General features: G+C 42.8%; 13 protein-coding genes across 26 annotated transcripts in view; 5 read left to right on the plus strand and 8 right to left on the minus strand.

Annotated features, from left to right (window-relative positions):
- Nucleotides 1-11,396: 11,396 nt before the first annotated feature.
- Nucleotides 11,397-15,224, minus strand: LOC146257651 (zona pellucida-like domain-containing protein 1). The gene is made up of 10 exons (XM_084674547.1): nt 15,119-15,224; nt 14,633-14,853; nt 14,168-14,352; nt 13,912-13,984; nt 13,600-13,697; nt 13,361-13,441; nt 12,864-13,032; nt 12,563-12,665; nt 12,377-12,397; nt 11,397-12,246 (listed from the first exon to the last, which is right to left on the minus strand). Exons 1-10 carry the CDS (start codon nt 15,213-15,215, stop codon nt 12,110-12,112), a joined length of 1,185 nt encoding a protein of 394 aa, XP_084530673.1. The 5' UTR covers nt 15,216-15,224; the 3' UTR covers nt 11,397-12,109.
- Nucleotides 15,225-17,396: 2,172 nt separating this feature from the next.
- zpld1b (zona pellucida-like domain containing 1b) lies at nt 17,397-25,766 on the minus strand. Its single transcript, XM_084673855.1, has 13 exons — nt 25,686-25,766; nt 22,567-22,663; nt 21,888-22,073; nt 21,031-21,144; nt 20,613-20,833; nt 20,289-20,470; nt 20,099-20,171; nt 19,862-19,959; nt 19,490-19,570; nt 19,080-19,251; nt 18,748-18,850; nt 18,610-18,639; nt 17,397-18,510 (listed from the first exon to the last, which is right to left on the minus strand). The coding sequence occupies exons 4-13, from the start codon at nt 21,134-21,136 to the stop codon at nt 18,335-18,337; spliced, it is 1,242 nt and encodes a 413-aa protein (XP_084529981.1). The 5' UTR covers nt 21,137-21,144; nt 21,888-22,073; nt 22,567-22,663; nt 25,686-25,766; the 3' UTR covers nt 17,397-18,334.
- Nucleotides 25,767-25,984: 218 nt separating this feature from the next.
- picalmb (phosphatidylinositol binding clathrin assembly protein b) lies at nt 25,985-38,805 on the plus strand. 11 transcript variants are annotated; one of them, XM_084673843.1, is made up of 23 exons: nt 25,985-26,279; nt 29,332-29,474; nt 29,666-29,741; nt 29,893-29,995; nt 30,276-30,369; nt 30,601-30,712; nt 30,868-30,974; nt 31,122-31,163; nt 32,492-32,577; nt 32,719-32,842; nt 32,992-33,125; nt 33,261-33,361; nt 33,565-33,717; nt 34,247-34,330; nt 34,686-34,778; nt 34,964-35,074; nt 35,188-35,328; nt 35,547-35,577; nt 35,703-35,802; nt 35,976-36,035; nt 36,190-36,294; nt 36,692-36,797; nt 37,327-38,805. In XM_084673843.1, the coding sequence occupies exons 1-22, from the start codon at nt 26,150-26,152 to the stop codon at nt 36,782-36,784; spliced, it is 2,223 nt and encodes a 740-aa protein (XP_084529969.1). In that variant the 5' UTR covers nt 25,985-26,149; the 3' UTR covers nt 36,785-36,797; nt 37,327-38,805. The 11 variants fall into 11 exon arrangements, with proteins under 11 accessions (XP_084529969.1, XP_084529971.1, XP_084529970.1 ...); XM_084673845.1 differs by having other exon boundaries at nt 35,188-35,310; XM_084673844.1 differs by having other exon boundaries at nt 32,998-33,125.
- Nucleotides 38,806-39,434: 629 nt separating this feature from the next.
- sytl2b (synaptotagmin-like 2b) lies at nt 39,435-51,717 on the plus strand. 2 transcript variants are annotated; one of them, XM_084674572.1, is made up of 19 exons: nt 39,435-39,488; nt 40,773-40,957; nt 42,428-42,582; nt 42,738-42,846; nt 43,624-43,690; nt 43,822-43,930; nt 44,151-44,957; nt 45,103-47,841; nt 48,469-48,582; nt 48,702-48,752; nt 48,928-49,022; nt 49,107-49,223; nt 49,432-49,601; nt 49,776-49,878; nt 49,989-50,150; nt 50,354-50,432; nt 50,558-50,663; nt 50,777-50,982; nt 51,286-51,717. In XM_084674572.1, exons 2-19 carry the CDS (start codon nt 40,857-40,859, stop codon nt 51,432-51,434), a joined length of 5,439 nt encoding a protein of 1,812 aa, XP_084530698.1. In that variant the 5' UTR covers nt 39,435-39,488; nt 40,773-40,856; the 3' UTR covers nt 51,435-51,717. The 2 variants fall into 2 exon arrangements, with proteins under 2 accessions (XP_084530698.1, XP_084530699.1); XM_084674573.1 differs by lacking the exon at nt 49,107-49,223.
- Nucleotides 51,718-52,024: 307 nt separating this feature from the next.
- Nucleotides 52,025-55,815, minus strand: LOC146257655 (zona pellucida-like domain-containing protein 1). Its single transcript, XM_084674574.1, has 11 exons — nt 55,799-55,815; nt 55,302-55,405; nt 54,930-55,156; nt 54,644-54,828; nt 54,465-54,537; nt 54,250-54,347; nt 54,029-54,109; nt 53,722-53,893; nt 52,859-52,970; nt 52,724-52,750; nt 52,025-52,552 (listed from the first exon to the last, which is right to left on the minus strand). The coding sequence occupies exons 1-11, from the start codon at nt 55,810-55,812 to the stop codon at nt 52,419-52,421; spliced, it is 1,227 nt and encodes a 408-aa protein (XP_084530700.1). The 5' UTR covers nt 55,813-55,815; the 3' UTR covers nt 52,025-52,418.
- A 1,849-nt stretch (nt 55,816-57,664) lies between these two features.
- On the plus strand, nt 57,665-61,972 carry hspa8b (heat shock protein family A (Hsp70) member 8b). Its single transcript, XM_084675008.1, has 9 exons — nt 57,665-57,727; nt 58,830-59,051; nt 59,140-59,344; nt 59,480-59,632; nt 59,746-60,301; nt 60,429-60,631; nt 60,779-60,977; nt 61,115-61,347; nt 61,452-61,972. Exons 3-9 carry the CDS (start codon nt 59,297-59,299, stop codon nt 61,659-61,661), a joined length of 1,602 nt encoding a protein of 533 aa, XP_084531134.1. The 5' UTR covers nt 57,665-57,727; nt 58,830-59,051; nt 59,140-59,296; the 3' UTR covers nt 61,662-61,972.
- A 210-nt stretch (nt 61,973-62,182) lies between these two features.
- Nucleotides 62,183-63,300, minus strand: lim2.3 (lens intrinsic membrane protein 2.3). Its single transcript, XM_084675010.1, has 4 exons — nt 63,056-63,300; nt 62,593-62,742; nt 62,392-62,526; nt 62,183-62,244 (listed from the first exon to the last, which is right to left on the minus strand). The coding sequence occupies exons 1-4, from the start codon at nt 63,228-63,230 to the stop codon at nt 62,183-62,185; spliced, it is 522 nt and encodes a 173-aa protein (XP_084531136.1). The 5' UTR covers nt 63,231-63,300.
- A 2,168-nt stretch (nt 63,301-65,468) lies between these two features.
- Nucleotides 65,469-93,831, minus strand: LOC146257658 (roundabout homolog 2). The gene is made up of 26 exons (XM_084675007.1): nt 93,379-93,831; nt 88,181-88,507; nt 81,168-81,325; nt 80,733-80,853; nt 80,471-80,609; nt 80,017-80,144; nt 78,028-78,152; nt 76,768-76,939; nt 76,447-76,652; nt 74,856-74,937; nt 74,501-74,669; nt 73,478-73,644; nt 73,253-73,374; nt 72,737-72,953; nt 72,446-72,564; nt 71,752-71,929; nt 71,325-71,543; nt 70,762-70,804; nt 70,518-70,657; nt 70,022-70,312; nt 69,702-69,834; nt 68,214-68,578; nt 67,830-67,937; nt 67,551-67,733; nt 66,719-66,858; nt 65,469-66,138 (listed from the first exon to the last, which is right to left on the minus strand). The coding sequence occupies exons 1-26, from the start codon at nt 93,434-93,436 to the stop codon at nt 66,127-66,129; spliced, it is 4,122 nt and encodes a 1,373-aa protein (XP_084531133.1). The 5' UTR covers nt 93,437-93,831; the 3' UTR covers nt 65,469-66,126.
- A 7,236-nt stretch (nt 93,832-101,067) lies between these two features.
- On the plus strand, nt 101,068-128,028 carry esamb (endothelial cell adhesion molecule b). The gene is made up of 8 exons (XM_084674565.1): nt 101,068-101,475; nt 120,408-120,553; nt 121,458-121,659; nt 122,084-122,239; nt 123,104-123,148; nt 125,230-125,352; nt 125,440-125,569; nt 126,004-128,028. The coding sequence occupies exons 1-8, from the start codon at nt 101,421-101,423 to the stop codon at nt 126,476-126,478; spliced, it is 1,332 nt and encodes a 443-aa protein (XP_084530691.1). The 5' UTR covers nt 101,068-101,420; the 3' UTR covers nt 126,479-128,028.
- Nucleotides 128,029-128,172: 144 nt separating this feature from the next.
- On the minus strand, nt 128,173-131,801 carry acad8 (acyl-CoA dehydrogenase family, member 8). Its single transcript, XM_084674242.1, has 11 exons — nt 131,540-131,801; nt 130,993-131,093; nt 130,680-130,849; nt 130,386-130,495; nt 130,185-130,261; nt 129,933-130,070; nt 129,664-129,799; nt 129,433-129,530; nt 129,197-129,349; nt 128,930-129,032; nt 128,173-128,788 (listed from the first exon to the last, which is right to left on the minus strand). The coding sequence occupies exons 1-11, from the start codon at nt 131,652-131,654 to the stop codon at nt 128,733-128,735; spliced, it is 1,257 nt and encodes a 418-aa protein (XP_084530368.1). The 5' UTR covers nt 131,655-131,801; the 3' UTR covers nt 128,173-128,732.
- thyn1 (thymocyte nuclear protein 1) lies at nt 131,702-133,583 on the plus strand. Of its 3 annotated transcripts, none has more exons than XM_084674246.1 (8): nt 131,702-131,790; nt 132,101-132,157; nt 132,266-132,477; nt 132,559-132,627; nt 132,778-132,870; nt 132,954-133,049; nt 133,143-133,293; nt 133,376-133,583. In XM_084674246.1, exons 2-8 carry the CDS (start codon nt 132,103-132,105, stop codon nt 133,423-133,425), a joined length of 726 nt encoding a protein of 241 aa, XP_084530372.1. In that variant the 5' UTR covers nt 131,702-131,790; nt 132,101-132,102; the 3' UTR covers nt 133,426-133,583. The 3 variants fall into 3 exon arrangements, with proteins under 3 accessions (XP_084530372.1, XP_084530371.1, XP_084530373.1); XM_084674245.1 differs by lacking the exon at nt 131,702-131,790 and adding an exon at nt 131,823-131,940; XM_084674247.1 differs by lacking the exon at nt 131,702-131,790 and having other exon boundaries at nt 131,960-132,157; nt 133,379-133,583.
- A 47-nt stretch (nt 133,584-133,630) lies between these two features.
- On the minus strand, nt 133,631-137,054 carry vps26b (VPS26, retromer complex component B). Its single transcript, XM_084674244.1, has 6 exons — nt 136,301-137,054; nt 135,974-136,130; nt 135,535-135,699; nt 135,237-135,412; nt 134,998-135,140; nt 133,631-134,815 (listed from the first exon to the last, which is right to left on the minus strand). Exons 1-6 carry the CDS (start codon nt 136,521-136,523, stop codon nt 134,678-134,680), a joined length of 1,002 nt encoding a protein of 333 aa, XP_084530370.1. The 5' UTR covers nt 136,524-137,054; the 3' UTR covers nt 133,631-134,677.
- Nucleotides 137,055-137,453: 399 nt separating this feature from the next.
- jam3a (junctional adhesion molecule 3a) overlaps nt 137,454-139,938 on the minus strand; it is a 5,537-nt gene continuing 3,052 nt past the window's right edge. Inside the window, exons 3-9 of the mRNA XM_084674250.1 lie at nt 139,876-139,938; nt 139,640-139,792; nt 139,316-139,518; nt 139,058-139,157; nt 138,651-138,780; nt 138,421-138,472; nt 137,454-138,306 (exon numbers count right to left, since the gene is read on the minus strand). The exon at nt 139,876-139,938 is cut by the window's right edge and continues 51 nt beyond it. Of these exons, the coding sequence (XP_084530376.1) occupies nt 138,271-138,306; nt 138,421-138,472; nt 138,651-138,780; nt 139,058-139,157; nt 139,316-139,518; nt 139,640-139,792; nt 139,876-139,938 (737 nt within the window). The 3' untranslated portion in view covers nt 137,454-138,270. The remainder of the gene's footprint in view (nt 138,307-138,420; nt 138,473-138,650; nt 138,781-139,057; nt 139,158-139,315; nt 139,519-139,639; nt 139,793-139,875) is intronic.

Raw genomic sequence — 139,938 nt, forward strand, 5'->3', positions numbered from 1 at the left:
TTGCATTGTGTCAAGTCTCTCCAATAATGTGACATGGCAATATGGGCACAGGGCACTTAAGTATAAATAACATTTGTCATACTGTAGGAACACTCCCATGAGTTATTTGGTGCTTTTTGTATTCACTGGAGAACATTTACATTGATTTGGTACATCATGTCACATCCGAGGCGCTGTAGAAAAATGTACAGTCTTTCATTTGATGAGAAAAAATCGTTTTCTTCTCTTGACATCCAGTGAGACATCTAGCTGAACTGCCACTTCTATCAGGATGAATGTGAAAAAACCTTGACATTCTATAGATGTGTAGAATAAGACAGTTTAAGCACCAAGGCATACATGTATAAATCCATGGATTCCGTCTCACATGCTGGGTAGAATAATTTGTTTACAGATCCGGTATGTTTTCACCTACAAGATTTTTAATAGTAACTTAGTAATACTGTACACCTTCACCATCTCTCTACTAATCCAGAATTTGCCACCCTTGTGGAGAAGCAGCATGTGTGGGCTACAGGGAATGCCCCTTGCAATGCCTCAGGGCAAGTGTGTGTTGGGTCACAGGTCCCTCTCCCAGACGGCCTCCTTTAGAGCTGCAGATGTATGACTAGGCGGACAGAGAGGGGGGGTTGGGGAGGGGGGGGTTGGCCCAGACATACACATGGTGTAACGACAAAGACAGTGACCCTAACATTTCTTGTGTAGCCCAGGGAGGTGGAGATCCAAGTAATGGCAAGCCTTGTGTCAGCCAGCAGCTCCTCTCTCAATCGATGATCGCTTCATTAGTTAATCTGATTGAGTGTGCGAGTGGGCATTGGTCGATGGAAGGGTTAGCCCTATAGCTCTGTGAAGAGTCTGTGTTGTATTGATTTCATTGTTCTCTGCCGAGACCAACTTTATTCAACGCATTCTCATACTTACAGAAACACAGGAGCTGTGTCTCTGTATCTCAACTCATCAAATCCTCCATGCCTCAATTTTCTTTCAGTAATCAATAGCAATGGCTTGTTGAAATAATCTGTCAAACGAATGAGAAAGATAAATCACAAATGAGAAAGTCAAATCATTTATCATGCAGTTAGAAGCATCATATAATCCCTCTTGGCTCAAGTTACTTACAATATCATGCCCAGCTTCTGTGCACGATGGAGGGGTTTCAAAATGGCTGATGCTTTCTTTATGCAGTTTGACTGAAAGTAACTGGCTGGGAGAGAAGTGGTGAAATTATTCATGAAGACATAGGCCTGTCTACTAAGACTCACTCAGCTGTCAACTGTCAGTAATGTTTATACTTCAACTAAGCCTGCAATTATTTGATGGTCTGTCAGCTAATGATGGCACAAAGCCTCTGGAATCAGCAGTATTTATGTTTGTAGGCTGTACTCCCAACACAAACCCTGAATATGCACAAAATAACAGTTATCAGACTTTGTGTGTTGAATTAGAGATCACGTATGTAGTGGCACTCCGTTAAGTCTTCTGTTTCGTTTTGAGGGCAGTCTAACGACAGTAAATGAAATGCGAGTGAGTCGAGCACATTTTCAGGCTGTGGTTTATTTATCATTTATTTATCATTTAGTCAGAAACCCCCCCCCCCCCCCAAAAAAAAGTTAATAATAATAATAATAATACAAATAATAATAACCTGAATACAAACCCTCATAGGAAACAGAATCATGTTAACAAAACAGAATTATATAAATAGAAAAAAATAAGAAAAGTAATCTGTCCCAACCAAAGGTCTAGTCTGGAAAGATGGAAAGTGCCCAAAAGGGTGTTGAAAAGCTTTGAGGATCACCTCATAAGGAAAGTATATATAATTTTAAGGCTGTCAAACCAGATTACAGTAACCAGAAGTGCAAATTACCAAGCCACAAGTCTTTATCCTAACAACACTGTTTTAATAAGAAATAAGTGAATGAGTTAATTTCACTATTGTTCACATTCACAGTCTTTCCTTGGAATAAAGAGTTGTCGTTTGGGTAAAAAAATGACATTGACAATCTTTGATCTGTTCTGTCTTTAAAGCTGAGACAGGAGATACCAGCCATGGCAAGATGAAACCATTTGATCTAATTGAGTGAAAAGGGAATGTCAAGATTATCAAAGCAATGACACAGGAATAAGAAATTAAAGGTAGGCTACTATTTTTTAACCACAGACCATGCTGCTGAATCATTGTGGGACACTTATAGTCTGGCTTTGAAAGAACTGTCTTTGTATCATAAAAAAGTTTTAAATATTCATTAAATAGTTTCAAAGCTATAATTTTAAACTACTTTCTATGCCTGTTCCCTTACTTCACACATATCAGAATCATCCCTGTCATATTCTTGAGACATTTTAGATGTTGAAAAAGTTCATAAATTGCGCAACGTTAACTGATTAAGATTCTGGCAGTTATATTATAAACAGGATAACCCCGGTCATAACCCCCTCTTCTTTACTGGAATGCACAAAATAGATGTGACTTTAACTGGAAATGGGAAATGTGTTGTATTTTGACATTTTGAAGACCTAATAAACCAGTTATTTCAAGAAGATGTGAAAGTTGAACATGTTGTCAGGTAAAATGCGTCAACTTTCAAAGCAAGGAGACATTAGCCAGTGATTATGGGAAGGGAAGAAAAGTGTGTCCTCATGTGCGCCATGATGTCTGACACTACAGGGCCTGAGTGGTCTGGACAAGGAACCAAGTCACACTGCATCCAGCTCAGCCTTCTGTCAACAGCTCAATCAGATAGATGCAACATAAATTGTCCAAGCACAGGGAGTTGGCCTTTAGGGCGGAGAGCTGAGGAAGGGTAGATAAGTCTTCTGACACTTGAATCTTTGGGGATTTCGTTGGCTGAAGACCCCAGGGAAGTTACTAGTGGAAATACCTGTTTTCTGTTTCTACAACGGCAACTAAGCAGACTGTTGGGTGGAAATAGCCCCTGCCATGTTGATAATATCTTTCCGTTGCCTCTGGGCCAATTGTGAACAAGCCAATTTGAATATTCAATCAACTGAACGCCCACTTACGACCTACAAGAACACAATTAGGGTGTGTTCCCCATCCGCCTTGCCTCCAAACAAACTAAAATCAGTAGCATACGAATCAATAATAAAACAAATGCTCCCTTAGCTCATGCAGTGCCCATAATAATGCAGCACAGCATGGTTTACAGACCCTGGCTTAGAGTGAAGGATGAGCGATACAAGCATGCGCCGACACTGAGAATGAGGGAATGTGAAATGCGCAGAAAGTCACTTCTTGAATCCCACATGTCCCTTATGTTTAGCATGTCTTCTGTGTTGTGAACATAAGGTTAGCATACATGCTGTGTTATGAATGTCCTGTGTGCAAACCGGGTGATGTAGGATATTTATAGTCTGTACACTCAAGCCTCTGGTGACACTAAGGAAGGTGTTTATCTTGTATTTGCCTTGGGATATACTTTGAAATTCTTTGTGTTATTTTAAACTTTGTTTACATTATTCAGAGCGTGTTTGAAAATATGTTTAAAGATCCAAAGACTATAATCCTCATAATGGAGAGTTATCATGTCAGCAGTATGACAACGATATTCACTTCAATGATTCCTCTTGACTTTAGTTACAGATCTGTCACTGACAAACACTTCCATATTTTGATGGTTTTAGTCGGATTTTGACGTGATTTCATCATGTGTTTGAATTATTTATTTGAACCTTGAGATGGAAGTAGTCTTCTTTAAAACCTTTTTTTAAGAACCTTGTGCATGAATTCAAGAGGTCTGCTAAGTGTCCCAATGCTCAAGCCTTCATGTGCTCTCCACTACCCCTCTGAATTGCCACTTTTGAGCAATTTAGCTCTAAGTAGTTTTCTCCTTTTGTTACATCCATTTCACATGGAAAAGATCTAGCTGTGCCATTCATCCAAAATCTGTTTTAGTGAAACAGTCATCAGCACCTATACACTGAAGCTGATTTGTACTGGTTACATGTGGAGACAGACCTGCAGCAGGTTCACTAACTGCCCCTGTTATCCAATATTATGCAGTATTATGCTAACCCTAACCCTCTCCGTGAGAGAGGTTATGAATCTAAAATAGTAGACAGACATGAGAAATCCAAAGCATTTTCTCCATCTCAAGATGACATCTATGTTGTACTGTTGTTCTGAATGAAAACAGATGGCTAGCCTTGAGAGTTTGTTGTCAAACCGTCAGAAATTGGTCAAATGGGCTCAATGGATCAATAATAGAAATAGAAGGACTGAAATTTTGTTTCAAAAACGCAGAAAGAACATTTGAAAATGTACAGGAAGAAAATGCTCAGTTGTATTATCGGACACAGCACAGAGGTAAGAATGTAAAGTACATAAATATATATAGATATAGAGTATATATATTGTGTCTGTTACACCGAGGGGAAGTTTCATAACTGTCAGGTTAAAGTCTCAGCCTCTGCTATGTCTGCCTGTGTTTCCTGATAGTTTGACAGCAGGGACAGGCTGGGGTGAAGGTTCATTACTCATTAATGACAACCCTATTCTAAACAAGAGAATCTGTCTGGACTTGTAATGAGAGGAGCAGCCCTATTCGGAAGACAGAACCTCTTCCAATTAGGGTCTCTCCTGTCTCTCCCTGCCCCTCCTCTCAGCATCCCAGCTTCCCGCCACAAACATAACAAACCAAAGGTAAGAACCCATTCATCCTACGGCAACCGTGGCAACTGTCACAAGGACAACAAACCATTAATCTGGTCCATACGTGAACAGCATAGAAGCCTCTTCACATTCAATCAACCACCTTGCAATGCCACACTTGGTGATTTTTTATGTTTGACATTTTCAGAAATACCAGAGTTGATGTTCCCAGTGCGCAGTATCTGTCTCTTTGCCCTTGTTATCAGATGCAACATTAAGATGTAAAATATGCATGTTCAAGATACATTAAATATTTATCTCAGGTTTAAAGGTCTCTGGGAGCATAACGTTGAGCCATTTTACCAAGTCTTGCTGAAGGCCTCCATGTTATGTCAGTACTCCAGATACTACAATACTAAAAGAGTAGTATCCTAAGACTATGTACAGTACAACTTCTGTCACTGAACGGTACAACTGTTCACATGAAATCCGTTGGCTCTGCTCTCACTGTCTTACTATAGACTGCCCGTGACAGCAACATTCCACCACAGAGGTCAAAGGTCTGTCCCTTGGCCTTCCCAGAAGCCTCAGGCCTATGTCCTTTCCTATTGAAAGACTTCCATTTTGAGAGGTCTGCGAGCAACAATGGAACACTTGTGAGTCTGTAATGTTTTTCAGTGTGACTTTGTTCAACATTCAAACACAAATGTCAATGTACGTGCACACACGCATATCCAAAAAGACCTGATCAACAGAGGCGACTACATGCACTCTCTGTTTACCTAGATTGCTTTGTAACAACCTGAGTGAATGAGAAAATACATGATCATCTGTCTGAGGTCAATTAGATCCATTCACATTAATCTTACACAATTTAATTTCTTAATCCACCCAACTTTGTGAGATTTGATAGGCTCTTTTGTTCTCTCCCTCTTCAAAGAACATTGATGGACTTATTAAAATACAGATTATTTCTCTCTGACTTGTCTCTCATTGTTCTTCATCAAAATATTAGCTGAAGCCATTTAACGTTTAATGGAGAATTTGGGGGAATACATCTTCACCCTGCTATTTATTCATTTCCTCTTCCACCTACCAAGTAGAGAAGGGAAAGACTTAACCTGAGCTTGAAATTGACATTCTTAGTCAGAGCAGCCAATCCGACGTCCCTGCTATTGCTCTGGACTTGAGGGAGCCTACTTCCTGACGCATCTAGCAGCAAAGAGTTCACTTCTGTTATTTGTGGCTTTTGTAAAATTCGTCATCAATCATAGATCCATGTGTCGAACTGAACAGCTTCATGAGAGCAGTGGCTGTATGCTATTCTGTTCACATCTACAGACAAACAACAGCAACACAAATGAGATGTGGGGCTAGCTCCCCCACCCTACATTACAGACTCCCTGAAGATAGAGGCACATGAGGCGCACCCCAAATGAGAGAAAAAATGTCTGAAAGGGCATGAATCTTTAATCAAACGTTGCTGATGTACCTTGCCTTCAGCACTTGGAGCCAAGCTGAGAACTGAAACGCAAGGAGCTCAGATGTTTTTGCTCCCTTGAAAAGACAATGAAGAATCTCTTTTCCAACACAAATGTGTCATGGGAAAAGCCTGCATGTATTAGGTTTCTGTGTTTCAAGATCTCTCCTGTCGAGTCCCACAGGAAGAACGTCTTCCCCCATTATTCTAAACAGGGTGCTCCAAAGTGGGTGGAGAAACGCATTTTTAATGATTTTGCCCCCCAACCACCTAAGCAAAGCTCACATCACCAAATCCTCTCATGTATGTTATAACAGTTTGAATCTTTATTCAGCACGTTGTTGGTTTCTTTGTGGTTCCATCACAGGAGTTTCAGTGTCTAATTTGGTCCTCCCTTGAGCTAGACTGAAAATGCTAAATGAAAACATCACGTCTCACGCAGGAAGAGAATGGCAAGGAACAGTTTGAGAAAGCCTCACTCACACAGTATTATTTATCCATAATTATGTTTGAGAAAGCCTCACTCACACAGTATTCTTTATCCATAATTATGTGCGGTTTAGAATTCCTCTGTTGAAAGTTTATGTTCAAATTACGAAATCATATTTCATTATGAGAGATGGAGAATAAATATGAGAAAAAAGTCCAAAGCAGAAGATAATGTATTCCTCGCACAGACATATCACCATTGCAGACAAAATATTGAAGAAAAACAAATCAAGGAACGAGAAATAGCGCCTTTGTTTTGTTCCACCTCAAAAATCAAAGTAGAGCTCATTAAGAACCTCCATTCTTTCACAGTCTGGAAGACGGATGAATGGAGGGATCGAAGAATTCAGACACTTCAAAAGCAACTGAAGGTAAGTTCTAAATAACTAGTAAATAAACAAGCAACATTGCAATTCATCATTCTCTGTTCATAGCTGAAAAAGAGAACATTTGAAAAACATCAAAATAATTATGTCTTTCACTGATTTGATAATTGCTCAGCCCACATAGAACTTCTGATATTTTGTTAAAACCCATTGTGCGCTGGATACCAGCTTGATTTGAGCAATGGCTCTGTAGAGTACAATTCTTTCAGTTTCACAGAAGGACCTTGAGTAGCCTACAACAATCAACCACTCCAGATCCTGAGGGATAATAACTGAATGGTTTAACAGACTCTGTGCTGCCATTTACGTTGAGATTTTCCACCTACACTTGAATGTGCAACTCAATGCTTGGCAGGATTTGCCTCAGAAGATACCACTTGAAAGCACTGAGGGGGATTCACACAGGCCATTTAGTGCCATGCTATGTTCCTCTGATGTGAACCCAATCAGTTCACCTGCCCCTGCCCCCACCTCTCATCCTAATCAGTCAGACCACAGTGTACCAGCCAGGAGGGTCCTCACTCAGGGTGGGGGGATTGGGCTTCAGCATTCAATTACACAAAACCTACTATCCATTGAATGTCACTTGCCACAGAGATAAGTGAAGAGTGAGGCTGGCGTTAGCAGCCACTCCATATCTGGCAGCTTGCTCTCTGTGTGACAGAGGTGGGGTCTTTAGTTAGGGTCAGAGAGAGCTATGTTCCATATCCATAATGAAACAGGTTGGTTTAGCCTAGCTGGGTCCCCGCCCCAGGCTGTCTGCCCCTAGTTTTGGGATGTCTGGTTGCTCTCATGAATTATGAAAGGAGATACCGCACGGTGATTGGTGCACAGCAACACGTCTCAACTGAGTGTCAGAGGATGTTTGCTTTGTATGAGTGCACCGGGCTGTCTCTTATAGTACCATGTGATTTGGCTCCCGCACCCCCGCCCCACCCGAGCCCCTGTAGACTGCATTAGTGTTAGGTCAGCAGGGCTAAGTGGACATGCATTCCTCTGGCAAAGAGGGTGTGTGGAGTCTGTTTGCCCACCCACTCCCCATTAATGGCTTGTATCTGCTGATTAGCCAACCAACACAACATTTCCTCTTACATCCACCTCCCTCCCTACTCCTTCGTGGAGTGCTGTAGACAAGATAAGTCTGAGACATCCCATATGTGAACTAAACAGAAACACTCAGCATTTGATCTGTTTCATAGCAATACATCACTTTTTTCTCATTAGGATTCCTCTTTTAGTTGTATTGAAACAAAACATAGATTTTATTTTTAAATAATGTCCCTAATTGTCAGTCAGTTAATCACTGGGCTGTAATCTACCTCAAGCTGTCGTTCAGTGTTCTTCTCACAAGTCCTTGATCCTGCAAATCCCAATCAAACGTAGCCTCTAAACCTAAATGGAGACAGTCCTTCTCTCAGTCCCTCCAGTCCTGCCAGTGCATTATTAATGCAGTTTAAATTGAATGTGCCTTTGTCCCACCAGGGATGTACACAAGCGTGGGAGGACCCCACAAAGATGGGTTCTGCCCCTCTCTCACAGCAGGGAATGGAGGTTTCATCTATCACATTAAGAGGTGCCGAATCAATCATTTGCAAGTACCCCAGTGTTGAAGTGTGAATGGACAGCTTGACAAATATGCCAAGATAAAGTAGGACAAGGTGATGATGGTATTGTACATTTCAAGAGGTTTATTTCAAACCCCAAACAATAGACAGTTAAAAGCTAGAGATTCAGCCTTAATATCAATATAGAAGGCTGTGATGCAGATATGAAGACGGCTGTGTATTGCGGATGTCCAGCCTTAAACCACACTTACTAGAATTCGTTTAGCTCCCTTCTCAGGGCTATGTTGTGGTAAGAGGCTGATGTATTGTATAGCTTATACTTCTTTCCCTTAGCTTGGGTGGCCCACACTCCATCTCCAAATTCCAGAGGAGACTTCCTGCTGTAGGGGTCTACATTTTAATAGTTAGTAGTCCACAAATGTGTTTGAGGAGTTGAAATGCTGGTCCAGAGGACAAACACTGCAGCTCAACCAGAGCAGGATTACTTCTTCTTTTGGAGGGATTTGCCATTCTCTCTGTCTCCCTCTCCCTCTCCCTCTCTCTCTGTCTCTTTCTCTCTCTCTCTCTCTCTCTCTCTCTCTCTCTCTCTCTCTCTCTCTCTCTCTCTCTCTCTCTCTCTCTCTCTTTCTCTCCCTGTCTTTCTCTCTCTTTGTCTTCACCACTGTTTGCATAAAGACAAAGCTTCAGCCCAAATCCTCTTTATCTGCTGTCCACATACCTTGCTACTGAAAACAGATCAACTTTTAGAGACTAAGAGTTTTGAGGATCTAAACTAGGTGCTGAAGGCAGACTACAATCTGTGGTACGACCATAATCTGCTAACTAAACATATCTTCCTTCCCAGATTTCTCTTGGTTTTACCATGTCGTACAAACTTAAGTTTAAAATGATTCTTTAGGGCTTTTGTGTTCATCTCTGTGTCTTAAATGATTTCCATGATAGGCTCCAAAGTTATCAGTCTGGTTTCCTTTAAGATCTTAATGTTGCATTAATGCACATAATGACTCCCAGCTCATTTGTTCCAGTTGATTGTGTCGGCTTTAAAACCCCATCTTTCTGAAATCCATAAAAATAATTACATATGCATCTTTGTATAGCCTCTTTTTACATAGACAATGGAAGGACTAGGTGACATGTCTTTAAGGTTTCATATGCTTCATATGGCTGACCCACATTGCAGACCAGGTCTATCAATTTTTTATAATAGTCCTGTCTGGAAATGTAAATGTACAGCTGACAGGACGGCTCTGCAGTCTTTCAAAAAACCATGCAGTGGATTTTATCTATCTAAGAACAACATGACACCAAAAATATGTCACTTTTTTGTTGTTGTTGCAAATGTCATTTTTTTTTTTTTTTTTTACTTTTCATGACATTTATCTGCAGTGTTCTAAATAGATTTATTGTTCAAACTTCTCCTCTTTGGCAGAATATCATTTTACCAGGATGTTTTCTCAGTGTACACGAAACAATGTGTGTCATATGTCTTATAGCTTTTCTATCAATGCGACTAGCTCTTATTCAAACATATCAAATTATGGACTTTATTGTGTTACTGTGATGGCCATCCATTTTTCCTTCCAGCCTTCCCATTTGGACTATAAGGTTAGTTGGAATTAATGGATCCACCAACATAGCAGCCAACAAACAGAGAGACCTCTAGACTATGTCTCCCCAGAACCCATCCCCCTTCAGCATTAACATTTTAGGAGGCTCACCATCTGTAGGGAAAGGTTAATGCTCACACCATTAGAGAGAGCGAGAAAGAGAGAGTGACCGTCCTTGTTTTAATTCGCTCATATACAAAGTTTGATTTATGTCTAACCCACAGTTACTCTGATCATTGTTCCTGAGTACATGATCAACAAGCTGATTTATCCACTGCTGTTTTAACTGGGTCATCTTGCCAAACACTTTAAAGTGGCCTACTTAGATGTCTGCACCGTCATAATTAGATCATTTTCAACCAAGCTATTAACAATCTATTTATGTTTTAAGGTGCCATCCCAGTTAGCTTTGAGTATACAACATTTCCTCTTTGTGTTTGCATTGCTCAGTGGTTAGAGCATATGACCAGAGCATAAGGTCATAGGTTCAAAGCCCCATGTACTGTACATTGTATTGGATATTAGGGAGTCCAATGGCTGAGCGGTTAGGGAATCAGGCTTTTAATTTGAAGGTTGCTGTTTCGATTCCCAGCTGTGCCATATGACGTTGTGTCCTTGGGCAAGGCACTTCACCCTACTTGCCTCAAGGGAATGTCCCTGTACTTACTGTAAGTCGCTCTGGATGGGAGCGTCTGCTAAATGACTAAATGTAAATGTAATAATATTGTCTGTTACATGTATTGTTAAATTAACATTTTTTTTTATGAAATGCATATAATGGCTTTCCAATTAAAAATATTTTGTTTTAAATCTTGATTGTAAAACGTTTTTAAAGACAAGTTAAATGTGAAGGAAACATGAAGTACCTACGTGACACTTCTTAAGCAGTTGCTTGAGTATGCTTACCTTTACAACCAGACATGCCATTCTTTGAAAGTAGCCTCACGCATTGTCGCCAAAGAAATTCCTGGATTTTAAAAATGGTGATTAGATACCCTCTAGTGGAGAGTTACCTCAGCACTCCCAGAGTTGTTTATATCTATTTTATGAAACCGCCACAGCTAAGGGCCTACAATCACTTGTAATGTAAGTATTCAGTAACATCATCATTAAATAAATTAATTGACTGCACCACTCAGAAATGGCTAAATCTGGATGTTGCTAATGTGATTTGAATGTCATGGCAAGTTGCACGATGTGGAGACATGGTTACGGGGTCACAATGAAAGGCATCAACATTATAATCCACAACCTACAAGTTTTAATGATGATGCCACATAAAGACATGAAGCAATATAATACAAATACACAACTCCATTTACAAACTTTTCACAAGACAGGGGTCACAGTGAACTGTAGCTGTGAAATGTTTGTGATAATATAACATGGAAGAAATTAAAGAAGAAAAATACAAAATTGACCTGTACCCGCTCTGAACACGAACAAACAAAGTTCAGTTTTCTTTTCTGAAACATAAAGTTTGCCACATGGCCTCAATTGGCATCACGGCGTCTGGGCCCACTGGAATTGCCCACTCATATCAACCACTGTTTAATTCTACATGCTCACCTTTTCATACATGACATGCAAAAAAAACTCAAAGAGGAGGACAACATCTGAGAGTGAAGGACTTTAAATGCTGCTCTGGAGTGCACAAACCCTCCTGCCCCTCCTAACCAACTAAAGAGAAGGATTCTCACAGGGTCAGGAATGATGGATCTGCCTCACCCCAGCTCATGGTTTATGTACACATACAGAGATGACGGGTGCACACAATACAGTATGTAGCTACATGTTTTGTAAAACAACTTCCTCAATGTAGTTATTGACACTAGCTTAACACGTGGAGCAAAGACACATGCAAGGTCCAAAAATGAAAAGCAGTCAAGAGAATATTGCTTCCAGTGTGGACATACTGTTTCATTGTCAAAAGTGTTGCTTTGTCACTGTTCCTTGTGTCCTTCAAACTCTTAGCCTCGCCTGCTTAGTTTACGGTAGAAAGTGGCAGCCATCAGAATAGCAGCCACCGCAACCACAATGAGAACTACCACAGCAATTACCAGACCAACTGATGTCCCCATCTCAGATGTTTGATCACCGGACAGCGCTAGCAAAGGAAGAGGGTGGGACAGGGTCAGTCAAAAAAACACAGCGGATGCTGCTAATGAAGTATTTGAGAACTTCAATCAAGTCCCCAGTAAAGTATGTCTTTAACGGAACTCATTACAAAAGCTTACCTGCGTTTGGGGAGGTTAGGGCTAGAAGAAAGACATATGAATGTCAAAAAGCTGTTCTCAAACATATTTGATTTATCTGAGCATGATATTACTACTAGGAATTGTAAATGCTTCCAATGTAAGTACAACTTGCAAGTGCTGCACAGGGATATTTTGAGAAGCGGAAAAGAGACAGAGAGGACTTACGGCTCTCAGCCCTGGTCTTGATTGGCACGGTAAGGACAGTTTGCTCAGTGACACCGTCGTTGATAATGGCCTCCACACTTCTCCTCCTCCTCCTGTTGCATTGCTGCAGGCACAGACACAGAGAAAAAGTTGACAAAGCACATGGTTCATACTACTCCTTCGAGAGGAGCAGTCTAAAACTGAGACTAGTCTAGATTGGCGTTATATTGCAAGAATGCAGTTCACCCATCAAGGGTTGCCATTTTAGAGGGAAAGAGATTGAGGGGGCTGTGCTGTTGATTGTGTCAGTGTCATCTCATGCCTTGAAGGTGCTGCAGGTGCTAGGTTCACAAAGTCTGGTAATGCAATGGAGGTAGTAGGTGGAGACGGTCTCATTCTGCTGCTCGATGAAGCGGAATGCTGGGAAGTTGAAGCGGGCCTTCTGGCTCACCCCGTTTTCTATTATGGTGGTCTGCTGATTTACGGAGCACCTATTATTTTTAAAAAAGGCGAAACTCAAAAGTGCCCATTTGCACATGACACCAGTAGATACAGAGATAATATTCATTATTGAATGGATGAGGATGCATTTTGAGAGCAAGGCCCCTTTGGCACTTGGCAAGATGAATTTGCTAATTCTCTATTTTAATGAAGAACACTTGACAGGTTAGGACCTGGACAGATGTACTATGTAGCTCACAGGTAGACTGTGTCTGAATGCAGCTTAGACAGGAAGTTGAGTTTGTATGTTAGCTGCTCAGACACTCACGCATACTGATTTAAGTATATTTTTTCTTTGTCTTTCTTTTATTTACTTACGAGACAAACAGATTGAAGATGGTTGAGTTTGAGGGTCTGGGTGAGATTGAGGCATAGCACCGGTCCAGAAGAACATTATACCTGAGGAGAAAGTCACCAGAGCCAATCAGAACCTTCTCATCACCTTTAGCCCCATGTAGTTTCCCCCATGTAGTTTCAGACAGAACATTAAGGATAAGAAGAATCCAGTTAAGGTGTTTGGGGTTTCAGAGTAAAGTAATGATGTAAAATGATCTTACTGGGATGTCAGGTTGACAGCAAGAACCTGAACATTGATGTTAGTCCTTAGCTCGACCCCCTGGTATGGAATAATAAGGGGTGTGGTGTAGTTTTCATCCTGGCAGAGGAAGGAAAGGAACAGTCTAAGTGCATTATAAAACATTTTGCACAAGATCAAACATCTAGGATTACTGTGAACTAAATATGTGGGGTTTCATTACAGCCTATTCTGCGTAGCGTGTCCCAATTAGTTCAGGGCCGGTTACTACAGCAAGGCTTTGAAATGTGTACGCTGGGGCCGTTTCAGGTGACAGGCAGGTGTTTGTTTTTACCTTGTACAGAGCCATGCTGAGGGTGCTGATGAAGCTGCCATTGATTTCCTTCAAAGCAATGGAGGACGCCGCGCTGTGGAGAGACAAAGCCGATAGTTTGAGGCTCAATCACTGTGTGGCCACTCAGTCACTCCCACGAGAACCAATCAAAGTCAAAAGATGAAAAAGTGAAGTTTCCATTTGCTAAGTGAGGAGGCCAGGTCTGCAGATCAGCGGGGATGCTGAAGAGGGGTAAAAGGTTTAGGTTGGCACTTACACATCTACTTGTGTGTTGTTGATGAGGTACTCCAGTGGGTAAGCGCATGAGTAGAAGTACTTGAGTTCAGCGTTGTAAGTGACAGTCCCTACGGTAGGGTCAAAGGAGCGGACCACACCACTTACATTGACCGTTTGAATGTTTGAAAAGTCAGAGAATATTCCCGTGCCTGGTGAACTTGTGGTCTGAAAAAATATAGAACATCATCGGTTTTTCATAAGCTGGAATCAACGAACAAACGTAGAGTAGAAAGGTAAAAACAGCTGGACATCGTCCGTCCATCCCCCATTAAATCAGACTGAAGCCTTTACTCATTCTGAGTGTTTCATCCCTTCTATTCCAACATGTACAATCAGAGCTGATGAACAGAATACATTGGCTTCAATCTCTTTTTTTCTAAATGTTACTTTGTCTCCTCGGCCATGCAGAGAGAGCTTAGACAGATTCTGTTGATGTTCCACTCACCAGGAAGGTACTTCCGCAGGCGTTACCCAGTCGTATGGGGAAGCTGAACCGGAGCACTGGTGGAGTGACTGACATGTCCAGTCTACCCTTGCAGTCTGGGTTATCCATGATCTGGTTCAGGATCAGGAGCGTCTCATTGTATCCAGTATAGACGGCGGGGCAGATGAGGATGGTCAGGTCCATGGTAGAGGTCCCGCAGACCACAGAGATGTCAGTGTACTCTGGGGGATGCAAGGCAGCACTTTGACTTATCCAGACAGAGATGGCTTTACATGCTGTCTTTGTGTCTGACATGTTCTCAAGCACAACCTAATTCAGCTGTGATCTAAAGAATAGCCTCAAAGTCTTAAAACAGTTTCAAGCGCCAAACACATCCTCCTTACAACCAAATAACCAGTTTGTAATATATGCCAACCAGACTGCAGCTGACTGCCAGCAACAATCAATACTCAGCTATAGATACTTTATGGGTGGGGGGATAAGTACCTGGTTTTCTGGAATATGCTCCACAGTCATTTCTGGTCAATGCCTGAAGGACCCCAATGCTCAAGGAGGTCAGGATGAGTACACTAAGCAGCGCCATCTCACCAGTCCACCCTTCAATATAAAATCTAAATCTAATCACACAAGTGTCATCGTAAACATCACAGTAAGTACAAATAAAAATAACACTTCTAAATGTCCAAAACATGATTTAAAATCAAAGCAAGCAAGCAAGCACAATATGTTTTTTTTTTTTTTACCAATCTTACCTCTTCAATCTTTTAGCTCAGTTATGATGGTAGGCATGAGCTTCATTTATATATGAGACTGAATGAGTCTGAGATTTCCCACACGTTCCTGGGATTGGTTGTAAATAGGGTCAAAGCTTCTTTCGTGTGATGTCTCAGTTAGTGTGAACAATTAACTTTTGTGGTTGATGTACCATGGTACTTTCCTGGAGGCACATTATGAAACCCAACACAACAACCTTCAAGGTTGCATCTTCTGGTCTCTTTGTGAGTTCTTGCAAACCTTTGTATGCTAATATGTAATTTAATAAAGGTAGTGTATGGTTCATGGTCTTCTGTGACCACACAAACTTACACACACAGATAGATGCATTGGCAATTTTACCGCGGGTGCAGGGGGTACATTTGCACCCCCTACTGTTGGGATGAAACATTTTTCATTTTCAAAAAAAACGAAATGTTTTTAGAACATTGTTAAGTGATGTCAGAGTTGTATGTTCTATCATGGGTTGTTGTACTCTAATGATTAGTTTTACATGTTTAGATCTAGTATTAATTTTGAGCATGTTTTTTTAAGCAAAAAAAAATCACTACCCTTTGCACCCCCAGTTTTAAAACCGAGAATCACCATATGCATAGATGCACACACACACAGCTCCCAGTTTGCGTTGTAGTGTGTTGTCAAGTTATCTGGACATTTTCTTTCTCAACTTCTGCCCAAATGAAAAACACCCCAGCTAACCCCAGGGGATACACGGAACCACCACAAACAATCCATGATCCAAGTTTCATGGCTCATGTAATATACTTAATTGGTAATTGGTGATTAGAAATTCAAAATGAACAGTACATAAACATTTAATATTTTAACGTTATGATACGTATTCACATATCAAATTGTTATTTATATACATACAGGAGAAAAGTGAAAGCATTTTGTAAATTGATCTTGTCAGGTGAGCCACCTGGGAAGGGAACATGGTGATTAGGACCGAATCAGAGCACCGGGTGCTCTTTTGTCAAATGCACAAAACCAAGATGAGGACACACCACAGACATGTGCCATAGCCAGCTTCTCACCTGACCATGTGTTTATTTTTTTACATACTTACTGCATGTTGTCAGGTGACCCATATAAACCTTTTTCCCATGGACCTGGAAACTGCACACTTTGCTTAAGAATGGGATGTCCGCCCTATGAACACACCTCATATGGTGATCCTCTCTCACCTTTCATTCACCAACTGTCATTTTAGGTTTTGAAATGATTGTGTAAAAGTTGTTAAAACTCACGATTAGCATGACTGTAGGATCTGGTTTGTGTTACAACTACACAGTGTCACAGAATTAGGCATGTCACCCAGAACACATGCTTTTATTGTTTATGGGAAAATAATAAATAATGGAATATTTGTCAATTTTGTAAAATATGTCTCTGATAATACCCAATTGTTCTGAAAGTACCAAGTTAATGAATGGAATAGTTTAGACAAGTTCAAGACATTTCTTACACATATGTAAGGTGCAGGTGTATGTTACACTCAAGAAGACTGGCCAATGAATACAGGAAATCAAGGGAGTATATGGTATCATAATATGGGAGGATACAAGATAATTAGCACAGCCTTTGCAGGCACAGAAAAATAACAATATGGACTAGGTAGCTTTTGTTTGGGTCTAGAAATGGCCTTGTCGCACTTTCAATTTTTCTCATTCAAAGTTGCATGGCATTATACGCTTTGGAAATATTGTGACTTCTGACTTACGTTAGTGACAGGCATTTCCTAGTCACAGCTTACAAAGAACTAGCTTATGGCTATGCAGGCTTAAGAAAACAGCATAATGACAGTTTATCAATGATACAAGAAACATAATTAATAGATAGGCATATTTCTCTCCTGGACATAACCAAGGCTTATGTGCTCAGGAGCTTAATATTGCAAGGTATATATCAAACATTGTTTATTATATTCAGAACATGTCAAAAAGTATAAAAGTTATAAAGTAATCATCATCTTTAATTATTGTTAACTGATCAGTGGTTTAAGGACAGATCAGATCTCTCTTCATGAGGAACAGAACAGTTTTGCAAACTTTTTGGAATCATTCTTTAATAGGACTTTTGAAACAACACAGCAAGGTGTTGGTCAATGTAGCATTTGCAAAAGTTAACAGAAAAATCTTTATACAAAACCTTTATTACCTTTATATGATTCAAACATTTCTTTGAATATAAAAATACAAAATAGAGACTAAATTAACATGATATACATTGAAGTAATTAAAATAAATGGACAATTTATTTATTTTGTACATTTTAACCAAACAAAATCAGTGGGTACATTTACCGATAATGTCATACATAAACAATATAAAGATAAAGATATTTAGCTACAAAGGTAATAAATCTAAAGATATAAGACATAGTCTTGTGAATACATATCCTACATTAACTTGGGATAGCATGCGTAAAATACATACCATACATATTAAATGAATACAACTAAAACAATTTGGTGCTGGACTTTAGTTGTGCCCCAGTCTTTAATGGTGTCAGAGGTTGATATTACAACAACAACCTTATTTGTTTAATGAAACCAATTCTGTGCTTTACTATGACAGTAAGGCAGAGGTAATTTAAGTTGAGAGGAATGTAAGGTGGCCCTTTGTGGTGATCTAGATCATGCAGAATGTACTATATGAATTGTCCTTTCAAAACACTTTAAAGAACAATGGATTGGTAAAAACAGAACACAGCGCTCCATGGCACTCCATGGACAATATGCTATTTACGTACATGATGTATTTAAGTTTGGCGGCATAAGAGCATGGAAGAGAATTGTGAAAACATCAAATCAGAGACTTGGTTGAAAGGAGAAAAACGAGAGAAAGAGAGTGAAAGATAAGGATAAAGAAAGAGAAGACAGAGGTTAGAGATAATATATTAGAGATAATGAGAGAGAGGGAAGGTTTATTTGAAGATGGGATTCCAAGATCCAGAGGGTGTTGCGGATGGGGGGTGGCCTCTTCGTAGGAGGCGGAGGGAAAGCAGGAAGAAGACAACACTGGCTCCTCCCAGAATGACCACACCTGAGAGCAGCCCACTGGTCACTGGGTTCATTGGGAGCAACGAGCCTCTCGACGCAGCTGAAATAACCCGCATAAAAAGAAAACGCGTAAAATGAAACCTTTCTTCAACATGAAAACACGTGATCTAGATTGTGAGTTCTCAGGACAAGGGCTTACCAAGTTGTGAGTTATTGGTTGGAGTTTCATCTGTAAAGACAATAACGGTCATAACCGATTCCAGAATAGACTGCAGACAGTATATATTTGATGATCTGCTCTTTCAGCAGATATAAGACAGTAGGCTTTGGCACAGACCCCTCCTGGTGATTATGGGCCCAGCTGTGATGATGGCATTGCCAGACGCCGGTCTAGACTCTGTGCTCTCGTCAGTGTCCCTCCTCCGACGATGACCACAGATCTAACAGCCACATCATCAGGAGATCATCACACGTCATTTTCATACATTAGCTTACACACTATGGTGAGCTGCACAGATGCCAGGCCGACAAGGGGACATTGTATCTTGGTAATGTATAGTTGGGATTAACAGTCCTGGGTTGTATCAAGGTGATGTATAGTTGGTATAAACAGTCCTGGGTTGAGAAAAACTATTAGACTGAGCCCTGAAGGGGAATAGGAATCCTTACTGGCATGAGCATCATGCAGTCATCCACCCGGCAAAGCTTGCTGACACAGTGCAGGAACACAGTGGACATCTTCTGGTGTCTGTGCTTGACGAAACGGAACACCTCAAAAGCGAAACGACCCATCTGACTCTTCCCGTTCTCGAAAACAGTTGTCTGTGGATCTTTGTGACAGCTGTTTTAAAGAAAAAAAAGCATAGTGCAACAGGGGTCCACACACACACCCACACACACACACACACACACTGAAAGCAATGGAAATGTCTGGGTCTATGTTAAAATACTCAATGAGAAAAACATCCTGTCATTCACCCAAAAATCCCTTTATGAGGGCTTGAATGATAAGTGGATGGGTGAATGGATAATGGGCCACTTTGGTGGTTTATCTTGGCATCATTTGCAAGTGAGATTACCCAAAGAAAAGGTCATAGCGCAGTTCATCATTTGGATTCCCTGAAGGGGTGGTGTAACAGTAGTCCATCAAGATATTCCATCTACAAAGAGACAAAACTATGGTTCAGGACAGAGATCTAGTCTGACAACAGAACAGGCCTGAAGGACTAGAGCCTTTATTGAGACTAATGAATGGGAAGAAATGACAGTTGGTGGAGCTGAATTATGTTGATGTCAACCGAAAATTGAAAGTAGCGCCAACATAATCTGTTATTAAAGAAAAAATCAAAGTAGGACTGAAGAAGTTCAGAATGATCATTCAGATACAGATACAAATAATAAGGGGGAGTGTGGTGATGTAAATTAAAGGAAAAATAAATATTGTTTCTTACCGTTTGTCTAGGTTTGTAGCTTTAACTGCAGCGAATACTCTGGTTTTCAATGCTAGCCCAGCCACTGGGATGGAGAGAGGCTGAATGTAGGTTGAGTCCTTTGGAGAAAGTAATACATAAGCAGGGCTTACTCTCTGAGTCATGTGTCAATACAAAATCTTACATAAATAAAGCATTTAAGCAAGGCATATGTCAGTATACAAGGTCACAGAAAAATATTTCAGTTTTGGTACTCACATTATACAGGATCATGCTCAAAGTGCTCACAAATGTGCCGTTATTATCTTTCACTGATATGGCAGCAGATGATCTTAAAATAATACGATTTTAATATTAATAATAATAAATTAAAACAATAATAACAATGATCACACTTAAACAAAATCAATCTTAGGTAGGAAACGTGTGAAGTGTGTGAGGAACTCACGAGGCCAGCTGGGAGTTGTTAACCAGATACTCCAAGGGATAACTACAGCTGAACTTATACAGCAGCCCGGGCAGGTAACTGATAATGGTTGGAGGGTCGGGAGTGTCTATGTACCCTGAGACATTCCCTATCTGCACCAGGGACATGTTCCCGTAGGCATTGGCACCGTAGGCTGTTGTTACCTGTGAGAAAAAAACATCACCTCAGGCTTGGAATACATATGAAGACAATAAACTATCATCTTGTACCAAAATCAATGCCAACAGATGCTCGTTAGAGTTTGTCTGTGAAGGTGTCTCTTGAGCTGTTCACATGGCCCCTTACCACCAGGCTGCTGCCACAGGCCTCCAGGGTGCTGAGACTGATGCTGAACAGCACGGCTGTGGGGAAAGTGTTGTTGTTGATGAAACCCCGGCAGTGGGCCTCGCTTTGGCGACCGTTCAGAGCTAGGTCTGCATCGGTGTAGCCGGAAAACAGCACCGGACAGAAGTTGATCTTCAAGGTGATGGTCTGGACTCCGCAGTACACACTGATGTCACGCTCCGCTAGACAGGGAGATAGACAGAGTCATAGACAGAGACAATAAAAGAGAAAAGTTGACGAGAGAAGAGACGCTGACAAAACAAAGAAAAATATATTGCTTTTGAAGGTTACAAAAAAATATATTAAAAAAGCAATATAAAAATGACATTACAACATGTGATGGGAAAGCAGGGCTTTACTCAGAGATGACAGTCCTCACCTGGAAACCTGCTGTGGTAGTTGGCATCACAGTTGTATCCATTAAATTGTGTGGATACTGAAGACATCCTAAGTATCACCAGGAGGATAACATATACTCGCTCCATCTTCACACCTGGTGAGGTTCACACACATTTTCACTTTAATTCCCTCATCACTTAAGTGGCTCAGGTGTTGCATGCAAAGTCTCCAATCACTCTGTTACTGTACCTTAAAAACAAGTTCAAAAAAGTTCCTTCCAAACCCCTGTAAATCATCCGGCTTCTCAATCTATACTCCTCTTGTCCTCCCCGTTGGCTAAGCCTCACCCCCTAGCTAACCTGTCCACTAACCTTATCACCCTCAGTCCCCGGAACACCAACACGTTGACCCCTGGGTCTTGACCCAAATACCCCACCCCCCTATACCAAGCCCTCTTCAAGTATGGGTTCCAGTTTTACTCTTCTGCCCTTTATTCAACCCCGCTTTACTCACTCTCTCCAAACCATTCTACATTCCTTTTCTCTCCAGCCTCTTTCACCCCACTCCCCGCTTCCTGCAGCTACTAACACACTTGGCTCTTTATACAACCTCTGTTGCTGTGGTTCTGAAGCCTCTTACCTGGTCTGCAGTGTACAGCTCAGCACTGTTCAAAGTGGTCTCACAAAAGGAGGGATCACTAATGCCGCATGAGTGTGCATGTGTATGGTGTGTGTGAGTGCACGTGAGTGTGTGTGTGTGTGCGTACGTGTGTCAGTGTGTGGTGCGTGTTTTTGTGAATGTGTGCATGTGTGTGTGTACAGAAGCAAGGAGACACACCATCTCACTATCCAAACACTTCAACAAAAAGTACTGTCCCACAAAACATGGGAAACTCACATCAGATGTGAATGGCCTGGACAAATCTTTTCACGGCGCCCAGAAATCTGAGTGGGCTCCGAGGGTTCCCACTCATCTCCCCTCGGCCTGGTCTCCGTCTGTCATCCCACACAAACAGCGGCACTCAGCAGGGGGGCCGGGCTGGGAATTAAGCTGTCATCAGGTACTGAAGAGAGTGGACCTTGCCTACATTCACATGGACATAAAAGTCAGCTCAGGCTAATGCAGAGCTGTGTGTAGGTAATTTGGATGCACAGGGCATCACTTAGAGTGAGGCTTATTCTATGGCCTATACTGTACAATGGAAATCAAGGTGGATTTCAGGTGGTATTGGCAGGTTTGTACAATTCATCTTTGGCATTACTCTGTCCAGTTGTCTGCATTTTGAAATGACCAACTGTAGTTTCTCTTCAAAATATTATTTAAAAATTTGTTTTTTTGTAGAGAGTGGATATGACAAATTCTAGACCTGTTTTCTTTATGAGTTCCACTATATAGATTTAGTGTACATGTATACATTGTTTTGCACTTCACAATTTCACGTATGAAACTCAAAATCAAACTTTAAAACGCTGTATTTGTGTGAGAAAGTGTATGTGAATGTATGAGAGCATGTGTGTGGTCTTGTCTATTTGTTTTTGTAGATGGCAAATGATACTGTGTGCCAATAGTACGTAACCCTCCGGCCTGTCTGCTTGCTCTCAGGAATGAGGTTTGGGTGCCGGACACGAGGAGCCTCTCTATTCACTAACATTCGTCCTTGTGATGATGCAGGCCTGAAATCAAATATGAAGCACATACAAACAGACAAGTGCCATTCAGGGTCCATAGGATCATATGGCCACATACACATGAAATGAATACATTTAACCATTACCATCTAGCTTATTTTACAATTCCCACCCAGCAGATGACCTACTTAGCCAACATGTGGCCATTTGTTCTACTGCAATAGACAAAAGATTTTTGGGTGTTTGTGCATGACAGACACATGGAATTATAGAGAATGTGAGAGACAGAGAAAAATACAAAAAGAGCAAGACTTTAAGGTTACTTTAACTACTATTTCACTGTTATGCTATGTAGTTGCACTTCATAATGGTGTAGCAGTACAAGTTATTACACTGGTAAAACAAGAAAAAATTTGAGAAAGATACAATGTACAGTATTAGGCATTTGCTGCTCCTTTTGTGAAATCAGAGATTAACCTGTAATCATAGATCTTTGGCTGCATATGTAGAACTACATGCCAGCATACAAAAAGCAAAGGATGGGCTGTATACTGGACTAGATTACTGAATGAAGTCCTATAGAAAGTTCTTCCTACAGAGTTTGACAGGCTTTCACTGAGGATCAGTGGTCAGATCTAACAGATATACTGTCTCAATCTGATCACAGATTCACGCTTCAACAGAGAACCCCACAGACATGCAAATGGTAAAATCGGTGTCCCCTAGCAAAACTGAAGAGAGTTTGGATGTAATTTCAGTCATCAGATTTAACACACACATGTAAACCAAGCCCTCATCAAAGGATGTGCTATGATCTCATCTTCAGTGAGTAACGTTTCCAAAAGACATCAACCTTGTTTATGCTATAGGAGCATGATTCATTCACATCAAAAAATATAACATTTATATTATTTTTAGTATTACAATGAAAGATAATCTCAGATGGAAACTAGAGAAAAAGCAATTATGGAGACACAAAACAAAAAAACGCGTTTACAAATGTTTGTACCTGTAGCCCAAATACTGTGCCCCAAGTTATGCTGTTTATGTACAAAATAAGTTATTCATTTATATTGTACAAACAATGTCAGTGCATGTAGCACTGCATGTGGGTTTCTCTTGTGTGCAGCAATGGATGAAGGTGTGCATAGGTCTTTGATAGGGGTATTGTGTTGGGTGAGAACCCCGTCAATATTACCAAGAGAAAAGCGGATGACTTATTATTTATGTAAAGTAACCCTTCATATAACTAGAGCAGTGATTACCAACCTGTGGGCTGTGGCCCACTAGTGGTCCGCTAGGGTAATACAGGTGGGCCACTAAAGCAATGAAAACTCAAGTATGAAAAATGAATAAATATCAAAATATTTATATATACTGTTGGTAAATTATTATTCAAATTCCTACACATTTTTACTTCATCATGACCGAAACGCCAAAAGTTACGCTTGGCATGTTGACAAAAGACCAACGGATATGGAAGCAAATCAGTGACATAATGTTTTGAATATTAAAAGGCATTGAATACTTAATATTGAAATTTAAACACCACCAAATTTGTTGGCTTTGAAATAACTTATTTAAAATTGAATGTTAATTTATTTCAAAGTTCAAAAATCTGATTCAAGGTTTGGAAATTCAGGTTGCTCATTTTCAAACAGTAAAATTCAGATACCTATGATGTAATTTAAAAAAATCAAGCTTCAGAAATTCAAATTTCAGGCTGCTCAAAATTCAAGCTGCTCACATTCAAATGGTGAAATTCAGATTTAAAAAAATTCAAGCCGATAAAATTGGAGCCGAAAAAATTCTGATAAAAAAATTTAAGGTTCAGAAATTCAGGTTGCTCAAATTCGAATAGTAAAATTCTGATGCCACTTCAATCCACTATGCACACACCACTTCTGTAGATTTCATAAGCCAGGCCAACAACTTCCGGTTACTAGTTCTCAAACACAAAATGCAATTTTTTGGGGTTTGGGTTGTCTTCCCAAAATGACAATCAACGATGTACATAGGATTCTATGTTGCTGCCCTTCAAGCAAACGGGAAAGGGGGTTCAAATTGTACGTTTTCGAGCTCCATCAGCAATTACAAAGGTAGGCCTAAGGTTTATCTTTACAGTAAAAGTAGCTAGCTAGGCTAGCTCTAGCTATCAAGGATTTGAGCGGTAACTATAGGCTAACAAAAGTCTGGAAACGGGAGAGATCTCTGTGAGATTATCATTGATGAAAAAAACGATAATCCGAGCAAAAATAACATTTCTCACCGTATAGCCTACAACGAGACCTAAGGGCAGGTGGTGAACATGTCATAGCAGTTAATGAGCCTGCAAGAGTTATTACGTGTGTAATTATGATGGATACATGACAGAATCTTATAATTTGCTCCATAACAGCCCCTGGGAGATTCCTTAGAATTGATCCTGCCAGTTTGACAACCAACAGTATACACATCAAGCTAATAAAAGTAGATTGGCTGGTTATCAATCAAGCGGTTTTACTTGCCTAGGAAAAAGTGTCTGATTTACAGTCAGTTGTTCTTGCCAATGGAGCGTTCTGAAGTCCAATAGTGCCCCCCTGTGCTGAATGACTCCACTAACAATCTGCTATTGAATTACGTAGTTTGTTAGCGTTATCAAAAACTCCTAAAACAAGATCATGACCTCACAGCAGTTTTAAAGGTGGGGTACATGGTACCGAACAAAACTGTGGAGGAATAAACAATATACGATTAGGCCTACAGTTTAACAACATATTACATTATGTCTTCGGACATTTTAAATTAATTTTAAAAAATCATTAAAGCTGTTATTCTATAGCAGTAGTTAACTATCTGTTTTTTTTCCAGAGATAATACCTGGAGATTCCATATTAAAAAGCCATAGGCCTACCCCTCAAAAGCTTTACTACACTTTATAAAAACAGTAATTTAGTAAGATAAGTTTCCATGTCTACTGTGCATGGTCAACGCCTAGGCCTGTAGCCTATTGATTATTTAATACTAGGCAAGAATACATAGCAGATTCTAGATTTGCGTGACACTCCGCAACGTCATACATTCTAACCTTTCTGAGAACAGAGCAGGCCCGCCATTTCCCTGAATGCTTCTAGTCCTTTAAACCCAGCAGGAGTGGCGATTCGAAGACAGTAGACACAGAGGGATCCAGTGTGCGAGATCGGGATGAGATATAGGCAGAGACTGTGGGTGAATGAGTCAGCGAGTGGATCCATCATCAAATCCTCAAAAGCATCGTTATGAAATTTTATTTTAGGCGCTAGTTAAATGAATATCTAACCGAGCTTTGGATACACAGTTTAAATTTTTTGTTGTAGGCTATTCATTACATCCTTCTGCAACGCCCGGTATTCGTTTTGTTTCAGCGCCCCCTTTCTTTCGGTTTCAATTGGGTGGTGGACAAGGGGGTTGCCGGCGAAGAAGATTCAAAATTTACTTTACATTTTGAACAGCTGGTGTTGTGTAGCCTATTTTGAAATTCGTCGTTATAGGCTACAGCATAGATAAACGAAGATGTCGGGGCAGAGCATTACGGACAGGATAACGGCAGCCCAGCACAGTGTAACGGGATCCGCTGTGTCTAAAACAGTATGTAAGGCCACTACACACGAAATAATGGGCCCGAAAAAGAAACATTTGGATTGTAAGTATCTAATGAATATACTTAAAATATGATGTTTGAAAACAGAGAATGGTTTCGGGGGAACCACTGAGCTGCATTGGTAGAGTTATGGCGACGGGAATGGAAGGCCCAAGCCTTTACTGAAACAATGTTTTCTAGTTTTCTTTGAGAAAACATCTATGATACAGTATTGAAAAATCAGATATTGCAATGAAAACGCACATCTGAAGAGTAGACTCTTGAACATTAGCATAATACTTAGCTTATAAACCAGTTTCGTTTATGATCGTTCATCTTGTCTAGTGGCTGTCAAAAGCGTTTCTAATCATCTAATAATGGGTTCATTCATTCTGCATAGCTAAGCACATTTCCAGGAACTCATAGATTTAAATATACTTTATTATTATTAACAAGTTCTCTATTTTAGTTTACATTAGGTAAGTCAAGCATCGTAGTGGTTGTTGGGATGTATTTTTGCCATCAGGCCTAGCAGGATAACAACCCATTTTGAGCAGCATTAGCTTAGGGCAGGCCCAGAGGAGGAACCTGACATGTTATTGATGACAAGTAATCAGATGGATGCTTGAAATAATTCTGACCAGCAACCAGGTTAGTTGTTGTTGTCACAGAGGCCATACATGTACATTTACACCTCCAGGTTATTGATAGCCTACATTATCTGTCAGAAGGCCCTGTGCTCCTGTTAATGCTATTGCATCGTAACATTCCTCAAGTAGGCTATTTGATACAGGAATTGAAAATCACTTGAGTCATTGGAAAATCTGTAATTTTCCTGTATGTGAAACCATGGAATGTCATGTCAGAGATGAAATCGACATCACCTTGTAGTAAAGTGAACATGAAACGGTATTACAATTACATAATTGGATAATCCAGCAGTCAGTGTTGTATTTTGAGGTTTGTGAATAGCATGTCTTCATAGCTGTACTGGTGGAGTGAGGCTGGGCTTTTGCATTGTATCTTTATATTGTGCCTGATCCTGGCAATGAGAGGAGTTTCCTCCGACAGACTGTTACTCTTTTATGTCAGGCAGACCTTTGATCTGTGTGTCACCACTTTTACCACTCCAAGTTTCCACACAGAACAGCCACTGATATGATTTTGGTTGACATCATAGAAGTGTATCTTCTCTACTGAGGAAGGCAGGTGGAATAAGTATCTTAGATGATTTTCATTCAGGAGTCATCCAGACAGGTGTGTTGTGCATCCTAGTGTAGGTGCAGTATCTACTAGTTTGTGAGTGGTGCTTCCTGGTCCTTGATAGAAGTGGTTTCTCTGAATGTTATCTGTATGAAGATGCCAGCGTAAAACGGTTGGCTATACTAGCATCTCTAAAGAAGAAGGTGACCACTTGTCAGTGATTTTGACACATAACTAAAATTCCTTCAGGAATTTCTGAGTTTTCCTACCTGTTAGCTCCTTGGGGCTTTTCTCCTGAAGGAGCCCTCATCTAACAGGATGACTGAGAGTTGGCATGCACCTGAAGTGTGTTGGCTCACCCAACCTAGCCAGCTGTCCAACGTGACAGAAAGACTCCCTCCCTCAGACTCACCCCCTCAGATCTCACAACAGGAGGCCCATATTGCGATCTGTGAAAATGACTGTGACATACCACCTCTGTGCCCACATTGTCATGTGTACATGGAGGGTTTGTGTGTGTGTGTGTGTGTGTGGGGGGGGTATTTGCGTTTGTAATGAGATGGAATGATTGAGCTATTTTTGTCAAGTTCCTTCATTCAGATAAATGTGCCACAGCCTATATGCAACAGCAGTGAAGATGTGCTGCTGTTTTTAAGACAAGCTGTTATCATCGCAAGACTATACTATACTTACTATAATGTAACATTACAGCACTGTCAGTCTCTCTCTCTCTCTCTCTCTCTCTCTCTCTCTCTCTCTCTCTCTCTCTCTCTCTCTCTCTCTCTCTCTCTCTCTCTCTCTCTCTCTCTCTCTCTTTCTCTCTCTCTCTCTCTCTCTCCATACTCCCAGTCTTCCCTGGGTGATTCAGCCAGCCATGCTAACTGCTGCTGCTCTGGAAGGTTACCCTGTCCTACTTAGAACCCCCTCCTTAGAAAACACAGAAATATAGGCCAGAAAGCCTTCTCTGACTGCACTGTCAATCTGTTCATCACTGAATGGCAACACCATTAGTGCTGCTGGAATGGTGTGCACTGTGCAGGTTTGACCCGCATCCCTCTGCTAACATAAAGCTCTCCTCAACTAGCAATAGGACACATATCAGCTACTAATATTAAAGTAGATGTGGTTTGGATTAAAATGTGGATGATTAAACTGATGTGGTTTAGGTCTAGGTTAGGTTTTAAAATGAACTTAACTGTGAGTAATTAAAACAGGCGTAGGCTTCATGCTTGCATTGTTTTTATGGCTTTAAACCTTTTTCAGGCCAACACAGTGCTGATAGACCACAGAGAGAGAGAGACAGACAGGGAGACAGTGAGAGAGACAGACAGGGAGAGAGAGAGAGAGAGAGAGAGAGAGAGAGAGAGAGAGAGAGAGAGAGAGAGAGAGAGAGAGAGAGAGAGAGAGAGAGAGAGAGAGAGAGAGAGAGAGAGAGAGCTGATGAAGGAAAGAGCATCCCTGTCCAATTTATTTGGCAGTCTTTGAAACAAGTTGGCTTCAGGGTTGTGAATTCTTCTTGAGTTTGTTAAACCTCAGCTCTAAACCCTCTCGAGGAAGTGCGCTGTGGAAAAAGAAAAGAGGCAGTCTGTAGTAGCATAGTAATTAAGTATCCTTAAAGTAGTCACACAATTAGTCAGACATTGAATTAAAGCTAATTGAATGAGATTGCAGCCAAGGGCATATTGACAGTTTGTGAGTGTTTACACTGTGTGTGTAAACACAGACACAGAATATGAATGTCAGAATATGAACTTCGCCTGGAATTAATCTCCTTGTAGTAAACCCTTTGTATTCTCCGTTGTCAACACTGTATCTCTCCTCAGAACACTGCTTATGAGCCTACAAATCGTCATTCTCAGAATGAGACCATTGGAGATAATCCTCTAAATGGCCCCTTTCTCTCTCCTCTCAGACCTGATCCACTGCACCAATGAGATGAACGTGAGCATCCCCCAGTTGGCCGACTCACTATTTGAACGGACCACTAACACCAGCTGGGTGGTGGTGTTCAAGTCCCTGATCACCACACACCATCTCATGGTCTACGGAAACGAGGTGAGGGACTGGTTTATGATTGGATACTAGAACTGAACCAGAACCTTTTCTTTCTATTAAAAACTGTTATTTAGATCAATTACAATATGGTGACTAATAATCAAGACATTACGTATATTTTACTGTATTATTTGAATAATGTCATCAATGTATTTAATAAGGGTGAATACCTCCTTTTTTTTCTGATACAGCGTTTTGTCCAGTACCTGGCTTCAAGGAATACGTTATTCAATCTCAGTAATTTTTTGGACAAAAGTGGGTTACAAGGTAACTTTGAATATGCCTTAACTGTCTTAAATGCTGAGCAAAGCTTGTAAAGAGATATCACAACTGTCATAGCGGTAATATCAGAAACATTTAAATCTTATCATGTTTGTTATCCTCCTAATGTGTGCTTTTGTTTGCCCATCTCCTCCAGGCTATGATATGTCCACATTTATCCGGAGATACAGCCGATATTTGAATGAAAAAGCGGTTTCATACAGACAGGTCGCTTTTGACTTCACCAAAGTAAAGCGAGGGTGAGGATCTGTCAGTAGACTAGTTTGTGTTTGACTCGTTTCCAGACTTTAAAATAATAATCCAACTCAGTGCTGGCGGAAAGAAAACTCTTTAATATGCAGTCGTTTACCGTTTGTGAATCCGTCTCAGTATTCTTTAGATGTACAATATTTTACAATGTTCATATCCCTGCAGGACTTGAATCCTTTTACTAACATGCAGTAGAAAGTGACCAGACATTTGCATAGTCAACCTGCTTCTATTTCTGTCTTGTCTTCTATTGAAAACCTGTGTCTACAGGGTGGACGGGGTGATGCGGAGCATGAATACAGAAAAGCTGTTGAAGACTATCCCTATGATACAGAACCAGATGGATGCTCTCCTCGACTTCAATGTGAGTCTGAGGTCAACCTTGCTGTGCTCATGTAATATAAAGAGGCTTGCCCGGGGCTTTCAGATAGTCTGCAGATAGACAAGAACAGATATTGGAGATACATTACACACCTTATTGTGCACGCTAGCAGTATCTTCTCTGTTATTGTTTGTCAGCAAAACTGCTGTGGTGAGTTACGGATATATCTTTTTTCTGCTGGTTTTGTGAAGTGCCTTGATCTGTCTCCTTCAGGTCAATGCCAACGAGCTCACCAACGGAGTCATCAATGCAGCCTTCATGCTCCTCTTCAAAGACTCCATCAGGCTTTTTGCGGCCTATAATGAAGGCATTATCAACCTACTAGGTAAACCATCAAGTCACCTTCTTCCACAATGGTCCGCACGATTCAGTGGCAAGATTCAGTGATGAAATTAGAATAACGTTTCATCTTCAATGTCATCATTATCTGGTGATTTTAAAGGAATTGTTGTAATGAATGCCTTGTCTGTCGGACCATAGAAAAGTACTTTGACATGAAGAAGACCCAGTGTAAAGAGGGCCTGGATATCTACAAGAAGTTCCTCACCCGAATGACACGCATCTCCGAGTTCCTCAAAGTAGCAGAGGTAATTTCTCTTTACCTGTTTAGAAAATTCATGAATTAATTCACTCATTCAAAGGTGCCTCCTCAAATGTATCTGCAGATAAAGGTAAGCTCACTGTATAAGAGGAAAGACACAACTTTAACTTGGTCTCTCTTTCTTGTTCAACAGCAAGTCGGTATTGACCGTGGAGACATACCAGACCTGTCCCAGGTAAGTTTTACACCTTCAACTAACCAGTACAGCTGGTGTCTACTGAGGTTCATGTACCAAACAACTTCACTTCTTATGAAAAAGGCTGGATGGGACAGCAAATTATCATTCTCTGATGCTCCCACACATTATCACTCAGACTCACTCTCTCTCTCTCTCTCTCTCTCTCTCTCTCTCTCTCTCTCTCTCTCTCTCTCTCTCTCTCTCTCTCTCTCTCTCTCTCTCTCTCTCTCTCTCTCTCTCACACACACACACACACACACACACACACACACACACACACACAGACTATCCCTCTCTCTTTACCTCTGTCTCATATTTGTGCTATCAACTTCTCTCTGTCCCTCCAAGTGTCTTTATCTCCTCCGGTGTTAATTCTTCTTTTCAAAATAAGCTGTTACTTTACCCCACAATATTTACTCTCCCCTGCACAAATGCTCCTTAAGATGAGGCTCCGCTGAGTGCATGATCTCCCCCAAGCGCATGTCGCTGACTGAGGCGTGTTACTCACTTTTTTCTTCTTCTTCCTTTTTGATTAAGCTTTATCTACAGTACATAAAGGTGTTATAGGTTCAAACGGTGTGTTTTACAGTCAACTTGATTCACACTCTGTAATACAATCATTGTGGAATATCCTTGCAATGACAATGGCCACATTAAAGTCAACCTCAGAACACTGTAATTGGACATTTATATAAATACACACATAAATAAATAAATATATCTTTCTGACCATCACCACCTTTATATTCTGTATTTTCCCCTATCTTCCCACCTTTAGTTCACAGTTTGTGTAAGTATCCTCATATCACTTTTCTTCTGTGTCTGTGACTTGATTTGGTGTTGTCTTGCATGCCTCTCTCTTGTGTGGTCGCTGAGTTTGTGTCGAGCAGGTTCTGTACTAATCTGTGGTCAACCACTGTCCTCATAGTCACATGAGATGTACTTAGACCATCCAAAATGGCTGCCTGATTGTGCTTAGACATGGTCAGTTCAACACCAAACACCAGGATGTTGAAAATGCTGTGATGTGTCATCCGCAAAAATGTGATCTCCACTCATCCAAAATGGCTGTCAGCTGGAAAATGTTGTGGCAAAATTACAACATACGTTCCAAACACGTGATATGGTTACCATGGATCACTGGTGGGCAGGCAATGGCCCTTGGGTGCCCATAAGCACCAAGCCACTAGCAAAGTATTAAGAAGTAGTATTATAAGTACAGTATTATAGTAAAATCCCTAATACCCACCACTGTCCTGGATGGTGACGTCCATACTGTCTGTTAAGTCTTAAACACTGTGCTGACTGGGTATCTCTCACTCCAGGCTCCCAGTAGCCTTCTGGAAGCTCTGGAACAGCACCTCGCCTCTCTGGAAGGGAAGAAGGTGAAGGACTCCACTGCCGCCAGCAGGTAAGCTCATGCTATGGAGTTGTAATTCATTAATCTACGCAGAACTCCACACTATCCCTCCAGTTTTAATGTGTTCAGAAGGGGCAGCAGTACCTGTGTGTTTTGGCCTAACAGTATTTATTCCTGTGTTTTTTGTTTCAGGGCTAGTACCCTGTCGAATGCGGTGTCCTCACTGGCCAGCACGGGGATGTCCTTTACTAAAGTGGATGAGCGGGAGAAGCAGGCCGCTCTGGAGGAGGAACAGGCCCGTCTCAAAGCACTGAAGGTAATATAGCAACAACACATGATTGGCGACTGGCCACTTCAACCCCAAATTCAAGGAATTCAAGGAATTTGGTGTCGCAAAACTGTCCCCCTCAAAGAAAAAGGGGCTTTCTGTAGTGCCGATATGTGACTTGGACTGTTTCCACCCAGGAACAGAGGCTGAAGGAGCTCTCCAAGAGACCTTCCTTCGCCACCACAGACACATCACCTGTCTCCACCACAGGGGGCACTATCAGCACTGCCCCAGCAATTGACCTCTTCTCCACCCCTAGCTGTTCCAATGGGTATGCCTCCACTGGATGTCTATGTGGCCCCTGATACGAACCCCACCTGTTTGCAAGTTATATAAAACTGGTAGTCCTGGAAGTGACTGAATATGTTCAAGATCAGGCTTGCTAACAGCTGTCTTTTCTCCCCAGCGCTCTGAAGATGGAGAGTGACCTTTTTGACCTGCAGCAAACCTTCCAGCCCTCCATGCAGGCTGGATCTACAGGTCTGCCAGTGGCTACTGCCTGGGCAGGTAGGAATCTCCTGTTACCCAGACAACACCACAAAGGGCCCTCCTGTCTGTGTGGTAGTTCACTCATGGTCTGCATGCACTCTCTTTGTTGTCTGACTGACGTCCTCCTTTCTTCCTCTTTTCTTTCGATCTCTCTCTCTCTCTCTCTCTCTCTCTCTCTCTCTCTCTCTCTCTCTTTCGATCTCTCTCTCTCACCTGCCTAGATCCTTTCACTTCTGCTGAAGCTGGAGACGACTCCATGCCAAACCTTAACCCTTTCCTGTCAAAGCTCGTTGTCGATGCTGCACACTTGCCTGTCGTTTCCTCAGACGGTGTTAGCTTTTCCTCTAGGACGTCTGCTCATGAAATGTTTGGTGGTAAAGACTCATTTTGTTTCTCCCGACATCTCCTGTGTGTCCTCCACATGCCTCAGGTAGCAGAGTCCACCATGAGCATGCCTGACTCTCATGTTCAGTGAATAATAGAGATGTTGATAGCTGTAACACCTGTCCGAAATAGCAATGTCAATTGCCAACCAGGAATGTCTACATTGCCCATGATTTGATTCTCTGAAATAACTCTCTTGTGACATCGTGGGGCTATCGATTGGTTCCTTTCCAGTTTAATCAAGCCTAAAAGACAAGTAACAACCTTTTAGAGTAAACGTTTCAGAAAGGAGGTCTAGTGCTTCATATTCTGTAGCATTCATGTCCACGTGTGGAGGCAATGTTGTCCCGACCTGTATGTTCAGGATATACCACTCCCTTCGTCTTTGTTGTGTCCATATTTGATGGTAGTACTCATATCATAGTAGTTTACAATGTCAAAAGTCTCATTTTGTCCATTCGTAGAGCAGTTTAAGCTGAATTCTGTTTTCCTTCACCAATACTATGTTTGATCTTCTAGATCGTTACAATCCCTTTATTGACACAAACTCGTCCGTTTCAACCAATTACAAACGCACAGTGCGGATAGAACACTCCGTTTCAGGTACTACGATTGTTCACCATCCCAGACTATGTTTCCTCAGCCCTGGCAAACATAGACACCCAGTCACCATGTCTTCCCCATGGTCCCTCCCTATAACCAGAGGCCAGCATCTGGGAACATAGACCCTCATTACCTTCTAGTTAGGATCCTTTTTCACCTCCTTTACCTCTGTCTTGTATACTATTTTCTATAGTTTCATGTTTTACTTTACTGTTACATGTTATTTACACTTCCTGGAACCTTTCTTCTCTCTGTCTGTATTGTTCCTCTGTCCTGCCTTCCTGTCTGGCCTCGCCATGAACTGCGTTCCTGTGCTCTTTCTCTCTTCCTTTTCCTGCTTCCTGTGGGGTGTCAGACTCCTTCTGTGGTTCAGTGCCCATGGCCCAGCACCTCCCACACCAGGCCCCATACCCTCCTGAGTCCTCTGGTGTAGCAGGCCTATTCAGAGGTAGAGTACTAGACCTGGAGCCTTCCCATGGCAGGTCCATTCAAAGATACTGTAGGTTGAGAGTCCGGTGGGTCTCAGTGCTAAGAGAATGAGGCCAAATTGTGTCCAGTCGGTTGTTTTGCTTCACGTATCAGTCTGTCAGTACCTGTAGTGATAGCCTCCTCTCTGGCCTTTTTTCCCCGAAGGATATTCAGCACAACAGGCCCCTCCCCAGCCGTCTGCTGGAGGGATCCAGGTGGACTTTGAGTCAGTCTTCGGATCCAAAGCGACCGGCGTCAACAGCCTTGATTCTGACGGTGAGTACGTGCATACAACTGGGCCACGCAGGGGGTCAAAGACATCATTGACTCGATGATTTCTCCTGCAATAGCATGTTGTTGTTTTTTTCCTTCTTCGCCCGCCCCTTCAGATATTACAGGGGGCATCCTGAAGCCCACTATGGCAGGGTCTAACCAGGCCCTTTGCTCCAGTCAGCAGCCAGAGAAGCTGGTGTCAGACGACCTTGACTCCTCTCTGGCAAACCTAGTGGGCAGTAAGTGGCACTTTACGGGTGGGTATTCTAATGAATTTTCACTGGACTGGTCAGGAGCTCATTCATCATCTGCTATAGTCTATGTATTCAATTGAAAATTCTTTGTGTTGTTGTGACAGTTGTGCTGCAGTGCAAACTGGGCCAGCATTGTCATCATCATACTGACACGTGTATGTTCTTTGGACATAAAATCTCCTGATGCACCTCTTACATTTGTGCTCCTAAACTTCTTTTAGATCTCGGTATTGGAAACGGCACCTCGAAAAAGTAAGAGACCCCTGACATGGCTGCCTTTTTTTTTCTCTCTCTCTGTGGCGTCCTCTGTCGTGCTGTTTCTCCAGCAGCAGCAGCAGCTAGCAGCCTGGGCTAATATTAGCTGTTTTAATCTGCAGTGACATCCACTGGAGCCAGCCTGGGGAGAGGAGGTTGACTGGAGGAACCAACTGGCAACCCAAGGCTGCGCCGACCACTACATGGAACCCCGTCTCCATGGTGATGCATACCGGCCTTTGACAGTGGTCGTGCGGACTTTCCTCCCCCGGGAAGCAGGGCTGGTTGCACTTGACTTTTGTCATGTGCAACAGAGGTGTCTGCACGCCATTCAGCTGTTTGTATGCTGCTCTGAGAAACGATGTTTGACGCTCGGTCTGTTTGTGTCTTCACAGCCCCCCTCTGTCATGGCCTTCCCTGCCACGACTCCCACAGGCATGATGGGATATGGAATGGTAAGGATACTTGCCTGTATACGGCCGTCTGTGTGCATTAGCGCTGAAGCTGCCGTTCCTTTTACAGAACAGCTAGAGTTGGGGCTATAGGGAAGACTCTTCGGGACAGTTTGACATGGCATAGCTTCAGGCTGGTGAATGTTCTCTTCCACAGCCCCAGCAGATGGGCTCCATGGGGATGATGAACCCTCCCACTATGATGTACACACAGCCCATCATGAGGCCACCCAACCCCTTTGGCTCTGTGTCGAGCGCTCAGGTATGTGTGAGTGCATGTGTGTGTGTGTGTGTGAGTGTCAACTGCTGTGTACGTTTGTGTGTCCAGTGCATGAGAGTATACGTGTTGTAATGTAAAAGCGTGTGAGTTTCTGCTTCTGTGATGAGTAGTTAGCTATTGTGGGTGTTAGAGCTGTGTTGTGATGACTATCCCAGTGTGATGACGACAGTGTTCTACGTGACCCCCTTTCCTGGGTCAAACCTTGTCAGTCATCACTCTCCTTAAGAATCATTTGTATTTACCCCTCTCGGTGTAACCTCTCCTTCACGTCTCTCTCCTGTCTCTCGTTCTATCTAATCTCTCCGTCCTTCTCTCGGTTCCTGCCGTCTCTGACTTCACCCCTCCTTCTCCCTCTGTTTCTCCCTGTCCTTGAAAATAGCCCTCTGCAGCGTCTAGTCCTTCCAGCCAGAGTCCCCTCAGAGCTCCTGGACAGGACCCATTTGCACAGCTCTCTCTCAAGGATTTCTTGTAGAGCATCTCCTTAGGTACAGCATGCTCTGTGCTTGCGGATGCACCTGCACGAGCGGCACGTCTAACGCTCCGATGCTTCCCTTTTCCTGTCTTCCTCTCTGCCCCTTCATTTGCAAACCACACTGCTTCTTCTCCCATCCGATCAGAGACGAGCTGTTTGATACTTCCTCGCTTTCAGATCTGCACTTTTTGTTGGCTTGCTTTATTGCACACTCACTTTAATTAGTGTCTCTGGATTCATTAAAAGGTGTATTTTTGCCTTCTTTTTTTCCATCTTTTTTTTCTTCTTTTATATATATATTTTTTACACGTAGAAGTGTACTGAACCTTAGTCTCTAGATAGGAGTCTACCATTTAGTAACTTAAAATTTGTTTTATGTTCTGTTGTGCTTGTCTACTGAGACAATTGTGTTCTGAGGCACATTGCTCTGAGTTGAAGCGTCTGTCTTCTCATTGTATTCATTTAGTTTCATGCAGCTTCAACCCATCAGGGGACAGTCTTCCTCTGTCTGAACACCCATTTATGTTCTTCTTGACCCACAGATGCAGTTCATGTAATATGAAGGAATCGTCTCTCAGAAGGTGACGCACTTAGCAGCAAAGATTTGTCCTCGTTGCAGTCCTACTCTTCAGAGAAACGTTCACACACCCCAAATACAGACATGTCAAGAACACAGCCGTGCAATGACTGGAGGAAACCATGGAAACCATGTGTAAACGACGTTGGGAGAGAACTCACCCATTATTCTGTAATTTGTCTAAGACGTCAAGTGATGCTGCTGTCTAACCCCTTTATAGGGAATCCTCATCCATTTTATAATCTGTAAAGATAGTTATGGGTGCTGAGAAACTTTGATATTATGTATTTGGAGATACTGTTGTTGAATGCTAAGGATTGATGTTGGGAAGGGGGAAGAAAAAGTGGAGGTTGTCAGGATAGGTATCCTTCTCTTCTGGATCACCCGTCATCCATTTCCCACAGTTACTTAACTGTCACTGAGTAGTGATGCTAATGACGTTTACACCTGTTTTAGTTATTGTCTTTTTTACCGTGTTTACTGTAGACATTCCTTGTGTGTTGTTGTTTGTATTTATTTATGATTATTGATTTAAGATGGGGGAGGGGGGGGAAATCTATAGTAAAACCTACATTACAATGAACCCCCGTGGGATAGCATATGCATAAACCATGGATGTTGGACTGTGTCATTGAGGTAGAGTTACAAAAGAAGATAGATATTATATAAATTTACACCTATAAGCGGAATGATAGAGCACTAAATATTCTCCGAGTTTTGTGTGAAGAACAATTCTTAATAGATGCAAATCTCACAATCTCCATACACTTAAAGTGTGACGGAGGTTAGGGGTTTAGAGTATGAATCAGTCATTTACAGTATAGTCAATTCTGTGCCTAGGGTTTTTGCAATGGAACGTTTTATTTTATTTTATTCCTTTAATTTTACATTTTCATCTAGTTGAAACCACTTCATCCATGATCCTGAAGCATCACACAGAGGGGGAGGGGGGGGGGGATCCATTTTGCTTTAAGCTTGGCATGCCATCAACTCACGAACCGTTTTAATGGCTGCCTTTACTCTGAATGTGAAAGAGTTGCCTTCATGTTGCACACATCTTTCCAAGCTACCTGCCCGTTCTCAGCCCCCGTTTCGGGAGACGGGGGACGACTGTGTATGTGGTCGTTGTGGGTGATGGTGATACAGAAAACGGTCACAGTTTTGATGTAAATGAGTTGTATAGAGATCCAGATGACCAGGATGGGAGTGAGGCGCTGTTGATCGGTGCTCCGTGTATATAAAACTGACTGTTCATTGTGAGGGGAAGTGAAAGATGTTTGAAATATGAAAGCAATTCAATCAAATATGACTCTACCTAAGTTTGATTCAGGATATTATCTGCGTTTGTCCTACGCAGATTGTATTTTTCTTTATGTAATTAGAACGTGTAGCAGACATCGACAGATTTTGTTTTCTTTTTCAAATAAAGAGCAGCTTCCACAAAGGTGTTGGTTTGTCTGCAATTTTTTCAAAGCTATTCTTTTGGAATAGGCCCACGTGTCACTATAGTGTATTTCCCTTGAGTCACAGCTTCTCAATAGAAAGGTCAGCTATTTTGTGACTTTATACTGTGTGCCTTTTTTCTTATGTCTGGTAGTTAATCTTTTAGCCTCTCTTTTTGTGATGCATTCAGTACAGCAGAGAGTGCACATGCATGCATAGACACTTTGATAAATACTGACACCTGGTGCCCAGTATATACATACTATACTTTATATACTACTGGAAAATATATATTGATATTATACTATTCTATATTCAGTACATTGACTATTGCAGTGAGAAAACCATGTCTTGATGTGTACAATTACATTCGGCTTGTAGGCTACATGTATTAATGTTTACATAAAGCTGTCAAGTCTTCTGGTCAATTAACACAATTTGCATATCCAGCTTAATTGGCAAAAAGAAATCAAAAACATAAGATTAGATTTTCAGTTACTTTTGAAGGTTAAGATACTGCATGAAGTTGGCCACAACATCCTGGTTGATAAACTTAAACTGATTGTAAACAGGCATTAGACGCAGGCTTTTAAGCTCTGTGGCCGATCTCTCTGACATCGCCTCCTTCGACAAACGTAAGCGGGTGATGTCTAAAACTCTCTTCAGAGACAGCCCCTGATCAAGGTAAAACTTTTTAATTCTTATTCATACTACGCTGAACCCGAAATGCTCATATTACAATAATACACAAGAGAAATTGTGTAGTTTTTATAAGGACAGGGATTTTCTGATAGACGTGTCATGTTGGAAACTAGAGAAGTGTTTCTTAGGAGACAATGTCCCAAGGCAAGGAAGTGTACTGACAAAGCAGACTATCCATTTTTGGCGCAGATTTGTTTTTAAGTTTATAAAGGTAAATGATCTTAAGTCCTGCATTACGTGTTTAGGTTATTTAATCCACATATCAACTAGCCTATAGGCTACTACTGTTACTGTACTTTCCTAAATTGAAAGAATTTTGCATCACCGAAGTGAGGCTACCTGGGGATGTTTCAGCGATTAGATTTAGTGATACAATTCACACTTTTAGTCGTTTCTGTAATGGCTTCACTTTCTTAAAGCTCTGAAACAATATATATATATATATATATATTATTTTTTTTAATAATAAATGTACAAAGAAATAAGTGCAATGGTGTGTCAGGCAACGTGAATAGTCAATACAATTATCCAATCAATCACTTAGTTAACGGCAAAATACTCCGTTGTACAATTCGCCTGTGCCCTTCTATTAAACCAAAACACACATTTTTAGTTAAGAATGAACTTTGGCTACATGTATTTGCATGCACAGTAGTTGGTCATAACTTGTGTTTGAATTGACTCAAGGTCAACAGGTGGGTGTATGAATTGTATGAATCAACAAAGGCTGTACCAGCTGTGGTTGTCAAGGTTTACAGAAGGTGGCACTTCAACAGATACTGGAAGATGTGTTTATTTCAAACTACTCAAAGTACATATTTCACTCATGTTACTTGAGTTAAGTCGGTGCACATAAGGATTAGGAATAGTGACTTTGATTCTTGTGTATACCAGTCCATGTGACTGCACAGGCAAATCACATTATTTTAAATTAATACTGCTTTTAAAAATCTAAAACAATGCACAAAAGGCTATCTAGACACTTGATACATTTAGACTATTTTAACTGGCTTTGGGTCTGTTCCATGCTTCTGAGTTTTCTGAAAGGTCTGCACATGATCCACTCTTATAGCCAATAGGTGCTAGACTAGCGATGGTTGTGAACAAATGATAAGAAGAGGTAATTATGACATGCAGGATCACACACAAATATGCAAATAGATATGCCCCAGACATCAGGCTAATGTCTCAGGGTCACTGAGTGGAAAGACAGACACAACTCAACCCCAGCTGACTGACTTATGTATTTTATTTCCATCTCCTCAGCCTCTCAAACACCTGTCCTGAGGAGAGAGAGAGTAGCAGGAGAAGAAGAGAGATACACCAAAGACAGAGAGAGAGAGAGAGATCATGATAGACCTAAGCCACCTCACAGACGAGGAGCAGGAGGCCATTCTGACGGTGTTGAAGAGGGATGAAGACCTCAAGAAGGCTGAGGAGGACAGAATCAGGTGAGCTCACTGGAGATCTAACTTATGTAAGGAAGCCCTTCTCAATAGAACCTGTAAGAAGTGTGTAAGAACTGCGCCCATCGAGCTGAAGCTTGTTTTTAAGGAAACTATTATATATACAATTGTTGTGAATGCGTCTTTCCTCTGGTTCTGTGAGCTGAGACCTTTATGGGAGAGTAAACAAGCTGCTGAAGGTGATGCTTGTTTGGCCTTAATAAAATAACAACCTGGCCGGATACTTACAGAGTCTGTGCCACTGAGAGACTTCAGTGTGAGATAACTAATGAGATTATGGCTCCCAGTTCATTTGCACAGAACCACATGATAGAGGAATATGCTGGTCTGATGTCCAGGAATAGAAATCGTTTAGAGGTGGAGAAACAAAGAGGAGCCTACGTGCTCTGCTAAGAAAATACTGTCAGTTACGTCAAGTTTATTGCTCGTTCATACATTGCAATAATAGATGTCCATCATGGTTTTTACAGATACTCTGTCTATATGCGGTATTCTGTGTTTTTTACCATGAGGCCCACAGTTGAAAACAAAAGAGGGGAAACAATGGCCCTTTCACTGATATTTTGTAATGTAATTGGACAGCTCTGTCTTTTTACAGGAGTAGTCATTCTGCAGACTGTCTCTGTATGGTTGACTTGTTTGTGCTCAGGCCTTAGTTGCCCTGGTGTAAAAGGATTAAAGCCAGTCGTGTGTAACAATTTTCTGGCCCTTCTCACATGACCTGTGTAGTTTCCTTTCAGGAGAAAAGATGAGTCGTAAAATGAAACAGAAAAACATATGATTTTCATTGAATTACTCTTTTAGCTTTTTTGCCCCAAAAGCATTCCTAAACAATATAATTGCTTTTCCAAGTCTTATAGCCAGTGTCATTCTCCTACTGGTAGGATGGTTTGACGATAGGAAAAGTCAACTGTACTTATATGACTTCACAAACTGCTAAAGTAAACACATCTAGTTCATCAGAGCCTAAGGTGTTCAGTTTATTATTATTCATCCTATGTGTAACCTTAACCCATTACATTTATTTACACTCAAGGTGATGATATAGGGGAGTTATATATTATACAGTATAGAGTTACAGATCAAACTATGACTAGAAATGGTGTCATTGTCTTGATTTAACTCCCTTTGAATAAAAAACATGTTTATTGTGGGCTTCTGGCACATATTCAGCCACAAAGGAAAGCCCCGTGCTTCCTCTAATTTGATACTATTGAATAACCGTGTTTTGTCCTCTGAGGAATGTAAGCTATTTGTTTACAAGCGTCTCATTGTGCTTCCATGTCTATTGCATTTGATTGTTACCGGTAACTTACATGGTGGAAAATTAACATTACTGTGCACACATTCAGCGTGAAAGGGTCGTGTCACACACACTGTCATCAATAAATGGAATTATTGGATTTACCTGTTGTATATTCTGACCTGTGACCACCTGGGGCTTTGTCCAACCAGAACCCTGCAAAAGAAAGTTTCCCCTATGGAGAGCAAGCTGAAGTACCTGACAGGAGAGTGGTTTTATGAGGCTAAGTCTCAACGACACAACGACAAGATCCATGGCTCTGAGATCATTCTGGCTTCCATGAAGCAGAAGAAAGCAGCCACTTTAGGTAGGCTGTCTTGTCTCCTGTCAATAAACAACGTATCACTGTCACATGGGATCCATACTCAAACACTGGCATGTTACTGCAGAGGGACTGTATGTTAATGTCTGAGATGTATGTTTCTGTCGGCTGATAGTATTTATTCCCTGCCTTTGCTTCAGAGGGTTGTCTGTCCCAGTCCAGAGCTGTGAGTGGAAGAGGCTCAGACATAGTCGCTCCACCCAAACCTGCCAGACTCCTGGAGACCCCAATACAGCCCCAGCAGACAAGGTGATTTACCACACTCCTCCTTCACATACCCACACATTTGATTCCTAATTGATACCTCCCTCTTCTCTTCAAGCACTAGTCACTGCGCTGTAAACCACTGTTCGTCCTGGGTGAAGACCTTGTGTTTGTGTGTATGTGTGAGTTTTAGGAGTTGGTGTCTCGTTACTCAACTTAAATCAACATAGGCGGTGCTCACATGGAACCCATCTGTTCCGTTCTGTACCTGCTCAAATCCAGGATGTGGCCTCTTGTAGCTTAGGAGTCATTCTATTAGGAAATATTTGTGATATGACAGTTTTAAGAAGTCTGACATTCAAGTGATAGTGCCAGAAAATTGCACATTTGCATTACTTTTACATTCAGCAGCAGCTTTTCTCCAAAGAGACATACAAGTAATCGTTCCTTCTTTTACTTATCATATCTCAGATCAGGTGGCTGGAAGGCAGCAGGAGTCAGGCATGCAGGAATCATGGGGTTTTGTTATAGTCCAGCGCCCAGGCCGGTCAGCTCAGGCACTTCCCTGCTTCCCTTGAAATGAACATTAATCTCAATTGAACAGGTCTCAGTTATGCAGAACCAAATGTTGACCAACCATTTACAGGAAGTAATAAGGAATTTCAAGTGGACGTGCAAATACACTTTACTGGGGCTTTGCCTTAAATGGAGTCCGTAAAACAAGGGTCAACACAATCTGTTTGCTTTGATCACCTGTTCAGGATCCCATAGTCATAGTAACCCACATTAATTTGAGTAGTGATGGATTTGTCTGTTTTGCAGGGAGAGTTCCAGTGTTCCTGACACAGAGAGAGCAATAATTGATGTAAACGTACGCTCCCCAGGAATGGTACGAAACTACAAATGAGAACAGTTATTTTTTTACACTTTAGTTTGTCAATCATATCACAATGTTGTTTACAGCCTTTTAAAGTGTAATGAATCGCCAAAACTTAACAACATTTTCTGTTCTTCATTAAGCCAAGACACAACCCATTCAATCGTGCCTCTATTGTTCTTGAGGTGTCTGAAAAGACAGATACACAGTTGGCCAATGGAAACCAAGAACCCGTGAAACCATTGGAAGCAGGTCAGATGGGAATCCATTTTAAATGGAAAAGCTTGTGCTGAGAATAGTTTCACGGATCTTTCCAAAAGTGATGTATTACGGTTTCTAAACTACACTACAGCATTGAGACACACCTACGTGAATGTACTATGATAGCCGTGCCTGTGGCATTTATACGGGCTTATCTTGAAAGATAAGCTTCAGCTCAGCTTCTCAGGTTGCCTATTTTGTTTCTTCCCAGCACTTGTTTCTCCACTGAAGACGTCCTGCCTGTCCAGCCAGACCTCCACGGGCTCTATCACCTCCGAGGGCTCCTCTTTGGGCTTCAGGCCTATCCCCAAGAAGAGAACATTTCTGTCTAGGCGTCCCAGCGCTCTCTCAGACAGCGACATCTCCCTCTCCGGTCCTGCTCCTCATAGAGGGTCAGGGGTCATGACCCCCCAGGGAAGTCTCCAGCATGGCTCCACTTGCAGCTCCAGTGTGGGAGGAGGAACTATACCATCCATCTCAGAGTCACAAAATAATCCCTCCAGCCACGCAGGGAACTCTCCAGTTCTGGTATCCTACAAGCAACTGAAAGATGCGACCCTGATCTCTGTAGAACCCAACCTGGAGCGAGCAGCAAAGCCTCAGTTAAACACCTATCAGAGGGTGGTGGAGACCTCCCAAGATGACTCCTTCAGAAAGACCCAAGGAAGGTCCCCATCTCCTGCCTCTAGAAGTGAAAATGTGTTACCTTCCCTGGCTGGCCCACAAACCCCCACAAACTTCCAACCAGCCTTACTTCCTGATAGTGATAGAAACACTGAGAGATTCATCTCAAGAGGTCAGAAGACTGACAGCAGAGATGGCCTTACCCAGAGAGAGTATGATGTCAGCCATCTCAGCGGCATGGTGACATCTGTTTTATCAGAGCACCAATCCTCATTGCTCTCCGACGTCACAAAGCCGGCCCCCATTCCCATTCCTCAGCGGTCTGGCCAGCAGAACTCGACAGTGGTGCAGGAGGAGACCCACACTCGCAATGCAGGAACACACATGGACCCCAGTAAGTCTAGAGACTATTTCTTACAGAATGTGGTTTCAATGCTTGAAATTCTGGATGTTGTGTTGTTGTGTGAGTATATGTGCATGAAGCCTACTACTTACAGTATGTGTTTCTTTCTCACTCTTAAATTGATGCACTATTTCAGATCAACCATATGATCTCCATATGTCAGATGATAAAGCGCAGAAACAGTCCCCTAAGAAGCCCAGTTGTAAAACTGCCTTCAAGTCAGCTCCACGTAGCCCGAAGACCACCGGGGAAGAGGACAAAGCCATCGCCAAGGTTTTGGACTGGTTCAGCCGCAGCACGGACAGCAATGATTGGCTCGAGACAGAAAGTGGTCAGCCAGAAGTTTTCAGCACTGACCAGGAAGAATTGATAGAGCCGGTCAGAAATGATAGTGAGAACATCAGTGAGACCAAATATCAACTCAGAGAGAAAACTTCTCCCAGGATGATGAGAGACCACCAGCAAGAGTACACTGGCATAAATAAACCATTTATGGGTCAAAGTGTGTATTCAAGACCTGATAAGACTTCAGAGGATGGACTGAAGTCTAAATCCTCTGAGGTTCACTCTCCTGTCAACATGAACAGAACATACCAGTTCAAGAGGAGAATATCCGAGACTGAGACCGCAGGTAGAAGAGAGAGAAAGGACATGTCAGAGAAAGAAGAAGAAGAATTGAGGAAGGTCACACAACAGGTCAAACCACAGGTGATACAAGTGAGGGAGGAAGTTCAAGATGAGAACCAATCTGCAAACATATCCAACCTCAAGTCCTTCTGGGAGAAGGGCAACGTTGGGCCAAAGATTCTCATCAGTAGAACCAACACAGGAGTTGAAATAAAACCAAGACCTGGGATCCAGGAGACAGAGAAAAAGAATGGCAAAGAAGAGAAGGCCGTGTTAGATACGGTTGTGGTGCCCCCCAAAGAGAATGCCCCACATCTCAGGAGCGGAAAAGAAATCAAAAAGACAACCCAGGATATGAAACACAAAGCCCCCCCTCCTACAGTAGGGATGAACTTGTCACCATCTAATAGAGATTACCACCCAAGTGCTGGGGATCTAAACAAAGAGGACCGCCATTTGACATTACCAACAAATCCACTGGTCTGGGACAGAAGAGGCTCTGAAACAGAAATCCTCTCTCTGAATAGACTCAGCTTTCAACCTGAGCTCCAGGCCAGGCATCCACCAGGGCTTCAGGCAGACCCACTCCCGCAGTCCAGAGCCAGCCCTCAGCCTGGGAATCTGTCGCCAGCGGCTCAGGTTCTGTCCAGCCCTCAGCCTGAAACCCTCCTGGTCAGTGACATCCCAGAAGGTGATCAGCCTACACATAGCTCACACATGGAGTATCATGCTGGTGGAATAGGGAAAGAGCAGGTCAGTCCCCAAACTAAAACAAAGACCAGTGCTGGTGGAAACTTCAAGGAAAGGGAGAAGGAAGAGAGAGGTGTCCAGTCCCCTAGAAAACAAGACGATCTCACCTTTACTGACCAAGCAAACATCCTACACACCCCAAAGCAACCTCCTCCTCGAAACGAGAGTACAGCAGAGAAAGTAAGACAACTCAAGTCATTCTGGGAGAAGGAAAAAACGAGGCTTGTGATTGGTAAATCTAAAGAGCTAGGGGATGTCAGGCTATATAGAGCTCCTTCAAAGCTGAATAAAAGATTCACCAAATCTGAATATGATCTGCTGTCAATTGGGAATGAAGCAGAGAGTGACAATGAAGGAGATTCTGTCCTCTCGTCTGACAGAATGAATTTTACTGTTCTTACAATGAATCAGAGACTAGACAAATTTTCCCCAAGTCTTGGAGGGAATCGTTCACAGTTTAAGAATCTTCGAGATTTCTGGGGTGAGGCCATCTCGAATCGCAAAGGACCAAGTGCTTTTGATAAGCCCAGAAGTCTGAAAAAGAATGAGACAGCTGATTCTCTGCATCCAATGCTGGAGTTAAAACAATGTGTTGATCCTGAATTCTATAGCACAACCAACCCTACTCACACAGAGAAGATCAGTGCCAGACCACCTGTGGATGAAAGCTGGCACTCAAAATCATCTCCACCTCCATCTCTAGCCAGGGGAAATAAAGAAAGACAGCATCAGTTAAGGTCACCCACTGACAGACAGATTGGGTTGGGTACAGAAGCTTTGATTGACAGTCAATCTAACCTGTCAAGTCCCATCACACTATTTTCAGAGCAACAAAAATGCCCTTGGCTACAGCATGGCAGAAGGGGCTCAGATCAGAAGTCTTCCAGAGAAGAAAAGCCCCCTAGACCTCAAGGCACCCTGGGAAAAGAGTCTCATTCTCCAAAGACAAGGAAAGACAGTTTTGGAAACTCAAGTGGACGGTCCACGATGCGGCGTGCGAGGAGTATGTTCTCCCTGGACGTGGATGATCAGCAAGACAAGGTAGACAAACCTTATCCAGGACAGGTTAAAAAGACAAGAGAGGTCAGCCCTGTACAGGGGAAGACAACACAAGCTAGGAGACAAAGTGTAGATAAAGAGGCAGGTCCCAGGAGGTCTTCACGTTCCTCTGAGGAGTCTGAATCTCTGGCTCTGCGCGCTAGATCTTTCGTTCCCCGAGACTATCGCCACTACCTGGGCATTTCAGAGAAGAGCAGCGTCCACTCTTCTATGGTCCCAGCACAGAAGGACTTTGACAGCAGGGCCGGAGTTGACCTGGACCAGAGTGGGCCGGTCCGGTCCAGCACCCCGACTGGCTCAGAGGAGAGCTATGGAAGGAGAGGTAGTAAAACTGCACAGCGCCCCCCGTGGTCAAACCAAGGCAGCACAGACACTGGCCGAGAGTCATCTTTGAGCAGCACATCCGAAACATGGTCCAACTCGAGAAGCAGTTCTAAACGTGAGCAACAACCTTATTTCTATGTCTTTTCTATGTGTTCCCTTTATTCAAGTTTCCTCTGTTTTTCTGTAGTGTACATTGCAGGGTTGGTTCCTGTATCTTGGAAACAGTGTACTGGTTATCTCAGTGGGCTGAATAATGTCTCTGTAAACAGTGTGTGTGCTAAGAATCAGCTGCCTCTGTTTAAGTTGTGGGTTGGACAGTTTGGCCTTCTGATTCTAACGACATAACGTGGTGCTCTGGCTCCAGACTGTGAACCGCATGGCCAGGACAAAAGTGACCTCAATTCAACATGCCTTACACTTACCTCATACACAATCCTCTGATACTTCATCTTGAATATAGGATATATTACACAATACATTTTCTTGTGAATATGGAAGGAAGAAAGTCATAATTTATAGAGTGATTATTGTGACCTTTCACTGCACTGTGTCACTATTGGTACTGTTGTGTCTTTCTTGTTTTGTCATTGCTGTTACTGTTGTGGTATGTCATTATTATGACTGTAGTGAAGCCCAGGAATGGCACTTACACTATTTTGTCAAGATCTACTCATGGTACCATATGTGAAGAGTTCATGGGGTAGTTCTACATATACAGGAGAAACAATGTATACATTAACAGGAGAGAATGGTGAGGACGACCAGAACCCAGTGAAGAGGGCATTGAGGCGAGCAGAGGCACGTCCAAAGAACCTTGCTAAAAGTCTAGAGGACATCACAGCGTCCTTGCCACAACGTAAGTATGGATTTTACTTCTCTCCTTAATTGCATTTCCCAAAACTGATGGATGTTAAGATCTGTCTCGATGCTTAATTTAGATGTTAAAATATGCCTTGTTATTTAATAACTCCAAAGGGCAGGAAAGAAGACAAGGCCCTTTTGCTGACCCGAGGCGTGGAAGTGATGGTTGACTTTTGTTTAATTATTTTCTCTATAAACAGCATCTCATTTTGGGCCTCAATGAGGCAATGCACATTATGTCATGTAAATACAGACTTTGTAAGTATGGATGAATTGTATGTATTGACAGTCTGACCTATGGGTCAGTCTCTATAAAGACTTCTTTTCTGTCCTTCCTCAGCTTCATCCTTTGCCTCACCCTCCTCTTCCACCTTCTCTGATCCTGAACATCTGAAGAAATTAAGCAAATCTGTTCCCTCATTCCTTCAGAAGGAGGTAAACACCGCTCCAGTTCTGCCCCCTATAAAAACACAATATATTTGCACCGCGGACATTCTACGTCCTCTGTCTGTGTTCTAGAACGATGGGAGGGACACTGACTCCACCTCTGAGAATAGTTACCATGGAAGCAGTCAGATGACGGGCAGATCTATGACTAACCTCAGCACCTCCTCTGGCATGGCATCTGTGTCCTCTGTATGTTCACACAAAACCAGGCATGATGTCACTAACACAGTCACTGTTGACACCTTAAACACTCTAGTCACTGAATGGCTTCAGTGCTGCAGCGATTTGTCCACAAGAACTCACTATAATTTAAATGCCCATCACGATCATATTTTGGTCCTTTTAACCACTAAATGTTAAGATGTGTGTGTGTGTGGTGTCTTTGCCGTCATGCTAGATGAGTGGCAGTGTAATGACCATGTACAGTGGGGACTTTGAGAATGTGGAGGTCCAGGGAAGCATCCAGTTTTCCATCAACTATGTGCAGAAGCTCAGGGAGTTCCACATCTTTGTGGCTCAGTGTCAAGATCTGGCCGCTGTGGATCCAAAGAGAGGCCGCTCGGACCCGTGAGTACTGAACCGGGCCTTTAGGGAACTACTGTCTACTTTCCACGAGGAATGCTCCAAAGGACATGCTCATCTTGTTTTTAGGTTTTACTGTATTTCTGTGAATTTATAGAAAAGTACACTGAAGAAATATCAAACTGAGCATGTCTGTATATTGTTTGTGTCTCTTTACAGTTATGTTAAAAGTTACTTGGTGCCTGACAAAGCCAATTTAGGCAAGAGGAAAACATCTGTGAAAAAGAAGACACAGAATCCGACTTTTAATGAGATTCTGAGAGTAAGAAAAGATAATAACATTAGAAAAGGGAGACAGATATTTTCCACTGGAAGGCTCAATGAATGATGATACACGCTGTTCTGTTCTTTCCGGCTTTTCCTCTTAATCAGTATCGAGTTCGTTTGGAGAATCTGAGAACCCAGACACTCATTCTCTCTGTCTGGCACCACGACACATTTGGGAGGAACAGTTTCCTGGGTGAGGTGGATGTGGACTTGTCCAAATGGGACTTTGACCACACCCAGATGAACTACTTAGCCTTGAAAGCCAGGGTAAGACAAAACAACTACTTTGTTTGTGTCTGAACACAAGGATTGCTAATCCAGTGTCCTTTTGATATCCAGCCACACACTTACATAAGCACAGAAGTCAGTTGTGTGAGATTACACAAGTGATGTCATTTAAGTTGAAATGTGTCTCAGGGGACTTCAGAGCTATAGATTTTGGACTGTGATGACTTTGGGTCTCTTTTCAGCCCACCACCTGTCTAAAACAGGCAGATGACAGAGGAGAGATGAGACTGGCCATTCGCTTTTTGCCCCAGATTGCCCACAGTAAGAGCTACCGCAGTATAATCAGATTACTCATGGTATATTCCCATTGGGTTGAACGTTTTATAGGAACAAAAGGTAATTGCCACAGGTGTGTTGAGTTTCTGGTCTGATCTTCTTTCCTACAGGTGTAGCCACAGAGGGCCCCAAAACAGGTGAAGTTCATATTTGGGTGAAAGACTGCAAGAACCTTCCTCTCATCAGGGGAGCCTCCATTGACCCCTATGTAAAATGGTACATACTGTATTCGAAATAACCTCAGCATGTGATGTGTAGGTATTACTGGATGACATTCAGAAGGGGCCCTGTTAAAGGTGTGGTGTAATATAAACGGTCCCCCTTGTTAGTTTCGTGCTGCCAGACACGAGCAGAAAAAGCCGCCAGAAGACCCGAGTCCTGAGGAGGACAGTCGAGCCAGTGTTCAACCACACCATGGTGTACGACGGCTTCAGGCAGGAGGACCTGAAAGAGGCCTGCGTGGAGCTGACGGTCTGGGACAGGGACAGGCTGGCCAGCAACCTCCTTGGAGGCCTAAGGCTAGGGCCTGGCACAGGTACTGGGGATATGGGATTGGGCTTCTGGACTCTGTAATGTAAATATTGGGGTCAGATGGCTGAGCGGTTAGGGAATCGGGCTATTAATCAGAAGGTTGCCAGTTTGATTCCCGGTTGTGCAAAATTACATTGTGTCCTTGGGCAAGGCACTTCACCCTACTTGCCTCGGGTGGGGGGGGGGGTGTCCTTGAACCTTACTGTAAGTCACTCTGGATAAGAGCGTCTGCAAAATGATAATGTAAAATATAAACAGCCTGTGCTTTGACAAGAGTATCTCTTCTTGGTTTTTTCTCCCCCTGCAGGCAGAAGTTATGGGGCTGTGGTAGACTGGATGGACTCTACTCCCAGTGAGGTGGCTTTGTGGGAGAGGATGATGGAGTCTCCAAATGAATGGGTGGAAGGCATGCTAGCCCTGAGGGTGCTTAAAACAGCAAAAACTGCCCTAAAATGATAAATGTGCAAGATGGTCTAACAACCACCACAGGTTGTGTGTTTATAACGTTAGCTGATATATTACCTACAGCATGTAATATGCAAACATTTAGATACTAAGCACTTATCATCACATTCATTTATTCATTCATTCATTCATTTATATTCATTAAATGACTAAATGACTAAATGTTATAACATTCCACTTGAATGCAATATTTTCCTTTAATTGATGCAATACATTTGATTTTCTTTACAGAATTTCTTATAAATTAAATGCACGCCTTAAACTGAATTAACCACAAACTGAATAAAATATTTTTCAATTATAATCAACCAGATGTATGTGTCTCATTTTGCATCACATCCGGTAGGGACCCCACAAGCTGGACTACTTCAGATGTGATTGAAGAGTTTTGGAATGAAAGCAGTGAAGCAACAACACCACCTAGTGGAGAGATAAGATATAGCAAAGAGCGTGCTCCAATTTTTGGGTTTGTGTTGGTGACAGACCACTTTATATAATATTTAGAAACACCTACAACTACTTCACCATTCTACATTCAAAAGTATCTGTAGTATGAAACACAACAAAGGAAAGACAACTAATTAATTCATAAAATACTTTAATATCAATCTGTTACTGCAAATGATCATGTAAAAAAAGCAATGCTAGCATGGAGCTATAATCATATATAATTGGCACACTCCTTATTCTTTTATGTTGAACTAGATGAATATGATGAATATGTGCACACATTAAGCACTGCTGCCACTTTGGCACATCTCTATAGCGTATACTGCGTGTAAAATTGTTGTAAGTGTATAAAGTTTAGCCTAATATCTCTCCTTCCCTCCCACCACTCCCCATGTGGTGTTCATATGGTCTTAAAAGCCTTTCTCTACTCTGCTTATGAGTCGCCTCTACATGTTCACAACAGACGTCCTAAGCACTCCAGTAATATCCCACTGGCTACTGCTGACTGGAGGTCACTGCCCCTGGTCAGTGAATGTTTATCCATTGCCTCCTCTTGGCCAAGCCAATGAACACAGCCATGGCCAGGGAAATGACAACCAGCACTGCTATGATGACCGCTACAGCGACCATGGAGCTGCCTTCAGACTGGGTGGAGGCAGCTGAAAGAGTCAGGTGAAAGAGAACGATACAAATATCAACATACACACTCAGGACAAGCACACAGACCAACAACGCATTTGTTAGATCTGACCCTATTCACGTATTTGAGTAAATGTTTTCTAACAGAATGTTCACAAGTTTATGAATCCCATGGGGGAAAAAAGCCTTACAGTAAGGAGCCGCACCCTCCGGACTTCCTGTAGGGAAGGGAAACCAGAAAATGTTTAGTTATTCCTCTGAGACTGAGATCGACTCTCTCATATAGATACATCATGAAGGTCCCACAGACCACAGTATCACTATACCGTTGTCCACTCTGGTCACAATGGGGCCTGCGGACACAGTGGCAACATTGTCAGCTGATACATCCTGGCTGGCTGGAGCATCCCTCCTTCTCCTGGCTGTGGTGGAGCAGTTCTGTTTGGTTACATTTACATTTAGTCATTTAGCAGATACTCTTATCCAGAGCGACTTACACTGAATACAGGGACATTCCCCCCCGAGGCAAGTAGGGTGAAGTGCCTTGCCCAAGGACACAACGTCATTTGGCACAGCCGGAAATCAAACTGGCAACCTTTTGATTACCAGCCCGATTCCCTCACCGCTCAGCCACCTGACTCTGGTTGATTGTTAAACATTTACATTTATGCATTTAGCAGACGCTTTTATCCAAAGCGACTTCCAAGAGAGAGCTTTACAAAAGGAAGTCACTGATCATAACAACGAGGTAGTCCCAGACACTGCGAGCAGCCAAAACATGAAGCATACAGTACATTGTGAAAAACTAAACAAGTGCCAAAGGGAAGACCCATAAGAGCATGCAGTTATACAAGTTACAAATTAAAACAACATGAACCACCCAAAAAGTGCAAGACTGTACCTGTAAAAGAACAATTAACAGTAAAATATTTCACAGTGAGTACAAGAGTTAACTTTGTAACTAACCTACAAGAGCAACAAGTCTCTCAATAAGAGTCATTGTGATCCTGGAGGAAACTAACATCAGGTTCAATCAAGCAAGCATTCCTAAACACTTCAGTTTATTCATATAAATTAAATGTAATATGGTGGCCTCAAAAATAATCCGTTCTTTGTTTAGTATGGTAAAGTTTGTGTTCATTAGACTGGTTGGCAGTGGATGTGGATGGCATGGTATAACTATACTTACAGGAAGCAAGGCTTGGCAGGTTGACACCTCGCAGAGGCGGGTTACACAGTGGAGGTAGAAGGTGGAGACAGTCATGTTCTTGTGCTGCACAAAACGGAAGGCCTCAAAGGAGAAGTATGCTTTTTGAGACACTCCATTTACATCAACCTTTATCTGTCCATCACGCGTACACCTTAGAAGAAACATGAGGAACACGTCACGTACAAATTTAGAGAGGCCAGATACTGAGCCTGAGTAGTAATCATCAGAGTTTAACATTTCCAAAGCTACACAAAAGGTGTATAGTATGACACAATGAATGACTCACCCGACAAAGAGATCATAATAGGTGCTGTTTGTGGGAAAAGGACTTGTTGTGGCATAGCATCGGTCCAGCATTACATTGAACCTATACAATTTGACAAAGGGATACTATATCATGGCAATTAGGCTGTCAATTCATATTTTTTACTCTCAATTACATTTTAAAGTTGAAGTTGTCCAACAGTGGTATACGTCTTACTGTACATGTAGTGGCATCAATCATACCTTTCAGTTAGATTTGTAGCTTTCACCACCACAAATATCCTGGTCTTCAAATTGATCCCAGTTTCAGGGACAATGAGTGACTGAGTGTAGTTTGCATCCTGTTCCACAGAAGAAACTATCAGCAACCAATGTACATCTCTGAACTCCTATGTGTTTTGTATTCCCTATGTCCACTATACAGTATCCTACATGCAGGAAATGTGATGTATACTCACACTGTATAGCTTCATACTCAGTGTGCTAACAAAGCTGCCGTTATTGTCTCTAACTGCAAGACTCACGCCAGATCTGTGATGAAATGACGCCAATTAGAGTTCACATCATAGTAGGAATAGTTTGTACACCTAAAAGTAGTTGGGAGCTAGTCGTAAATGTTTGTGATTAGCCTACTCACACAGCCACTTCAGTGTTATTGACCAAGTACTGGAGAGGGTACCGACAGGAGAACAAGTACATGATCTGCTGACGGTAGGTGATGGTACCAGCACTGGGATCTAGGGAGTTGATTATGCCAGATATATTGACATACTGGATATTGGAGAAGTCGGCGAAGACCCCAGTCCCAACTTCACTAGTCAGCTGTTCAAGGATAAAAATTTAAATACAAGTTTATTTTCATAGGTTTGATGCCACTCAATAATGTATCAGTCAGTTTTCCTTTTATCTCTGTAAATAAATACCCTAAAATTGTTCCTGCAAAGTGTCATAGCATTTGCAGTGATTGAAAGATTGAATTTCAGGATTGGTGGGTCAACAGTCCAGTCTGGAATGCCACGACACTCCGGGGTGGAGAACTGTGCGTTAAGGGCCATCAGAGAGGAATTATATCCACCAAAGTAGACAGGGCAAAGAAAGATGCTCATCTCCATATAATCTGTGCCACACATCACTTTTATGTCAGAGTTCACTGTGGATAATGAAAGTATAGAGAAATTAAAGACAAACAACAAATATAGTTAAGGACACAAACAATCAATATGACAGAACGTAATTCTAATACTGATTATATATTACATATGTTTGAAGTAAAATATATAACGTTTTTTACTAACATGGTGCTCTGAATGTCGAATGTGTGTTGCATAAGGTCTGGGCCTCACACCACAGAATTAGGCCCAGATAGTACACAAGTACAGGACCCAACATTGTTCTCAGTCTGGAAGAAAATAGCAAAAACAATTGAGACCAAGGCATTCACCCAAGCCTTTTCTGAAGAGACAATCTAAAATAAAATTACTCTTGGACCGAACCGTGTCCAGCAAAACTCTGCCTCAAGGGTCATAAATGTAACAATATATATATATATTAACAGATGAACTAGGTTTGACCTATTGCTGGTGAATTGAGCTAATGTCAAATAAGTTACTATAAAAAGTTCTATATCGTTGGACTACTAAAAGAGCCATTTACCAATGTATTTATATGGAACATTTGAATTTTCTTTCCCCACACAAATATTGATGGTAATTTTATGAAAAATACATCAAACATATACAAATTTTACCCAGGATAGCAATAAATTACAAGTCCACTGGTTGTATAGACTCACCTGTAGGTCTTCATCTTTCTCAGATGCTACGATACCTCTGCTTCTAGCTACCTTTATTTATACAGAGATAACATGAATTGAGGGGCGTGAGAAGGAATATCTCAAACAAAAGGGTAACATGAGATAGTGAAAACAGCTTGATATTGGGCTGGACTGCAAAACGGATCTTTGCTCATATTACATGACCAGAAAAGTCCATATTTAACCTTTTTTTCTATTTGTATCAATGTATTCCACAGCATTTAAAATAATTAATATTTAATCATACACATTTTTTAAATTAAAGTACTTCAGAGAATGGGCTGTATTATATATATATATATAAATGTTTAACAATCAACCGGAGTCAGGTGGCTGAGCAGTGAGGGCATTTAATAGACTTTGAATGCTTCACTTGAAGATAATCTTGGGATGGCTGAAGACTGGATGACATTAACATAGATGTTTTTCACAAATAAACATTTTCTTTCTTCCTGCAATCACAATTCCTTGTTAATAAATTGATATTTTTTAAAGCATTTTTATCTTTTATTTTTAAGTCCATATAAAGTTATCTTCGTACAAGAAACAGGAGGTGTGCAAGGTCAAATGAGGTCAGATGTAAATTCCTAGTATGTTGTGTAAAGGACTGTGTACCTTTGGTAAGCCTTTGTCTCTCATTTTTCATTGATTTCCAACAGTATACTTTGTCCTAATAGACAAAAAGCTATGTGCTAGCTAATGCACGCACATATTGTACTGCCCATTTTTTGCGATAAGGGAGTTATTGTTTTTCAACACAGTATACTCGTTCTGTAATGGAAACGCTTTGTTGTGGCCTCAGGCTTTAAGTCGTGTGTAGAACCCCGATTCGGTTCTCTCACAGAATAAAAGACACACCTTTCTGGGCTAAGCCCTGGCTCTTTTGTACCCTAACATGAAAGGGACATTTAACTATCCTTGGTCCCTAGGAGGATGCACAATGTGAGTACAACCTAAAAAAGGAGAATGCAATGTTACTGCTAAGGTATCCAGTGACAAATTACTGTTTGGATATGGCTTTGTTTGTTTAAACATCCCTGAGGCAGGTCTGTGTTGCGGTTTAAAATATCCCCTTAAAAAAACTTACTATTTATAGTCCTATTGTTAATGTTATTTCTCACATTCTATCACACTTATGATTTGTCTCTTACTCATATCTAGATCTAGGACCTTTCTGTTTGGATTTACTGAATTATACTGTCAGTACAACTCAGTGTTTGTCTGGTAAGTCTGAACTCCTAACAGTGTGTTCCACAGATACAAAAGCAATCCACAGCTCTTGACCTATGATGAGTCACCCTTCTTAGCAGATCCTGAACTGTCTTTGTTCAACCACATAATGTACAGCTTATCTCCTCTGAGATGTAGTCCATATGGGCCATAATTGACAGGGGTGTGTTTGTTTTTCTGCTGTGATGGATCTCTATCAAAGAATGTATCACTCTCAGTACAACAATAGCTGCAATTTACACCTCCCAAAACCAATGGTGTCAATGCATATTTGCAATTGTATGAAGAATAATACAGTTGGTGGTTACTCTTTTAAGGCAACTTTCAAAAATCAAGACTTCCCCTCTCACACACCAAACACACGCAGGATGTTTCCATAGGCCTACGTATCGTTGTCGTATTGTGTTTAATTCAATGGAATTAATAATAAAAATAAACATCTAGAAACTGCTATTGCATGTTTTTAGCGTCAGACGTACAGACAATAGGGCGAAAAAGATTATTGGTTCCTTTTACGAAATGGTTCGCACTTGATTGGTCAGAACGGTCTACCCTTTTCTAGAGAGTTCTTCATCTGTCAAAGAAAAGACAAGCTAGCGAAGTTCAGGCTCACACGCAGTTGAAGAATCGGAGGAACGCTATTGAATCCGCTACACTGCGAGTTATATTGCTATACAGGTTAGTAAAATAATGTTTTATTTTAAATTAGCACGACTTGACTAGTTATATGTGAACATATTTCTGGATTACATTTGTGTTATTTTTTTTTGTAGCTATAGCTAGTAACCTTGCTCGCTTGAAAAGTAGGCCTACGCAGTACAGTACTGTAGCACTAGCTAGCTAGACTCGAGTGTTTTGTTCAGAAAAACCTCATTTTTGAGCTAGCTACCCTATTACAGTATATGCGGCTCCTAATTTCAAAATATCTAACCTAGCTAGAAGTGAAAGGCACTGTAAGTGGAGTGAATAAATGAGTCCGTTTCTAAAGCGAGGTTCTATATGATGAGTGCGTCTAGCTAGCTCAACTTGGAAGCAACTGTCATCACTCCTCTCACTTGTCTCGCTATACACACAGCAGTCATACTTGTGTGGATCATAACTTGAATTGTAAGGTGTTATTGTGGAAATGTCCACCTATTGTTGGTTGTGCTTCAAGGAAAGGTGCACTGAAAAATGGCTAAAGTCGCGTTAGCAAACCAGCTAGAAAACCGAAAGAAACGTGTGGAATGAAGGAGAAGCAGATCGAATGTTCCAGATGGTTCTCCTGAAGACGCGCCCTAGTGTAGGCCCACTAATAGGCTATACCTCGTTACCGAGACGATAGATTGATTTATTTATTTGTGGCAGTGTTTATTTGTTAAGTTTACTTCGTTAAAATGTTGTATTATGATATTTGTATTTTAAACGGTCTACAGTCATTTCTTGCAACAATAACAAAAAAGCCTGATATTCCTGAGTCGACGTAAGGATGCTTTTAGCAGTGCCATTATGTCAGTTGCTGCTGTTTGCTGTGGAAACGCTCTATTGCAAATAGACAGTTGGGAATTGAACAGGTGCTGGGGTCATTCAGTGACACTTATGTTCTTAAAATAGCATTTACCGAGAGTAGGCAATCCAATGCTGGACAATTCTAGCCACTGTCATTGGAATTACTACTGACAAAACCGTAACATGTTCGCTAAATGGTTAGCTCAGAAATATATAACTATATTTTGTTTTGAAACCTGTAACTAATGATTAAGTGACGGTTTCTGTTGGAATCCCTCCAATGCACCAATAGAATCTTACTCATCAGCCATGTCAAAGGGACCAGCGGTTGGCATCGACCTTGGCACCACCTACTCCTGTGTGGGTGTATTCCAACATGGCAAGGTGGAGATCATTGCTAATGACCAGGGCAACAGGACAACACCCAGCTATGTGGCATTCACCGACTCAGAGAGGCTAATTGGAGATGCTGCCAAGAACCAAGTAGCCATGAACCCCACCAATACAGTCTTTGGTAAGACATTTTGTACTAAGTCAATTGATCAACTAACCTGTGGGATATTAACAAGGGAGTCATTGTAGCTTTTGTCATCTCCCCTCAGATGCAAAGAGACTTATTGGAAGGCGTTTTGATGATGGCGTGGTCCAGTCAGACATGAAACATTGGCCCTTCACTGTCATAAACGACTCAACCCGACCCAAGGTCCAGGTGGAGTACAAGGGGAAACAAAGGCATTCTACCCTGAGGAGATCTCCTCTATGGTGCTGGTCAAGATGAAGGAGATTGCCGAGGCCTACCTGGGAAAAGTGAGGCCATAATTCAACCTACTGGTTTAACCATTCAGAATACTATTGTCATTTCTTTAATGTAGATCCCATTATAATTTCTCAAAAGTTGATAAGAATATTGTATTGGATAATTCTTTGTTCTGCGTCCTGTAGACCGTGTCCAGTGCCGTCGTAACAGTACCAGCCTACTTCAACGACTCCCAGCGCCAAGCCACTAAAGATGCCGGGACCATCTCAGGACTCAACGTCCTCCGAATCATCAACGAGCCCACAGCTGCTGCGATCGCCTATGGCCTCGACAAGAAGGTTAATTCACTGACTCTACCCCTCTGTTAAATACCTGAGTATGATGTAATACAGAACTTTTACAGTACTGTGCAGTAATAACGCGGTAACTTAAGTTATTGATTTGATTTCAGGTCGGGGCTGAGAGGAACGTCCTCATTTTTGATCTGGGTGGCGGAACTTTCGATGTGTCAATTCTGACCATTGAGGACGGCATCTTTGAGGTCAAGTCCACGGCAGGAGACACTCACCTGGGCGGGGAGGACTTTGACAGCCGCATGGTGAACCACTTCATCTCCGAGTTCAAGCGCAAATACAAAAAGGACATCAGCGACAACAAGAGGGCTGTGCGTCGTCTCCGAACGGCATGCGAGCGTGCCAAGCGCACCTTGTCCTCCAGCACCCAGGCCAGCATCGAGATCGACTCCCTGTACGAGGGTGTGGACTTCTACACCTCCATCACCAGAGCCCGCTTTGAGGAGCTGAACGCAGACCTTTTCAGAGGCACCCTGGACCCAGTGGAGAAGTCCTTGAGGGACGCTAAGATGGACAAGGCCCAGGTCCATGACATTGTCCTGGTCGGAGGCTCCACTCGCATCCCCAAGATCCAGAAGCTGCTTCAGGACTTCTTTAATGGGAAGGAACTCAATAAGAGTATCAATCCTGATGAGGCTGTGGCATATGGTGCAGGTTAGAATCCCAAAGTTTTTACCTTTTTCCTTTTCTACCTTTTTTCTTCATCTGTTGTGCTGTTCAAGACATTGTTTAATGAAAATCCTCTGATGTTTACCTAAGTGATTATTTTTGTGTTGAACAGCTGTGCAGGCAGCCATCTTGTCAGGTGACAAGTCTGAGAACGTGCAGGACCTGCTGCTGCTGGACGTCACGCCCCTGTCCCTGGGCATCGAGACGGCCGGCGGGGTCATGACCGTCCTCATCAAGAGGAACACCACCATCCCAACCAAGCAGACCCAGACCTTCACCACCTACTCTGACAACCAGCCTGGCGTGCTCATCCAGGTGTGAACAGGGGGGGGGAAATTGTGTTATACTAACCAAAATGCTGTTGTTTTGATTTGAACAATCTCAATGGCCCAACTTAGATTTATATTCATATATTAACTGGAATAGTAGGACTGTCTTCTAACGGGATCTTGTGTTTATCAGGTCTATGAGGGCGAGAGAGCCATGACCAAGGACAATAACCTCCTTGGGAAGTTTGAGCTCATCGGCATCCCCCCCGCCCCCAGAGGGGTCCCCCAGATTGAGGTGACCTTCGATATCGACGCGAACGGCATCATGAACGTGTCGGCCGCTGACAAGAGCACCGGCAAGGAGAACAAGATCACCATCACCAACGACAAAGGTAAACAGCTTCTCAAACATTGACCCAAACTCAGATTGGTGACAATGTTTGTGCGCCAGTATTATACACATTTCGTAACAGATTCCTCTTCCAGAAGTCTTGTAACCATGAGCTCCGTCTCCTGTGTCGCTGGACAGGTCGTCTGAGCAAGGAGGACATCGAGCGCATGGTCCAGGAAGCCGACAAGTACAAAGCAGAGGACGATGTCCAGAGAGACAAGGTCTCCTCCAAGAACGCCTTGGAGTCCTACGCCTTCAACATGAAGTCCACCGTGGAGGACGAGAAGCTGGCAGGCAAGATCAGCGACGAGGACAAGCAGAAGATCCTTGAGAAGTGCAACGAGGTCATCAGCTGGCTGGACAAGAACCAGGTATGGGGTTGGACTTGTTGTATAAACACAGCAGGGACTGTGAGTCAAGATGGGATTGGCTCATCCGTCATCTCTTTAAATGTCTATGTCTCTTCCTTCTGTAGTCTGCGGAGAAGGAGGAGTTTGAGGACCATCAGAAGGAGTTGGAGAAGGTGTGTAACCCCATCATCACCAAGCTGTATCAGGGCTCTGGAGGGATGCCAGAGGGCATGCCAGGGGGGATGCCAGGTGGGATGCCAGGGGGCTTCCCAGGGGCTGGGGGTGCCCCTGGAGGAGGTGGATCTTCTGGACCAACTATCGAGGAAGTTGATTAAGTCATTCCCAGTGTTCCTGTGAAACAGCCATCAAGTTTAGCTTAAGCCGTGGAATGTGCTGGACCATTATTTATCTCACAGTTTGCACATCTATCACTTTGTTTTGGGTCATTTATTTTTGTGTGCTGAAAACAGCAACTTGACGGTGACCTTAGGTTGATGGGTCCTTTGCTTACATGTGAATTGTTTGTGGTTAAACTATTCATGTTTAACATACATAGCATGTTTTTCACTGTTAGCCTGAAATGTGGCTGAATTGTATTTCCAGCTCCCTGTTTGAGCAAAGATAATAAAGGGTCTTTCAAATTCTAGGCTGGCATTCAAAATTGTGCATCATAAGCCTTTTGAGCTTGACACATTTTAAGTATGACAAACAAACACTGTGGTACACCCATTTATTATATTTTTTCAGGTCAGTTAAACAGGATATTATGTCTGTGTGTAAACCCAGATAACAGTAGTGACAGAGTTTTCAAAGTCATATTTGATAGGGAGCCATTCATGGGGTAGAGTTTGGTAAATCAGCGTGAGTTGGAGTTTCTTGGGCATTCATGCATCCGGTAGGCACACATGTAGAATATACCTTTTCAAAAGAAAAAATTCAGATATTCAGTGAACATGGATATAATCAAATGAATTTAAGTAATATTGTCGGCCCTTGAATGGTGATCTGTTGGTCTAAGTGTGCTAAGAACCTTCCAGACTGTGACATCACAGCAGATAAGCTTACCTGAGAAGAACGTCAGCACCACGGACACCCAGCCCATGATGTAAGACCAGGAGAATCTCCAGTTCCCATAGCGTTTACCGTAGTAATTCACCGTCACCCCTGTGTAGACAGCCATCGCCAGCAGCACAAAGAAACCTGCAGATGACAAATCCCGTCACGTCCGATGACATCACTACGTGGACCTGAGAGGGAGGTACTTACAGGAGATGAAGAAGAGGATGCCGGCTGCAAAGGTCTTGTCAAACCCATCGAAGGAGGAGTAGTGGATGAAGGCCATGACTCCGATCACAATGCCAATGAAACAGGCCAGCAGGGACAAGATCATGAAGGCACGTGTGGCATCCCAGTACGCTAATGAGGGCACACAGAGAACAAGTCTTGCTAGCTCGCCGATATCTCCAATCATCAATTGTAGGATGCTCTCATTACATTATTCATCATGACCATCTGGAGGCCACCGTTTGCTGTTAATGCTTAAGGGATAAGTTCCTGTGTTAGGGCAGTGACCCTGGAGATTATGCTCGAGGGTTTAGACCTTATTGAACAGTGCAACTGCAGCATCAGAGGACTGAGATGAGCAACCCCTCCAGATGACTCAGTTCCTCCTGTCGGCATGACGAGAGGACAGAGGCCGTAGCTGTCGTGTGTAACCATGTTTTCTTACCAATGCTGTCTGTGTGTGTCATACATTTCCCTGGCACACAGTAACGCCACAGGCCCTGGTGCATGTAGTTGTTGGAATGACGGTACTGCATCCAGTAGTCCGTTGCTGTGGAGACCACGAGGAGTATGTTCCCTACCCCAGCGCAGAACAACCCTCCTCCCATGAAGCTGTACATGTTGCCAAACACACTGACACACACAGATGCAGTTAGGGACACTGGCTATGGACTAAATAATCAGAGAATATATTCCCCTAAGCACAGCATATTATGCATAACATATTTGAGGTGTTAATCTTACTTCACCATTCCCAATACAACATTAAATAGAAGCACACATCACATTCTTTATTTTACCATGATAACCTACCTTTATTTATCCTGTTTCTGGAAAAAGTAGGAGATTCCAATAATTCAGGGGGATCGTTAAAGCACTCCAGAGCCCAATATTGCCCAGGCTGTCAGGAAAGTTTTGTTTGTGTGTAGGAACCCCAGTGAACAAACGGCCAAGTAGAACAATGATGCATGCTGAGCCACCACCAATCACAGAGAATGAGGTTAGTGGTTTGTTGGAATCTGCTGAAAAAACAAAACTATGAAAGCATTTGCAAGTCTCGGTAATACTGATGACACGGGGGTTTCAATTCACAGTGCTGCACTATCATCCACAGTGGACATCCGCTCTGCAACAGGCTCAAACTAATGCAACGTTCACATAGTTTATTCTAAATAGAAAATGTATGCTATTCAACAATATATTGTTCATGTTAGCATAATTTAGATTACAATATAGATTATATTTTCATGCACTCGGAATTTAATTGTACAGGTATGGATGTAGACATGGTAGTTATGATTATGATGAATTATTGATAACATTTTCATACATAATGAATGCATTGCCCTTGCCCTAATGAATATCTCCATTACTGAATCTTTGACAAGAAGGATCAAAATTATTTTACTGCTGTCAGGTGTGTTGAAACATTCGTTGTCGATGAAACAAAGAATTATTTTGAGTGTAACTAGCAATATCACAAAACCACAACCCGAGATGTTTGAATATAGTGTTTGCATAGACTGGTATTACCAGAGAAAGACCATGAAGTAGTAAGGTCTCAATGTCGTCACTAGATGGCACTTTCTGCCTAGATGCTAATATGGACACATGAAACCTGTTCCAACATGTTCTTCAGTTGTCTAATCTGTAAACTTTCTTCAAAAATGCAAATAAAAATCCATTGTAATCCATATAAATATTTCCAATATTATTTGAGGTTAAATAAATTAAAGACTTAATTTAGGCAACAGAAGAAACTGCTTCTCTACATAGAAAGTACATTTTCTGGGATCTTTTGTTCATAATGCTGTGAGTACCATTACAAGAAGTTCATTAGATCACTTTCCCTAAATCTATAATCTTGTCATCCACCAATGAAACACAAAAATATGATTTTAATGATTAAGGCTGCAGTAGAGTTTCTATTCGGTCATTGCATCATATCATAATCACATCAAAAATACATCCGATCATTTTCATAATCCTGTCATTTACCAGTAATTTTAGGGTATTAAACATCAGCATAGTAGTAACTGAACGCTAAATATACTGTTTGTATGTATTAGATATAGTGATGACTATAGACATTACATTAACATTTAGTCATTTAGCAGACGCTCTTATCCAGAGCGACTTACAGGGATATTCCACCGAGGCAAGTAGGGTGAAGTGCCTTGCCCATGGACACAATGTTATTTGTCACAGCTGGGAATTAAACCAGCAACCTTCTGATTACCAGCCCGATTCCCTAACCGCTCAGCCACCTAACTCCCATTATATATCATTATCAGTTCACTACAGTAGAAATACAAACCAAACAAAAACAGGCTCTGCAGACTGAACAGAACGAGCAGTGAGGCCAGATATAGTTATATTTTTATACTGCTATATCTGTTTGAGTCCTGTGCTGGGCACAGTATGGGGTATGTTGTATTTATGAGCCTACCGCAAATTAAATGGATAATACTGTTGTTCTTGGTGGACATTAAACTAAGCAAACAGGCACAGTGCTCCTGCCCTGTTACCTCATCTAAAACCAACACTGTGTACCTGAAGCCAGAGAAAAATAAATAAATAAATTGCCAGGCAGGAAGCAGTTGACCTGGGGATAGCATGTCACAGGTGGAGTGTGACATCGCACGCATGCCCTCCTCCATTCTGATGCTTCAAGCCAAACAGCTGATTTTGCACGGCTGCAATAGACAGGCCCACTCTGTCTCCCCTCACAACACAAACCAACGCTACAGTTGCTCTTACTGTTGAAAATGTGTTTTGTAAAACACGGCTCTCTGTTCTGTCTGATAAGACGAGGCCAAACAAAAATCATATTTAGATAATAAATGTTTCAGACACTGTCAGAGTAACAAATGTTTTATTGATCTTTTTACAAAATCATGGCAGAATAAATGAAAGGATGTTTAACAAGGGTACTGGTTCACAAACCTTTGGTACAGAATAAGCAGGAAGCTGACTCCACAATTACAGAGAGAGAAACTGTCAACCAACACGCACCCACACACATACGTACATTATGTGCACGCACACACATACACGTCTAACTCAAAAGGTCTTGTTAACTCATTTGCTTTATATATTTTCTTGTCTCGCGTCAAACAAACATCATCATGGTTTTGGGGTTAACATGTAAACATAAGGTACATTCGAATATCTTCAGAATAATACGGACTCATCAATGACATTTTTGTTTTCTCAAAATACAATATTCTCTTTAATGTAGATCATATCAATAAAAAGTTATCAAAGACGTCTATGTACATATTGACGAAGGGCAAATGTCACATAAATAATGAATAAATAATTAAATAGAGAAAAAAACATGAAAAACAACATTAGGCAACATTAAAACAATAATGAAAAGGCAGGTGTCAAGCCTTAATGCTTCATCTTCGGTTGTTCTTTGATACCATGGCAACAGGCTGATGATCAGTGAAGTGGGAGGAAGGAGAAGAAGAAAGAGAGACGGTTGTGTCACGACACGTAATCTGCCTCCATCTATATGAGGTTCTGAAAGCAAACAAACATCCAACACAATCAGTCCTGGGGCTGGAGCCAAGGACTAATCCTAACACTGACAGTGTAATTTAGCGGAAGCTTAGCCACAGGAACACTGTGAGAGTTCTTGTTTGTTCCTATTATTTCCACTGACATTCCTGAGACAACTGTGAAAACATTCATTTGAATGCCTACCCTCAATTATCCATGAAAAGATGTGAAAACATCTCAAAATGCTACTAGAGGTATTACTGTCAACACACCGGATAAACTTTGCTGTTAAAGATGACAAGACTATAAGCCCAGTGACAGGTGGAAAACGTGACGATGGCCCCATGGGTTACTGTGTGTTCTGGCTCGCTGCCTGAACCAATCACACACTGATTAAGACCATGCAAGACGGCCTGTAATACCCCCCCCCCCCCACACACACACACGCACGCACACACACACACACACACACACACACACACACACACACACACACCCAACCTGACCCTATTATCCAAGCAACCAGAGCACACGGCCCCTCCTGAGCTGAGACCATGTGTGTTTCCTGTGTGAGGAGAGCACATTGAGAGTCTTGACTCACCTCGTCCCTTCTTCGCGCCGCTCCAGGAGCCCTGGGCCCCGAGGAGGCCCGTGGAGAAGCCCCTCTGCCCAGGGACCCGTAGCCTGACAGCTGGCCCCTGGGGAGGAAGCTGGACTGGCAGCACTGGATTACGTCCGTATCTGCAGATGACAAAAGACTCCAATCACCCAAAAGTGCAGCTGGATATATATGGGTTAAACCCTAAGTGATGGGTCAGAATGGACCCCCTCCCCAACATCTCTGGGTCGAGATCGGCGGATTGCTGATGGATGTGTGTGCTTAAGCTGATGGGGCCTTTTAAGTCCAGGGGGATTTGCATGAACGTGATTCAACGACAAAATCCAGATATTGGCCTGTACACTACAATATGTGCTTTCCAGTTGACATGAATTTCCCTGTACAACATGCACGGTAGATAGTATATCTAATAAGCAGGTTTTTGCCCCTTTGTGTGTTACGACAGTCTTTGGCAGTCAGTAGTCTCTTTTACACAGCCTGTTCAAGGCGAGAATGTTGTGTCATTATGCCGCCTTGCAGTTCTATGTTTGTTGTACCAGCATTAAGCCAGCAGGGGAGGTAGTTACAGAGCCCAATAACGTCTGTGTAAAAGGAGAGCTGGCATGGCAGGACTACAACTACTAAACGCTGACGCCACGTCGCATAATTCATTCGTCATTGTTATCTAAAATCACATACAGAGACTGTGATATGCTGGGTTTGCTGCCTTTGTTTGGTTCGGTGCAAACAAACACAGTTTGATAACGAGGGGGGGGGGGACTTCTTTATGGCAATATTGAGAAATCTATGTTGAAAATGAGCTTGAGACACCTACCCTGTGACAACCACTTGGCCGCCCCTCTCTTCTGTGGCAAGGAGTACTCCCCCTTCCTCTGCATGGCGGGCAGGCCCCCCTCTCTCTTATCTCTGTCTGCAAACCTCCTGCTGTTGCCCAGAGAATCTTCCAGAAGCTGCAGCGAGCCATCTGACGGTGGCGGGGCTGGCGGAGGAGGCAGGTCTGGCGGAGTGGTGGGATTGACAGCTCTGTGATTAGCAACATTCTACATCCAAACAGTCCATCAGGAGTATCAGCGCTGAGGGGCTGGTGTTGTACCTGCTTGGTTGTGCTGCTCTCTCCTGTGCTGACTGTCCTGAGGGGCTCTCTTCTTGATCCTGGTTCTGTGGCCGTGTGACGCCGCCGGTAGAGCGGGAGAAGATTGTTCTGACAGGAGAGAACAGGGACGTCACGCCCAGGAGTTTTAGAGGGACCCAAGCAAACCAAGGCAATTCAGAATAAATGGAATGTGATTCTAATGTACAAACACTCTCCTTATATAATCTCAGTGATTTTTTAACGATCTCCGAAATTATTCATGGGTCTACATTACTGTGCTGTCGTAAAAGGTGGTAAGTAATTTTTGGAAGTGAAGCCAAGCAATGACTCTATTTGGGTTTTAAGACACAATGTTCAGATGCACAAAACGAAAGCACAACAAACCTCGGCCACTGCTGTCTGAAGCAATGCCATGCCCTTGGAAAGCATCATCCCATTGGTTGGTGTGGTGAGGCAGAACGCCTTCATGAGCCTCCTTATTGGCAAACAAGTTTGGGTTGGACTGGGTCACCTGGGAGGCTGATCTATAGCGTGCCAGCAGATCAAAGTGCTGCAGCCTCATGTCGGCGTGGGGGCATGTCTCTTCTTGAGGTGAGGGAGGGGGGAGTGTGGCTGTGGACTGCAGGCTGTAGGGAGGGGTTTGGCTCAGTTCCTCGCCTCCAGAAGCCAGGCTGGCGAGTTCCTCCCTGGAACTTTCCATCAGGTACGTCCTGGCTGGCAGGGGGGGGCACCAGTCCTCCTCGTCAGAGCTAGAGCACAGCCAGGGAGCACAGTCACAACGTTACGTAGGGGGTCAGATGGCTGAGCGGTTAGGGAGTCGGGCTATTAATCAGAGGGTTGATGGTTCAACTCCCGGCCAAGTTGTGTCCTTGGGCCAAGCACTTCACCCTACTTGCCTCGGGGAGAATGTCCCTGTACTTACTGTAAGTTGATCTGGATAAGAGCATCTACTAAATGTAAATGTTAGACACAACTGTGGGACTGGAGGATCCAGTTTAGATGCCAGGGTCTCTGTCTGCCAGTGTTATAAAAGACAAAGGAGGGTAGTGGGAGTGGAATAAAACTAGAGTTCTAAAGAAACATTACATTGGCCCGTCTTGGGCAGCATTTCAACATCAGAACGACTCTTTGAGACAAGTAAACACCCACATCTGGAGGTTGAAGAATAATTCAGTTGACAAAACGCCAGCAGAGTTGGATGTAAGAAAAGGACCGTTGAAGGAAAGGGTTATAGTAGATAAGACAGACCAGGGGTGCTTTATGTTGTCACGACTAGAAGTGAGCGTCGGGTGGATTTAATGGAGGACATGTCATTGAAAACAGAGAAAGCTAATTCAGGCTGTCAGACGATGGCTAATGTCATTACCAAAGACACAGCCCAGTCAGAGCAGCTCACTCCCCCCCCCCCCCAGTTATGTCTACAATTTAATCTGTCAGAACCAGTTAGAGAGGATGCCAGCCTCCGCGCTGCCCTCGCCCCACAGCCGCAAGACTGGTTTAAACTCCCAGCTGCCATCATAAACTTCTTTCAAGTTTACTCAATAGCACTGGTTTGGTCCCTGGCGTCATTAACTTTCTGTCATGTGGTTCAGGTCCATCACCTGGTAAACAGAGCGGAAACAGTGAACCTAAACGCACCCCACTTAGGGAGGATGTCTGAGAGGACGGAGAAATGACACAGCAGGAACAGGACAGTGAGGTACGGAGATAAAGGGGCTTTAAGTAGCATCTTCAGCACTCTTAGATCTCTGAGCGGTTAGTTCACTCAGCTGTAGTTAACAGGCTGTCCCATCGGAGGCTGTCTGTATGTGTAAGTGTGTGTGTGTGTGTGTGTGTGTGTGGGAGGTGGTGGGGGGGTTGGGTCTGCATTACCTTGGCCTCCTCTCATCCATGTCTCTCTTGGTATGACTCATCTCCTTACTGGAAGGCAGTGGAAGAGACAGCACATCTTCCCAGTTGAGAGGCTTGGATGGAGGCCCAATAGATCTCTGCTGAACCAGCCTGGCTGTAGAGACACACCGTAACAAACACACACCAAAACCAAGCTGAGACAAATATAGGCAGTCAACATTTCTATAAAATATATTCATATAATAATATACTCTAAATATATAACAGAAATAGAGCAAAGGAACATAGTTATTACACTCAACCATTTCAACCTGAACAGGTGTCCATGATCATGCCGTTACCATTGCTTGTCCTTGGGTACTGGAGCTTGGCATAGTCGGATCCAGAGTGTCCAGACTGGAGGGTCCACTGGTCCAGGTCCTGCTCCAGACTCAGGCCTGTGTTGGCCAGGACAGGGCTGCTGGTGTAAGGGTCTGGCCCCTGGGTGTAGGGCATGCTGGAGTAGGTGTCATAGTAGGGCAGACACTGCAGGTCCTCGTCCACTGTGGTGTTGATGGTGCTGTAGATGGGGCTGTCGTTGGGTGCTGAGTTGTACTTCTCTGATTGGTTCAAGTAATTGGAGATTCCAACTGCTGGGCAAGTTGTAATACAGGATTATATAATTATTTATAACAGAATACAAAATGTATAATATAATACAGGCCGTAATTAAGGGAGGGCAGCCATTCAAAGGCCAGTCAAATAAAAACAACCAGGTTATCTAATCTTAAGAGCGTTTCTCTCATTGTGGCCATTTATAAGTAAGCTTTAGGAGGTGTCACTTACTGTAAGTCTTACCATTGTAGTATCTGTCTGTGGAGTCCAGCTTTCCAGAGCAGCAGTTGACTGTGTCTTTGTTGTTGGGTGTTAAGCTGGGAGCAGGCCACGAGTCAGCCAGCCAGGGGTAATTGCCCTTGTTGGATCCCAGCATCCCAGGCCTAAGCGGGGAGGGAGACCGTCAGAATTAGAACACAGGTGAGACTTTCTGGGGTGTCTGGAATTATTGTAATACTTGTTGGCCAGGTGGCATTTGGGTCTTTACCTTCCATTTATCAAACCAGATCCTTCACCATGAGAAAATCCCACTGCAAGAACATTACTGTGTTAAAATCAGGGTTGATACAGTGGTGGCTTTCATCCCACCACTGTTTTGTAAAGAAATGAAAGTACAGTATAGGCTACCCTCAAGGCCACAAAAGAGTGCGTCTCACTTGAGGTTTAAGTATGCAAATTCGAATTGTCCCTTCATTAAGGCCATGCTGTCGACCTACATTTTGCAAACTAAAAGGCGTATGCTCAAAATAAGACTGGGACATTAGACAGTAAGACCAGGAATTTGAATTCCATATAAAAAAACTGAAGCAACTATAATCTTAAATACACTGTCTGAGGAAATAATTTAAGAACATGTTGAAAGTGGTTGAAAGATAATGTGCAGTACTGGAAGAGGTTGGTGCATAATACAGGAGATATGAAATATTCAAAAACTAGGCCGTCTAGCACTGTTAACATACCAGACTTGTTATCAGGACAATGTTGTAAGAAGTAGAAATAGACGATGTTTAGCAGTGTTTAGATTCATTGGTGTTCAGAGACGTCCCCTACCTGCAGGTGTGTAAGCGAAGGAGGTGGTGTAGTGTCCCAGCTGCTTCCTCCTTCGATGACGACAGTACAGCCAACCACTGAAGCCCATGAGCACCAGCCACGACGCCACGCCCAGCCCCGCGATGAAGGCCGGCTGACTGACAACGCCCGTGATCTGCTCTGATAGGCTGGGGCTGCCGTCCTTCGGCGAGGGGCCTGAAGGACCGTCCAATGACGGGTCTGCATTAGAGCCGGGAGAAATTCAGAAATGACACACTGAATGGACTGACTGATTTCTGAGGTGTGCAGAGGAAACGGCTATCAGACGGTGTACATAATTCATCACTCATTCAACGACTAAGATCTGATCTCTACCCCTTTCTCCCAACATGCTTTCCATGGAAGCCGGAAGGGGTGCACGGTGGTGGCGGTATGGAGTGTGACTCACTGAGAAGCAGATGGACAGGCGGGCTGTGTGCTCCCACTCCCAGGATGGTGACGGCCGCCACCACCACACTGTACCGGACGTCAGGCAACAGCCCGGTCAGCAGGATGGACAGAACTGCTCCGTCCACTGTCCTGTTGATGTGGCTCTCCGTCTCCCCGTCTCTGCTCAGACACCACACCTGACAGCACACAGCATCAGGGGGGGGGGAGAGATCAGGTGACTCGTACAAGGCAGACAGCAATCAGGACCAAGGGTTCTTCACACAGAGAATCAGGAGTCTTGGTTATTGAAGCTGGGGAGGAGCTGGATAGTTTCTCAGTTGTGGGAAGATAATCAGAGCTCAGAACAGAGAGAGGCAGGACTTGATTCTCACGGAACACATGGAACCAGCACTCAGTGTTCCATTCTCCCAGCTGACAGATGACTGCGAGGTGGTGTTCCCCTCATTACAATTCCAAAGGATGAGTTTTCTTTTGTATCAGACAAAAGTGTCTAGGCTGACACCAGATGAGACTTAGTGAGTAATTACCAATGACTGATTAAAATCTGCCTGTGTTCAGATGGTCCTCAGTGTTGACACAGCATCTTTGGCAACAAGAGTAACTGTGTTTGAAACCATCCCACAGACTAATTCTCCTGGACGGTTATCTATCTTCTTAAGTAAACAGGAGGAGTCACTAAATAAACGTCTCACCTTGTACTCCAGGACTGTACCACTCTGATGGTTGTGGGGGGGAGGCTCCCAGGATACACTGATGCTGGAGCTGTTTGTGAGCTGAACCACTGACACAGCTCGTGGGGGTTCACTCGTAACTGAAAACATTTACAGTATTAACATAAATATTGCAAATCTTTAATGCAAATATGTACAGTATGTCTAAAAGTATACATCCAATGACATTTCCTCCACTTACTTGAAACATGTCATATTTTTAAACAGGTCATATTTTATTCATAATATTCATTCATTTTTTTATGAACTTACCCTCTTCAGGCATATGCAGCAGTACCATAGGACTATCCAGTCCTTGCAGCTCGTTGAAGAAAGGGCGGATCTTGACCTCATACTCCGTGTCTATATGGAGATCTGATAGGACGGCGCTGAGCTCGGGTGTGGCTTCCACATCTTGGACCAACCAGGCGCTGCCAATGGTACGGTACAATATCCTGTATCCTTGGACAAACTGAGATAGACGGCCCACCTGAGGGGACCACAAAGTCCTGTTGATATCTGTACATACTGAGCTTCCCGCAATTTCTTGCATTCGTGTGTTGGTTCCTTTTGGAACATAATGCAGAACATAATGCAGTACATTTAAGTGATGAAGTATTTATTTTTTGTATACTAAGAGATACTTTGAGATGTGGCTAGTAAATACAGACAGTTCCTTGACTCTGACCACCAAAATAATTTCCTGCTGTACTTTCTTCATGCGCAATTGAATGGAAGTTGCTTCGGACAAAAGCGTCTGCCAAACGAATACAAAGGTTCACCACTCACAGTCCAGGAGATCCTGGCACTGGTGGGGGACAGTACGACGGGGTCTTGCAGGTGGACGGACACCTCTCCCAGTTCCCTCTGCACCTGTCTGTGGTCCATGCCCTGCTCCGTGGGACTCCCATCTGAAAACGACAGAGACAAGCGCACTCACACCAGCCCACCAGCTCAGCACTAGGAGACATCTGTCTCCTGACTCCATGGGTTAGTCCTGTCGTCCATCCTCACCCTGGGTCCTGACAGGCTCAGAGATGGGGCTGGGGTCACTCAGTCCATAGGAGTTGACTGCTCGGACGATGAACAGGTAGACTGTGTTGGGGTACAGGCTGGTGACGGTGTGCTTCTCTTGCTTCACGTGGTCAGCCACCGTCTGCCAAACACTTCCCACCGATTGGCTGAAAGATACAACAAAACAATCACTGCTTTGTGTGCCATTCTCGCAACCCTGAAATGTGATTTCATAATAAGGAACAATACCTAAAGGACGATGATATCCGAAAGATCACGGTACCAGCGTTAGTCACAGAGCTCACACACAAAGAACCAGAACTCCAGAACATTTCAACTGGAAATGTCAGTAAAAACGATGAATGACAACTAACCCTTATCTGTTCCCATCCAGTCCCAGAGTGGCATCCCCCTCTACTCCATAACCTCATCTTTTTTATCCCCCTCTCCACCTCCAGGCCTGGTGGAGGAATAATAGGACTCCCTTCCATCCAGTTCTATTTAAAGTCTCCTCTGAAGTCAACGGTGGAGGAAGCTAACAGCCACCCCTGGGAACGCTCTCTCTAAAACAGCGCTGTCAGTCTGTGTGCCAATCAGGCGCCTGCTTCCCCAGCGTCTGGTCGACTGTGTGTCTGCCTCAGGCCTCTGGCCTCCATCTGCCTCTGTAATGAGAACTCTCAGAGCGCTTGCTGCCCCCAGCACCCCAAGTCAATGCTGACTAGGCCAGCACCACCGCTGGAGTAATTGTTCTCCACCTCCCCAACTAGTCCTCTGCAGAATCATGCTGCATCGAATCGTCCGGTTTCATCTTGTGTCATTTCAAAGTTGACCCATCCCTCAAGTGTTTATGAATTTGCAGGGTAATATAAGCTAGCAAGCTCAGTTGACATCCCTTCACAGTTGAACACAGGACAGTCACCCAAACACAGTTCCGCAGTCAGACAGGTCAGACCGGACCATAGAGGCAAACCCTAAGAGAGAGAGAGGCCAGACTCCTGGCATCTACTCAAAGCACTTTTGTACCTGAAGGCCTCGATGATGTAGGAGGTGACAGCATCTCCGCCCTCGTGGGGGTTGGACTGCCAGGTGAGGGTGACAGTGTTCTCGGTCACCTCCGTCACCACAGGTTTCTGGGGAGGTCCCGGTAACTGGATAGACTCAGATGCTCGAAAGACCGAAGGACCTCCGTTATCTGGGAGACAGGAAAGGGCGAGGGAGTCATAGTCAATTACCCGTCACAATAACATTTGAAGTCGTTTTCGTGATAGGATATGCTATACTAATCTGTGTATATGTCATAACCTGCAAATGGAATTCAGATTCACATACAGAGATGCTACAAGACACTAGACTGTCTTATTGTGTGTGTGTGCCGTACCTCTGATCGTCAGTGTCCCTCTCCAGCTTGATTCTCCAGCAGCACTGGACACCACACACGTGTACGTCCCTGAGTCCGTATCCTAGCAACACAGAGTCGAACGTCAGCTCCCTTTCATGACAGGGTTCAAGATTCACAAGGCGTACTTCCTGTTCCAGGCAACCCAGACAGAGTCTCTGATAATCTCTCCTCTATAACCCATCACTTACCCTTCATTTACAGCTTTGCTGCCATCCTCATGTTCAGTCTCAGCAGTTTAGCGTTTGCTGAGTTTCAAGCGTTATCGAAATGCCGCTTTGTGATTGAACAGTGATCCCTCCACAGCAGCAGTGAGACTGCTGAGAACAGCCTCAGTCAGCTTCCTATTTCTCTTTACCCTTGAGGCTGTGTAGCACGCTCCACCTGTCTTCCATTTACCCTGGGTACATGCCCACATGCCTCACTGCCACTAATGGTGTTACTAACAGTGCACTGGCAGCGTGCCAGCCTGCTGTAAACAAGCAAGAGATGAGACAGAGTGCTGACCTCTGCCTAGACTGGCTACATGTGGGCAGATGAACTTCCTGAGCCGGTCTGAGCAGCTCTGAAATATTAAAGATGGTAGGGGCATGAGCAGGCTAAATATTTTTAGACCCATCTTCCATCTCTCCCTCTGCCTTTACCCATCCCTTTCTCCTTCTCTCTCTTTTCCTCAATTCTCTCTCTCTCCTTCCTTCCTTCCTTCCTTCCTTCCTTCCTTCCTTCCTTCCTTCCTTCCTTCCTTCCTTCCTTCCTCTCTGCCTCTTCATCCTCTCTCTCCATCCTTCCTTTTCTCTACCTGTCTTTCTGTGGATGCTCCGCTAATGCATCTCTTCTGTTCCATTGAGTGCAGTGGCATGGCAGATTTTAGCGCATCAGCCAAGCACTGGACCTTGTCTGCTGAGGACGACTTCTAAGCATGACACAGTGTGTGTGTGTGTGTGTGAGTATGTCTCTGTGTGTGTGTGTGTGAGTATGTCTCTGTGTGTGTGTGTCTGTGTGTGTGAGTATGTCTCTGTGTGTGTGTGTGTTTGTGAGTATGTCTCTGTGTGTGTGTGTGTGTGTGTGTGAGAAAGAGGCATCCAGTGCTGAGCCTGAGATTTAATTAAAAGCTGTGAGATCGTTAATCATCCATATAGCCACAGTCAATTAAACCAAACGAAGCTGCTTGCTCTGCTCTCTGCATGCTCGCTAACCTGCAGGTGAGTCGGCAACACGGGGGGGGGGGGAGGGGGGGGGGCTAACTGCTCTTTCATCAGGGCAGTATGCATTTGCATTTGCATTTACAAACAAACCCCTTCATTAACAATACAATTACACAGGGCCTGGGCACATAATTGCGCTGGAGGGATCGGTTTTGAATTCCGATTTCACCTTGATTTTAATTGGGCCAAAGACACTTAAAATGGAAAATAAATCACCCCCTGAGAAAAGCTTTTGTAGTTGTGTGAAGGACCTCAGGCATTGCGACGCGCCCACGCTATCCTCACACAAGAACAAAGAGGTCATACATCTGAGACGTTTTCATACCTGTAGACACACACACACACATACACACACAGACGTTACACACCTTTAGCTTAGTGATGTGCAATGTGCCGTTCTCCATCACTGTCACACGGGGGTCATCTCCTATAATCCTCTGCCCGTCCTTTTCCCACGAAATCCTGAGCGAGGACCCACCTATCACATTACACTGCAGTTGTGCAACTGACCCCAGAGACAAAGTCTGATTGGTTGGGCCTTGACGGATAATAGGTGGAAGCCGCCCTGAAGGACCTATGGGTGAAAGGATAGAATGTGCAGAGCTCTGTTAATGACTGTTGTCTTGTGCTGAGTTTACAATAACACCTTATCCACTGAACTCCTGCCTGTACCCTCCCCCCAAACTCACCCCCCTCCACCTCCAGCAAGGCCTTTGTAAGCACACTTCCAGCCACACTGATGGCCTGGCAGATGTAGCGCCCTGAGTCCTCTGAATGGACATCAGTGATGGTCAGTTCCCCTCTCATCGACACAGAGTAGCGGCCAGACTGGGAGGGCGGCTGGCCGGGGAACAGTAACATCTTCACACGAACACGAACAAGACACGTAAATGAGAAACAAACACAAGTCAGACAAACGCCACTCGTTCAAAGCGATGAATCAGACAATCGTCACTGTGTTCATTAGCTGCTTCGTCAGTCTGACACAGAACAAGAACAGAAAGTAGTGGTGACTTTATGTGGGTTGTTTGGGGTGTTTTGAAAGTTTGAAGGTATCCCTGGCAGTTTAAAAGAGGGATAGGGCAGTGGACGGGGGGAATGGGGGGACAAACATCCATCCATTTTATCTTATAAGAAGCTTAGACTGAGTGAGTGGAGGCCAGGGTTATAAGGACACAAGATAATCCCAAAAACTACTGCTAAATGCATCACAAACAGGCGACCAGCAACCCATCAAAACCCACAGTCCCGAGTCCACGACCTGCTACCTAACTTTACCTTAACTTACCAAGCTGAGGACCTCAGCTTCCAAAAGATTCTCTAACGATGTCTTAAGAGCAAGAGAGCGGTAATAAAAAAAAGCAATATTTATAGTTTAATAAAGCAGGTGTTAAACCTTGTGCTTCTGTGCCTCCACCCTGAGGGAGGCAGCTCCACTCACACCTGATGTAGTCCCCCCCCCCCCACATTCCTTCTCCCACCCATTCTCACCAACTCCCTCGATTTTCAACTCTGTCTGCCGACAACAGCAACGTTTTCGCCAACGCATACCCATAATGCCTTGCAACACGCATCTGTCTTTGCATCTCTCAGCCAAATGCAAACACGCTTCCCCCTCATTTGCTCAGCGAGCGCGTCTTTGTGGGTGCAGGCAATCAAGAGAAAAGTGGAGGAAAAAAAGGCGCTAAACGCAACAAATCCTTTTTTTTTCCCAAGCTGTGAAATTGGAATGAGTCACCGCAAAACAAACATGGTGAGAACACTATTAGGTGGCTGCTAATCAAAATAATAGGCTGTTAAGTTTGAAAAAGGCAGAAATTCCATAGCTCAGTGCTGTCAAAATATGAAGACAGAAATTCAAATACAGTTTATTATATTGTGCTTAAACACAAAGTATTGGTCTGATAGCAATTCTCATCGCCTCATTATTTATGATCAATCGTTCTGACCTGGCTTCCCTCTTTCTGCCAGAAGATGGCTGGCAGAGGGTTCCCTGTAGTCCCACAGCGGAAGGTTACGCTGCGACCCTGAGCTGCAATCTGGTCCCGGGGCCGGATGGCAATCTGTGGTGGCACTAGAACGGAGAACAAAGCTTCAAATTTAACGTGTCCTATTTTCTTTCTGTCCCCTGTAAAAAAATCAATATTTGTTGCATGAATGCTGCATTGTATGAATCAAACAATGAGCGATGACACTTTGTGAATGTTGTTTGAATGCTGTCAGCTTTAGCTTTCTGGTCAGTTTATCTGTGTGGTGTCCCAGCTCAAATGGTCCAGCCTCTTTTCACATTGCAGTGAGTGACATAGATTCATAACCGCTAACGTCAGGCAGTAAACCATGCCTTTCCAAAGGGATGTTATTGTAATTATATTTCCTGGGTTATTTTTGAGTTAAATTAGATTTGTGATGATGACCAGTCAGATTTGTGGGGCCGGCACATCTTACCTGGCCAGGCCTACAGATAGATACTGAACAGACGACTACTGCATCAGCATGAGCAGTCTGATTACTGTTGACTCTCTATCCCTGGCAAGGTTGCCTCCTTGATGTCTCTCACGCACATGCACACACAGCACAAACACAAACACAGAACTTAAGGGAACTGAGTCATTTGTGTCGTGTCTTCAAGTTCCCACTCCCAGTGAGAGAACGCAGCATCTTCCCACACTAGACACAGAGCACACACACACAGTCAGGGACTGACTTTAGCAGTCAGGGAGGCAAATGAGAATCAAAGGGGTATGAGCAGAACAAGAATGTTTACTTAACTTGATCGGTTTTAGGTTAACTTAATACAATGTCTTCACCAAATCTGTATTTAGAATAGCGCCAAACCGATTAAAACGCATACAGCACGTACAAGAAAGATTTTATCAGTTAAACAATTGTCAAATAAAAGAATAGAAATATGATTCACGGGAAACCAGAAGACGTGTCACATGGATGTTTGATGTCTAAACATAGTTTGATCTTTACACACTGGTTGTAATGAAAGTAAAGACACCAGATGTGTGTGTGTGATGGCGGGCTTTAATCTAGTGTCAGAGGCTTACTTGGAAGCACAACCACGGAGAGACAAGACTCAACCACTAATGGCACCAGTCCACTGAGCATCCGACCGGCCGATGATCACTCTAAAAGCATGCCACAATCCTAATTGCATCCACATGAACCTTGAATAAATCGACTGACATGAACGAAAGTTTAATTTAGCGCGCCTGTTAGTGAAAAAGGAGAAATGGATGAGAAGGATCGCTAGCGGGAGACAAAACAAAACAGAGAGAAAGTTTGGTCAAACAAGACGGGTTGATTTAGGCGGAAATGTCAACACAAACACGGAAACACAACACACACACATACACACAAGCACATTCTGCACAAACACCGCCATGTCTGCTTCTTGTTGTGACTGCTCTCTGGCAGTGTGTTGAAGCACACCATCTCAAACAGCTGTCTAATGGAGTAATCCATCTGGTTTAGCATAAGCTCACTTCAGCAGCATAGAGGAGAGCCACACACACACACATACAGATATCACGCATATACACACTGACATCCCGCACACAGTGATGTCATACGCACAGTGATATCATACACACTCATGCACAGTATCTCATACACACACACACACACACACACAGTGATATCACACACACAGTGATATCATGCACACAGTGATATCATGCACACACAATGACATTGCGCACACACAATGTTGACACGCGCACACACACATTCTTATGTAACACACACGGACAGACACATCCTTCATGACTACTACTGAACCCGTCCGTGTAATGTGTTGGTGTTCCATACGTGACTGTTCGTGACGTGTGAACCGTGGGCATCACATGAAAGAGATGAGAGACTGTGCAGGAGAGTGTGTGTGTTTACATTTAAGCTATTTTTGTTATAGTATATGTGTGTAGGCCTCTTACCATGCACCTGTAGGATGGCCGAGGCCTCGGTCTTGCCCACGCTGTTCTCAGACATGCATGTGTAGGTCCCCTCATCCTCCTCTCTCACGCGGACCAGATGCAGGCTGTTGTCGTTACGGATCTCAAATCTGACAGTCGGGAGGAATAACAGTCTGTCAATCAGCACCATAACCGTCATAACGGTCATATTTTTTTATGCACAGTAATATATTAATTCTTTATTCGTTTACATTTACTTGGGAAAAGGCATGCGTTAATGAATAATGACTCTTTCTAGGTCACATATTTAATCCTATACAATATTCATATCTGTCAATCTGCCTGCATCTCAGATATCACTGTCTCACACAATCTGTGTGAGTGTGCGAGGCTGTGCTGTCAATCCTCTCCCATTGACATTCAATCAGGAAGTTTTGATGTCTGTATGGTCAGCTTATGCGTCAGTCAATCTCACCTCCCTCGGGGTAGTTCTCCCTCCTCTCTGCGCCATCTCACTGTGGGGGCGGGATCTCCATGCACCTCACACAGGAAGTCCACGCTCTCGTCTTCCATCACAACCTGGTTCACGGGCCTACGCAACAGCACAGGACGTTCTGCCAAGACAGGAACGCAGTTACGCCACGAAACAGGCATGTGATCACCCATGCACACTGTTGTCAACGACGACACCCAAAACAACAACGAAACACAGGAACTGTGGGTGATTTTAGACCTACCATACACCACAAGCTCTGCAGGATCACTGTCTCTCTCGCCTACCATGTTGGTGCCAACACACACATACATGCCAGCGTCACTCTTCCTGGTGTGGGAGATCATCAGCTTGCCCCCACGCATCTGACACGACACACAGGGACACAAGTCAGTTTAGCAGCAGCACTCCAGCGGAAGTGCTTCCATCATAGTTAGCGCAGATCTGCATCATGCGCCACTGGTGACACTCCACTGCTCTGACATCGTTTGGACCTGAGCCGCAGCGAGCTGGAACTGTTGTCAGTTGGAGCTCCAGTGAGTTTCTAATAGATCTTGAACATTTGCTCCTGACTGTCGGGTTTTGCTTTGATGTGCATGCTTAAACCCCCGAGAACATTTGAACTCAAGAGGGACGTGAATGGGTTGGATAATCTAGCATCTGCAGATCCCAGACTCACGGAGATGCGCTCGTCCTTGGTGCCGAGGCGGACATTGTTCCTCTTCCAGGAGACGCTGGGCTCAGGGTGTCCACGCGGGGGGATGCACTCCAGCACGGCGGGCTCCCCGGCCGCCACCACCACGTCACTGGGGGCCTGCCTGAAGTCGTCCCTCAGGACTGGGGGAAGGACAGGGAGGCAAGGGGGACCAGGAGAGTGTAAGACATGGAATAGTAAGACTAATGTTCCGTCAAGTCTATCCTATTCTGGGTTCATCTAGTCCCAAGACCAAACACCATAGTGTGTGGGGAGGCTGCCGGTAGCATCTTTTGCAGTCATTCCTGGAATGACTGAAAAGCAGTGTCCCACCTATTTGAGTCCTTGAAAAGGTTCAATGAAAGCGAGCTGATTGGGTGCTTGTTGTGCTCTGGCCATTGCATGCCTGCTCAAGCTGCTGGCTGAGTACAGTAGCACAGCGGTTTGATGTTGCCTGGGCCCGCGTCCTAGTCTGTCGAATCTACTGTCAGAGACTATGAATAATGCACATCTCTCAGTCCAACACGGAGTAAACAAATCAAAACCCATTCATTATTTAACCTGGGAGAGGCAAAAGAACGGCTTGGCACATTAATGCGATTGCGGTGTCTGTAATGCCTAAGAACAAGCTGCTGTACAGTACCGCACATGAACTTGACAGGGAAACAGGACCGCATAAAAGTGATGTGACTTTCTGTTTGTTGTCCTCACTGTTTGACTGGCTGACGTGTTGACTTCAACGTCACCTTCTCTGAGAGAAGAGGACAGGCTGAGAGGGAGGACCCTTATGGAGCTTTTGTTTTGTACTGACTGACAGAAGAAACGTATTGGATGAACTCTGACCTCAAGCTACTCTTTTGAGACCTCTTGAGAAACACACACACACACACACACACACACTCTTTGGACAATGTGATCAATATTTCTTTTTTTATCTTTATGAATATTTCAAGCTCATTTCATTTCAGAAAAAACAAGCAGTAAAGACCATCTGCCTTCCGTGTCAGTTTACCCATCTGCTAACTGGACGTGTCTTGTCAACAACCCCTGCCAGCAGTCAAACTAATCAATTAACAAAGAATATTATGTGAATTCCCCTAGAGCAATGCCCACCATTGTGTAATATCCAATAACATCTATTTTCCTCCCACAGTACACTCAGGCCTGACAAGCACCTAAGTCTTGTCCTTAACACATCATTAATATTCAGAGCCTGGCGCCTGCCTGCTAGCTATCTCTTTAGACCGGCTTTATCCCGCCATCCAAGTGATTATCCATCTAGAACTCAAGAGAGACTTGCACACTTCTGAGTGCTGCAATTATCCAGGGTAAATGACTATGAATATTCGTGTCTCAGAGAAGCAGACAAATGGTGCTGGGACTTCTTCCTGAGCCCGGCTGAGTCTCACATCATCCTCAGCGATGGACGTCGTCATCTGTCGATCAGTGTGCTCAGCCTCCCTCCTCCCTCCAGCGATGAGACAATCTGTCACACACTCTCTGTCCACCCACTTCCTGAAGTCGGGCCTCTCCATCTGTATTCTCTTCTTTTAATGCATCCTAATGACACACGTTTTATTCCCGGCTGAGAATTTCCGTATCTTGTCATTGAGGTGACATTCTAAACTTTAAAAAGAGAGAAGTTTTATAAATGTCAACATATCGAGAAGAGAAGCCCCTGTCTGAGAAATGTAAGCCAGCTCCTCATCTATATTCAGAAAGGGTTATCTGTTTTAGAAAGCGAAGGCTCATTCTGAAAACACGGCTCCTCATCTATATTCAAAAAGGGTTTTCATTATTTTTTATATCGTGACATCTCCAGCCCAGATTTCAATATACAGCATCCAACTGCATGCTGACGGCTGCGATGTGCAGAGAAAGTAAGTGCAGCTCCCCTGGTTGATAGCCTTATTACAACACTCTGCGGCTGGGAACGCTTTTGTTCTGGTTGGGGGAAGTTTAAGGAGGCAGCTTAGATGTACCTGCTGGCTGTACACATGTCCAAAAAAAGTTTACACCCCAAACCAACCCCTAACCCCCCTTTCCCCCCTGTAACATAAAAGGACCCCATCACAATAAAAAAAAGGCCTTTTGGCTGCTTTGCAGGGACATGGATGAGCTATAATCTGTCATGGCACACTCCCCTCCCAACAGTCTGTTCAGAGAATAACCTAGACCGTATCCACTTTTCTGTCTGTTTCAAAGGCTTCTCAGAGCTAAGGGGGTAATTGAAAGCGTTGTATTATTTTGAGTGCGTCTGGTGCAGAGACGAGAGCACAGAGACCCCGTTAGTCAGCCATGTCGACTGAAGTGAAGTCATGGGCATAGAGTTAATCCCAAAACCTCATACAGAAACATTCACACACACACACACAGCCCTCTGGAAAACATGCCTGTGCAAGGGCGTGCAGACACACACACATACACACACACACACACCAAGAAACATCATGCCCCAGTCCCAAGACTGATTTATCCTAGATACACAGAGTCCCCAAAAGAGGGCTGAAGGAGGGCAGGACCACTCACCAGGGAGAAAGTAGCCTTCTGATCTCCTGCCCCAAAACTGCTCAGTGAACAAGGCCAAGTGCAACTCTTTGATGCTTAACTTGACTCAAGTTAATTTGATCACTCCTCAACCATGATCTTAAGCCTACTATACGAAATGATTTTTCATACTATTTAAGTGTTTTGTGGTGAATTCCCAATGGAGTAGAAAATTATATTTTTTGGGATCCCCATTTGCTGAGAACATCTTAAAAACAAGTATAACTAAAAAATGTCTTCGCAAACATATCACTGAACTTATTTTTATGCATATTTATATACACTTGCATAAGCAGAGTGTATAACATACAAAGCTAAATATTCCTATACATTGCACAACGGGTGGCATTAGGTGTTGCCTAACAGTTTTTATTTGGTATTTTTCTAAAGCTTGCTTTATGGTATGCTTTAGTCACCTGAGCTGGAAGTGAGTCCCATGCAACCATGGCTCAATGCAATACTGTGAGTTGTTTGTGCTCTAGATTTAAGAACCGTTTTTAGGACTTCTGGTGGCATGTCTGGTGGGGTTTGTGTGTTTGAGATGAATGTGACTATACAAACAATTAGGAATTCAGTATGTTTCTAACAAGAATGTGTAATGCTGCCAGCCTGCCATGTTGTTTACATTAGACCTTATTGTGCATCGAAGGGCAAGACAAGCTGCTTTGCAAGCTTCGGTTTTACTATATCCTTCTTTGTAGCACCAGATCACATCCTTCAACAATAGTCTAGATGTGATAAAACTAGATGGCAGGACTTCTTCAGTGTTAGAAGAGAAGAACGTCTCTTTATTACTGATATTTTCCTCCCCAACAACAGAATGCCTTGTCCACCACAAGTTACAATCCAAAACAAAACCAAGAAGTTGTTTCCTCTACTTGATCAACAGCTTCGTTGTTCAGCATCAGATTCAGCCGAGGTCTAGAGCTCAAGGAGTTATTTGTCCCAAATACAATTCTTCAGCCACAATGATCCATCATATGTTTAAGACTTGTTTGTTGCTAGTAACGTATTTCATCACTGTCGGCAACTCTTTGTTGAGGGTGGCAGTGATGTGGAGTACACATATATTCTCAGTCTGATAACACTCCTGAAGTAGGGACCCAAGCCCAGCTTCACCAGCGTGTGATTCAGAATGTGATTGCCAGAATGGGATTGGTGAGTCATCCGCAGCCCGTAAACACGAGCATGTCCCACCTCGGTGCACTGGAGGGGTGAGCAGGCCACTACTAGTCTGACCCTCTCTCCACAGGCACAACATCGCACGTTCATATTTGTCCTGTATTCCTCTTAGTGTAGATAGATTAGCTTAAAACGTCTTTGCAATCCAAAGAAGGTGGGACACGATTGTGTTTCTGGCCAGCTCCATCTATTTTCATAACTATATTTTTTCACGGATATACAGATTAAAAGATTAAATCTCCACAGAATATTCCTCACTGCCTTTTTAAGTGATATTTATCGCTCCATATATAGCCCTTAGCAGGAGTGCAGCTTTAGCAGAGAGGAGAGGCCATCTGTTGCCGTTTTTAGTGCTCATAGGGAGAGTGTGACAGTAGTCACAACAATTGTGTGCATTGTGTGGCTTTTGTCAGTGTGCTGGGGAAAGGAGCCCAAGGGTTCGGGATGCGAGCAGGTTTTCATGGATAAGTGATGTTGGACAATAGAGTGGAACTAGAGTTCACAAGGGCACACCATGAGCTTATACTGCAGTTACTGTCGGAGACTGGTGTTACAGGCAAGCGATGGGGACCCTGTGTGTGACCGGGCGATGCGGGAGGACTGAACACATGGTGGAAGAGAGCCTGCTGAGACAGAGAAGTGATCTTAAAGTGAGCCGCTGGCTGGTCAGCCATTGTTCTTTTGTTCCTGAGTGCAGTAGGAGTAAACCCATTAGAGAGGTGGTCTAATCCTATCCCCTCGCTCCTGTGGTGACAGCTAATAGAGGCTTCGGCTGCACACAGGAGGGATTGCTTTAATCCAGCCATTCTCTGTCTGTGTTTACGGAGGTTAAAGAGGGACTCCTCTGTCTTCAGCCTGGAGACGACGGACAAGTACATCAACTCATCCTTAAATCTTCCCCTCAAATCGTACCGTGTTCGACCTCAGCTCTGATGTGCTCAGCAATCAACTCAGCGGCATTGAATAAATTATTCACTACCTGGCGAGTTGGAACGTCTGTGTCTAGCGAGGCGGATGTTCCTCAGGTCTGTTTTCAGAGAGCAGAAGAGTGTTAAGGGACGCCAAGAAACGAACGCAAGCCCAAAACATCAGTCCTTCGTAATCCTCCATCAGCAGAGAAAGAGAGACATCTGGCTCTAAAGCCTTTTAAGTTTTATTTTTTATTTGTCCTAGTTTATTCTAATCCAGCTCAGAACATGTGGCTGTTTTCTCTCTGAGACAGACATTCACATTCGTGGCTTTGAAATAGATACAGCCTTTTCTATTACATAAAAGTCAACTGCCAGAACGGAACACACTTTCTGGAATAAATGAATGGATTCATAGAAAATATATCTCATTATATTGGCTCCACACAACAGCTGAGCAAGTCAATTGGTGAATTGCAGCACTCATGACAGCAACAGAATCTCACAATAGGAAAACGTACTTAGAGGTGGAAGAAATCAACAATGACTACACTGAATTCTAAGTTGCGGGCCTCAAAGCAAATAAAAAGCATTTGAGCGTGAAATACATGTCAGTTCAGATACAAGTGTTCAGTGTGGGGGCTCATTGTGTGGAAGGAAGTCTATGTATCCGAATTTCAAAGCCCGAGAGAATTTGTGGCCAAACACCATTTTGGTAAAGAGTCATGTGTCAGAGGTCAGCTCTAGACATGGATGTATTCTGCTCTTTGGGTCTGAGCCAAGTTGGAGCTGGTGTGTGGAAGTAAAAGTTTCTCATCAACAAAGAAGTCCTTCATGAACAACACAACATCTCAAGGGAATAGTACCATAACAACGTTCTTATCTAACTCATGCAAAGCAAACAGAGACATGGTAAATCCTCATTATTTATTAGCTGAACCTCTTATTAGAATCTCTTTATTTAATAGTTATGATCAGTGACCTATGCTCTTTTGTAAAGCTCTCTTTTGGAAGTCGCTTTGGATAAAAGCATTTGCTAAATGCATGAATGTAAACGTATTAATTTGGCTTAACTAGGCCAAGTGTGAGGCCCTGAGTGACTAGGTGGACATAATCGGTTACAGAACAAAACTAATTCAGCATCATTCATCAAAGCTCATAAAGGGAGGAGGAGATTTCAAAGCGTTTCTCTCATCCACCTGTTGTTCTTCACACTTCCCTTTAACAACATATCCCCGCCATCTGTACAAGACCACCAACTCAGACCGACCCCCCTCCACCTCTCCCCTACTCCTGCCAGTCTAATTGGGTCACTAATCACCCAACAGTCTGAAGATTCCAAGGAGGGGGGGCAGGGGGGGTGGGGGGCGGTGGTTAAGAGCTAAGTCCACCACAATACTGTGTTAGCATATGCCCAAGATATCCAGAAGCAGTGAGATTAAGACTCATCGCTGATGTTAGTCATATAGAGTCTGGGTGAGTCATTCAATTTCTGGTAGAACCGTGTCATCTTCAGCAAGACAGATTAGAACTAAATCGCTGAAAATGTATCAATATAAATATATATTCCTACGGTACGGCTTTATATTTTCTGTGGCGGAAATGTTTGCTCAAGCTACAAGCGTTTATGGTTCTCAAATATGAGAGTGGAGGCGGAGAGGCCAGCCCTATTTCTGAACACGGACTTGAGATGAGGTCATCCACCCATGAGGCACTTATAGAGACCGTCGGTGAAGAGTCTTCACTCTACTGGAAGATAAGACGCAGTCAAATTGCTGTTTTGTGTTTTTAACGAGATGACTGTAAGGCGGCTAATCTGTTACGCTCCTTGCCCTAATCAACACGCTCACTAATCCATTTTCGAATGGCAGAAAGAGCTGCCCTTCAGCTAAGGGTCATGCCACATTGGCAACAATTAGGAGACATTGGCACGTGGGCGGCTTTGAGGGCCACAGCACTATGCACGCCTCAGCATACACACCTCCACAGAGATGAAAGCCCTCGTTCAGACAAACGAAAGCATGTCCTCACCTGATCCTCCTGTCTGACACTTCCTGACACTCTAGCAGAGCTTGCCTACAACTAGGAAGCTAAATACTGCGCACAAACCCACACACACACACACATGCACGCAGCAAACAAATAAAGTCAGGTGGCTGAGCGGTTAAGGAATCGGGCTAGTAATCAGAAGTTTGCCGGTTCGATTCTCAGCTGTGCCAATGACGTGTCCTTGGGCAAGGCACTTCATCCTACTTGCCTCAGGGGAAATGTCCCTGTACTTACTGTAAGTCGCTCTGGATAAGAGCGTCTGCTAAATGTAAATCCAATAGAGGAGGATGAGTCAAAGACAGGGGGCCTTACCGGCAACTTCCAGTGATGCGTTACGACTGACGGCTTCTCCCAGGTAGTTGCGCGCCACACAGGTGTACACGCCCTCGTCCGGTTTGCTGCGTCGTCCGTGGACGATGCGCAGGAAGAAGAGGGAGCCGCTGGGCAGCAGCATGCGGTGAGAGCGGGGGTCGTCTTTGTCCGTCTCCACCCGCTCCCCGTCCTTGTACCACTCCACCGTGGGGGTGGGCCGCCCCTCCGCCTTGCAGTTGAGGGTGGCCGGCTCCCCCTTGGACACGATCAGGTCGGAGGGATGCTCCACGATGCGGGGCGGGGAGTCTTCAAAACGAGCTCGAGACCCTGGTAGGTGGAGATAAAGATTGACAGGGTTACCTGCGACACATGATACCTCGTAAGGGAAGGCTTAAAGAAAGATCAATATAAATCAATGTTTAGTTACATTTTGGTAAGTTTGTACATAATGACGTCACTCCCAACTAGGCTTCCACCGTAATAACAAGCAACATAAGCAGCATGAATAAGTATGCCAGTAAACAGATTTAATCTCCACCCTTTGTGAAGAAGAAGGTATGTTTTTTTTTGTGGGTTTTTTTTCAAAGAGGGTTACCAGCACAGGGTTTTGAACTAAACATTTGAAATGGTAATGGTCAATCTCAATGTCAGTCAGGACTCCTGTACTATGGAAACATAGCTAGTGGGGAGCTTAAATGAGATTTAGAAGGGGAGATAGGGAGAGCGAGATCTAACTTGAAGAAATGAGAGAGACAGGAAAATAGAGAATTTCCCATATGTTTCTCTCTTGGGATCCATTACCTATCCGCTCTGCTGTGCAGGGGAAGAGGACTACGACTACCAACTAAAGGCTCCAGCAAGGCTTTTAGAGCTGCTGTGAATCTACTGGAACAATATGAAGTCTAAGGTTGGAATATGAATCATTGAAATACAAAATAAATAAAAAAACATCTACGAATTTCCATTAAACTGATGGATAGCTGACCTAAAAGTAGAGTGTCTATCCAATGGTCCCATGCCACCCTGTACTGTACAGTAACAGTAGTCCTCCCCCCTCACTTCCGTCTCTGGATCATCTCTGACAGTATGACAATCTTCCATCACCAGAATCGTATGCCGGGAGCAGGATTCTGCAACCTACTGACATACTGTGCGTGTCGCTACATTATACTTACATCTGAGGCGTCTGGATTAATCAGAGCTTTTAGCAGTAAGCAGATTTATACACTCATCTGATCCACATCAGGTCATGCCCAACACAGGCATGAACCTGAGGTAAACATCCAAATAGCAATCCCAGAACTAAGACCTGCAGGTCACCCACCAGGCAGCTAAAGCTAATGCAGGATGTGGATGAGTGCTCATGGAATCAGATGCCGAAGAGCCTGCAATGGGCAATACCTCTCTATCTCGTTCCCTTTTCTGGAAGTGGTGATTTATATAAAACTGCATGCTCACCACAACAAACCAAGTGAAGCAAATATTGCTCATTTCATACTCATTTTAAACTATTCCCCTCTTAACTGTGGGCTCCCTGCTCTTTCCCGGGGTCATATTTGCTGTTTTCACTCTCTCAAAGCCTACCCAATTCCAGCTGGAGGTTTTTATGACCTGTGTATAATTCACAGCTTGGTTTGTGATTTGAATATCTGACTGTGTTCCTCCACAGGGATTTGAATACAACACTAGGGAAGAGGCTCTATGTCCCATATTGCCATTATTGTAACTTAGAATAACGATAGTCCTCGCAGTGAAGACAACAGGTCATGGTTCCATGTGTTTTATAATGTTGTTGGAGACAAGAAGTCTTCCACACCGAAAAGGCACCTTTATCTCTCAGCGTGACAAACATCTACACACTTCTGTGGCAGCTGTGTAATCAGAGTAGACTCTATGGCACCTTGGGCATTCTCCCCTGATGACGCTCTGAAGAATAATCACAGCCCTGTTCAATTCATGACAGGAAGATTGGCGTGCGGAGAGTAGAAGCCCCTTTCCAAAGACAGAAACATAGCCCTTCATATTTGTGACAAGAGAAAAACATGTCAGTGACAAAACCAGAGGCCACCTAAAAAGCTTTGCTCACCCTCAACACCCATGGCCCAATTTACTCTGGACAGCCTTTAATGGAATCCTTTGAGAGTTGAATGTTCATGGGGAATTTTTTGGGTGTGTAACTTTATTTGCTCTGAAAAATAAGATTCTAGGTCATTGAAATCAACGTGCAAAATTAATCGAATTCAAATTAGGAAAAAGAGAGAGGGGGAAAAGGCATATTCATGGCCCCACACTTCCACATGAATGGATGAACTACACAAACACAGCCACATCCTCACCACTTTCACAAAATCCTCTGTCAAGATCCATTCAGAACTGTTATGTAACATTCATCAAGTCTTAATTTTGCACAAACTTCTAAGTAAGAAAAATGTGCGACAAAAGAAACTCCATCACTTTCCAATGTCTGTAAGCATAAGGAGAGCTTGACCGCAAGATTGAATTGTAGGTAACCTTGAGGATTCTTTCAGATGGGAGGGGCCCTGTGAATGACATGGCTTCACAAAATGTGATAAAGGATTTCTCCATGAGAGAAGGTTGAGCAAGGAGAGAATCTGGTGATGGCTATCATCTCTCCAGCTAATGGAAAAACTGCTCCTGTGTTATGGTCATAACCCATTTAGTCATAGGCCCACTGTCCATGTTGGTGTCAGGAATACAACTGACTTTCAATTCCACACTTATATTAACATTTTCGTCCACATAAGGCCTGCTCAAATATCACCACACAACATGATTATGTGAAATAACTGTGCGCCCATCTATTATGTATGCAAAGATGACAGCAGTACAAAAAACATCTCACATCCGCCGACAACTTGAAAGAAAGCTATTTATTCGTGGAAATAATGAAATAACCCACACCGTGCAAGTGTAGTCGCACACAAAAGCATACACTCTGACAGAACATCTAACGAATTGTCTTAAACTGCATCAACACACACCCACACATGCGTTGGCTTGTAGCTTCTGATACAATTCAGCCTTATTGAATACAAATCGTTAGCAGTAATGGACCCATAGGGAAGATCAAGTGATATCTTTAAGGACCCGGTTGACTCAGTCTATATTTGGCCTATGGCTTCAAGCTGTAGCATTACATAATAAGGGTCCTTTCATTAATTAATATTGTTGTGGCAAAAATTCCCACAATATTTAAAAAAATAATCTATTAAGCATGCGTCAGTCCCTTCTTCCCCAGGGGCATGAGTGTTCTCCTGTCATTCTAATATGGTGTGAATTAAAGTCAGGGAGCTTCCTGCTTCACTTCCAACGCTGTTGTTGTCCATGTACAGAGAGTGGCCCTTGAGGAACAGTCTGTTTGAGAAACAGAAGTTCCACCCCACCCCCCCGGCTGGGGTATTTAAATATCTTCCTGGGCATGCAGCCGTGGGGAGATAAAGGAAGACAGACGGCAGAGTGTACCTGTTGAAAACAGCCAGACCCTGGTTGACACAGCAGAGGTAAATGGGACAGCAGTCTCAGCTGACAGAGGCTTGTCTCTGGGGCAGGATGCCATCCACACAGATTTTTTCGTGCCTTTTCATTTTTTTTGTTCCACCATCTACATATCGAGGTGACGTCCAGCCTTGGCTGGTGGAAGTCCTAAGGCTGAGGAACGGGTACTTCTGGAGTGCTGTCAACTCAGGACAAATTTGCATTTGCACTAATCTCATGCGCTCTTTCTGAAAAGGACTCGCAGCCTTTGTTTTGGCAACTGTCCTTGCCCCATGTCTAATCTCAATGATGGCATCCCAGTATCAGAAGTAGGACATCATTCAGTGTATATGACTCCGACCTGGTATGGACTGGAAACAGGCTCTGCTGTTGTTTCATCATCCACAGGCCATTTCATTAAGTTGAGCTCTGAGAGGCTTTACTGAACCCAGAGCCACGCTTTCACTTAGTAACTAGGGGGAGGAGACACCGAACACACACATATCTATGTAGGCTTCTTTTCCATTACTGGTTTTGTTGAAAGGTTGTTTAGATCACTAGTGTATGACAACAAACACAGCAAGGGCTCTGAATTCTGCTGAAGTGCATAGAAAGTTCCACAATTTGTCATCACTAATTGTGCAGCAACTAGCTAGGTAATTTGGAGCTGTCTATCAGAAAAAGAGCTCATGCGAGCCACGTTATTTGCAGAGACATCACATAGACAGCATCCAATATGTTGAAGGAAGACAGCAAGCTCTGGCAATTTTGTCTATTCTAAAACCTGAGGCATGCAATTCTGCCTTTCGACTAGTTCAATCGAATGCAATTTGTGGCCCGACCCTCTTTTCCATGCAATCAAACAGGGGTTTAAGACAACACAGACAATTTACTCCCACACAAGCTTGAAAACAACTTGGAAGGCATTGACTTATTGATGGAAACAGTTCAGCTTCTAAGACTGACTAGGCAGGGCAAACTTAGTTTTAGATCAATCCTGTTTTCAAGATTAAACAGCATTGGTCTGTCCTGAACTGTACATTACAACACAATGACTATTTTCTTCTTATTTGAATACTGAGAAAACCATCATTTACAACAACAACAAAAAACACTTGGACAAAAATAGGACACGTTGCCAACATGTATCCAAAATGTAATGCTTTGGAAGCTGTCTTGAGGGGATTTGTGACTAACCATTAATATAGCATATTGTAAACTGGGTAACAACACATAATAGCAGTATTCAAATCAATCAAGACGTTCATAAATATGGTCAATAGAACATCTGAACATCTGGAGAAAAGCGTAAGACATTTCAGGATGTGTGAATCATATCACGCAATGCACTTCACTACACACACCATATGGCACCAGTGTAAGCGCGTGTGTGTGCTTGTGTGCGTATGTATGTGCCTGTGCGTGCCAGCGTGTGTGTGACCAATAGCTTGTATTTATTTGGGGGTTGGGGGTGAGGGGTTCAATGCAACTCTAAACACAATACTATATTATAGATACATTGAAATGATTCCCAAACGATTTTTTTCAAAAAGAAAATTAACAAATGTGTAGCACTTCCATGCAGTCCCGAGTAAAACATTTACAAGCTAAAACATTTACACATAATCACACAATTAATGCATTAAGCCGTGGTTAACGGTAGGCTGCAGTCAAGGTATTTTATCAGAAATTCAGTGTTTTACCTTGGGAGATACAGACGATTGCAAGCACCAACAGCATAACACAGTTATGTGTCCCCATCTTCGCTGACAGGTCCAAGTCCACTTGAAATTTAGCCTATATTTTGTGTTGCATACGGTATCCAAATGTGTAAATAGAGTAAGCTATTACAATTTAAAGCTTTTGTTTAGCTGTAGTCTTTGAATATATCAAAATCGTTCCGCTGAACTTTGTAAACTCTCTCGGACCGCATGATAATAGCGCTCGAAGAATCTAAAAGCGACATAGTTTCATCGTCACTTTGTCCGTAATGTGCGGCCGCAAAAACATGTTTACAATCGTTCAACGAAACTCAAAATATTTACTCAGAAAGTAATTGACAAAACCAGCAAAAACAACGTCTAAATCAAACAATGATACAACGCAATGCCGATAAAGTCAAGTTACTTTCCAGCTCCCGTGGCGCTATGCGACTCATTGACAGACCACCAATTCACGACTGTCAATCGATGCACATGCTTAGCTACATAGCGTAGACTACAAAACCCAAGGCAGACTAAGAATCTATTCTTAAAGAGACAGAGGCGGCATCTGCTCGAGCTTGACCTGTTTGCTCGACCCTCTAAACCCTCTTGCGATCATCAGCTGCTGTGATGTTGTGACGGCCGATCAGGCTTAACACAAACAAGTTATTTTATTATCATAAGGTCTTTGTAAATACAGGTGTCAGTTGCATTACACACGGCCGGTTGCAACATCATTGCAAGCAATAATCAGAGCAATCAAGAAGACATAAGAGAAATCCAGTAAACCTTTACTTCTGTCATAAGTATTAAGTATTGTTATAGATTATAATGACATTGATAACTGGAGCTATCATAGAATAGGCTCTCCACCCTCTAGAATATCAATATTTGTGGTTCTTATTATGTTATTTAGTTTGGCTTCAGTCTCCACAGATTGTCATTTATAAAGCAGGTGCTGTTTGTTTCACACCCACTATACTCCTTCTTATTGATCTGCAATCTGGCCTTGGCAAGGTCTCTGGAGCCTGGCTCCCCTCTGGGGCGGACGACACACAGCTCCCCAGGGAAGGCTCTGTTTCATCCAGCCCCCTCCCGTCACAGCCCAGCCTCCCGGTATCCCTGGCCTTTGCCCTCTCACAGCATTGTCTCTGTGTCGTTCACCGAGAGCCATACATGATGGAGAGGGCCGTGGACTAGAAGGCGCCTGCCCTCCATTGTCCCACTGAAAGGGCTGGAAATTGGACAACGGAAGAGGAGTCCAGACGCCTGTCGCGGGACGGATCACAAAGAGAGGCTAGAGCAGCATTAACCCTGGCCCCAGTGGAAGAGGGTTTTACCTTATCAAGGACCAGATCGGCTGAATGGAGCGCAGTCGTGGAGGACTCAATTGAAATGTTTAGGGACATTGACTCCTTTGGACATGCTAGCCTTAGTTAGACAGCTATATAGTGTACCAGAGGCCGGTCCTGGAGCCTCACTCCCACACAGAGTAGATTCCCCCATCTTCTTCTTTACCCATAATGCAATGGCGTGTTTGTGACTTTGAGTGACAATGATTTTGATTGTTAATGCTATGCACACATCTACAGAACATATAGTGACAAACTCAGATTTCATCAATGTAAATATCAGCGGAAGCATTCTGGATTGTTGTTTTTTTTCTTCAAAGACAGTGCGGATGTGTGTGCGCGCGTGTGTATGTTTTGCAGGCAATGGGAGTAAGGGATAGAGAATAGTGGGTTCAGATGGGTACAGATGGTGGGCCTAGCTGGTCTGTCTGGTGAAGAATGTGAGGTTCAGCTGTCCGCTATTTGCCCCAAGCCCTGACCTCATGTCTCCTTGTAAACCGTCTGGCTCCAGTTCCTTGCCTGCTCTCCGCATTGTTCTTCCCTTCTTTAAAATCCAAGGCCATAAACTAGAGCTGCCAGTACAAATTAATATTTACTGACTCAAACAATCACACCAAAACCAACAACCCTCAATTTGTGATATGGCGTTTCAGTCAGGTTAAGTCAGCACTATACACCCCCTGCTCACTCATGATGGTTTTCACTGCACTGCAGTTGTTTTCCTCTACCTACCTAACCTACCTACCTAAGCTCACCTGAGGTCTGTCCTCCTCCGCACACACAAAGAGGTCCTTAGATGTTGACCTCTGTGCTACCGAGATCAGCTGCTCCCATTAGTCACTGGTACAGACCCCTTTGTCTTGCATCAGCCACACTGTGTGAGAGACCTTCAGTCAGATTGGAGGACTTCAGGCTTTATTTATAGTCCTGGTGTCACTGCGGCACAAGGCCAGTGGCAGGTCATTTACATCCAATACAACAGAGTGCTAAGGTAAGCAACTAATATCACAGCAACATTTGGCTCCCTGCCCAGCTTTTCTCATTTCAGATCCTTTGGCAGAGCAATATATGGCAATATACACATCCTCTTGTCATGCCCTCGAAACGTCGGTTAGCAAATTGCGTGAGGGTTCTATTTGTATTGAGTGCTGTGGAGAGAGGGAGAGATGCTACGCGGCTCTAATACTCAGCTTTCATCCGTCTACCTGGAGACCACTGCTGACGCCTGCTGATTCTGAGCCACAAACCGTTAATGAGGCTGTAAATGAGCCAAGGAGAAATCTCACTCACTCTTTCTCTTATCCAATCTACTCTGCATTTACTCTGCCTTATCAATCTGTTGCCACTTCCAGAGTAATCACCTATCACTGAAAAAACAACTTAGCAGTACAGAACACAAACTATCTGGAATCTCACATTGAAAACGCCAACACAGTAATTAAAACACATAAAAACCCATTTTCGATCTTTCTTGTTCTTTTGGGGTAATCATCGCCTCTTCAGATCCTTTGTCTTGTGCCAGAGATGTTTTTATTTCTGTAGCCGAAACACTCCCGTCAGTCAGCTGGAGATTTGTGACTGAGAACAATGATGGAGTCAATGAGTTATAGTTCTCTTGATCTTCCACGCTCTGTTCTGATGGACATCTGTGTTCCATGCAACACTGTATACAGCCATATGGCTCAGGCCCAACAGTGGTGAAAGATGGAGGAAGTGATCAAAAGAGGAGGAGGAAGCAGAAAGAATGAGGGAAAGAGAAAGAGGGAAAGACCCCGCTAAAAGGATGAGTGAAAAATATATTCAAAATCCCATGTCAGACCATTAAAGTGCTCAGTGCACTCTCTACTGGCCACATAAAATATCCCTTCACCCATTAACCTGTCTTTGAATTTCACACAGACTTTCATACTTTATATAGTTGTTTTTTATGCTACATAAGTGAAACCTTTTTTAATACCACACTATGATGCACACAATTACATGCACTGCTAATCTACATTTCTGTGATTTAATTTACAAATTAATAAATATTAATGAAACGTAGTAATACCCTGTTTAACCACTAGAGAGAGTCACAACTCAGTTTATGGAAGGATTTATAAAGGCTCAAAGCAAAGATACATCATCATAAGATAACAAATACCTTAATTTTAAGTGTATCAAAAAACAACAAAATACACGAGCCACATATCAAAGTTGTCCTTCATTGCTGTTTTGATCTGTTGTAGGCGGGAGTACAACAGCACTTAGGAATGCTTGATTGGACCTGATGTTAGTTCCCTCCAGGATCACAATGACTCTTATTGAGAGACTTGTTGCTCTTGTAGGTTAGTTATAACGAAGTTAACCCTTGTACTCTTGTACTCGCTGTGAAATATTTTACAGTTGATTGTTCTTCTACAGGTACAGTCTTGCACTTTTTGGGTGGTTCATGTTGTTTTAATTTGTAACTTGTATAACTGCACGCTCTTATGGGTCTTCCCTTTGGCACTTGTTTAGTTTTTCACAATGTATGTTTCATGTTTTGGATGCTTGCAATGTTTGGGACTACCTCATTGTTATGATCAGTGACCTATGCTTTTTTGTAAAGCTCTCTCTTGGAAGTTGCTTTGGATAAAAGCATCTGCTAAATGTATAAATGTAAATGTTATGTAAATGTAGGCACTAAACTGAGGGCAAGGCTCGCACACCACAGATGACTGGGAAAAATTATCCCAGTGTCATTATCTTCTGTGTCTGAGTTGTCTATGGCCACAAAACTAGGTTCTTCCTCATCGTGTCCTATAGTAGTGCTTGGAGCAGGATCTCCCCTTAACATCTCATCTCCTAGTGTCACATCAGAGCTGGGAAATAAACAGGTGGAGCCTTCACTACCTTGATATTACATGGTAAGAATATAAACTAAATTTTCAGTTTTACATTTTCATAGAAGATGGAGATTCGATAGTAATCGGAAAAAGGCAAAAAACCATATCTGAATCCGCCTCATTGCCCAGATGCAAGTATAAGGCTCAGATAAGATCATAACCCATGTACCGCCCTCCCTCCAGAACCAATCTGCTCTGTTATGTCCTACATACAGTGAACAGTGATAAAGCTCCCCCACTTGGAAGGCACGCTCTCTTTGCTAACATAACGCGAACATCAAGCCTCACAAACAATCTCTGTAGCTGTCCGCCAAAGCTGCTGTCATGGCAACTACCTTATCGGCCCTCGGAATCTGAGATGCGAGTGTTTGCCTTGGGGAATAGGGAGCGTTACAGGTTGCTAATAGACCACCTCATGTCACCAGTCCCTAAAGAGCAGGCGCGTGAGCCCCAATCCTAAATAGCTTATTATCGGTGACTATGTGAAGCGGGTGAGGGGTGTCCTGTTGACACAGTTGTGAAAATAGTCACAAATCATGACAAGGTCAGACTAGCAAGATTGAACTCACCCTTCCTGGGGAAAACTGCCATGATTGTCAATTGAACAGATAACAAACATTTAACAGAAGAGGACTCCCATTTAGACATTTTGCAATAATAATAAGCAAATGATTTATTTCAGTTTCTAGACAGTTCTTTCATACAGATGCTGATAGAACAAATACAATGTGTGTCTACCAATCCACTTACTCACCATTCAAAATGCTTGCACTGAGAGATTCATAGAGAAGGATGAGTCAACAGCTGGATTGGTAAAATATGCTCGGTAACCAGCATCTGTGCTCTTGGAAGTGGTAAAAACATTTTAACTGGAAAAGAGTCTGAATCAAGTCCAGCCACATAATGATTCCAAATTGGAAGAAAAAAAACGTAAACGGTTATTTCTGCTATTCCCAAAGATGCGTTCCACTTGTTCTTCCTACCATGAGAACCAACACACTGACAATTCAGCTGTTTGCCATAGACAACCAATCCAAAAGTCTCATCCCTTTTGCTAATCTTTCCCTGTAAAGGTCACCTAATAGCCCCTCTCTCAGTCAAGCACAGCTTGTCTCTCTCGGTCATACTTGCTTCACCTCTTACCTCTCGTCTGCCACTCTGCAGCTTGGTGACTGGGAGGGAATGCCTACCCTTCTAACACAGGTGAATATGGAGAACATGCAGACAGCCGCACCTATGAGATTAACAGTGAATACACATATAAAGGCAAAAACAGAAACAGAAAGGTTCCCCATTCTTTTAGTAGTGCTACCTCAATCTCCTCTGTCACATATAGAAACTATGTGTTTGACTCTCCCTTGTACTTCTGACCTTTGACCCATCTGGCCATGTATGAAGCGCTATTACTGGAGGAGCATCCTGAAAAAAACAGAGAGCTAGAGAGATGGGATTGTGATCGCAGACTGATCTGCAGTTTCTGTTCTTTTGCTTTGCTTTGTGTTCGTTAGTGTTGGTTCTTTACAGCCAATTAAAAGATTGCCCAGAGAGGACTATCTTTGGACATTTTCTGTCTGTTCTTCGATGAATTTAGAATTAGGTTAAAAGTAAACATTTTAATAGGCCCTGTTGACCTGAAGTCAACTTTGTCCAAATAAAACCATATTCTAATGAAGATAGATCGAAATCCAATGCAGAGTTTAAGCAAGCAGAGGATTTTTACTGTGAGATTCGGGGGGTGTCCACATGTGCATTACATAACAGTGTGATAAGCACACTGTATACAGGTGTATGGCACACAAATATTCTCTTTATATCACACAGTGTACACAAACCAAATGTGTCCTGTAAATGGCATTTGCATTCACTGGTCGGATTACAGTCCTTCCATTTGGAGGTAAATGGATGTTCCACTCGACCACTAGATGGCAAAGTAGAATCAAAAGTCAATGTAAAACCATAAGATCCCAGAAGCTACTTTAGATGGGCTGGAATTCACTTTTAATGTGACATTATCCTCAGCTTGTTTAAAAAGACAGAGGTGAATAGTAGCACAAAAGAGTTCAATAGAATCATTCATTAGAGCAGGCTGACTATCAGTGAGTCAAGGCCAAGTCCTGTCTACCACCAGGCATTGCGATAAGGGCTTCTATGCCGTCAGACATGTTTAACAAAGACATTCTTCAGGAAGGTAATGAATATCCAAGAACAGAAGATATCAAGAATATAGGGAGTAGGCTACAGGCTGCATCCTTATTTTGGGATTGTGAGTAAAACTATGGCAGACTGCGGATAGGTGATCCTAATACTGAGAACTCCAATGGATCTAATACAATTATTATTGTTCTGATGCATTAATGTATAATCTTGTGGAGATGTATTTGAAAGAGACAGAACCCCACTATACAGGGAACACTTGTCTACATTTAACCAGAACATATTGAGGTCTAGGGCTTAGAAAATGTCCACTGTGCAGTTTGAGATTAGTGCTTTTTGCCATACTCAAAATAAATAATTTACACCAGCCATCGGCATCAAGTTTCCTTGATATGTTGGTTTGCTCTCATGTCTGGACATAGTAAAGAGACGGTCGAAGGATATTTGCAATCCAGACATGTATCTTCGATAACACTGACATGTAATACATGTAATATCCAGATCAAGATTAGTGTAACTACTCATATATGGTTGATGCACTAATTTTAGCTGGTGAACTGAAAATCCTCTATGACCTCAAAATTCCCTAAAATTGGCTGACAATGTTAAAATGAGGGAGATGCTGCACCCAAAATATGAGACACATGAAAAATTCAGAAGGCTGCCAGTCAATTATTAACTCTCGCTCCTATTAACCTGGTAAGAACATCTGCTATGATGATGTTGTTGGAATGAGATATGTGATCGGTCATGCTTTCTGTGTGTGAACTCACTGTTGTCAAGGTGGGATGGGGTCAGATCACACAGAAAACATGTTGAATTTATTGTATAATAAATCCATGACATGCCACTACTAAAACAACACATGGGCCCACAGACATAAATATTTCACCTGACAACCCATTTGAGTTGAGACAGCAGGACTTCAGACTTACATTACAACTTAAAAGCCTGGCTCCTGCCCCCTTACAACGTTGACTAATGCGTCTCTTGGGGGACTTCTATATCAAATGTTTTCTGTTCAATGTCATATTAACTATTCTTTTTTTCATAAAAATGCAGTACCGATTTGGGTATGGCATTATAACAATGTATGTTATAAAGCCTATAAAATTAATTAATTCAAGAGTCTGGATGGTAAAGAGGTTCTGATATACTGCTCCAGGGGGGAAATGTAGCGGAGGTCGGCACCTGTACGGAAAAAGGATTAGGGGGCGTTCCCGGCGCGCGCAGGTGCCAGCTATACATGGACGGCTGAAACCCTGGAATAGTTAACTGTTCTAACCTATGAGCGTGTTGTCAGACGGGCAGAAAAATGCAGGAGAGAGCAAAACTGGAGAGATGAGATGTATAAGTGCCATGGTGAGACAGTGAACTATTTCTCGAGGTTTAGTGTTCGACAGTGCTTATAGAAGTGCACCCTTGCCAGTTCTCTGCAATGTCATCTATTGTTTGCGCACCGGACGGGAAAAGGGAAATTTTTCATAACCGTTAACTTGAGCTGTTTTTCTTCAACACGCTTTCTTTGTTATACGTGCTTAAATTAATATAGTCTAAAAAGAAGAACACTTACTCTTCAAGGACAACGCTCCACGGTAGCTTACTTGCGAGTAAGTTTCAGATCTGAGGGGACTTACCTTGCACCGGAACAGACGGTTAATGTTGGGAGATGGAGATATCATGGAGAGCTCGTGCCCTGTTGATGTTGTTATGGGTAGTCCAAGGTAAGATATTTAAGCCTCAAATACTTTTGTGATATTGATTTAAGTATTTTTTTGTATATTTATTTTGGTGAGTAAAATTCTTTGTTTGGCAAATGGTCATCACGTACAAAAGTTTTACGCATCCAAAGAAAGACGTTTTTGTATTTAATAAATAAATGAGACTAAATAACTAGAACATTGGCTAGTTAGCATAACCAGTGACGTCACACCTGTGCATTAACTGTACATGCACTGCTTTTTCTAATATTTTGTATAAACCTGCTTTTATTTCTTTGGAGGTTTGAAAAGGAAAAGCCTACAAAATAGGATACCCTTTCCTATTTTATTGAAGGTATTGTTTTTTTGTGTGTACTTCAGGCTAAATGATCCATTTGACAAGTTGCATCTTTCATTGCACAGATGGACCCAAGACAGGTTCCCAAGACACTATATTTATCAACAGCGTGAAATGTGCTGGTGTGAAATTGGTAAAGCCCACTTTGTCACTATCAAACTTAAATCTAGACTATACCGCGTTATCTAATTTGCTGTTGGCATCAACTTTGAAACCTATAACAACCGCAGGAAGACATATAGTACGCTGGCCATTAAACCAATAATGGCTTTGTGAGTCTTATGCACGGATGCCATAACGGGGGGAAGATTAGGACGATTGTAAGGACTCTGGTCAGACCGGGGTTCCAACAGAACCCCACGCTTTCCTGTATGATTTTGATGTTGGGGGATTTTGATGAGTAGGCCTACATTACATCAGGGGCTCAGAAACTCAAGCGGCGCCCCTGGTCTTAGCTGTTGGGCATGTGTTTGGTTGTAATCAGCCACTCAATGACACTTACAAATGTTTAGTTAAATTAAGAGTCAACCCATATACACAATAAAGGACTGATTGAGAAAGGCTAGGTCCATTGAGGTCACCTATCTTTCAGGCAGCAGAAATCAGAAGAAGTTGTTTTGTAGTCACTGACTGGGTGCAGCCGTTTAACAAGGTATTGGCAAGCAGGCTTTGCACTGATGAGATTAATACATTTGGTGACTCCTGGTTTGACTGGAATTAACATGGTCAACATGAAATGTGTTTGATGTGTCTTTACTGATGTGTCTTATTAATCTCTCCTGGAGAATGACAGTATGGATCAGGAGAATAGCCGTAGTTTACAATTTTGTGGTCCCTGTAAGTCTTTGTGTTTGAAAAGATACTTAAGATATTTATATGTTAAGGGACAGGCTTTGATGTCATGTCAGTGTGATCACTGTGTGTCAGGGGTTAGCTCTGTTTCACACTTGAAATGACAGGTTTCTGGTGCTGTGTGGAATTATTCTATAGCTCCCATCCGAAGCTTAGGGGACCATGGTAACGCAAACCTTTTGTTAGACAGCTGACAGGATGAGAAAAGGCAATTGGGTACTCAGTCTGGCCAGTCGCAGAGATGTCTCAGAAGATATTATATTGAAAGTGCTGTGTCTTAGGCCCTGTTAATATTATAAACTAATCCTGTACTCTGTGACTGTTTCAGCTCCCCCTTGCTTTATAATAAATTGAGTTTTACAAGATAACATGAATAAAAAGCACATGATAATAGTCAAAATAGGCGCAGCCTAACAAGCAGATTATTCCAGCGGAGGTGGATGAAGTCTCTGCTTAGGGTCGCCCATTCCTCTCAGCGTAAATCATTAGTGAGACTAATGCCTAGCTAGCATGGTCAATTATATGTGCCCCCCACACAGAACCTAGAATGTACCAATCCCACAGAGTCAATATTTCACCTAATTAACGGCTACAGCTTGCCTTGGACTAACAGACCGTCGTTAATCAAAAGGCAACTTGCCTGGAACTAATGGCTAACACGTTACTGTGAGTTGTTTAACTAGATGGAGTTGGAGCAGGCTTTATTCTTGAAAATCCTCCACAGTCTTTACTGTGCAGACTGCTGTATGTAATTTCATCTCTACAACAGCGAGTGCAATGTGTACGTGTAGAAGATCTGTTGCTACCATCTGCCAGAGTAATACTAATGTGCCAGAATTTCAAATGTACTTATTTTAATGAGCAGCGAGACGCATAGTTTGTTTTCAGTCTGTCAATCTGTAATCAAGACTTTCTTAAATACATCCGCAAGTGTGCCACTCTGGGAGGGACATAAACCGAATGTGTCTGACAGCCGGTGCAGTGAAGCAAAACACCCCAGACTGACTTACTGGCTGCTGTTAAGGTGCAGCCACAGCGGCGGCTTGTCGTTATTCCCTCCCCTCCACTCCCTCCATCCAGGGCCTGTCCTCATGTGACTAATGATGCCTGAGAGGGCAGACCTGCTCAGGATCGGGTCGCCACGGAGATGAGTCTGTCGGGGCGCTTTGCAGAGAACTCATCATCCCACCATCATCCCACTCTGCCAATTAGCGAGTCAACCTGCCTCAGCCTTACTAGAATCCCTATTCGGTGATTTTTGTGTGTGTCTGCTGTTTTAGTATCTTGTTTTTTTTTTGTTGCATCGTGTGGAATGTCATTCCTGCTGTTCTAACTTTCTTTCAAGAAACGTCTGCACTGTACTTCTGACCTTTGGCAACATGCAAAGGATACTGCCTGTGTGCAAAGCAGTGAGCAGAGCTCTGGAGTCTTCAGCTCATAAATCATGAATCTCACAGAGAGCAGTCTGCCATTTACACCCAGGCGTGGGTGAGGACTGTGGTGATTTAGGCCAGGTGCATCATGGGAAATAGCACACACTAATGATGTACAATCCCCCCTCTAAATGAGGCCTTTGCCCTGGTAGACACCAGAACGTGGGTGTCAGAGATCACACAAGCAGCGTACGCCCCAGTGGAACACAACTAACCGACAACGACTGGATGAATGACAAGATGACGTCTGAATCCTGTTGTATACCACTTCATTTAACATTTAGATATATGGTAAATCATTCAATTTTTGGTAATTTATCACAATGTGTTTGAGCCTCTTCATAGGTGGGTATGAGCACAGTTGTTGAGTTACATTACATAGATGGTAACTAATCCCTGGTACATCTTCTCTTTCAGCCATATCCTGACACACACATAGCAGTATTTTAAAAATAGAATATGTGTACTATGTTCCATTGACAGTTTTAAAAGGTTTCTTTTATCCTAGCCCACGATTGATTTCAATGGGTACAAGGCTTGAAGACCGCTGGTCTTCAACACATGCTTTTTTTCGTCCACTTCATCGTCCAGGTGGGAGGAAAAGCACTTTTGCAAAGGACTTTTGTGTTTAGATATGATGCAAGATTGGGGATGGTCAGGTGTAATTGTTAAGAGATGGGCTATCATGGAAGTTTTTGGTGGGTGATATTGGCCAAGATGGTTTTGTAAACTAAGTGTTTTTGGAGATTGGTTAGTTTTGTAATGGTTCATGATAGGCCTGGGGAGCAAGGCTTGATGGTATTTTTGTTGTGGTGGTAAAAGGACAGGTGATGAATCCCCAGGAAAAGGGGGGAGATGGATGGTTGTGTCTGTAGGGAGATGGGAGATCAGTATTCATTGAGGAGTGAGAGCACCCTTTTATCCCCTTGCTGTCTCCATGCTTCTGGGCCAGGTGGTTCAAGGTGTTGTTCTGCGACCGGGTGGGGTTACTTGGTGTTAAAGGCTTCAGATCTGGTTATATGAGGCTAAGAACCATCCCTGCTGTCTCTATAGGATTCACCTTAAAGTTTAAGCGTTCACTCACCACTCTAAAGCTGATTTCTGAATTGTTTGGATACTCTCAATTTTCAGACAATTTCATGGCGATATGGTCCTTTTCAAAATACTGTATGTAACTTATATGTTTAGATAACTCATAGCCGTCTTTTACAGCAACAGGCCAGATGGCAGGAGAGAAAAACCTACTGTAGCTGGGCCCTGCGGGAGTCATTTTACCTCTAACATCAATCTACTCCAGTATCAAACGCTACTCTGTGCTGTCCCTTCGGTAGTAAGGCAATTGCCTTTAGAATTAATGCTCCAGGGTGGTGGCAGATATCGCTTAATATAGAAACAGTCAACCAACCAAGAAAGAGAGAATGTACTGCAGTGTATTCTACTGATGTGTCATGTCTTTCCAACCCTACACTTCTTCCAATTGACTGAGGATTCAAACCAGGGAAGGTACTATAATGATTTTACCTCAAATCAATTGACCAATTGATCTACCTTTCACTCAAAGCTATTCATTGGTGAGCCATGGTTTCAATTTACGTCTTGAGAAAGAAGGTTTATTTCCTAGTTGGATCGAGGTCTACAAAAGATGCCGTACGGAAATCGATGTCATTTGAACAAGAACACGTAAAGATCAGGGAATTGCAACTCAGGCTCTGATCTCGTATTCATGAAAGATTGATTAGAAAGCACCTGCGTCGTCACTATTTCATTTGTAGTAGGTATTCTGGATAAAATGTATTTACATGTTCAACATTTCATTGAATATATAAACAAAAACACTCAGATCAAGATCACATACTGTAGGCTACATATGTCTGTTTGGTGTGCAAGGAGGATGACAGGGACCTTTCTATTATGGACTGTTATAATGGGTGGTTATTATCCTTAAATTACATATGACCCTTTTTGTAGTCTATACCAGTCTCCACTATGCCAATGTTGCCACTTTCCACTAATATTTTTCAGTCGTAATGAGGTAAAGACACTAGAAATGTTGTGAAATTGGGTCTAGGTTATATACCAGCAGGTCATAAGCCTAATACATGGTCATTGCATTACAGGCTCTCAGTCAGGGGGGAACAGTGTCATTTCTATTTCAGACCCTGAGGTTGGCTGGCTCTCTAAATTGATCTAGTCTCAGTAAAGTGCACAGGACAGACCAGGAGAAACCTGCTCCAAGCTGATAAGACCAGTAACCCTAACTACTTTAAAGGCATGGCACAGACTCCATCTTATATCATTCCCATTTCAGTTAGTAAATGTAGGTGAAGGAATAATATGCACTCAGACATGGGCTGAAGTTCAGTCAAAAAATATAGGCAGGAGTGAAACAGCTTGTTTTGATATTGCTACTACTGATAAAAAAAGGAGGTGTTCGTTAGTAGTGGGCATCAAGTTTACACTTTAAAAAAAATCTGTGTTCACCACAGCAATGGTTCATTCATGAAAACAGACATTAGACATTGGCATTGTCAAAGTTGGGTTGCCAAAAGCTAATTTTGGGGTTGAGTAGGTTCAGATCCATACAGAGAGAATCTGTGGTGTGTAAAATAAAGCATAAAGTGTTTTTGGAAATGAATTTACTGGCTGGGAATGTCTCTGGTCAGTGAAGCCTGACATTGAAAGACAAGGCTCTGTGTCAGACTCAGTGGTATTTTCAAGCAGGCAGGTTCAGGACCCAGTAGACATGAACCCATGCATCTAAATTCATATTTCAGCAAAGGAGTATTCGTAGCCAGTGCCTGTATGGTCTTCCACAGTGACAGTAAGCCTTTGTTCAGTTTGTTTTATGTGAAAAAGCTGAAACAGAATCATGACAGAGTTCTTTAGAAGTAGAGATCAGTGCACACATTTAAATCTACCCATCAGTGCAGTCATGTGCACAGTTGTATTCACATCCCTTGTGTGATGACTGAATTAGCTTCCTAGGCAGGCCACAGACAGGGACATATAATTTTTAAGGATGTTAGTGTTTCATTGGGGGGAAGCCAAGGAATATAATTTTTTTACATCAGCGATTTTTTAAGGTCAGAAGTACATGTATAATCATAACTACGGGAAAAGGAAAAGTACAAAGTACATGCAAGAGACTAAATTAATAACTGCCTTTGGATCTCTATTGAGTCTTTCTGCTATGTTTACTTTTTATTGGTGCAGTTGAGCCACAATCCTAGAATGCGAGCAGCAATGTTAAGGCAAGTTTACGAAATACTTTGAATGACTGAAAGGTAAGTCAAAGACTGGATGTCATTAATGAAAGGAAATGGAGTTTGATTTGAGCCTTGACATTTCTACATTCGAGCAGGTAATATCTACCTGGCATGTACCGTCACTCTGTGTGTCCCTTATTTTGTTAAAACACTCTTCCGCTTGGGGAATTCAACTTTGATGGGAAAAGGTTATTGAAATTCCTATTTTCACCTCTGGGCTACCCATCCACAGTCCATTCTCCATTGCCTCTCCCTGTCCCATTACTATCCTTCCAAATCCCAATAACTCCGCATGGCAAGATATTGTGCTCTTTCTGAAACTATTCTCAGGAGTGACAATTGTAAGTTTCCTAATGCAAATTTAAAAAAAGGTTTCTCTATGAGCATTAGCATCACCCGGTTTTGCTATCATATTTGTTTTGTCTTTGTGGCCCAAATAACAGTAGGCTATATAGTAGGTCCACCATGCCATGCAGAGTGGCAGAGATCATGGCACTTTACATTCTGCAATATCTCATAATGGTTCAGTAAATATCATGGCTCAGTGCACCAACAACCCTGTGTGGCTTACCTGCCATTATTAAACATTTATACAGCTCACTTTATCTTGTCCATGCTATTGAAATACAGAATTGCTATGCAATTTTCAATATTTAAGAATTGTAAGACAATTATTGTTGTCTTTTTTTGTTTTTACTGATGTGTTAATCTACTGATGTGTTAATCTACTGATTAATCTGAGTAATATTCTGATAAAAGGAGTTTTGGCCAACTATTGTCTTGGCATAATGGTCTAGGTCAAAAAAAGGTTACATTGTGAGTAGCTTCTGTTGAGGTCATCAACATCACAATGTATTTAGACTTCTATTAATAAAATACCCCTTCCACACTCTGGTCTTAGAAAGAGGTATGAATCTTGTACACAAGAATTGATCCCACTTCCGAGAAAAGGTTTTTCTTTGAAGTGCGATTGGCCTCAAGCCAGAATGCAACAGACAACTTTAATTACATTAGGTGGTGCCACAATGTCCAACATAAGTGATGTATTCACAATATGATGTTTGATTTGAACTTTGATATTGAAGTTGATAGAGTTAGACTGACTTAAAGCTATTGGGGATTTCATAGAGGGAAGCCATTAATATGGGTACAAATATTTTGTAATAGTAAGTAAAGAAGTGTATACACCCTCCCCTCTCCTTCACAAACAGACAGGTCCTGAGGCAATTGTGTCAAAAATGAAAGCACAGTGGCCAGATTAAATGGTGTGCCCCCCCACCCCCAACCCCACCCCCAACCCCACCCCCAACACCACCCCATGCGACTGGGATTCTGTGCGTCCCCAGGTCCCTCCCTCTTAAAGCCAGCTTGGACTGATAATAAGATTAGAATGTGGAGAGACAGCTTAGCGAACCTGGCCGAAGAAACATCAGCTATGCTTCATCAACAGGAGTGCCATGGAAAGGAGCTTGGTGGAGAGAGGGGCATGGCCGGGCCTGCGACTTGAGACTGCTAACACACAATGTAAAACAGAGAACAGTTGTGTCAAATGATTTGTATATATTATGTATACTGATGAGAGTGAGAAAGAGAGAGAGGGGGAGTAACCAAACACACACACACTTACAAGCGTGCACGCAAAGACTCACGCTAATCCCACTCAGTGCTAAGCTTATGCACCACACACACACACACACACACACACACACACACACACACACACACTGAACTTTCCTCCCCCAAGGGACATTCGAGTGGCCTTATGACAGTGGCACCATCCAAACTAATCAATGCTCCGTTGATCTGTGTGTGAATTAAAGACTTAACCCCTTCACTGCCAACTGTCACAGAGATAGAGGCATAAACTGACATAAATGGGACAACAACACATGGAAATAATTAATGAAGACTGTTTACTGAAAATAAGTACACTTACAGAACAGTCGAAACCCTACTCCGGAGACCGGAGTGTTCTTGATAATGGTAGCTGGTCTATATTCTGTCAAGTCAAGTCATATTTATTTATAAAGCACATTTAAAAACAGCCAATGCCGACCAAAGTGCTGTACAAAATCATCAAATAGGCAAAACAACAATAAATAAGAACCACACATCACAATTACAGTAAGCACAAATGACCCTAAACTGACTCGAAAGTCAAAGAATAAAAATATGTTTCAAGTCAAGACTTGGTGGGGGATGACCTGATAAAAATTGGCAGTTTATTCCACAGAGTAGGGGCTACAACTGAAAAGGCACGATCACCTTTCGTTTTCATGTCTTTTGGTGTTGGTGTTTTGGCAGCTCTCTTGATGTGTGCTTTAGCCTTAGCTTTCATCTGCCTACCAGCTCAGTCTGAGATCAGGGATAACCTACAGGATGGTATCTCCCTGCAGTGATCAGGGATAACCTACAGGGTGGTATCTCCCAGCAGTGATCAGGGATAACCTACAGGATGGTATCTCCCAGCAGTGATCAGGGATAACCTACAGGATGGTATCTCCCAGCAGTGATCAGGGATAACCTACAGGATGGTATCTCCCAGCAGTGATCAGGGATAACCTACAGGATGGTATCTCCCAGCAGTGATCAGGGATAACCTACAGGATGGTATCTCCCAGAAGTGATCAGGGATAACCTACAGGATGGAATCTCCCAGCAGTGTGGAGCTGATGACCTGGAAAACTGTCTTACCAACCCCGGGCCCTGATTGACAGACTAGTAAAAAAAAAAAAAACATCCTTCTAATGTCAATATTAGTGTTTCTTGCAGGTTGAGATGGAAACATGCAAGATCTATTTTGGAAATAACACAAGATGTACAGAACTGCAGACAGCTAGATTTAGCATGGTAGCTTTCACAGTGGTTGGTCCTGTCAACAACTACAAGAAACAGCTTCTATTTTTTTAAACAGCGCAGTGAAATATAGCATTTATTTGATCTATTTCTTGTGTGCAAGGAATGTTGAACAAAGTTCTGGTTGAATAAAAACGACATATGTTTATGGTAATGTGGCACACCTCAGCATGCATAGTGTCTGAATAATTATTTTTAAATGTTATGTAGCTGAGGACGACTGCACCTCTTGACGTTGCTGTGTTTTATCTCCAATTCTCCGCTGACTCAGCCTCTGCCGATGCAACGCTGCTGTTGATCGATTAAAGCACTCGGAGATTTGACAGTGTTTTTCAGTCTCCAAGTTTCATATCTCATGGATTTGCATCGCCCACCTGCTGCTACTGCCATCTTCAGCAGTTTTATAAAAAAAAAAAAACAGGAGCCAAAAATACAACTGGTTCTTTTTCTTTGACTGCTAGGGGTTCTGTAAAGTACAATGTTCTGTTGTCATCAAAGCTTGAAAAGATCAATCACAAGTAGCAATATTCTGTGTTATAAAGAGGAATCCTGCTATTGCTAATGAAACACACCATTTTATGGAAGCCAAAGAGGATTATTACGGTAAGAAACCTGAATAATCTCACTCTTGTCTGTCACTTTGACACAGAAGCCCAACAAGGTCAGTCTGAAGGAGGCTGGCCCCATCTAATCTCACCATCAGCGATCCTATACTCATGCTGCTGCTGCCTGTTTACCGGTTTGCTCTGTCTTGAAAGGCTGAAAGCCTGTCTCTGTTAATCACTTGTAGCAGGGTGTGGGAACCATTGAATCCTTTTACTCTGTGGCGTAATCCATGAGTATACCCCATGTCATGTCACCACACTAAATTACACCCCCTCTAATGTTGTTAAAAAAAGGCTTTTGGGGATTATTTTTAGACCGTCTGTTATTTACCATCCAAGGTTCAGCAATGGACTTTGTCCAGTGTGAAATTAGTTTGATCAAACACCAAGAGCTGCACTGGAAATTATGACACTTGGATGATATCTGAAGAAAAATCTATTAAATTTGGTTTTTGCTTGTAATAAATCTGTAATAACAATCTGACTGTGGAACAAGTACAAATGTGCTTGTTAAACCAATTCTGAAATAAGATGTGATATTTAGGCCTTTCAAGATCAATAAAGCAGATTGGTACCTGAAAAGTACATGATATGTCAAAAAAAGCTTGTTTAATCTGAGATACAACTCAAAACAAGATTTTTTTCAATACAATTTACTTAACAAGATATTCAAGATGCAGTGTGTCTAAAATCACGTACCTATATCTAACTGAAATGTTACTTGTTAGGTGATTGTGCCGTATTTTAAGTGTAATTTGATATTTAGACTAGAAACTAGTTAATTGTTTGGCAGTGTATAGAGATATGTGTGTCTGTTTTGTCTCTCAGCTCCCTAAAAGGAGTAGAGCAGCAGCAGTTCTGGAGCAAAAAACCAACCAGGGCTCAGGTGGCACCTTGACTGACTGAAGATATCCTCTGGTCTCCAGGCTCTTTCACTGGCAAAGCTCCACGCATCTCAATGGGTTTTTGGAATACATGTGATTGTGTGTGTGTGTGTGGACTGGATCTGAGTGCTTAATCTTTTGGCTGGTCACTCTGTCTCCGAAGGGGCCACCTGAGCCCAGAGGCTTGGTCAGATGTTCCAGCAGGCTTCCAGCTGCATGGATTCTCCTCTAGGCAACGCACAAGCTGCCTTTCATCTAGAGACCAATAAATCACTCATGCACTTTCTCACCATTCAAAACACTCCCATAGCACTCCCAGCCACATGGTCAAGTCATTCTACACACATCCCCTCACAAACTCTCTGTCTGTTCAACATGCCGGTCAATGCTCTGGAACAGAATGAGAATGACATCATTATTTATGATTGTAACTCCTTCAGACACCCACCACTCCAGTTCTCCATGCTGGTTGATTCCCCATGTCCCTTATGCATTATTGTTCAGTCAGAAATGCTGCTAACCGGAGAATATTCTCTATGTCACATTCATTTTTGACTGATTTTATAATTTTGAAACGTCAATGTAGATAATCCTCCCTGCAGCACAGTGTTAATTTTTAATGATCTCATTTCCGAGAAGGCATGGAACCGTGGGTTCCTGGGTAGTGAATTCATGTCCTTGCAAAAAACTGGAACAACTGTCTAATCTGTGTGAAGTGCCAAGATCAAGCGTCCTTCTGCAAGGAATGGATCCTTGTTGTTTTCTTAAACTGGAGGTTTACTGTTTTGGATTTATATGGCATTAGGTCAGAGGATATTCCTGAGCCTCAAGATACTGTGTGTTGTTGATGGTGATTACTAACCACCATGCCAGTCATATGGATTAGGATTTGGACAATACCAGTGTAGGTAGTACAATAATGAGATTTCTGTGTTTTGATTATTGGCAAATATTCAGTTCCATCTTGAGCCCAGCCTTAGCAGCCTGTACTCTCTGTCAGGCTGGTTCCCCTCTCTGTCAGGCTGGCTCCCCTCTCTGTCAGGCTGGTTCCCCTCTCTGTCAGGCTGGTTCCCCTCTCTGTCAGGCTGGCTCCCCTCTCTGTCAGGCTGGTTCCCCTCTCTGTCAGGCTGGCTCCCCTCTCTGTCAGGCTGGCTCCCCTCTCTGTCAGGCTGGTTCCCCTCTCTGTCAGGCTGGTTCCCCTCTCTGTCAGGCTGGTTCCCCTCTCTGTCAGGCTGGCTCCCCTCTCTGTCAGGCTGGTTCCCCTCTCTGTCAGGCTGGCTCCCCTCTCTGTCAGGCTGGTTCCCCTCTCTGTCAGGCTGGTTCCCCTCTCTGTCAGGCTGGCTCCCCTCTCTGTCAGGCTGGCTCCCCTCTCTGTCAGGCTGGCTCCCCTCTCTGTCAGGCTGGTTCCCCTCTCTGTCAGGCTGGTTCCCCTCTCTGTCAGGCTGGTTCCCCTCTCTGTCAGGCTGGCTCCCCTCTCTGTCAGGCTGGTTCCCCTCTCTGTCAGGCTGGCTCCCCTCTCTGTCAGGCTGGTTCCCCTCTCTGTCAGGCTGGTTCCCCTCTCTGTCAGGCTGGCTCCCCTCTCTGTCAGGCTGGTTCCCCTCTCTGTCAGGCTGGTTCCCCTCTCTGTCAGGCTGGCTCCTCCTCAGCCGAACACATGACAGATCTGGGAGATGAAACGACCACCCCTTGCCCTCCTGCCACACTAATGGCTTATAAATATCTTCTTCAAAGCCCAAGATAGTGTTGGGGCGGAATGGTGGTTAGCTGCTGTTGTGGTGTGATACTGCAGACCTATTTAAGTCCAACGCTTCCCTTTCATTCCCTGCCACCAGTTCCTGCCACAAGGGCCTGGGGCAGTGTGGGCTGAGGCATCGGATGATGGACAGCGAGCCTGATGAGGCCAGTGACACCCGTCAAAATCCTACACGAGAGAAAGCAGGGTGACCCAACCTCCCTCCTTTTTCCTCACACACTAACTAGAAGACTTTCGTTTTTGTAAGGTTTTTTGCAGTGAACCTGTTTGTACACGGTGTTGACCTGTGACACACGGACACACACACACACTCACACATCAGCTTGCTAACACACCAGCACACACACAAGCATCCACGCACACAAACACGCGCACTCACACACACACACACAACGTGCAGCTTGCTGTAACATAGTTATTGTAAGTTACTGTAAGACTTACAATAAGGGGGCTTGCTTGCCTTAGTGTGCTGTGTGCATTGACACTGCGTAACAACGCTTTGTGCCTGGCTTATGATCAAAGCTCCCACGCATCCATTCTCTTCATGATCAGAAAGGCATGTAGCTCTTCTTCCTCTCCATTCTTCCTTCTAATGTTCCTCAGCTTGGGGGGTAGCTAATGATAAATGCACTCCCTAGAAGTCACCGCTCTAACGACAGTATGACATTTGGAAGACGCAGACATGCCGAACCGTGCCACTGTCAGAGCATAAATATTCATGTCAACAAGCGTGTGTGGTGGAGTCACGAGAAAGAGGGAGGCAGTGGGTAGAGATTGCAGTCAGAGGTCAGATGTTGACGGGAAGCACTGGATCATAGTTCAAATAAGGAGCTGCATGACTGTTCTCCTCACAGCCTTGTGGGTGAAATCACCATGAGAGCAGAACACAACACCCCCTCTCGCATCACACACATAATGAGCTCCATCACTGTCTGGCCCTATGGGTGGTTATTACGGAGACCCACTTCCTGGATACCGTCGTTCCCCTAATCACAGTCTATACTCGAGCCCTGCGATCTGTTTGGCAGTTTGCTCAGAATTCCTAAAGCCAAGTGGGCCACGGCTGTCGTTTGTCACAGTGATCAATGGTTATGAATATTAACAGTTGTATCTCGATCGTGTCGTTAGCTATGATGTAACGCTTGTGGATTAATGGTCGGTCTACCATGCCAGCTAAAAGAAGAAACTGAGGGGAAGCTCCTTGTTAAGTTGATTGGGAACCTAACCCCTAACACTCTCTGGCTCTCTCTCTGGCTCTCTCTCTGGCTCTCTCTCTGTCTCTCTCTCTCTCTCTCTCTCTCTCTCTCTCTCTCTCTCTCTCTCTCTCTCTGGCTGTCTCTCTCTCTCTCTCTCTCTCTCTCTCTCTCTCTCTCTCTGTCTCTCTCTCTCTATGGCTTTCCCTCTCTCTCTCTCTCTCTCTCTCTCTCTCTCTCTCTCTCTCATGGTGAGCTTCCTTAAGGTGTCATTCCAGCTCCATCCATCTGTGCATGTGTGGGGGAAGGACACTAGCCATTGAGATTGATAAAGGGGAGAAAGTGTCCCTTTGCCAAATTCTAAAAGAGAAGCCAAGTCAGAGTCAGAAGGCTTGTTTCTGTTGCTTAGTATGGAAACAGTTTGCGTAGCATAGGGGATGAGAGATTGATAAATCCTTTTTTTTATTTTGGCCTTTGGCGGTCTCCTACAAATACTTTGCACTATTGAAATCTCAGAGGTTTTAGGACCTTCATTGAGTATAGTGTGAAGCTGAGGCTATACCTCTGATATTGTTTATATAAAAATGACGGGAGTTTTACAGTAATGGTAGGCTTTCATACCCTCCACATTGACTTGAATCGTTTGAATCTGCATCTCCAAACTCTCTAGGTGACAAAACAGAAAAGTAGCCTAGTAATCCCGAAATCAGCTACTATGATTTCGGGAGTGCACTTCCTTTCGGTACAAGGAGATCCATAAATAATGTGATTTAGTTACATCTCTTGTGTGTGCTCAATTTGTGTCTTACTGTGTGAACTGTATGTGTGTGTGTTCATGCACATTTGTGTGTTTGTCTTTTGTGTATAAGAGAGAGAGAGAGAGAGAGAGAGAGAGAGAGAGAGAGAGAGAGAGAGAGAGAGAGAGAGAGAGAGAGAGAGAGTGGTGTATCAGAGTTTTCGCCCATGTGTGCATGCCGAATCAATTTGAACACAATCAAAACTTAAGAAGGATTAAAGCTCCTGTGATGAGATAGCACCCTCAAAATGGCTTAAAATAGCTGCAGAGATTACGCTAATGTAATCCAATTTAAAGGAGCCTCCTCCAAATATTTATTATTTAAACTCCATCTGTTTGAAGCCCCGAGGGTCAGTCCAATATGCAGTGTTTTACAGAGACGGGGTATCTTACTGTCCAACGTCCCTTTTTCTTGCTTGTGTACTGACTTAAATAAACTCCTGATATTCCATACATTATTGCATCCCTCGTATTCTGAGTCAGTCCTATCTACCTCTGAAAAATTGAGAGTTGAGCAGCTGTGAAGGACGTCAAATGGACTGCCTTCTTAACGAGGCGTGATATTTTTCTGTTACTCTGAAATGCGACGGCAGTAGGCTAGTAAGACTTACATGAGGCCTGCCAATCACACACCTCCCATCAAAGCCTTTTTAACCTGGAATGTATTGCTTCTTTCTCTAGATTAGAGCCTCATTTGGAGACAGGAGAGCCTGCTCAGCGGAGATAGGGATGGAGAGACCGAGTGAGAGAGAAAGAGAGAGAGAAAGTGGCAGAGAGCAAACTAGATTCTTAGCTCTACCTAATGATAAAGACTGTAGTGAATAGAGAATTGAGGCTACTGGAAGATAGGTTGACATGTTAATGAGAGTTGGGCTATCTTCAGCCACTCTTTCAGACTGCTAAATTGGTATTCTCCTGTATGGGTCAACTGAACAGTACAAAGGAGTGGTTATGCGTGAAAATTACTGAATATCTCACCTCAAACATTAGTTTTAACAATATCTGGTTCATTTTTGTTTAAACAATTAACGTTGGGCAATGATTTGTGCCTCTTGGCTATTTCTCCTAAATATATACTTCCCCCTACTGGATGACTTCACATACTACATCTGAAACAGTGACCCCCTAATTGAGCTCCAGCATGCATGGCATCGTGTACTTTGATATTTTTTTCCAGAACTATGTGTCTCTCACAACTCTACAGCCCACACCACTAATGGCTGTCACCGACTTGTAACAATTGAGTCACCAGCATCAGACATTTAGAAGAAAATGACTGAACACAGACTGCAGCATGTTCAGTTTTCCCTCCTTACAGGGGTAATATTTCATGGGTTTAGTGGCTTGGATTTAGATGGACTTGATACAGACATCCACACCTTCCGATGTGTCTCTGTCTCAGAAGCCACACACGGCCCAGATGGAGACAGCCAGGGATTAGGGAAGATTTTCCTTCATTTGATGAACAATTCACTGACACAGATACTGAGGATAAACCTGGACCAAGAACCACAAGAATAGTCATGGGACTGTTTAGTGTTGTGAGGGGTTATCATTCACACATATTGTGTTCCTTTCATGCCATTTCTTTATGTATTTAAACTAACATATAATGCCTTTGGTTTGTATAATCACAGTTGTATCTAATTGGATGGGTGAAAGCCAGGCAGAACAGTCTCCCTTTGCCTTCTCATCCTTTGCTGCATAAAAACTAGGTTCTCATCTTTATTAGCACAGATTGACTCTTTAATCCCTGTAATCTGTGATCAGTGATGATTACACTGATGACACCCAAGACTGATTCTGGTTTTATTTTAAATGAATATTATGTTCAATGTTCAAATCTGATGAATGTCCGTCAAATTGTCAAACAGTTATCAGTTGGTTATCAATTGGATTAATGTGCCTTCCAAAATTAGACTTGGGTGGGTATTATATAGCCTACGTGAAGAATGTGTGCTCTTTGTTAGCATATGACTCATTTCATTCATTTAGCAGATACTTTTATCCAAAGTGACTGTTTGAAATATTTAGCTATAATTTCTTTATCAAGTAATGCACATGTCGTCGGATTCAAAGTAAGGACAATAGTTTAATGCTTGCTGGCAAGGAGTCAAATGTGATCGCAATACAAAGTTGTCTGATTCTCAAGTCTTCATGTAAGACCATTTAAACATATTGATGGGAAGTCCCCTCCCCTGCATATCAGCTGTCAAGGTGATCAATCCCAGAGTTATCGCGGTATGACATAAACATATTTATGTCATCTCTAGTAAGATCGTGGTCAGCCTAGGTAAGTTTGATTTTATAAGCCTAGTGTCTTCCATAGTTCATGTGGGGAGGGGTTCCTCTGCTGACAAGGAATGCTAGCACCAGTATTATTCAGTATAAAACCTTACATTCTTAATTTCTCCGACAGTGGCTTACAGGGGTTGAAAACCCCAACCTCTTGATATGCGTTTGAATGCTTCTCCACTGAGTCATACCTATCACCAGTCCATGTAGACTCTTGTCTAAGTGACAGAAAAGACTGGCAGGTTCCACAGTGTCCTGCATTACATCATTGCAGTGCTCTGCTAGGCTGACGTTTTGTGAAGCGAGGGTCACAATTGGAAGATTGAGCCAGGGATTGTTAAGGGATTAGTCTGCAGGACTTAAATGTTGTGACACCACGGTAGTGGGCTTGCTAGGGGGGTCAAAGTATCCCATGGGTAATAAGAAAGCATAGAGCAACTGCAACTTTAAGCCCAAAAAACAGGATGCCAGGGCTTGACGTCACATTGACACCCAGTTGCACTCTCTGCCTCTCTCTCTCTCTCTCGCTCTCTCTCTCTCTCTCTTTTCTCTCTCTCTCTCTCTCTTTTTCTCTCTTTCTCTCTCTCCCTCTCTCTCTCTCTATCCCTTTCTCCCTGTCTCTATCCCTCTCTCTCTTTCTCTATCCCTCTCTCTCACACACAAACTCTCTCTCTCTTATTTCTCCCTGTCTCCCTGTCTCTCTCTCTCTTTCTCTCTGTCTGTCTTTCTCTCTCTCTCTCTCTCTCTCTCTCTCTCTCTCTCTCTCTCTCTCACACACACACACACACACACACACACACACACACACACACACACACACACACACACACACACTCTCTCTCTCCCTCTCATCTCTCTCAGTCTCTCTCTCTCTGTCTCTCTCTCACGCACACACTCTCTCTCCCCCTCTTATCTCTCTAACTCTCTCTCCCACTCTCTCTGTCATCTATAATTCTCCCAGCTGAACAGAGTTTAATTCTAAAAAGAAGGAAAGCATGTCTGCAGTGGAGCTGTGGAAGCTGTGGATGTGGAACAGTCTCAGCGAACTGAATCTTGATCAAACTATCTACTTGAATTTGTGTGTTTTTGAATACTGGGTTAGGACCCTACCCCTCTTGGAAGGTGTTAGTGTTTCAGCGGTTCAGAGATTAAGAGCCTTGCGTCGGTGCGTATATATCCGTCCGGAGCCAGGTCGTTCTCATTGAGTGTGTCTGTCGACTTGGCTCCAAGCTGGCGGATCTCGAGGACTCCGGGTGCTGGGATCAGCTGATCCACCTCCAGCTGACCAGCTCAGGGGACTGGCCACCCTGTGAGTTAACCTGCCTCTGATGACCTCCAACCCTGCTCTTCTTCCTCTCCCCTGCTTGTCTCTCATCTTGGTCCAAGACATCCACTCCTTCACCTTTGTTTCTGATGCTACGTGCTGTACTGCAACCATCCTTGTCTTTAGGATGTTATGTGTACCTCATTTTTTTCCCTGTATTATCTGTTGGTCAATTGTTCTTGCTATCGATTTGTGTTGTGTTTTGTGTTCAGGGAGGGATTTAAACACAATGTAAATATATAATTACATGGCAGTTAGGATTCTGAGTTGGTTTTTCAAATCAACTAAAATGCTTTAGATTACTGTATGTGTTTTTTAAGATAATCCAACCAACTCCTTTACTTGATATTAGTATGTGTTTTTGTTATTCCCCCAGACCCTAATTACATCTAATGCTTGAGATTAGCATATGTGTTTCCTGTTCGTCCTATCAACTCAAATGCTTGATCGTGTCTTATTAGCCATGCTTGTCTGAAAGTGGTGGGTTGGAATTGTGTTATGATGTCTTTTCAAACTACAATAAGCAGTAGACTTCAGATACTCTCTCTTTTTTTCTTCTTTTTTTATACATTGAAAATAAATTAACAGAGCTGTCAATGACTAGATTCAAACCAAATTGAAGATAGCAATAACACTAGTGAGGAATGTTTCGAATGACATGCTGACAGTTGGAGAGAAAAGCTAAAATGTTTTATGTATAAGCCCCACAAAAGTTGTGGACTCCACAATCTTTACAAACATTATTCAAGGCATCATCTTCTCTAATTGGATGATTTGTAATGTGCCTTCTATTCCTCATGCCAGTCGGTCTTTGCATGTTCGACTGTATTTACGTGGTTATCCGATTACCACAGCACATGTGTAGGATTATAATAGTGGCATAGATACAGTAAATGCTCACAAAGGAGACTACGTGAGGAAAACAATCTCAAGATGATTAAGGAAGGGACAGTAGGATGTTTCCAAGGCTTCCGTTCATGGGCACTTTGACGAGTGATGATCCTTTCTTTCAAACTGTGATGTTGGGCATTGCGACATGAATGAGCAGGGGGCAAGGATAATGGTGATGCTTCAGAATCAGAAAGGGGTTTTAATCACCATGAAAGTTTGCATAGACAAGGGATTTACTTTGACAGGATTTGCATACATTAAACATAGTAATCTTAAAACTTAAAAATGTGGTCTAACTACACTAAAGGTACAAAGTCTTACAAATACTAAGGGGATTTATAGTTAAAAATCAAAATATGCATAATAAAATATAAAGTAGCCATAAATTCAGGAGTCAGTGTGACGGTGTTGGTGTTTTTTTTCTTTCTCCTGCTGTGGTAACTGCTCCAGGTGACTCGCAGCGGGTGGAGATCCCCAGGAGAGACATGGAGGTGGTGAAGGGCCAGATGGCTGTGTTGCAGGCCTGGTACAGCCCCAACTCTGACATCCATAAGAACACAGTCATCTGGAACTTCATGGCGAACGAGTCCAAACAAGTGAGTTAGTTCAGGGGTTCAGACTTTAAGACGTTGACTGCTTTGCATTTCCTCATTTGTCTTGAAAAGTATTAGCTGAGACAGATAGATAGATAATAAATAAATGATAGAGTTGCTGATTCTTGCTTGATTTACATTCTAAGAGGTTTGTGAGACAATTGAACAGCAGCCTATCAATTCATTTAGCCTAATGCCATGTTACAAGGACACTAAAGAGCTTTCCGAATCATCCAGATGAGATTCCATAGTTTGATAAGTCAAAGTTCACCTGCTTTACTTTCATGTTAGAGTTCAGATTTTCTACGGCATCTTGAATGTCCTCAAAACGAGGTAGTATTCAGTATGAATGGGTGCTGGTGATCTACCCAGATTAGGATTATTTCCACCACCTTTTATCGTGTGAGTCAGTTGAAGATACAGACGCACAGCCATGAATTACATGGCACTAATGGTGACCCAGTGAATGTGGTGCATGTGTGTCCTGTAGGTTAAAAACCTGCACATGTGTGTCTACATGCTCTTTGCAGTGATTACGATAATCTCAGTAGTTTCACTGTCTGCTGCCGCATAAGCTTATCTCAAACAGAAAATCAGAAAAAAATCTAACTCGACCATCTGCACATATATATAAGGATTATCTTTATGAAGGACGTTGACTTCTCATAGGCTTTAGCTGAGTAGCCTGGGAAACTGCGCTGGACTAAACATTTCATCTCGATGAGTACTGGGTATTGGACGAAAGAATGCTGCAACTTTTGTCATCTTCCCTAAAAACCTCTCTCAGTATTACAGAAATTCTTTGCATCCACATTATAGCTGCCAATACTTGTATAATCACAATTACCTAAATTGTTTCAGTGTGTTATATCACATCAAGCAATGTTTTTCCTCCTGTGCCTGACAGATCATCTCCTACACCCCAAACTTTATCAACGATGGAAGCCCAGAGTTCAGGAAGCGTGTGGGCTTCAGTGTGTCCATGCCCTCTGCTAACCTCTCGATCTTCATCAACAACACCCTGGAGTCTGATTCAGGACGCTATTTCTGTAACGTCATCATCCCTGGTTCTCCAGGCCTCACCGGGGAACTGCGCCTTAATGTCAAAGGTAGCAGATCAGTCAGGATGCCAGTGCGAGCTGAAGCACTACCAGCAACATTACCCTATTATGAACAACGTGCAGACTAGGCAGCCTGTTTTCTGTCGTGATTTTCTCATGTCTGTACATGGCAAGCACTTTGGAAATGAAACTGATCTCCACTGTTGACATGTACTGTACTGTATAGTACTGTCTAGCCATTGCAGCATATGCCACAGACACAGCAGATGGTCACAGACCCATGACACCTATCACCTTGTATAATAAAGTCATCCATTCTAGGAAACAACATATTGTTATCAAATGGATGAATCATCCTTTGGAAGGTCAATAGTACTACTAGATGTACTGCTACATGCTTTCATTTATCTCTTGTGTTGCTTGTCTTGATCTGGCTCTTTAATCTATCTGCCTATCTTTCACTCCCGCTCAGTCCCTCCCTCGCCTCCAGAGTGCACCCTGACAGGAAGCCCTGTGCTGAACGGAAACGTGACTCTAAGCTGTAAGTCCAGCTCTGGCAAACCTGTGCCTCAGTACAAGTGGACCAAGGCAGCCCCAGTGTCCGAGGTCTACTTTTCCCCTATGCAGAGTGAGTATTAGGGTTATGGGTATTCTTTAACAGTCACTATGGTCAATGGAGGTCCTTTCATGAATTTCCTTTACTTTATGGGTAAAGCGATAGCACTTCCCACACTGGTTGTGCTACGCTGTATGAATTCGATCAAACAAGAAGTGGAACTGCAGAAACTCATCTTTTTCCCTGTTGATGAAGTCATTTTTTTCATGTGTTCCTTTTGCTTTGCTGGATGCATCAGGAAAGTTATAAAGACAGCCATGCATCGTCTGGACAGATCACACTAAGGGGTGTTCGATCATGCCAGGCCCTTTGAAATGTCGAGATATTTATCACTAAATCTGTCAAAGACCCAGATAACATGAGTGCAAATTGCACTGCATACACATTAGAAACAATTTACCTAACATAAAATACCTATCTTGTTTCCAGCTTTTTGTTCCAGTCAATAGATGATATGCTTTGTGTTTTGTAGCTGTTCTGAGAAATAGATGATTCTCTTGTGAAAACGCCAGCTGTCTCTGAATAATAGAGCTTAGGGCTGACTAACCGTATATTGGAACAGCTTTCTTTTCTTCATCTCTTTATAGAGGTTTTTCACTCTTTTTTTCTAATCTGTTTTCCCGATAATGTATACATTCCATTGGTTTCAATATGTACACTTATACAGACCCAGAGGCATGCTTGCATGGTTTGCACACTCACTTACTCACTCACTCACTCACTCACTCACTCACATGTCTCAGTCACATATACATGAATGGTCCCTACAAAAGGGACCGCATTTCAAATGTTTCAGAATCAAAGCATTGCATCAATGTGCACTACCCCCCCTTCTCACCCTTTCTTTCCACCACTGTCTCCTCCTGCATGATCTAGAATGGAAGTCCTGCCCCCAGCCCATGATTGTTCTTGGGTTCATGGGTAAGGGTCTCACTCATCCACCCCACACTGACCTCCTGCAGCCCTTCACAGCTCTTCCCCAGCCAGCAGTAGTCCTCTGTCACATAGAGCTTCACCCCAATGTCACACTGCAATCCCAACTACAATTCCTACCTTTTAGCTGTGTGTTTGTTCCCAAGTCATATACAGTACCAGTCAAAGGTTTCGACACAGTTTTGACTGGTGCTATATACATGTTCTGATAACATAGATGACCTTATGCTCTGAGTGTGCTGTATCTACGATTAAATATACATTCTGTGACCAGGCAAGCTAGTAACAACGTTTTTGCAGTAACTCTGTCTCTATGGCGATGTGACCTCTTGGCCATCTGGCTCTGAGAGAAATATGTGTAACTACTATGTCAACATCCTCTTGACATGGCTATTAAGTACACGGCAATGTGCAAAGTACATGACAAAACGTCATGGTAATCCCGATTGCAATAAAAAAAAATGCTAATACAACTCATAAAGTGGTTTCTGCAGAGTAACATCAGAATAGTTGCAGTGATTGAGGAGAATGTCTTGTTGTGAACAAGTGTGGGAGTAGTTCATATACAAAGAAAGAAGGTGAAATATATGCATGTGTATGAATATGTTTACATGATTCGGAATATGTATGTAAATAAGTTCACATAAAGAGACTTAACAGATCACCTCATGGTGGGATTCTGATTGCTGTTTAAGGTTAAACATAAGCCAAGTGAGGGTTCGCTGATGCTGCTAATCTGTCCCACTCAGGTCCCGTTTCCGTCACCTTGTTTTCAACCTTGTGATTAAACCATCATTGACGGGACATCAGAGTGATGTCACAGATGGTCGTAGGTGTGTCACCTGGAACACACAGCAATATCCGGAACTGGGGCTTTAACTTGTGTCAATTCATGACGCTATTGATGCAGGGTTCATTACTTTGTATTTCTTGTAAATGTACTTCTTTCCAAGTTCCAAGTAAACATAGCTGATTGCCTGAATGAGTTCCCTTTTCAAGCACTACTGCCTTAGGTAGAATCTGCCCCAGACAGATTTACTTCACTGTGAAATGGAAACCATGAGTTGTCATCATGGAGGACCTTGTGTTGTGACAATGCAGCCCTGACCGTCCCTGTCCTGTAACAGATGGTGAGGGAGGATGTTATCAAACAGCATTTCTCTCCCATTACTAGGGAACAGCTGTTTGTGAGCATGTCAGTGAAATAGTTTAAACGCTAGTCTCCTCCCTAAAAAGGAAGACAGCTGACATCATAGTGTGAATACTACTAGTCTTTTCTGCATTAGGAATACCAGCCTGAATATAACAACTTCTTCTATTACTTTCTGATATTTTTACTAAGATGTAATCAGTGTTTGATAGACAAACACCCTCAAATGTGTTGTCCCAGAGTGGATTGTAAAGGATTTGTTTGATAAGGATGTCCTACTTGTTTACTCGACACATCTAGAACAATGCATCTTTCAGGCAATATACAAATGAACCACAGTCACAGATTTACGTTAAACAATAATGTCTATTATAATACTGGACTGCATAGACTTGTCGGATGCCCATGTGACTTGTTGATGTAATCCTTTAGCAGTTGAAGACCTACATGGTCTGTATTTTGTGTCACTGTAATGTTATGAATGTATTTGTGATTATCACTTGTGTCAGGCCTACATTACACTATCAATCCAGTCCCACTGTGTTCTCCAATTAGAATACTAAAGTAAAACAATCGTTTTACTGTTCATATATTTCTGGATTGGACAGAAATTCAAATTGATCACAACGCCTGGGTGAATGATGTTGGGGGATGGAAAAACCATACAAACCCTCCCCAGCAAAGTTGACGTGACAACCTTCCTTAACATCACTCTCTCCAGGATCATATTGTGTAGATGGCATTCTAATGTATGTTTACAGTGTGTGTTATTTAGAGTAGAGTACATCCGTTGGTAGTGCGTCTAGCTGTATGTGATCAGCGAACAGAACAATCTGTGTGCGTGTTTTTTTTATTTATCACAACCTACTTTAGCAGGCCATCATCCTGAATAGTATACTGTGCGGTGCTTCCCTTCCAGATGAGAGACAAGGCACCCTGAGGCTGAGCAATCTGACGAAAGGCATGTCAGGGAAGTATGTGTGTCGAGCCAGCAACACCGCCGGAGCAGACAGCTGCTCCATCAACCTGGAGGTCTTTACCTGTACGTACTGTATGGCACACTACAATGTACCTGCTCCTGGCTGATTGTCCTGGCTGAACTGTCCTCCTTATTTTCCCCGCCCCACAGCTTCCAACGCCGGGGCGATTGCAGCCACCGCCTTGGGGTCCATAGTTGGCCTGGTAGCCATCGTGCTCTTCCTCATCTTCATATTGAGAAGGAGGGGAGACACAGAAGAGGAGATTGCCAATGAAATTAAGTGAGATTTTTTTATGTTTGCCATCTTGTCGGTATAGACTGTATGCATGGAAGCAAATCAGTGACATGATATTGAATGCTTAATATTAAAATTTCTGACCCAATTGTTCAAATTTGCAAAAAAAAAAAAATCTGATCCCAAAAATGTGACTTTGGATTTGAGCAAACTGAATTTTTTCACCTAAAATGTTTTCACCAAAAAATGTGTTCACCTAAAATGTGTTCACCTAAAATTTGTTCAGCTAAAAATGTTTCAACTAAAATGTTTTCACCTAAAATATTTTTGCCTGAAATTAGTTTGCCCCCAAAAAATTCAATTTCAATATTAAGTATTTAATGCCTTAAATTAAAAACATGTCACTGATTTTCTTCTATACAGTATGCGGGTGTCGTCTTGTCTTTTTCAACAATTGGCTTTCTGTCTGTCCGTGGCAGGGAGGATGCTCCAGCACCCAAGCGCGTATCCTGGGCAAAGAGCGGGACAGGTTCAGATAACATCTCCAAGAACGGCACACTGTCCTCCATAGCAACGAGTCCCCAACCACGAGACCAGCCCAGTTTTCACTACCCATACCCCTCCGCACCTGCCTCGGACACAGGCTCCTTGCTCAATGCCTACCGGCTGCGGCCTGGCGAGCCCAACCCCTTACAGGGCCTCCCGGGTTACAACATCGGTGGCACCCCTCCACACAGGAACCACAGGAGCCTCCGACCACCAAGCACTAATGGAGTCCCTCCCCATGCTCCCCACAGCCCCATGCTCAAAACCCCCAGCAGGACCGAGGGGGCCCAGCCCCAGGTGCCACATCCTCTCACGATGCTGGCCAGCATCAGCTCCTCCACCCTGACACGCATGGGGGCAGTGCCCATCATGGTTCCAGCTCAGAGCCAGGCTGGGTCCCTGGTGTAGCTGACGTTACAGTTTCCTTTGTGAAATACTGAGAACAAACTTACTGAAAAACTGTTACCATATGGAGAGAAGGGGACTTCGTAGGTGAAAAACTTTATCCGTCGTTGTACTTTAACAAAGTTGAAGGTGCTCAGTATGTTGTAAAGCTGACACAGCATACAATTGTTATTTATATTTGGTAACTGTATTTTGTTTAATTTTTTATAAGCAAAAAGAAAATGATAAATTAATTTTATGTACAATTTTAAGTTAAAAACGCTATTGAATTAGTACTGTATGTTTAACAGTGATATGATCTCTCTACTGATACATATGGAAATGGTCAACCTTAATGAATGTTGCTTTTGTTTGCAGATACATTTGAAGTAATGTCATATTAGATACATACACAGTAAGAGATCCTCAAAAGAGGTTTTACTTTTTACATTATCGACACGTGCTAAAATCTACAGTCCACCAGATTTTTGCCACATAATGAGATTACCTGGCCATTACCTGGAAGTTTTCCTTAGACCAGCTAGCCTACCTGTTCAGTAACACTGGACTTGATGTGCCCTACAACCCAGGAATTTTATCTAATGTTAAGAATAAACTTTGACATTGACTGATACATGTTTGAGACAATTGAAGTATAATTTAAGTAATTCAATGGTGATGTGGTTTTATCACATTCATGTAAACTGAGAGCGTATCAATATAATTCCTCTTAGGTAGTTAATGTACACTCATCTGCCACTTTACTAGGTACCACTTCTTGGTAACGCAAACATCTATTCAGCCAATCATTTGGTAGCAACTCAATCCATTCAAGCATGCGAACATGGTCAAGAGGGTCTGCTGAAGTTCAAACCAAGCATCAGAATGGGGTAGAAAGGTGGTTTAAGTGGTGTTGAACGTGGCATGGATGTTGGTGCCAGATGGACTGGTTTCAAAATTTCAGAAACTGCAAATCGACTGGGATTTTCATGCACAACCTTCTCTAGGATTTACAGAAAATGATCCAAAAGAGAAACTGTCCAGTGAGCGTCAGTTTCCTGGGCTGAAATGCCTTGTTGATGGGAGAGGGGAATGGGCAGAATGGTTGGAACTGATAAAAAGGCAACAGTAACTCAAATACCCACTCTTTACATCTGAGGTATGCAGAAGAACATCTCTGAATGGAAACAAATTCAAAAACGTTGAACCTTGAAGGATATGGATTACAGCAGCAGAAGACTACACCAGGGGCCTCTACTCAGCTTGGATCACACAGCTCACTAAAACTGGACCAACATTGAAAAATGTTGCCTGGTTGGATGAGTCTCATTTTTTTCTGCAACATTCAGATGGTAGGGTTAGAATTTGGCGTAAACATGAAAGTATGGATTCATAGGATTCACTCGGGTTAGGGTTCTAACCCTATTGTTTAAACGCCAGAGTATTGTTGTGAATTTAGGTAATTCTATAGACAAAGGGGGTTCCAACCCTGTACAAGCAAGGAGTACCTAATAGTGGCTAGTGAGAGTATATTTCATTTATAATTGCTTGGCGTAATGTTAATGTTGACTGGCTTTGAGGTTTTTAGTTTTTCCATCATGGCATCATTACTTTTTCAATAAAAATGGTCAAAAGAGTAAGATTGTCTTTATTTTAAGAACGCCAATGAACATGTCCTTATATCCTTGAAGAGGGAAGACTAAACATCTAGACAGATAGAAACAGACTTAAGTTTTATTTGGGGTGTAAATGACAGTGGTACAACATTTGTGTACCATACATAGTACAATACATGATATCATTTAAAATGTCTGTTGCCACTAAGACTATAAAAGTCTCAAATAGAAAAACACAAGAAAGGCCACTGCAGGAAAGAAAAACAGCCCATGTAGTTGACTGTTAGATTGAACTCAGTTGTTAGACAATACTAGACCATTCATCCAACTGCACACTCTAAATTAAACATGATTATAGACATCCCCTGTCAGAGAATACAGCAGAGATGAAAGACATTGCATGTCTGGGGCACATCTTTCCTTACATGAGACTAAGCAGCTTTCATTTTTAAACAAACTAAATGCATATTTACGTAACATGACTTAATACCACAAACACAGAGATCTAATGAGTGCAGTAGCTTAAAGCCATCCCACTCTCTGTCCTCAGTAACAACACTTAAGGAATCCAGACAAACATCCCAGGGGAATTAACCAACAGGAAGTGGTCACCACCAACCCACTGAGACCGGAAGTCCATTCATGAGAAGGAATAACATTTATCACGACTCAGTCAACAGACTTCTGGCTATGATCATCCGCATCACTTCATTGGTTCCTGGACAAAGAGGGAGACAGCTCAATGTACTGTGATTGGCTAATCATGGTAACCACATCCCATTCAAAATTACGGAAAAAAAAACACCCTTCAAATACACAGTGTATCTTACAAGGATCAGACATGGTATTTTAAACATACCTTCTAATATCTGGTGAACTCTGATGTCCCTTACAAACTGCTGAACAGCGTAGTCTTTCAGGTAACCATACCCACCATGCATCTGGAGAGCTTGGTTGCAAATCTGCAAAAGAAGCGCACACACCAATGAGCTCAGAGCGTGGAGCTTAAACATAAACAAAACAAAAACGCCCAGCAACATGCAACTGCCAAAATGACATCAATTACGTAACAATTGATCATTGGTGGACAACCCTAGAAAAGAGACGGCCGCAGGTGTGCGCTCACATCGAAGCACTCATCCGTGACGAAGAGCTTGGCCATAGAGCAGAGGGCCACAGCGTCGGCCCTGTTCTCCTGCAAGGACACGGCGGCCTGACGCACCATCAGACGAGACGCTACCAGCTTGGTGGCCATCTCAGCCAGTTTGAACTGTAGAAACTACGGGAGCAAACAGAGGGTATGTGGTCCTGGTTAAACAATGGAATGGAACAACACTTAGCTCGATGTGGCGAGACGAGTACCTGGTTGTTGGACAGAGTCTCGCCGAATTGCTTGCGTACGAGCAAGTGATCCCTCGCCAGCTGCACACAGGCGTGAGCAGCCCCCAGTGAACAGGAAGCTGAATGGAGAAGGATCACAGGAACAAGGATGTAAAGTAAATCAGTGATCAAGAATTTATTTCAAAACGTATTTACTTCAACAACATAAAAACTATAACATGAATCAGTATGGTATCACGAAACAAATCTTACCAATGTTGATCCTGCCCCCATTTAGGCCTTTCATGGCCATAGGAAAGCCCTGTCCTTCCTGCCCCAGTCGATTGGTTACTGGTACAGCACAGTCCTCAAATATCACTGCCCTGGTTGGCTGAGAGTTCCAACCCACCTTTAGAAATACAAATTAAACTTCTGTCAATTGCAGAGTCAAGCCATTCCTATTCTCTGTACCACAACTTTGGCTCAACCCTGCCCCCTTGTGGTTATGCCATTGTGAGCAGCATCATCAGAATTACAGCTACCTTCTTCTCCTTCTTTCCAAAGCTGAGCCCCGGAGTTCCTTTTTCCACCACGAGACAGGAAATTCCTTTAGGGCCCTTCCCTCCAGTTCGGCACATCACTATGTACACGTCTGTGTCTCCTCCTCCGCTAATGAAGGCCTGTAGTAGGACACAGACGGAGCGACCCTTTCTAATGTGGTGTTATCATTTACATGCAGGATAATGCTGGGAACATTACAACAGAAATAATGCAAACCTAAGAACATGTAATACCTTAGAGCCGTTTAGAACATAGTGGTCTCCTTTCAGCTTTGCGTTACTGAGTAAGGAGGCAGCATCACTGCCACTACCTGGAATTACACGCAAGCACCAGAGTGCATCAAAGTCTCGATCGGTGACTAAAACTACACGCAAATAGAACCACGTAAGAATACTTGTACTGAGACTTGTAAACATGTATCAAGGAAGTCTCACCTGGTTCAGTGAGACAGTAGGAGGCCAACTTATCCATAGTGCAGAGATCAGGGCAGTACTTCTCCCTCTGCTCTGTGTTTCCAAAGGTGTCAATCATCCAGGCACACATACTGTACAGGACAGAACGAGCATTGTGGAAACATTTAAATGTGTGCAAATAACCATCGCGTTTGTTTAGACCATCCCCATTCACTCTAATGTATGAGAAGGGTCCTGGCCATCATTCAAAATAAACAAGCAGTGTAATCCTACATGGTGCTCTCCTGTGATTGGCCGGACACGTGCCAAGCTTACTTGTGTATGCTGATATAGGCGGTGGTGCTGACACAGCCAGTGGATAAGGCCTCAAAGATGACCGACGTGTCGAGACGTGACAGCCCCGATCCTCCCACCTCTGGTTGTACATAGATGCCCCCAAACCCAAGCTGAGCTGCCTTCTGCATGGTGTCCACAGGAAAGATTTCCTGAACAATGAGAGAGAGTACCGTCACCTCAAACTGAGAAGTAGCACCTCATGTCGGTCGACAATTGGTTATATAATGTTGATTCATGTAATGACGCCCTGAAATTGCAATCCTCGTATGGAATTCAAAAAACATAGTCACACCTTTTCGTCCCACTCGGCCATGTGAGGTGCCATCTCATTGGCAGCGAAGTCAAAGGCCACCTTTTGAAACTCCTTCTGTTCATCTGTGAGCCCGTAAGAAGCTGCAAGGTGAAGGGGTCACACAGAACTGAGTTGAAGAAAGTTCTCCTTGGACAACTAGCTTTCTTCAGCAAAAAGTCTGTCCTGACATCACATTCATTTGTAACTAAACAATGGCAAATGTTGTACATCAGAAGTCAGATGAGGTTAGTTACATTTGGTGGGTTTAATAGCCAGTCTCTGAGTGATGGATATGGCGTCTCAATACCCAATGGGAATCAACCAAGTGACTGACATAATTCGTGTACGTTTTACTTAATAGCGCTACACTATTTCTGATATTTATTGTTATGAATACAGTTTATATACATCATGCATGTCTCCCTAAATAATGTAAATGATGTAGTGTTAACGTTAGTCAGCTGGCTTGTCAGTATCTTCTTCCCATTAATATCACGTGGAAATTGTGTCAATTTGGCCCTTTGAAAGTTAACTAAATTGGACTTACGATCGATGCATGAAGCTATCCTCCGTATTTGAACGTGGTTAAATATTAAACGGCGATTTCTGGCTATGTACGAACTCAGTCTTGCAACTCTATATAACGTCCCCACTGCAGCCATGTTGGTTGGTTATCAAACTGCAGCAGTGTCACCTTGCTTATATGGAAATGTAGTTCCACAGTCTGGCAACTACAAAACATGGAAGTCTAATAGATAAGGAACATAATCGCGGTTTACTAACAAATGCTGTAGGACTGTATGGAAAAATATTCAAGATATAAGACACAATTCTTGTAGCAAAGGATATTAGAATTGTTCGCAGTCGCACCAATTTTGTAGAAATAGCTTAGCTTTGTTGTGTTACGTTACTATCACGTGATACAACGTTGAGTTCAGACACACGATGGTTGGTCAATTCTAAAAGTTGTTTTATGCCTTCAAATATTTTCTTGTGCATCGTGATTCGTGTGTCGTTCTGTTCATGGGATTATTGAGACGCGGTTTTAAGGATTTTGAGTGCTTGTTATCTACAGTGCATTTGCTTGATTCAATCTAATCATTTTCAGATATGCCACCTAAGAAAAGGACACGTGGGAATGGGAATGCAAGAACCACAAAGTCACGTATGGAATTCATTTAATTTGATCTGATATGTGAATGCAGTGAAAATGGTCTGCATGGTATTGTTTGTTTATTTAGGAGCAAAATGTAGGTTGTTATGTGCCACTCAGGGGACGATGAGCAGGCAGTAAATGATGGCCAGGTGGAGGACTCACCTTCAGAAGAGCCTGGCTCAAGAGTCCGAGGTAAAAGAAATGCATCGACCCGTGAGATGCCTAACAAGAATGTAAGCACAAAAGAACCCCCTAGCCGTCCACAGTACTGCCACTGGTTGATGAAGTCAGAGCCTGACAGTCGGTTTGAAAACGGCATAGATGTAAAGGTAATCGTCACTAAACTGTGTACGTTGAATCAAGGCCAATTTATTCAGCGTTGTAAGAACACTATCTGCCTCCATTTACAGTTTGGCATTGAAGATCTGAAGGCTCAACCAAACCAAACCGGGTGCTGGGACGGTGTCAGAAACTATCAAGTAGCGTAATCTTACACTGAAGATCACAACCAACTGGAAGATGTCGGATGTAGTGTTGGAAGTGTCATGAGAGAAACGATGGAAAGGAGAAGGGTTGTCAGTGAAACAAGTTGTTCGCAGCTTCGAGTTAATACGTTTCATTGTTTGCAGGCACGCAACTTCATGAGAGACATGAAAGAAGGACAGCTTGCCTTCTTTTACCACAGCAACTGTAAAGAGCCTGGAGTAGCGGGTCTAATGAAAGTGAGACGTGTTTCTTCTATTGGTAAGAATGTACCTTGTGAAGATTAGTACGTAGCTCTCACATGCTGTCTATCATACTATAGGTCGTAAAGGAAGCATACGTGGACCACACTCAGTTTGATAAGAAAGATGTCCATTATGATCCCTCCAGCACGCTTGACAATCCCAAATGGAGTATGGTAAGATGATTAATACAATTCATTGTTGGTGTTCTTAAACACAACCTTGTGCCAAAGGCTTTCCTCCATCTTGTTTTTGTGTTTGTCTGACAGGTGGACGTTCACTTTGAAAGGATGATGAAGCGTTTTATCCCTCTGTCAGAGCTAAAGGAGTACCACCAGCAGCACAAGGCTAAAGGAGGGCCGCTGAAGGACATGTCTCTGTTCACAAGAGCAAGACTTTCCGTTCAACCCCTAACTACTGGTGAGTTCATATAGCCTACAGTAGTAATTTCTACATCGTACAAATCACAATTTCATATTCATTATTTCTCTCTCCTTATCAGAAGAATTTGATTTTGTCCTGAGTTTGGAGAACCGAGCGGCCTTGAAATGACACGCAGATGGTGACCAACTGGCATAACCTGAAAACACTCGGAACTAATAACTCAACTCATGTGTATACTGATTGTAAACATTGTCATAAATACCGTGAATGTTTAACCAAATTGTATTCTTATACCAAATACTGTTAAATACATTTTATTTTTAAAATGTCTAAATAATGTTTCTAAAAGCAAAGACCAGACTGACACATCAAACAGAATTTGGCATCAATTTACTTGTTTTAGGGACAGAGGATCATTTATTAGTTATTTGGACAGCACAAAAAATAGACAGATTGATCTTTCAGGTTAAAACAAGCTTTAAAGTATGTGTTAGGGGCAAGAGGATTTCATTTGCTAGATACACTTATAGGCACAACATTTCAAGTCTCTAGTGTAGAATATAGAAGACTTCTCACTATCAAACCTCAAACACAAGCACAATATACCCCTGCCTCTGCTGACACTATTGGAATGCTGAAGTGAAGCTAACTGATTCTATGGCACAGACTAAACTGTATTAGCAAATCACTTTGTATGAGAACTAAAAGGGGCATGAGAATACAATAGCTGCTCTTATTTACAGGACAAACATGTATGGAACAATACTTTAGAACTCTCATTCAACAGACGGCAGACCTTACATGTTTGATGCAACAGAATCTCTAAATATTTCTTTGTGTAATCTTGACACATACAATGAGTGACCAGAGAATGAGAAGCAAAGAAAACATCAGTGCAAAGTTATTCTTTAAGAGTTCTTAACCACATCAAATTGCTGAATGCATTAGATTGGGTGTGGAATGTTAAAAATGCATTGTCGTTTCTCATGATTTAAATTCCCTATGGCCGTACAGCATTCTGTACAGATAATCATTTAGAAAGCCAAAGTTAGAAATGGATTTCGTGACAAATTAGAGTTGGTCATTAGAAGATAAGAAATAAAAAGGACAGTATAATATGCTTATTTTAGTTGTCACACAGGGAAGGTTTAAACATGTAGTTGGCTTAACTTTAATTGGAGAAGTGTGTCAAGAAAGAGGTTAGTCTGCATCCTGCAGCCATCTGTGTTGCCAAATGCAGCCATATTTTTCATTGTTCATGTGTATATATCCAGTTTCCCTTCATGGTCCCCCTCTCCCTTCACTCAGCAGCTGCAATAAACAGAAGGCTGCTTCAACAGTGATGATGTGAGCTGACAGGTGCCTCCACTACTCTTCCTCAGACGCCAGTCTTCCGTGAGGTTAATGAAGGACTGCAGCTTTAGCCGCTGTCCTCCCTTGCCGCCTGCTCCAGTGCGCTCTCTGAACTGGCCGAGCCCTCAAACCGCTGGGCACCTATGATAGCCTGGTGGGACATACTCTTCCTCACCACGTCACCTTTCCTCCAGAGTGTAATTTCCTTGAAGAGGGAGGAGTGATTGTGTTAGGATAACTCAAGCTGGGTTTCATCCTTTGTTTAGGAAAAGGCTGGAATTCCTTACTGTTTGTAATGTAATGTGATCCCTATCCACCTCCAAAATCTACCCAAATTACCTTGAATGCATAACTACAACCCTTATAAATCAGAAAACTCGGTTCTACCTGCTGTTTAAAGTAGCGCCTCTCTTCTTCGTCGATCAGCACCAGGTTTAGGTAGTAACGCACTGAGAACTTCTTGTTGATGTCTCGCATGGTAGGAGTCATCTCATAGCCAGCTAAGAACAACCTGATTGGAATAGATTCTCCTAAAATGCAAAATGCAGTCAGAGAAAAGAAGCGGAGGGACTGATTGAGTGACTGACAGTACTTTATCTACTGGTAAACATCATCATGGTATTTACCTCTGACTGGTGCACCATCCATTATCTCATATTTAGCGATGGTGTCGTTTTCATGGTACACACTTGGACCAGTGCCTGTTGTCTCACGTTTGATTATGTCAATCTCCATGTGTTTAATCTTAATCCTCACCAGTAGGAAGTAGATTTTACCCACAATCACATCTTTCAGGTGGTATCTGTGGAAAGACAAATAGAGGAATTAGGCAAACAACTGTCTGGCAACTTGTGGAAGGTGGACAGAATATAAGGGTACATGCACCAGTACACATTCAAAGACAAGGTGGGAATTCGACCTTACTTGGATTTGTTGTACTCAAACTCAATATGAAGACAGTCTTCAATGCCCACTTCCATCTTTATGGAAGAGTTGAGCTCTGGGTATGTACTGAGTGTGTGTACCACAATATCCATCTCTTTGCTGATGTCATTCAGTCTCCTGCTCACTGTAGCCCGGAGGAAGTACCTGAAAGAGGAACCAATTGCACAAGACAACCAACTGAACTCAACATCAACACGAATGTATACTGATTATATTTCAGAATGTGGGGTGATTAAATGAGTTTTAATCAGTTTAATAATAGCTTTATGTGTCATAAAGTGTGGAATCATGTAGCCTAAAACATTTCTGTACACATTGAAATGATTGAAATGTAACTGTGAGCACTGCACATGACAGGTCAAAGATGAACCTAGGTTATTGATTCACAAAGGAATGTTAAAGCTGTGCTTTCACTTACCGTAGCTTGACATTCTGGCCTGTGTAAGACTCATAGGGTTTCTCAACATGGGTGAACTCAAAGTCAAAGGTCTGTGACTGGGTGAGTTCACCTGGCCTTGCAAGATCTTTCACCAGAGAAACAAACTCATGGTGGTTTCCTCGGTCATAGTAGAGTTCTAAAAAGTAAGGACATGCATTTTACATTCCAAATTTAAAATCGGTATTGATGAATATTTCCCCTAATGGGTCAATTCTGGGTTTAACTAGGCAGCATAGTAAATGTTATTCTGAAGTTTGTTGTATGTGCAACATGTGCATTAGTTTATCTGCAGTTATATGTACCCACCGATTTGTCCAACAAATTCTATTTTGATGCCTTGATGTTCAAGTCTTTTCCCAGGGTTCTTGAGAGTTACGTTCACCTTTCCACTCACTGTCTCCCCGTCATAGAAAAGAAAATACTTGTCTTTCTTTCCATCCTCAGTCTTATGTTCAGCTTTCTTTCGTGTCTCTGCATCGTTCAGAACAACGTCAACTTCTGCACTCTGGCCAAAACTGAAAAAACTCATATTTAAAGCTTGGATGATGGGAACCAAGAACGCCTGAGATTAATCCCTTTTCTGATACTTCTGAGGGATTGTATGAGACACTTGCAGTGTCCAATGTTTTATCAATTTGGGCTGTTCATTAGCACGAAGTGCAATACGCCAATTTGTTTGTCGCCGAGGTTGGCTATGGATCAGTCCTTACGCCGCTTCTTCGCTTTGCGCATACAAACAGGAGGTCTGTGGAGATAATGATACAAATGTAATTGACGGTTTAAATTTGACTACCGTGACAGTTATCAGCCACAACCAACGATTAAGTAAATGCAACGCAGTCTATCAGAATGCGCAGAGTAATGTGTTAGGTTCTATTTAAATTAAAAACGGACGTTTTTCCTTTGGATTTAAACTATCTACACAATACAAATCGATGCCGATTAGTAGTGTCTTGATGATTCCTTCGGAAAGCAATCGGCGTTGGATTGATAGCTAAATTGTAGCTATCTTTTTTGAGACGCTTTAATGTAATGTCATGTTGTCAAACGATCATTTCCTCTCGTTATCCACTTCCGGGTTTTCTTATGTTTCAAAATAAAAGACTTACTGTTACTACAAAGTAAAGGTCTCAACATCAGTTCCTTGTATCTTTATTTACTAAATGAAAATGAAACATTAACAGTATTTAGTTCTTACACAACAACCAATGAATGATGAACATATTTAACAATTCCTGAGTAGTTACATGTTAGAAATTAGACCAGTGGAGAAAAAAAAACACATTGATAAATAAAACTATTTACATTTTTTAAATGGATTGTTAATCCTTATTATGCAAACAGTACTGATACTGATATAAGGTACACACACTGTAGTTTTGATGTTATGAGTACAATATTGTGTACAGTGTTAATGAAAATTAATTAAAAAAAGAAACATTATGTACATAATACTAAGTCAATGTGGACAATATGTCCAATATATTTTTATTAAATGATTTGTAAGAACAGAAGGTCACTTGTACACAAAAACGGCACTCTGAAATCATACTTACATGTATACTGTAGTATATCTTGAGTTGCAGCATTTATAGGATATACTGTATAACCTGTTTCAGCAGTTATCTTGTCATAAGAGATTAATTGTCTCTATTTAGCACATTGAAGACTATACAGTTGTGCCTTTTAACTCTGTGAGTTTATAAGCTTTATTTGTCGACATGTTGTCTGTATACAATATCTATACACAAAAGAAACTGACACAACCTTACCATAGGAACATAAACCAGGCAAACCTGCAGTCAGAGGTTTTGACAGACATTTCTAACAAAACATGTTCAGTGTACGGTGTAGAAATAGAAGGACGTAAAAAAGGGATATTTTTCAAAAACATTGTGAGGGAATGTTCCAGCATTAGTTGAACATGAGCATATTGATCAAAGCTCAAGTGTCACAGATTTGAAATGGTACTGTTGACAGTGATGACTGGAGAAATAAAAACCTTGTGCTGAAATATAGTTACAAACGACATTAAATGGCAAATGTCGATCAGAAAATAACAGCAAAATAATGGTTCACATTATTATGATAACTTTGGCAAGCTTGTTGAGCAAAAGCTAATGCACATTAGCTTGTTGGGCAAATGCTAATGCACATAATAGAGAATAATGCACAATCTTACAGCTCAGATTTCTTACACAAAGCTAGTCCGTAAGAATTTGCCTCTGTCTTCAGTGTCTTCTTCTGTCCTCATTCTCTGCCTTCTTGTTCTGATTTTAAATTACAAATGATGATTTGTGTCTGAAGTGACCCTGATGGATACATTACATTGCAAAGTGATTAATGGTGTCCATTTTATATCAAAATATAGCTTAATTAATTGAGCATTGAGCTCTCTTATTTCGTGCAAAGGTACATTTACTCACCTCATCTGCATCACCATAGTCCACACCGTCATCCTGTGCTGGCAGTTTATAGCTGAAAGACAAAATCAGTCAATCATTTCCAAAGAACTATTAAACCATTTTAAATGTATTAATAGAACCTCAAAATACCCCTGAGCTTTCCCCATATAAAGTTGTATGGAATTCTTAAGGGAATGATGTCCCAAAATACTCATATTCTTTCCTATATTGTGCCACTTATTGCCACGCACTTGTTCCCTTCTTGATCCTTGCTGGAGAAGCAGCCATGTTTATGGGCATGACAAACTCCAACTGTCACACATATCATGGCCACTACTGCTCCAAACGACTTCAGGAATATCCCCAGAATATCAACATCATCTGGAAAAACACACACAAAAAAACGACACAGAGATTAAACATCCCCACAAGTGAAAAATAAAAAAAAAACTCCATGAAAATGACCTTGGAGTGTCCCTATTAAAGAGATGACAACCGTTGTGATTTACTGTCACGGCACTACAGTGGACTCACATGACTCACTGGCGAAACCTGCACTGCACAATGGCATGTCTTGTGTAAAACGGGACAGCTAAATTTAACATTACTGCATCCTACTGGTAAGAATGTCAGCCGCCTGTTAGGTTAAGGCACTCACAGACTTCCATCTTCTGTGGGGGGCACTGGGAGTATCCTGCGTCATTCTTCGCTTGGCAATAGTACTCCCCAGCGTCCTCCTTCCGAACCCTCCGGAATTTCTGCACACACCCAAAAATGTATCAAATGTACCCTCTACATCTACTTCTAAAAGTGGATTAGGAGAAAAAGTGAAGTAAAAGAGTAAAGTGAAGAAAACACAACAATAAGTCCTTCTGTCATCAAGCAACATTGTTCTAACCCGTTGGCCATAACTCACCAGGCCTCCCGTGTCAGAGTTGATAGTGTAGGAAGAGTTGATGAACTTGATGCTGTTCTTAGGATCAAGAGGAAGTTCCTCGTTGTTGTGGAACCAGCTGTACTGTGGGGCAGGAAAGCCCTCATTCTCTAGGCAGCGTAGCTCAGAGGACGTGCCTACTGTCACTGCCACGGGCACACTGCATCTTGGCACCACTGGCTTTACTACACACCACACACAATCATAACACTTTACTGCAAAGTACTGTCCACAGCATCATTGACATACACAAAGGTCACAATCCCGAGACTGTTTAGTAGAAGTAATATGAAACCATGTGCTTGCCTCTGACTGCAAGACTGATGAGGATCTCATCAAAGTCCCTTTGGTCGTCGATGGCAGCGACCTCACAGCGATACTCTGCTGTGTCAGACCGGCTTGTGTTGAGGATCAGGAGGTTGGCTGGCTCTCTGAGCTGTGCTCTGTGCTCCAAGTCCCCTGATAAAACAGTATGGTTATAACCTAGGCCTAGAGTGTACTGTAACATGGCTAGCTGGTTTTGTGCTTCAAGAAATAATTACCTGAAATCCGATTCTGAAAGTATACATAACTGACGACTCCTTTTTTGATTTTCTTCCATTCAA

Source organism: Hypomesus nipponensis, chromosome 15 (genome assembly GCF_054491055.1).
Source record: "Hypomesus nipponensis isolate SF chromosome 15, ASM5449105v1, whole genome shotgun sequence".
Classification (NCBI taxonomy): domain Eukaryota; kingdom Metazoa; phylum Chordata; class Actinopteri; order Osmeriformes; family Osmeridae; genus Hypomesus; species Hypomesus nipponensis.

Coding starts and splice junctions, on each gene's coding strand:
- hspa8b (XM_084675008.1), top strand. CDS start 59,297: ATGGTGCTGGTCAAGATGAAGGAGATTGCCGAGGCCTACCTGGGAAAA. Junction 59,633..59,745: donor CCTATGGCCTCGACAAGAAG/GTTAATTCACTG, acceptor ATTTGATTTCAG/GTCGGGGCTGAGAGGAACGT. Junction 60,632..60,778: donor AGCCTGGCGTGCTCATCCAG/GTGTGAACAGGG, acceptor TGTGTTTATCAG/GTCTATGAGGGCGAGAGAGC.
- esamb (XM_084674565.1), top strand. CDS start 101,421: ATGGAGATATCATGGAGAGCTCGTGCCCTGTTGATGTTGTTATGGGTA. Junction 121,660..122,083: donor ACTGCGCCTTAATGTCAAAG/GTAGCAGATCAG, acceptor ACTCCCGCTCAG/TCCCTCCCTCGCCTCCAGAG. Junction 122,240..123,103: donor CTACTTTTCCCCTATGCAGA/GTGAGTATTAGG, acceptor TGCATGATCTAG/AATGGAAGTCCTGCCCCCAG.
- lim2.3 (XM_084675010.1), bottom strand. CDS start 63,230: ATGTACAGCTTCATGGGAGGAGGGTTGTTCTGCGCTGGGGTAGGGAAC. Junction 62,743..63,055: donor GACACACACAGACAGCATTG/GTAAGAAAACAT, acceptor TGCCCTCATTAG/CGTACTGGGATGCCACACGT. Junction 62,527..62,592: donor CATCCTCTTCTTCATCTCCT/GTAAGTACCTCC, acceptor TGTCATCTGCAG/GTTTCTTTGTGCTGCTGGCG.
- acad8 (XM_084674242.1), bottom strand. CDS start 131,654: ATGGCTGCAGTGGGGACGTTATATAGAGTTGCAAGACTGAGTTCGTAC. Junction 130,262..130,385: donor CTACTGTCTCACTGAACCAG/GTGAGACTTCCT, acceptor GTGTAATTCCAG/GTAGTGGCAGTGATGCTGCC. Junction 130,071..130,184: donor ATGTTCTAAACGGCTCTAAG/GTATTACATGTT, acceptor GTCCTACTACAG/GCCTTCATTAGCGGAGGAGG.
- sytl2b (XM_084674572.1), top strand. CDS start 40,857: ATGATAGACCTAAGCCACCTCACAGACGAGGAGCAGGAGGCCATTCTG. Junction 43,691..43,821: donor ACGTACGCTCCCCAGGAATG/GTACGAAACTAC, acceptor TTCTTCATTAAG/CCAAGACACAACCCATTCAA. Junction 50,433..50,557: donor TTTGCCCCAGATTGCCCACA/GTAAGAGCTACC, acceptor TCTTTCCTACAG/GTGTAGCCACAGAGGGCCCC.
- vps26b (XM_084674244.1), bottom strand. CDS start 136,523: ATGAGTTTTTTCAGTTTTGGCCAGAGTGCAGAAGTTGACGTTGTTCTG. Junction 135,413..135,534: donor TTTGAGTACAACAAATCCAA/GTAAGGTCGAAT, acceptor GTCTTTCCACAG/ATACCACCTGAAAGATGTGA. Junction 135,141..135,236: donor GGATGGTGCACCAGTCAGAG/GTAAATACCATG, acceptor TTTGCATTTTAG/GAGAATCTATTCCAATCAGG.
- LOC146257655 (XM_084674574.1), bottom strand. Junction 54,538..54,643: donor AATAACACTGAAGTGGCTGT/GTGAGTAGGCTA, acceptor ATTTCATCACAG/ATCTGGCGTGAGTCTTGCAG. Junction 52,971..53,721: donor CCTGCCAAGCCTTGCTTCCT/GTAAGTATAGTT, acceptor GTAACCAAACAG/AACTGCTCCACCACAGCCAG.
- picalmb (XM_084673843.1), top strand. CDS start 26,150: ATGTCGGGGCAGAGCATTACGGACAGGATAACGGCAGCCCAGCACAGT. Junction 33,362..33,564: donor AGTGGCTACTGCCTGGGCAG/GTAGGAATCTCC, acceptor TCACCTGCCTAG/ATCCTTTCACTTCTGCTGAA. Junction 34,779..34,963: donor TGTAGCAGGCCTATTCAGAG/GTAGAGTACTAG, acceptor TTTTCCCCGAAG/GATATTCAGCACAACAGGCC.
- LOC146257658 (XM_084675007.1), bottom strand. CDS start 93,436: ATGGGGACACATAACTGTGTTATGCTGTTGGTGCTTGCAATCGTCTGT. Junction 80,145..80,470: donor GGAGAACTACCCCGAGGGAG/GTGAGATTGACT, acceptor CCCGACTGTCAG/ATTTGAGATCCGTAACGACA. Junction 69,835..70,021: donor GTACCCAAGGACAAGCAATG/GTAACGGCATGA, acceptor GTGTCTCTACAG/CCAGGCTGGTTCAGCAGAGA.
- thyn1 (XM_084674246.1), top strand. CDS start 132,103: ATGCCACCTAAGAAAAGGACACGTGGGAATGGGAATGCAAGAACCACA. Junction 132,628..132,777: donor ACGGTGTCAGAAACTATCAA/GTAGCGTAATCT, acceptor CATTGTTTGCAG/GCACGCAACTTCATGAGAGA. Junction 132,871..132,953: donor GAGTAGCGGGTCTAATGAAA/GTGAGACGTGTT, acceptor ATCATACTATAG/GTCGTAAAGGAAGCATACGT.
- zpld1b (XM_084673855.1), bottom strand. CDS start 21,136: ATGGAGCGAGTATATGTTATCCTCCTGGTGATACTTAGGATGTCTTCA. Junction 20,172..20,288: donor AACAACTCCCAGCTGGCCTC/GTGAGTTCCTCA, acceptor TATTATTTTAAG/ATCATCTGCTGCCATATCAG. Junction 18,851..19,079: donor ACTGCATGATGCTCATGCCA/GTAAGGATTCCT, acceptor TGTGGCTGTTAG/ATCTGTGGTCATCGTCGGAG.
- LOC146257651 (XM_084674547.1), bottom strand. CDS start 15,215: ATGGCGCTGCTTAGTGTACTCATCCTGACCTCCTTGAGCATTGGGGTC. Junction 13,985..14,167: donor AACAACACACAAGTAGATGT/GTAAGTGCCAAC, acceptor GTCTCTCCACAG/CGCGGCGTCCTCCATTGCTT. Junction 12,398..12,562: donor CAAGACCAGGGCTGAGAGCC/GTAAGTCCTCTC, acceptor TCTTTCTTCTAG/CCCTAACCTCCCCAAACGCA.